The 142,998-nt window shown below is 47.1% G+C and overlaps 4 protein-coding genes and 1 pseudogene across 6 annotated transcripts in view; 2 read left to right on the forward strand and 3 right to left on the reverse strand.

The window, feature by feature from the left end:
* Positions 1 to 453: 453 nt before the first annotated feature.
* RNF157 (ring finger protein 157) lies at positions 454 to 72,541 on the reverse strand. Its single transcript, XM_014789290.2, has 19 exons — positions 72,353 to 72,541; positions 57,420 to 57,538; positions 28,859 to 28,947; positions 22,954 to 23,100; positions 22,486 to 22,603; positions 21,948 to 22,014; positions 21,611 to 21,654; positions 21,163 to 21,210; positions 19,432 to 19,503; positions 18,748 to 18,907; positions 18,483 to 18,595; positions 15,805 to 16,043; positions 14,973 to 15,081; positions 12,993 to 13,104; positions 12,362 to 12,549; positions 12,084 to 12,146; positions 11,167 to 11,215; positions 9,274 to 9,384; positions 454 to 3,690 (listed from the first exon to the last, which is right to left on the reverse strand). The coding sequence occupies exons 1-19, from the start codon at positions 72,438 to 72,440 to the stop codon at positions 3,569 to 3,571; spliced, it is 2,058 nt and encodes a 685-aa protein (XP_014644776.2). The 5' UTR covers positions 72,441 to 72,541; the 3' UTR covers positions 454 to 3,568.
* Positions 72,542 to 88,393: 15,852 nt separating this feature from the next.
* Positions 88,394 to 94,368, forward strand: UBALD2 (UBA like domain containing 2). Of its 2 annotated transcripts, none has more exons than XM_087441653.1 (3): positions 88,394 to 88,692; positions 89,091 to 89,153; positions 93,190 to 94,368. In XM_087441653.1, the coding sequence occupies exons 1-3, from the start codon at positions 88,573 to 88,575 to the stop codon at positions 93,508 to 93,510; spliced, it is 504 nt and encodes a 167-aa protein (XP_087297779.1). In that variant the 5' UTR covers positions 88,394 to 88,572; the 3' UTR covers positions 93,511 to 94,368. The 2 variants fall into 2 exon arrangements, with proteins under 2 accessions (XP_087297779.1, XP_087297780.1); XM_087441654.1 differs by having other exon boundaries at positions 88,398 to 88,692; positions 93,193 to 94,368.
* A 1,839-nt stretch (positions 94,369 to 96,207) lies between these two features.
* Positions 96,208 to 133,873, reverse strand: QRICH2 (glutamine rich 2). The gene is given in 21 exon segments (XM_087441655.1): positions 96,208 to 97,508; positions 99,077 to 99,205; positions 99,922 to 100,009; positions 100,390 to 100,537; positions 100,972 to 101,175; positions 101,965 to 102,066; positions 102,354 to 102,419; positions 103,051 to 103,172; positions 103,293 to 103,457; positions 103,648 to 103,722; positions 103,825 to 103,947; positions 104,765 to 105,019; positions 108,339 to 108,453; positions 108,970 to 109,067; positions 109,614 to 109,699; positions 110,333 to 114,026; positions 127,934 to 128,044; positions 128,455 to 128,514; positions 130,316 to 130,442; positions 130,483 to 130,594; positions 130,597 to 133,873. Coding segments are annotated over 21 exon segments (6,582 nt in total). The 5' UTR covers positions 131,108 to 133,873; the 3' UTR covers positions 96,208 to 97,317.
* LOC101403943 (cytosolic 5'-nucleotidase 3A pseudogene) lies at positions 115,690 to 117,101 on the forward strand (annotated as a pseudogene).
* Positions 133,874 to 134,020: 147 nt separating the features above from the next.
* The window catches only part of PRPSAP1 (phosphoribosyl pyrophosphate synthetase associated protein 1), a 28,145-nt gene continuing 19,167 nt past the window's right edge, over positions 134,021 to 142,998 (reverse strand). For both annotated transcript variants that reach the window (XM_004432797.3, XM_087441652.1), the window contains 3 exons: positions 136,645 to 136,715; positions 135,702 to 135,848; positions 134,021 to 134,786 (listed from right to left, as the gene is read on the reverse strand). In XM_004432797.3, the coding sequence (XP_004432854.1) occupies positions 134,628 to 134,786; positions 135,702 to 135,848; positions 136,645 to 136,715 (377 nt within the window). In that variant the 3' untranslated portion in view covers positions 134,021 to 134,627. The remainder of the gene's footprint in view (positions 134,787 to 135,701; positions 135,849 to 136,644; positions 136,716 to 142,998) is intronic.

Consider the following 142,998-nt stretch of genomic DNA (forward strand, 5'->3'; position numbering starts at 1 on the left):
AGTGCTCTTTCTCCTTTCCAGATAGCTGAGGTAGCAGAGCCCATGGGTAAAACTGACCAAATTCTCCTAGTGGGGCCATTTGCCCCATTAATTTCACCAACTTTTAAGTGACAGGGACTAAGGCTAGAGGGACACGGGGGACTGTGGCCCTTCCTCCTCCCTTCCCCTGGCCTCACTCCTGCCACCAGCTTTCCTGCTCTTCAATTATTGAGGAGCTGCAGTGTTGGAAGTTCTCCGGTTTAAGGGTGAGGGTGGGGGTGAGAGCTCCATACTCAGGCCTCTGCCCAGGAGCAGGGGAGCTGGGGGTGGGAAGCTTGTGCCCAGGGGATGGCACATCAGCTTCTGCCCAGGAGCATGTCTTGCCCTACCCCTTGCCCTCTCCCATTCCTCCACCTCCAGATTCTCCTGAGGAAAAATATTAAAGAATGCCGGAGAAAGTCAGACAGAAACTTTCACAAATAAGCCAACTGTGCAGTTAACAGCTCTCCTTCCTTTGTAAACAGTTTTATTCATTTTTAAGAATCATGCAGCAATCCATAAATATTGCATCCTTGATGTCCCCACTGTAGTGTGCCCATGAGTGTACTCCAGGGAGTCACAGTGGTACACAGAGGGCACAACAGTACACACACACACTTACACACACCAGGTGTGCAGATCCTAAAGCAAAGTGAGCAACCAGCATGCCAAGATCAGGTGGACAGGACACTACCTCTCCCCAGGTTAGACGGCTTAAAGTGTGTGGGTCTGTCCCCAGGAGATTCCCCAAAGTGGGCATGAACTCTGGAGGGATGGAACTGGGTAGGGGAAGGAAAAAAGGCTCTACGAGGTGGCCAGGATCACCACACCACTCGGAGGCCATGGGAGAGCTCAGACCTGAGTATGGCAGGAAGGAGCTACAGGCTTCCAGTTAGTGTGTGCCCTCGTGTGAGAAGGCAGGCCCCATCGCATTCTCTCTGGGTCAACTGCTTACACACAATGACTGTCTCCAGATGATGGGTTCGGGCAGTAGGGTTGGCAGCTGCCCTGTTCCCTGATCAAGCTGACTGAGGACCAGCCCCTTTGGATGGGATGATGGGATGTTTCTGCTTGCCAAAGAGCTAAATGAGTACCAAGAGATGAGAGAGAGAGAGAGAGAGAGAGGGAGGGAGGGAGGGAGGGAGAGAGAGAGAGGGAGAGGGAGAGGGAGAGGGAGGGAGAGGGGGAGAGGGAGAGAGAAAAGGAACTGTCTGAGAAACAAAGAGTGAAGGGCCATTTCTAACCCAGGTATGTCTTGGTTATGGAACCAAGGTCTTGAAGAATCTTTCTGAGCCCCTTCCTGGGAGAGGACACAGACCCTCCAGAAGGGGTGAAGATAATGGCTTCCTCTTAGGGTTCCTGGCCACTGTGGGCTACTGTTTACCTGCATCTCCTTCATCTCAGGTAACACCACACTGTGACTACTACCTGCCAGGAGAGGAGGGGGGTCTGTGTGCCACCACCCCATGCTAAGGGAAGCTCCATCCCCTGGTGCTTCTGAGGCTCAAAATTCAAGGAAATCAGCAAGTGGGGTTATTGCTCAAATATTAAATATGTAAGAATGTGGGGGAAAGACAGGACATTAAGTGGAGCCCAAAACAGCAGAGTCCACTGTAGGATTTCAGAGACAGTGGACATGGAAACTCAAGACAGAAGCTTAAATTCAGGTTTGGCTCATGTCACATCTGTCAGGACAACAGGCCTCCCCCCCCCAACCCCCCAGGGCAGGACGTGAGCCACAACCACTAGTCAGTGTGAGGGTCACCACCTACCTGGCAGTGCAAAGAAGCCACACAGAAGGCGCAAAGGATCCCCTGAGCACTGGACTCTCTTTGAGGCCTTGGAAATGGCCCTGAAAAACTCTTTTAGGATGACAATTCCAAATGCTAAGACTGGCCATCATGATGGGCACAGCCTGCGGCTCTGCCATATCTCAGCCTCACAAATTGTTGTACCTAACTTTGCTTCCCAATCTCATGCTCCACTAAACAACCACCTTTTCCGAAAGTAAGTAGACAAAGCATCTATCCAAGAGCGATGTGGACTCCAACGATAACACTAGTGTTGAAAGAGGAGTAACTCCCAACATCTTACAGTCTAGCATTGCCATTTCAAGCTTTTGTTTATATGCCTCACATTGGACTGAGGTGGGGTGGGGTGGGCATATGATTTGAACAACAGTATCTCTAAATCTTTAATGAGCCTATGGAAGGCAATCCCTCCCCCTCCCCCATCAGGCTCAGCAGATCTGGAAGGCAGTGGAGGAAAACATGGGGTGGGGAGGCTCCCAGACCACTGCTGGCCCCAGCTCAGTGCCCTCCACCACATCCTTGGGGGCTCCTGGGCACCAATTTGAGGATCACTGGTCCCCCCACCTTTCAGCCTATTTCTCCAACTATTAACGAAAAGGGGTGGAGACAGGAACAATAGGGATAAGAATACCACCTGACAGGGCTGTAGGGATGAAATGTGGTAAGATCCCACAGCCCCACCACAGTACCCGGCACATAAAGGTGGTTAAAAAGGTTTTTTTGGAAATGTCACCTTAGGATGCAGTCCCGGGCCTTCATGAATGTGCCTGATCATAAATCACCCTCGTAAGGGCAATCATTTAATAGGGGGTTCTCAGATTCGGGGTCTTCTTCCTGAGCAGACCGACACACGAGGCAGAGGAGACTAGTTCTGCTACCAGAAGCAAGAACAGTTTTTTCAACCAATCTTTTTGTTGCCACTCTTTCTAGTTCTTGCGAAAGGAGCTCCTGATGCTTTTTATGTGTGTGTGCGAGGAAGATCAGCCCTGAGCTAACATTCATGCCGATCCTCCTCTTTTTGCTGAAGAAGACTGGCCCTGGGCTAACATCTGTGCCCATCTTCCTCTACTTTATATGGGACGCCGCCACAGCATGGCCTGACAAATGGTGCCTTGGTGCACACCAGGGATCCGAACCCGGGCCGCCAGCAGCGGAGCACGCACACTTAACCACTACGCCACGGGGCCGGCCCCTCCTGATGCTTTTTGAGGGAAATTCCACTTAGAGTGAAATATGGCTTTCCCTTCTCACAGGAGTCATCCCCCAACCCCACCCCAAGTTGGAGGTTTCAAATCAGTTATGATGTCCCAGAGACCTGAAAATGCCAGATGGGTGTTCGCAATGAAGCCGTGAAAACTCCAAATCATCTTGGTCTACCCACTCAGGAGAAAAAAGATGCACAAGAAACCACCAGCCTGTGGACCTTGGCTCCACCTGAAGACCAACATATGGTGGAAACATTCCAGAGAGTCTTTGCAAAGGGTCTCATGAGCCACAGTTCATTGAGTGGCTTTAGCCCACAAGGAGCAAGGAGGGTTCCAGTTCCTTCTGGGAGGGAAAGGATCAGGGTATAGAAGGAGACAAGGCTGGGAGAAGGAGCAATTGATCTCAAGGTCCAGCTCTCACATAGGTATAAAAAGTCTCCATGTGTCTTGCTGAGGATGCCCACGAGGCCAGCGGTCCAATGAGGCCAGGATGGAATGCGAGGACGGAGAGGAGCCCTGGCACAGGCTGGGCCCTCAAACGGCCAAAGGGCCCCACATACAGGGCCTGCTCTCGGGGTCCTCCAGGCTGCCAGATGATAAGCGCCGGCGCTGTGTGTTCCGACGACTGACAATGTTGTCATCGTCCTGCCAGGAACCTGGAGAAGAGAAAAGGAAGGTTATAGGAGCCAGACCTTTGGCTGGGTCCAGATGGTGATTCCAGCAGGGCAGCCCAGGAGTTCGGCAGAGAAGCCAGCAGGATCCGTGTTACCTGAAACTCCCATGCGTGTGCAAGGCACAGCGTGTGAGAAAGAGACTCAGGGGAAGTGGGTGCCAACAGGTGCAGGGACTGCTTGTGGCCCACTGGACTATGTACAGCCATGGCCACTGTGGCCCACTACCAAGAGAGACCCGCAGGATGCTCCTTGTTTTGTAAACTTACCCTACAATCCACTTTTGTATCTTTATTTGGTTTTGGGGTTTGCCTATATGTTTTGGTGGACAAGGAAAAAGAAATTGGGTCTAGCTGAGATTTTCATCAGGGCAGGAAGAAGTGGAGGGGGGTGAGAAGAGTGAGTCCATTTGGGCCCAGAGTGTTCGAGTTTGCTGTGGGAGCCAGGGTGGGCAGGAGGCGCCAGGGACAGAATGGCATCAGGGGAGGACAGTGTGATGGCTCCAGCACCCCCTCCCCTGCATCTGCTGCTCCTCATCTCTTTCCGCACCCGAGCAGCCTGCTGAGGTTTGCTATCATCTGGTGCCATCAACCCCAGGAGACTCTAGCCTGAGAGGGTTGGGGTCCCACAAATCACCCACTAAACTCATTATCCTTCCCCAAATGTGCCGCCACTCCCACATGAGGAGCACCACCTGCCTGAGCTGGAAACCCACTTTTGGCTCTGCTCTCTCCTTTGGTGCCCTGTGTCCAATCCGTCACCACCTACTGTTTGCTCACTTCCTAGACATGTCTAAATCTGTAGTCAGAAAACCAGGGCTTCACTCCCTCTTTCTAACTTACTGACTATGTGATCCCAGGCCACTTTACTGGGAGCCTGGGTTTTCCCATCCATCAAATGGGAGACGAGCACTTACCTCACAGGATTGCTGTGAGGACTAAACGAGGTAACAAGAGTGCGTGCTGAGCAGGACATCTGATTCGAGAATGTGCTTAACCACCAGCACCCCACCCCAGTCGCCCCCCCCACCCCGGCTTTATTCAGGCCAGCCTCATCTCTCCCCTGGATAGTCCTTCCAGCCCCTAGACTGGCCCCACCCAGTGAGCGAGAAGCTCCTTCTGAGAGGAAAGCAGGGCCTCAGCTGCCAACACGCTCAGGATGAAGCCCTAACTCTCAGGTTGCAGAAGGCCTTCCATCCTCCAACCCCGGGCACATCCTGAGCCACATCTCCCAGCACCCTGCCCTCACAGGCCCCCAGCCTGCTGAGGTCCAGCATGCTCCGAAGTGCTCCCCCAGCAGCCTGTGCTACCACCCCACTTCTCACACTGCTGGAAATTGCTGAATCCTCCCACTCCTCCATTAGACCGTCAGCTCCTCCCAGGCAGAGCGGAGCACGGCACTTGGCTCAATGGTGGACTTGTTCAGTGGACAGGGCCGACCAACTGTGGAGCAGGGCCTGACTCACTGCATTCGTGCTTGAGGGAGGCCACTCACAGATGTCTGGGTCAGCCTCAGGGGAGGCCAGCCCAAGACATGAAACCCTTTAATGGCAGAAACACTAGGATTAAGTGGGTATAAACTGCTTATTTCCCATAAATGTCCTGGTGTAATAATCCATCGTAAGGCTCTAATAACAGTCTGTGGAGGTGGACCCCCAGGGAAGAGAAGTGAGTGGAACAGAAAAGTCTACGGAATGTGGGAATCTATATTCCCCAGAGTACTGGGGTCTGGGACCTGGGTCAACAGTGCCTTTTCCCCTCTAAGGGTGGTACTCTAAGTGTGACAGGATGAATATGAGGCAAGATTGCCTTTTCAGTTAGGAATCCCAAAATAAAACGAATTCTTGGTTCACTCATACAATTTGGTCAATCTCATACCTATTCCTCAATGTTTATGGGGCAGGACTCCGGAACTGCGGCTGTTTGGCAGGAAAGACCAAAAGCAAATAGTAAACAAGAGAGAAGACACACACGCACAAAATAGCAACACTGCACATGCATGCACGAAATAACCGCCGCTGCCGCCAGGAAACACCGGGCCACGTGCCGTCCTGACTGAATTCCCACGAGGCCTTGCTACAAACTCCGCCATTCTAGAATCCCTAGCCAGGGCCCAAAACCGGTTCCTTCTGGACAGACTCAAGCCTCAGATCTGAAGTCTCTGTTTTCCCTGGCTTCTTGATACTCTCTGTGGGGAGGTTTTGCAGTGATTATGAGGTGCTCTTCTCCCTGCAAAGGACCCTGCTGGGCCCTCAGCAAAACCCTGCTGCTGCTCTCTGCTCACCTTGTGCAGAGGGCAGGCCTGGCTGCAGAAAGAAGCCTGGGATGCCAGGAGGGCTTCCTGAGCAAGTGCTACCATTTTCTCGGGCTCTTCAGCTAGAAAATGGAGCTTGGAGATTTAAAATCCTTCTTGGGAAAGAGATAAAGGCGCTTTCCATTCAATCCCCATTTTGGCGAAACGGAAATGGGAGCTTGAAGAGATCCCTAGAGGCAGATTTTGGGAGCACGTTTAGGGAAATTCCACACACCCCTTTCCTGCCTCTACCAAGCCACTAATTAAATTTAAGGGGTATAATAGTTTCAATTGTGGAGAAACTTAATTCGGATTCTTCTTTAGTGTTTGTGAAGCATAAACCTTCCTAGTAGCATCTTAGTCTTTGGTTACGAGGCTTGAAGAGAAAAGTGAATTGAATTTCAGGTCTCCATCAGTATTTTTAGATTTTATTGGATATGCCCACTCCTGCACAATATAGTCATTTAAAAATATATTTGTATTTCTACTAACAAACCCAAATCATCTTTGCTTTCCTCCATCATATACACTACCCAGAGGCTGTTCACAGAATTATCCCTAGACCCCTGACCACTACCCTGCTGCCTGTGTGATATTCCACCAAATTCCTTAGAACCACACCTACTCATGGTCTCACAATTCTAATCTGCTCACCACCTACACCTGTCGACTTAGATTTCCTCCCTTTGAAAACCTTTCAGAACAATCGCAGAACACACCACCCGCCTTGGTCTTGGGGCCCAAGAAGACCCAGGAGCTTCTTAGGGGAAGAGGGACTGGAATGACACAGGTACCCTCTCAGCATCACTCCCACAAGTGTGACGAGACTGGTGAGGATGGGCACCTGCCTGGTGCTTGCCACCAGCTGGGTCTCTAGGCAGAACACGCGTGAGCATGGGGAGGGTGGAGTGCGCACAAGGAGAGCATGGGATGCTCCCCTGGGCTCCGCTTCTCATCAGCCCTCCGAGAAGGGAGTGGCATTCGCTCGGAGAGGGAACCAGACTCAAGCAGAAACCAAGTGCCTGAGAAGCTGACCTGATGGCGCAGGAACATGAGGAGCCAAGCCAGCCCGGAGGGATCTCAGTTGTAGGATGGAAGTTTGAACTTAACAGCTGAGCATGAAGAGGCCTATTTATTCCACAGGACCTACCAAAGTGGACACTCCTGTCATTAACCCAACAGATGCTTCCAGAGAGTTCCCCAGCACTTTACTACCAGTGTGATGCTAACAGCAGAACTAGAGAGACCTTTTACCAAGAGAACAGATGTGCTTTCCCTCTCCCGCAGGAGCCCAAGAGACACAATGGGACACCCAAGCGCCTATACCTGAGTCCCTCTCCTGACAGCCGTCACAGGCATTTGGTTTCATGTCTGGCCTGAACTGTGAACCCAGTTTAATCTCAGAACGGCTGGCTCCTGAGATGACCATAAGGGACCCCAGGGGTTCTTTCTTCCTTCCAGATCTCTCTCCTCTCCCGAAATGCTGTAAGTGGGATAAAAATCAACAAGCAGGTTGGCCAGAGGGAGTTAGGAAGAGGAGGAAGCAGAAGGAATAAGGTCCATTTCTACCAGCACGGTGGACTAGAACAATTCCCAGCAGCTCCCTCTGCCAAAAAATGGAGGTGCGTGAGGGAGGCTGGAACCTAGATTTCCCTCCTGAAGCCCCGTGAGAGGACAGCCAGCATAGCTGCCACAGACCCCAGGTGGAGTGAGGGCAGAGATGTCATCTTCCCTAACTAGTGACCAAGGACACCAGTTCAAAACAAATCCTTCCCATAACGCTTGCTGCAGAAGCATCCACATTTTCGATGGTCTGCGGACCAGGAATTAATATATTCTCACAAATATTTTTTCTCAGAAAATCTTAGGATTTGGAATACAAGCCCTTGCCAATTAGGAATGGAAACCTCAGTGGGAGCCTCTCGGATGTGCGCACGCCCAGCAAGTTTGGTGTCGGGCACAGCATAGCCAGGGAGGACAGTGTTGGCACGGAGTGAACGTGAACTTGCACACCACGTCTAGATAACATAAATGAGTTTCAAAATAAACACACCAGACAGACAGATTTATGTTTGGCAAAAAGACGTGAAAAACAAATGGACAGACAGAAGCAAGGTGAGGAGGAGGAAGGCAGGAAGTGAAGCGTGCCCTGACCCCATAGCTCCGGTCCAGACATGACCCGGTCAACGCCAAACGGAAATGACCGGAGAGCCCTTGGGAAGGCTGGAGGAGCATCTCTCGAGACTTATGGCTTCCCCTGCCACAGCCTGTGCGGGGCCAGGGCGTGAGGACCCGCGTCTCTCACAGGCTGACCGAGAGTGACACCACAGGAGACTGTGTCACTCCAATGCTCTCGCCACTTCGCTGAGCGAGTAAAGCACTGGACCTGTGACGTGATGTGGCTGTTCTGAAGGTGAAATGTGTCTTCATTTCAGGGGAGGTTGAAGAGATTACAAACCACACGATGTGAAGGACTATCTCTGCCGTGAAACCAGGAGGGGCGACTTTGACCTAGTCCACTTGGGTAAGACTTGGCTCGAGAGAAGCGGTTCGTGGAGCCCTTGAATGAGCACTTAGAGTAAAGGAGGTCAGTGCTCAAAAGTGTGATTAACACAGTTCCTTTCTAAGAAGTCATCCCAGATTCAGGTTAGTGTCATGAGAAGGCATAAGGGGCACACTGATAGCCCTGATCAAATTTAAAGTTAGGGTTCCGGGGAGCACAGTCACCCTCAACCCCTGACCTCTCCTTTGGGATCCAAATCTAGTAAGTTAATGCAGCTGGTAACCCAAAGCTCATGGATCCCAGAGCCATTTGCTAGTCTATTCAACATCGGCCTTCAGATTCCTCTCTGATCCTAACTAAGCACATTCCTCTGAGGAGCTATGGATTCCCTTTTCAAGGGCCAGGCTATCATTCCAAGACCTCTGTAGAGAGGTGGTGTCTGCCTCAAACTTCCTGTTGATGAAAACAAGACCAGGCCACCTGCCATGGGATCTGCAAGATCGTGATGGCGGGGGGCTGGGTCAGGCCAAATCAGGAGTGGAATTTTTGCTCCTCTCTTCCTGTCCCAACATTCTCACTCAGGGCAGGGGTTGCTCTTTGCAGAAAGCTCAAGGACTCTCCCAAGGCCGCCTCGCTTCCTCTCAGCAACTGGTTTCCAGCATCTTAGCACAGCCCATGCCTTCTTGCAGGAACTGCAGGGCAGGAGATGGGTGTTCCAGGGTGAGAGCAGGAGTGTCCCCCACCAAGTTCATGTTCAGCAAACTGCCACTCACCAGGTAAGCAGACCTCAGAGCACAGCTTATTGTCCAGTGCTTTCACGCTTGCGATGTCAAAGCCATTGTTATTGTCACACTCCATACCTAGAAATGCGCATGTCCTCTGGCCTGCAACGGAGTTAATGCAGTTAGAGAGGGGCTGGCTTCTCTGCTTTGTTGTCTTTAAAATAAAAATCTTAAGGATGGAGACAAAAAAATAAAATCATATGTAAAAAAAAGACAATAATTAAGTGGGTAAAGAGTGGACAATAAAGGAATCAAATTGCGTGGGCATGTTTGTGTTCTCCTGCTATCCTGCTGGCTCCCTAATTGGCCCCTTTCCAGCCATTGTTCCTTACTAAGGCAGAGCCCTGGGGGGGCTGCGGGTCACAGGCTCCACGGAGAAGCCGACCCAGAGCAGAGCAACGCGAGCCGCAAGGCTGACGGGGAGCGTGGCTGGGAAGAAGCCAGGGAGCCACTGTGAGGTTACCCTGCCCCTGCCTGTGTCTGCCCGTGCGTGTGGGGTACATTTATGACCAGAGGCTCTGCAAAATGAAAAATACATAAGACGACAATTAAAGGTCCTAGCTTCTATCATTGTGCATATCAAATCAAACTCACCACATTCACAAAAGTACGATTTATTTTCTTATGAGACTTAATTTGTTATTTTGAGTACGTTTTAAGAAACTGACCAGAAACCTACAGACATGTAAGAGAGGAAGGAAAGTTTGAGAAGTTATTTTTCCAAGCTCTCCCCTTTTTTCTCTTGATGAAAAGGAGAGAAGAAAACATAAATCCACCACGTGGGCTACGGAGAGTCAGGCGGAAACCACTTGCCGCCCTGCACTTTTCAGAAGCAAATTTTCTGTGGGGGAGCCATCACAAAGGGAAAGTCGGGAGCCTAGAGCACTGAAGATGTCAACTGAGTTGATGAAGCGCCCAGCTCATCTCAGGCTGGCATGCAAGAGTGTGGTGGAGGCACAGCCTTGGTGGCCGTCCCCTCCTTCAGGGCTACTTGGACAGGCGAGAGTGCTCAAGTTGCATGCACACTCCCTGAACCCCCCAAGCAACGGCCAGTCAGTGCTAAAGCAGAAGCAACTAGGATGACATCTGCATCCAGGCGGAGGCCCAAGTCTGCTTTGGAGGTGCCCTTCTGCGGGAGGCACCTCAGAGCAGCAGAGGGAAGACCCTGGTTCCCAGAACACATGGTATTCCATTCCCAGCCGGGGTTTCCCAGCCCCCCTTCTTTCTACTTCCTTGCTCTGCAGATCATCCCTTCTCTTCTAGCTTTACTTGAAACAAAATTCTTCTAACTGAAGATAGAATTGAGGCCTGAATTATGGCAAAGAAAATCATTACAGTGGCCTACAAAGCATCTGTCTATGCTGAGCTGCTAAGGTCTGCTGACCACACCTGCACTGTGCCGCTGGCTCCTCAGATCCCTCTGTTATTGTAACGTCAGCCACTTTCTGCCCTAAAGCAAAACAATACCAACTGCCCAACAGTCCTTTCACCCAACTGGAGGAAACTGTTTTGCTGCTGTTGCTAAACTTCGGGGCTGTTAGTACAGCTCTTTGGGACTCGGCTGAAAAGCTGACGCAGGCAGGAAGGTGAAGGGAGTCGCCCAAGAAGCTTCAGAATCTTTTGAATGTAAATGCAGAACTATACATATCTTCCGCAGCACCCTCATCTTGACATCCTTGGCTCTGAGGCTCACAAAGAGCTGGGAAGGCCACTGTGGTCCTTGGATACCCTGCTTGCTTCGATATTTCGTCAAGAAGACAACCTTTCTCAATAGCCACACAACTGAGTCATGCCACCAAGTCAAACCAGTGCCCTTTTCAGTACCCTTTAAAGACTCCCCGGAAAGAAACAGAGTAAGAGGGAGCAAAAGACCAGGTCTTTTACCATCTTCTTGTGCGGGTGATCCATCCTCTTCCTCTACAACATCATTTCCCTAGGAGAGAAGGAAGGCGCTATGAGTCTAAAAAGTAGTAAAATGAGTGTATCGATCTGCTGAAAGCAGAACTAATCATACTGATGGTATCTAACTCCAGGGCCTATGTCAAGAGCAGACATTTCCCATCCGTGTTTGAGGTGCCAAGGAGGCCGAGCAGAGGCAGATTTCGCTTGGTGGCTGGATCGGCCCATGGAGCCCAGTCTGAGGCATGTTACAGATGTCACTAGAAATGTCAGATTGGCTTTGGTAATAGTCTAGCTCATGCTGTTTCTCAAGGTGGAAATCAAAGTTGTCAAATGAAAGAGCAAACAGTGAGATCAGAAAACTTTCAGAAATCCCTTGGGATCCCAAAACCTATCCAGACACTCCTTTAAGAACATCTGGCTCAAGAAAAATTCTAGAGCCCTCACTGTGAGCTGGGCATTTCACGGACTTCCTGCACACCTCGGTCAGGGCACTTCTCATGCTGAATCGTAATCCTGTCTGCCCCCCTGGAGGGGGTTCTGGATGGGTGCGGTGTGGGGGGGGGAGCAGGCAGAAACAAGGTCACTCAGGTCTTTATGGTCCCCAGCACCAGGAGGCGCCGGTGACACAGTCAACCTGTGTGAATATTCACCTCTAGAACTCACTCACGCCTATTACACTGAGACCAGCACCCTCTGCTCATCAGTCACCCGACCGGAGCGGGCAGCTGCACTTCCCTCGACATCACACCCCACTTCTAACTGATCCAAGCGCACCATCTTGGAAGGCTTCTTCCAGGACAGCCCCCATCGTGTTTGCACCCCCAGCCAGCGCAGAGGAAAGAAATAGAGTAAGAGTCCCTCTGACTGGGATGGAGCACTGCCGTCCATGTCGGTGTTACCTCTGCATCCTGCCCTTCAGCGAGGCTGACAGAGTTGCTGTCTGGGGATGCTGCTGGCATCATCTGCAAAAGAGCAACAAAAATGAAAGTGCAAACACCCCAGTTCCCCCACCAGCTCTCTGGCAGTCCCCAGGACAGAGGTGACGCCCAAGAGTCAGATCTGCAGGAGTCTCTGTTTCAACTACCTGGTACCCTGTTTTCCATGGCGCTCCTTCCGAGCACCTTAGGGACATGTGCAGAGCACAGAGCTGCAAGGAGGGTCCGTGCTCCTCCCTTACCTCTCCTTCCTCTGAGGGGGCCCTGCTGGCGGCCTGGGGGGAAGGGAGAGCCTCGCCCTCCTCTTCGGTGCCCGGGGCGATGTAGGAGCCGGACATGGAGGAGACGGTGTCAGTGCTTATCTGGGAGTGCTGGCTCTGGGAGGACACCATGGACATGACCGACTGGGCCAGACTGCTGCTCGCAGGGTCTGTGGAGACAGGAATGGAAGGAAGGAGATGGGAGGTCAGGCGTGGTTTCTGTGAGCTGAATGAGGAGCAGATCTCCCTCCCTGTCTTGGGCCGTGAGGACTACAGTGCCTTACCTTGCCCCCACCTAAGAAGGGTTCAGATTTAAGGTTTTCCACGGTTCTGCTCCTTTACATTTTAGAGCTCAGAACTCAACTCAGGGACTGGGGATTTGCTTTTCCCTGTCATAATGGTAAAGGAAAACCTTATGAGGGCAGGACTGGCAGTAAGATAACTGATGTTCCCCCATCTCATCGTAGGAGAGCAAGTCCCCCTCCCTCGCCTGTGGGGTCCTCTGTAGTCACGCAGCTCAGGTATTAACTAGCTGCCCCCAAGTCTGTCCGGGAGGAGCTATTAGGAGGCTGAGGGGGAAGAACATGCAGCTACTCCCTGCTCCCTCATGTACCTTCTGGGGAAGAAATTGTGGAAGAGAGAGGCGTCCCTGTGCAAGACGACTGGTCAATAGCTCCTGACGACGACAGGGTAAGATTCTCACTTTCTGGAGTTACACCACATTCCTGGGGGGAAATGGAGTAAGTGCAAGTCAAGCATGCTGGAGGAGGGTGTAGGGGCAGGGAGCTGGGAAAGGAGGAGGATGGGATGCTGGGAGGGACTGAGGTCCTCCACAGTCAGTAAGTAACATGCAGACGCAGGGCTGGTTTCTCTTTTGTCATCGCTTCTCTTCAGCCCTGACCTGGAATGGCTGTCTCCCAGGGGAGGTGCAAACTTCAGTCAGCACATCCTGCCTGAGGCATAGCACCTGCTGGGGCCACACAAAGACTGCAGCTCAGGTGACACAGGTCACCCAGCAGCTGTGACATGGGAACACCCCAGGTTTCCCCAGGATTATAAACAGCTTTCCTTCTAAAGGAAAAGAACACAAAACCAGCAGAGGCCTCACTGCCTGCTGGGCATCTCCACTTGGATGTCGGGTCAGTTCCAGCTCAATGGATCTAACACAAACACCAGCTTTGCCCCCCAACCCACTCCTGACACCCCACCTATCAGTCACCTGGGCACGCAACCTCACCCCATCCCAGGCAGATTCTATCTCCGCCACCCTTCTCTCTTCTCCAGGCGTCCTCGTTTATCTCAGGTCAGGCCCTCCTGCCCGGGCCACTGGAGCAGCTCCTGGCTCAGTCTGTCCCCCGTCTACCAGTCTACACACTGCCGTCAGGGGGCCTCTGGGAAGCAGAGCTCTCCTGCTACCACTGGCCTGCTCAGAGCCCTGACTTCCTGCTCCGTGCCTTTGCACATCCTGTTCCCTCCACCTGGAGCATGTCTCTCGCCTTTCTCTTCATGTCTAACAGATTTCAAGATTCAGCTCAAATGCCACTCCTCCAGCACACTTTCTCTGGTTTCCTCCACTTTCACACCTCTGCCACAGCACTTCATTGTTTGAGGCGCACTTATTCTCTATAGTTACGATTCATTCATTCGTTCAACAAATACTTGCAAAGCAACAGATATGTGCTGTGATTCATGTACATGCCTCGTCCCCACCTAGACCTGATCTCCTAAGGACAGGCAGCACTTTATCATCCTTGTATGCCCCACTGTCCCTAGCTCCTCACCTCACTGAGAGCAGGTGTAATAGCCTCTGTTAAATGAAGTCGGCGAGGGGCACAGGGTAGAAAATCCCATCGTCTCCTACCCCGCCGCCCTGGCCTTCCAGCACGTCCCCGTCAGGGTTTTTCCACCTGCCATTCCCATGCCTACAACCCTCTTTTCTCAGATGTCTGTGGAGCTCGCTCCCTCACCTCCTTCAGTCTCTGTTCATGGACACCTTTTTTTCTTTTTTCTTTTGCTGAGGAAGATTCACCCTGAGCTAACATCTGTGCCAGTCTTCCTCTATTTTGTATGTGGGTTGCCGCCACAGCGTGGCCGCTGCTGAGTGGTGTAGGTCTGTGCCTAGGAACCGAGCCCAGGCCGCCGAAGTGGAGCGCACCCAACTTAACCACTACGCCATGGGGTCGGCCCCCAGTGGACCACTTTTTGAAGATAGCAGCCCCACCTGCAGCCTCACCACTCCCTTCTCCCTCATCTGACATACTGACCCACAGTTCCATCAGACACACGGCTTTCCTACTCATGGTCCTTGGTGTCCACTCCCACCCCAACATCAAGAACATAAGCGCCAGGAGGGCAGGACTTCGGTAGTGTCCTCACTGTTCCTTTCCTCAGCATATGGAATAGTGCCTGGTAAACAGCACAGGCTCAGGACATTGTGGAGAGAATAAACCCAATGACACCTTCGCTGCTATCTCAGAGAGTGTCCAAAGGTGTTTGATGAATGAATGAAGGCAGATGGACGTGAAGAGGCATGGGGATAGGAGGAAAGTATCTGAGGTCCAACATCCAAGAAAGGGAGGAGAATACAAGTTACCTCTCCAAGCTGCTGAGCCGAGGGCCTCTGAGAGAGCTGTGTTTCAGATTCACTGCAAGAACGCTCATCTTCTTCTTCATGCAACACAGAAGAATTTTGGGAAATGGATCTGGAAAAGTCCAGAGGGAAAAGCAGCTGCAGGCCACATCCCTGTAAAGACTGGACCTTGCCTGCCTCTCATTAAGCAGACTTGACAGGGAGAAGAGGACTTGAGGGGAAGGGAAACCCAGAGGGTAAGGATCAGGGAGGTGAGAGAGAGTGCCAGGGAGGGGCTGAGACCTCTTCTAGGCATCAGAAAATCTGAGTTTACCTTTAGCTCCTTCAATAACTTGTGTTTGAACTTGGGAAAAACCACTGACACCTTTAGGGTTTCAATATTTTCATCTATAAAATACCCTCCTTTACTCTGCCACAGAAAGCTTATCATGACTCGTGCCTTGTTGGATTTAAATGTGTAAGAGATACAGATCACAAGGATCCTTCAGTCTTCAGACTAAGCAACGCTCCCCAGGGGCCTGAATGACCCTAATGATGTCATCTTCCCTGTACCCCATCCCCTCCCCCCAGAAACAGAACACATAAGAGATCTGTCTGTCTGGATCCTCCTAAGTACCCATATGCCATCTTGTCATCATCTCCTAAAGAAAGGGATAACCTTTCCCCCAACTGTTAGCCCCAGGTCGTCAGTGAAAGGACAAGCTCTGGGAACAGCCCAGAGGGCGACACTGCCCTGGGGATGCAAGACAAGGGCCAGCACTGAGGAAGTAAAACATGGATGAGAGCATCTCATCAAGGACCCCACGGGCAACATTGTTGAGAGCCAGCTACTCACTTGGAGAGACTCTTTTTGAGTTTGAGTCCTTGGCTGCTGCAGTCAGACAGGCGGTCGAGAGGGGAGAGGGTCCTGACAGGGGGCAGGTGGCCATCGCTGCCATAGGAGGGCAGCATTCCTGAGAGGTGGCCGTCTCCAAGCACGTGGAGTGGAGGGACCACGGGGGACGGGGTGAGGGGCCCGTTGAGGGCCTCCAGAAGAGATACCACTTCATAGCCCGGTGGAATGTTCTCTGAGGACTAGGGGAATCAGATACAGGTTGGAAAATTAATTAAATGTTCTTCGTTTTATGGTATGATTGTGTTTCCTACTCTATATGGGAAAAACGTTTTCTTTTACATCCAGTCTGGGGGTCTGGCAAGAAAAGCTTCTGTACTAGAGGCAGGAGAAAGATAAAATGTCAAAGAGCCACACATTCCTAGATTCTGTTTATAGATGAACTTCTTCTTAATAATGTTAATTTTTTTCTGATAATAATAGAAATATATGTTCATTATAGGAAATTTGGAAAATACATAAAAGTAGAAAGAAGGGAAAAAATTCATCAATAATCAAATCATCCAAAGTAATAACTTTTGTTGGCATTCTGGTATATTTTTTCCAATTTTTTCCCCTTGTACTATTTACACAGTTATGATCAATCTGTAAATAACAATTTTATATCCTGTTTATTTCACCAAACACAAATATTTTCCTTCATCTGCGTCCCCTTTTCAGAGATCCTATAAGTGTACTAACTGTTCTACTGGTTCTGGGTACTTGGTGGTGTCCAACGTTTTCTACTGTAAACAACACTTCAATGAACATCCTTGTGCATAAATCTCTTTTGTTCTTGGCATTAAATTCTAAGACCTTAGATTACCAGGTGTAAATGCTTTTAAGGCTCTTGATATATACAGCCATTGTTTTTTCAATGATCTTTCAATGGTCTTACTCCTATAAGCAGTAGAGAATACCTATTTGAATTGCTTCTCTGCCAGCACAGAGTATCTTTAAAAAAGAAAGTTTTTAAATTTGCAAGGTGAAAAATGGTATCTCATTTTAATTTGCATAGTGTTTATTTTTAACATGGCTGACTTTATATTTTATTTTACTTTTTGACAAAGATTGGCCCTGAGCTAATGTCTGTTGCCAATCTTCCTCTTTTTCTTTTTTTTCTCCCCAAAGCCCCAGTACATCGTTGTATATCCTCGTTGTAGGTCCTCCTAGTTCTTCTACGTGGGATGCCGCCTCAGCGTGTCTTGATGAGCTGTGAGTAGGTCCGCGATCGGCAACCCCTGGGCCACCGAAGCAGGATGTGAGAACTTAACCACTGCACCACTGGGCCAGCCCCGGTTGACGTTTTAAAAAATGATTGTTGGGCCGGCCCCATGGCTTAGCGGTTAAGTGTGCGCGCTTCGCTACTGGCGGCCCGGGTTTGGATCCCGGGCGCGCACCAATGCACCGCTTCTCCGGCCATGCTGAGGCCGCGTCCCACATACAGCAACTAGAAGGATCTGCAACTATGACATACAACTCTCTACTGGGGCTTTGGGGGGAAAAAAAAAAAGGAGGAGGATTGGCAATAGATGTTAGCTCAGAGCCGGTCTTCCTCAGCGAAAAGAGGAGGATTAGCACAGATGTTAGCTCAGGGCTGATCTTTCTCACACACACACAAAAAAAATGATTGTTAACCAGCTATGTTTCCTCTTCTTAGAATTTTTTTTTATATCCTTTGCCCATTTATCTACTGTTTTATTCATATGAGCTATGGCAAAAATATTAGCCTTTCCTCTGATATAAATGTTGCGAATACACCTTTTTTCTTTAAAGGATTTGTTGTTTGCCTTTTAATTGTGGTCATCTTTTACACATCTGAAGTTTTAAGTTTTTTATGTGGTAAAATCTACACATTCTTTTTTTTTGTAGTGTTCCATTGCTTTTAAGCTTAGAGAGTCCTCTCTCATCCAAAGTCAGCTACAGAATTATCTATAATTAATTCTAGGTTTTTAATGTTTGGTTTGCTTGGTTTTTAACATAGTTAACTAGTTACTCCATCTGTAATTCATTTGTTATCTGGTAAGGAGTAAAGTGCTGAACTGATTTTTCCTCCCTAAATAGCTAACTAATTATCCCAATACCATTTACTGAGGAATAAATCTCTCCCACTCAACTGTTAGTGTACAGAAAGTCAATATCTGCTTGTCTATAACTACAAAGCTTCAAGGCTTGACATTCACACTATGAACAACCCAGGTGAATTATTTCATCCTAGTCACTGAAGCCATGAAATGGGATAAAGAAAAACAGTTACCTTCTTCAGGGATTCAGATAAAGATAGTAAATTGTACTCAAATCCAAAACAATCATCCCCTTGTTTCTGCTTGAGGGAGTTCCAGAGTGGACTCCCTGGAGTGACACTGCAAGCAGACAGCTCTAGGAATGGTAACTGTTAACTGGACACCAAGTTCTCAAGGCAGAAGAGGGAGGTTTTAAGGATCTGCTTCCAATTTTCCGTTGCAATATTGGCTAGTTTTAAAACAAACATAATCTCGGGCAGCCTACTAAATACTTCAGTGCGCCAAGGTCTAATAACTTGCTGCAAAGTCATGTAAAGAAGGACAAAAGGTGAAAAAAGCCAGCAAGGAGACTCTAGAGCATTTGCTTCACGGGCGGCCGTGGTTCCGAGCCCAACTTACTGAATGCTCTTCCGAGTCAGACGTCTGGGAGGAGATGATGGGGTTAAAGCTGGCTGGGGACAGTGGGCCCAATTTTTTCCTCATGGCTCGGATCTGAAGCAGTGCCCGGAAGGCTGTGAAGAAGAAAAGACACAATCAGGACATCCTGACGCAGGAGTCAGGATGAACAAGAGCCCAGAGGGAAACCACGATCCCTCCTCCCAGCATTCATCAGTTTGCAGCCCCAGCAGGGTCCACCCACCACTCGCCCGGCTCTGGGGCTTACGCAGTCGGCAGATGGGGCAGTTGTTGGCCTGGTAGCGCAGAGTGTCCGCACAGGTGTTACACAGGCAGAGGTGGCGACAGGGCAGGATCAAGGTGTCCCGGACATCTGAGAGACACACCACACACTCGGCACTGTTATCGCTCACTTCATCCTCAGTCACCTGGCCGGGGAGACAGAAATTTAGCCAATGACACAAAGATCTTCATGTCCCCTACTTTCTTTACAAGGCAGCTTGCCTGAAGGGCTGAGACAAGTCATAAGAACAAATCTGACATTTTCACTGGACTTTACAGTTTACCTGGTGCATTCACACACTCAGTTTCACCTGTACTGGGAGTTGTTTATCTCCAGCTCATCCTATGAGCTCAGCCCTGGTCCTCTGGGACAGTCTGAGCTGAAGCGGCCCAGGAGACCATGCAGGGAAGGGAGAGGGCAATGCAAGCACCCTGCCAGGAAACTGAGTGAACAGGGCTCTGCAGAAGAATGAATCTAAACCCACCAATTTTTTTCATTTCCAAAGTGATATAAATATAATCATCTGAATTGAGGAACCAGAAAATACCCTTCTAGGACCAAACTGATTCCAGAGTTTGGCACGCTAAATTCCTACATCCTGGCTTTATCAGAGAATTCCTCACTCTGCCTTGTGGGAAGACTACATTCAGATCTTTGGGTAGAACTTGCCTTCGAATCTTGGGTGTTGTACTTGTTTTCAATTCCGTAGATCTCCTGAAGGAGGTAGCTGACCCCATCTACCTGAAGAGCAAATACACAAGTTCAAGGGCAGGATGACTCTGCTGAGAGATAAGAGTGGGAACTCACCCCCCACCCTCTTCGGTAACCAAGGACAACCGATGCACAATGAAAAAAAGCAAAAGCCGAAACGAGTAAAGGATGCTTTTATTTACTTCTGTTTTCTCTTTGAGAGGGGAAAGAAAATCAAACGTTTAATTCACCCACCATTATTCACATTATTCACCCACCCAGCAGGGAACATAAAAGCCCACAAATACAACAATAATCCTTGTACTGCAGCTTACTCTTATGGACAGCTGAGAAACGCACAGGCTAGAAAAAGGACGGAAGAACATGCATCAAAATAGAAGCATTAGCTGTGTAATGAAAGTTAAGTTTAGACATTATAAACATAAGGACTGGGAAAGAGAAAGAAAGAGAGAGGAGAAGAAATGGGCAAGGAGAAGAGAGGAAGGGAAAAATGTAGAAGCGAATTGCTAGCAAGGCCTTGAAGGAGGGGCCAACTGGGCCCCTCCCCTGCCTCCAGCACGCAGTAGAATTACCCTCTTGGTCCCGTTTCTTAAAACCCCAACTTCAATGCCCAGTTTCCACTAGCCTGGGTTGGGTCAGTGCCAAAGCTGGCTACCCCTGTGTCTTTCCTCCAGCCCACTTCTCTCCTCTGCCTCGCCTCTGTCCCAGTGATCCCCTCCCCTAAGACCTAGCCTGTCACTGATTTCATCTGTCACTGATTTCATATTTCACTTTCAAGTTTGACAAAGTCTGTTGCTAATGCCAATCTAGTAACAGGAAAATAGAGAACCCATTTCTCAAATAGAGGCAACTCACTGAGCCCTGGCCTTTCCAGGCAGTACCCAGGGCTCAGGATCTTTTTCCTCCTCTGCCTCTCTTAAAACTTGTTTTAACCTAGTGATTATATTGGAAAGGACATTATCGACAAATTTATGCTAAGATATTATTGACTACAATTGACCTCATTAATGGGGAGAGCACTTAACCCAAAAGAACGAATAATGTAGAATTTCAGGTATCTATCACCCACCGGTAGCGGGGCCTGCCAATGCCACTGGCACCACTCTCCCCTGCTCACCCTCCACGACTCTCCTCCTACCTCTGCAAGAGTGCAAAGAAAGCGCTGGCACACAGCGGGGGTTAGGAATTCTAACAGACATATGCATACCTTGCTGATCACTCTGGAAGGGGGCAGATGGCCAGCAAACTGAATTTTAGGAAAGCAACGGTGGGATAAATTCAGCAAAGGCTCTAGCTGGCCCTGAATTGGACCCCAATACTTTATCCTTTAGCTTGAAATGTTTCTCACCCTGGCATTTTAAAGAAAAAGAGTTCTCCCTAAACCTAATGTCAGAAGACAAATCTTGTCCTTTCATTTCTTAAGTCCTTTGCTCAGATAATGGCTGCCTCAACACCAACAATTCTGGAACAATAAAGACACCAAAAATCAGTATTTCTTTCAGGCCACCCAAGCAGTTTCTAACACATAAAAGCACTCCTTTTTTTTTCTTTTCTTCTTTGATTAAAAAAGGGGGTGGGAGGGAAAGAAGAGTGCTTAGCAAAAGAGTAAAAAAACCACCACAACAACAAAAAGAGCGAAAGTAAGAAAGAAGGGGCCACACCAAGAGTCCCTGGCCCTCAAATACTTACGACTTGTTTCTGTTTGAGGGGCTTGACACAGAAGGTTCCATCTGTGTGCTGCAATGAAAATATGACAGTTATGACAAGGCAGTAGGGCAATAAAACACCAGATGTTCTTTTGTTACTTCTCTCAATTATGCGTGTTCTTGGACACCAGAGTGGACTTACAGACTCCCAACACGGGAGGGGCCTTCCAAGCACCTGGTCCACCCCTTCCATTTTAAGAAGAGGAAACGAGGACTAAGGGTTGAAGGTCATGCAGCAAGGTGGTGGCAGAGCTGGAACTAGAGCCCAGTGTAGCCCCCGGGGGTGCTCCTTCAACTCCCCCACAGCCTCCTAAGCCAGACCCATTCTGCTGAGCTCAGGCAGCCAGCAGACAAGGAGGACACGTGTCCTTGCAGGAACGAAAGAGTTAGACATAATGATAAAGTGAGGCCCTATTAGGTTACTCACTTACCTTTTCAAAAGTGCCCAGCAGTACATGGCAATGGCCAAAATACTCTGAAAGAAATGAAGGCACATGGATGAAGAAGAAGAAAGCCAAACAGTACACTTCGATGCCTATGGACCTTCCCAGAGTCTCTGCAATCTGGCAAACCAAACGTTCTGGGCTGTCACGGGAAGGGCCCATTATAGAACCCAAGGAGCTTGGGGACACCAGTGTGGGGGATGTAGAAACTGCCTGCCTGATACCCACAGAAAGGGCGTGTTGTTCCCAGGCCACAGCTGCTGCCAGGCCCGTGTGCCTCAAAAGGGCAGTGTGTGCAGCAAGAGAAGATGAAAAGCACCCATACCGTCTCCTTCATCGACCACAGCATGGACCACTAACGGATAAACTTCTCTGTCCAGGTCAAAGCCAAGCTGAAGGGAAAGAAAAGAGAAGGAAAAAAAAGAGGACTCAACACGTGTAAAGGGCACAGTCATCCATCAGAAAAGGATATGTCAGGAGGGATTAACCCCTTCACTGCTCCTCCTTCATCAACCTCGTAACTACCTAAGTTCGTTTGATTGAAGACTACCAGCTACTTTTGAAAAATCTCCTAGATGTAAAGTCCTCTAACCTGCAGGTTCTTTTCTCTGAACATAACTTTCTCAAAATATCCTAGGCTAATGGGCTACTTTGGGATAGAAAAATTAACGAGGTTAGGTGTATCCTTTTAAGGGCATGAAGAAGTTACAAAACTGGAGGTGAGCGTGACCTTTGAGCACCTGGGCAGTCCCTTTGCTGCTGGCTAGGGTCCTAAGCAGCTCTCAGGACCTTCTGGGTCCACGTGAGGAAGCTGCCCCGCACTTTCTCCCAGCAACCTGTCACCTCCACCAGACGCAGCTCACCTCCTCCTCAGCCCACTCTGAGGGGTCCACAGTGTGCGAGGGCAGGCAGAACTGCTGGCACACGCCTCGCTTGTAGTGCACCGTCTCCGACTGTAGGCTGTTGTCTTTGGGGACGTAGCTATGGATCACAGTGGGGAGCAAAGCAAAAGTTAGTATCTAGCCCAGATGAGGTTGGGAATACTATTAAATTTATCTATTCAACACACACATCCACAGAAAGGTAGCTTAATGGATTTTTAACAGCATACTGATGACCTGAAGGGCTATGCTACCACCTGCCACTGTACGAAGACGGCACAATTTGAAGGGAAAAGGTGAAAAAGTCGGGCTCTGCAGAAGAAAACCCAAATTCAGGAACCAGATCTCACCGGGTTGTAGAAAAAGAATGTTTTCCTCCACAGGTGAGCACATCAGGCAAACCCTAACCTGTCTGGGAAGGAAGTGGCTCACCTGGTCTCTTGTTCTTACCTGGCAATACCATTCTGGAACTCTTCAGTGGCCTGATAATAGATGGTGATGGCCACACGAGCGTCCGTGTCAAAGGTGAACTCTACGTTGTAGTGGACTCTAGCTTTGCTGGCCTCTTCTCCAGGGGTCTTCACTTCCTCAGCACATCTAGAAAACCACAAACACTCAGCATTTTGGGAGTAGCAAATCAATATTTTGAAATTTATCTTTTATCTTTTTTTTACTTAATATATTGCAGGCTTCTCTCCATGATATGAACTTAGGCCACATCTTCATTCCGAATGATGGCAGAGAACTGCATTACCACCACTGTTGGCCATTTACGTTATTTCTGATACTTCAGTGTGCTACACTTAACATCCTTATGCGTTTGCCAGACTTTTGTTTTTGTTTTCAGTTTTATTTCAATCAAAGTTACTAACCACGTAGTTTAAATAGTTTCCACAAGGCTTGTCACAAAAATCAGCAGGCCACACTCCTTCCCTTTCCTCCTCTTCAGAGGAAACTGCCTTTACCTCTTTAGCTGAGCATTTTGGCATTTACCTGCATGTTTCTTTCTTTTTCTTTGTGAGGAAGATCAGCCCTGAGCTAACATCTGTTGCCAATCCTCCTCTTCTTGCTGAGGAAGACTGGCCCTGGGCTAACATCCATGCCCATCTTCCTCTACTTTATATGGGACACCGCCACAGCATGGCCTGACAAGCAGTGCATAGGTCCAGGCCCGGGATCTGAACATGCGAACCGAAGCAGAGCGCGCCAACGTAATCGCTACCCCACCGGGCCGGCCCCTGCCTTCATGTTTCTAAATAACATGCTCCGGTTACTACTTCCTGATTTTCAGTTTTAGGCATTATCTATTGATTTCCCACTTTGGAAATACGGATTCCTTTCTCTTTCCTCATGCTGCCCCATACAGGTACTCCCCCATCCCCCTAGTCTGTTGTAATATGGTTTTGTTAGTTTGGTCCATTAAGTGTCTATATTACTGTGATTATATCAACATTATTCACAGCTTAATCACACAGTAATCTATGATTATTTTTCTTTTCCTGCATAAGTTTTTCTTAGAGTTCGTGCTCACTTTGTTTATTTCAGTTACTTAGTTTTCTGTGTACTAGTCACGAATTCAAACCCAAGCCCTCTGCTGGCTGTCCCTAAATCCCTAGACGTTCAGATGCACCAGGTGTTCTATTTATTTCATCTTCTTGAGGAGGTCTCTTCTGGAGCCTCTGACCTGCTCCACCTGGACCCTGGACCCTCTGTATCTGCACACTGCCGCCATCTCGGCACCTCCCTCCCCATCACCCTGGTGAGTCTCTTTGGGCTCTCTTCTGGAGAATCGCATGTTTCCTGCATTTCCTGGCTTCCTCTTTCTCAGGTTACACTTTCATTTTAGTGGAACACAACTTCCCTAGCTTCCTGAAAAAGGGTGTGTTGGAGGGATAAAGTTCTCCAGAGATACTATTCTACACTCACACTTCATTGAAAGTCTGGCTGAGTAAAGAATTCTAGGTTATAAATACTTTTAAAAAGCCATTCCAGGGGCCTGGCGCAAGTGGTTAAGTGCGCCTGTTCCGCTGCGGTGGCCCTGGGTTCGCCGGTTAGGATCCCGGGCGCGCACCGACACACCGCTTGTCAAGCCATGCTGTGGCGGCATCCCATAGAAAGTAGAGGAAGATGGGCATGGATATTAGCCCAGGGCCAGTCTTCCTCAGCAAAAAAAGAGGAGGATTGGCAGATGTTAGCTCAGGGCCGATCTTCCTCACAAAAAACAAATGAAAAAGAGCCATGTCAGGGGCCTGCCCGGTGGCGTAGTGGTTAAGTGCGTGCACTCTGCTGCTGGCGGCCCGGGTTCGGATCCCGGGCGCGCAATGATGCTCTGCTTGTCAGGCCATGCTGTGGTGGTATCCCATATAAAGCGGAGGAAGACAGGCACAGATGTTAGCCCAGGGCCAGTCTTCCTCAGAAAAAGAAGAGGATTGGCATGGATGTTAGCTCAGGGCTGATCTTCCTCACAAAATAAATAAATAAATAAACTAATTATTAAAAAAAAAAAAAAAGCCATTCCAAAGCATTGCTGCATTATCTTTTAGCTTCCAGGGTCGCTCTCAAGAAGTAAGAAGCCATTCCAATTGCCGATCCTTTTTTCCTTTGATACAGAAGCTCCTCTTTATCATCCATTGTGCTGGGCACTCGGTGGTCCTTTCAATTTAGAAACTTTACATTATGTATGTCATTGATGATTTCCTTCCTTCTATATTCTCTGTTCTCTCTTTCTAAAACTTTTTTTTTTTTTGTAAGGGAGATCAGCCCTGAGCTAACATCCGTGCTAATCCTCCTCTTTTTGCTAAGGAAGACCGGCTCTGAGCTAACATCTACGGCCAATCCTCCTCCTTTTTTTTTTTTTCTTCCCCAAAGCCCCAGTAGGTAGTTGTATGTCATAGCTGCACATCCTTCTAGTTGCTGTATGTGGGACCCGGCCTCAGCATGGCCGGAGAAGCGGTGCGTCAGTGCGTGCCCAGGATCCGAACCCGGGCCGCCAGTAGCGGCGCGCGCACTTAATGGCTAAGCCACCGGGCCGGCCCTGTTCTCTCTTTCTAGAACCATTAGTTGGATGTTGGACCTTCTAAACTGGTGGTCTCTTCTTCGCATCTTTCCTCTTCTATTTTCCATCTCTCTGCCTTTTTGATCCACTTTCTACAATATTTCAACTTTTCTTCCTACATTCTATTGATTTTTTCATTTCTGCTACCATGTTTTAACTTCTAACAGCCTTTTTCTTCCCTGGATGCTCTGTGTCATTGCGTCCATGAAATAAGACAATATCTCCTCTGTGTCTCTGAGGCTGTAAATCAAGTTTTCCTCTTCCTGCATAGTTTTTATTTCCACTTATTTTTTTCCTGTTGTTTGTTTTGCCACGGTCTTTCATACTATAGGCGTTCCTTATACATCTAAGAATCTTTGGTTGTCTGTTCATATTTAAGAATTTTACAATCCCTGATGGAACTCTGAGTGCATAGTGGGGCTTGGGGATACCGGGCTTCCCTGGGGCTCATCTGGGTCTGCTGAGGAAGCTCCAATGCCAGTCTCTTTTTGTCTTTCCATCTGGACAGGTCTGATTCCCCAGAGAACAGTTTTCCTCTCTTCTGACAAAGGCCTGGCTGCCAGCATTCTGGGAGGTAGCATGGGGGGCCGGCTGGAGGAGGACTCAGCATCCCACACACCTAAATTCACTGAACCCCCTGGTTTTAGTACTGAGTCTAGCCCTTAGCTGTGCCTGGATCCCTCAAGTCCAGAGAGTCTCTGTTTGAACTTTTCCAGGGAGAATCACCTGCCAGCCTTTTGTCAGGTGTGGGGAGGCAGTTCTGGCTGTGTAGTATAAGGGAGGAGATCTGACTTCCTCGTAAGCAGACTTGCCACCAATCCTCCTCAGGTAAGCCTTCCACCCTGATGTCCAGAGGTACCTGGTACTGCCAGTGCCTGAGCCCTTTGTGGATATCACAGCACAAACAGGGTGATGCTCAGTCTTTCCTTCTGCTTGCTCAGGATTCTGATCTCTTGGGTCTACTTAGTTATTTAACATTCACCATCTGTTTCCAGCCTCTAAAATTTTGTTGCTGTTGCTCCTTTCCCATTCTCCCAATTCTTGTGGATTTATGCTTTCTAAAAATACTCTTGGGGCCGGCCCCATGGCTTAGCGGTTAAGTGCGTGCGCTCCACTACTGGCGGCCCGGGTTCGGATCCCGGGCGCGCACCGACACACTGCTTCTCCGGCCATGCTGAGGCCGCGTCCCACATGCAGCGGCTGGAGGGATGTGCAACTGTGACATACAACTGTCTACTGGGGCTTTGGGGAAAAAAAAAGGAGGAGGATTGGCAATAGATGTTAGCTCAGAGCTGGTCTTCCTCAGCAAAAAGAGGAGGATTAGCATGGATGTTAGCTCAGGGCTGATCTTCCTCACACACAAAAAATAATAATAAAATAAAATAAAAAATAAATTTAAAAAAACTTTAAAAATACTCTTATTATTACTTAGTGGGGTTTTGAGAGGAAGCAAAAGTAGATGTTCAATCTCCGTCTTTACCTGGAAATCTGAGAATCAAAATTGATTCCCATAATCTCAGAAAAACAAAACAAAAACACCCTTCACCTTAACATTTATTGAACACCAGCTGTTTTCCCTTCCATTATCTCATTTAATTTTGACAACAGCCGAGAAAGGTAAGGTTTATTATCACCATTTTACAGATGAGAAACTTGAAGCTCAGAGAGGTATTCAAGTAAGCATCCATGGAGCTGGGAAGCAAACTGGTCTTCTGCTTCCAAGCCAGATTCTCTTGGCACGTCACAGCTGCTTCATTCTATTTTAGAGCTGCAGCCAGGCTGCCACGTCAGAGGCTAGGACCTCACAATGGCTCAGGACCTTGACCCTGTCTCCATCAAACACGTGAGCAGGCCTCACTATGTGATGAGAGAAACAAGTGGACAGAGTAGCTGAGAGCTGGCAGGCTCCCGAGGCTTCATTAGCCTCAATCTATTCTGCTGCTGTAGGAATCCTCTGCAGAGGGTGAACACCCAGCTGCAGACTGTTCTGCAGCAAAAGAGTGCCCTTCTTGGCTCCCTCATCCCCAGAGTTGACCCAAGGGGTGGGGAGTAGTTGGGGAGCCAGTTGAAAACTTCAGGGACAAATGAAATATAAAAAATTGAGAGAGAGAGAGAGAGAGAGAGAAAATAGACCAGTGGCTGCTTAGGCCAGGAAGATGGGTTTTAGGGGAAATGGGGAGTGACCTCTAATGAGTATGGGGTTTCTTTTTGGGGTGATGAAAATGTCCTAAAATTAGGTAGTAGTGATGATTGAACAACTCTGAATAACTAAAAACCACCGATTTGTACACTTTAGATGAATGAATTGTAATTATATCTCAATAAAGGAGTTGTATTAAAAAAATGATCAGAGAGAAATAAACTTCCTAATGTTAGTAAGGCTGATCTATACAAGCATAAAACGGTCTCTGAGTCATCTAGCTTGTCCATCCAGAAAAATTAGGGACCTCTGATTTACCCTGACCAAATCTGTCTCCCCAGGGCACCAGTGAGCCTTAGCAGACGGACATGCTCTCTGGAGGGCAGCATCAGTTTAAAAAGTACGCTATCTCAGGGACAACACAAAGAAGGCAAATGTCGGTGATAATTTATATTGATGATGATGAAACAAACCCAGGGCACTCTGAGTTCCTCAGAGGAAGGGCATATGAAATTAAGAATAAATTAAAGACATAAATATAAGTAATAAAATAAGGATTTCATATCCCAAGTTTAGATATTCCATTTTTACATAGGCTTGTTGAGGTACCTGCAAAATTCACTTTTTCCCTCAATAATTCTTCTTTTTTAAAAAAATTCATAAAATAGGGATAATAATTTGGCTTCCCGGAGAGTCAGAGTTCTTCACAAACACAGACTATCCACATAAAGTTCTTTTTTTTTTTTTAAAGATTTTATTTATTTTATTTTTTCCCCCCAAAGCCCCAGTGGATAGTTGTATGTCGTAGCTGCACATCCTTCTAGTTGCTGCATGTGGGACTCGGCCCCAGGATGAACGGAGAAGCGGCGCCTCGATGCGCACCCGGGATCCGAACCCGGGCCACCAGCATCGCAGCGCGCGCACTTAACCACCAAGCCACAGGGCTGGCCCCACATAAAGTTCTGAACAATCTAGATGGGGGGAGACCTAATCTACGTAGACGAGGTGCTGCCGTCAGCACCAGAGCAGCTCCTGTCCTGGAGGCCTGGAGACTCGGGCTCGGGGTCTGGCAGAAACTGCTCTGTGAGTCTCTCTGGGAAGTTGACTGCCCCTGCAGTAGGAGGGCATCTGGCACTGGCCCAGCCCAGCCAGGGACTTACTTGACGAGTCTCAGCGTGTCCTTTCGGATGTTGATCAGGCTTCTCAGAGTCTTCACTGGTTCTTGGGGAGGTGGGGCAGCATAAGGAAACTGTGTCAAAAACAAAGCGGGAGAAGACAATGTGTTTATAAAGACCCACGACTGTCCCTCACTGGTCACAGCCTTTCCAGGTGAGGTGGGAAGGCGCCACTCTCCTAAGTGAGGACTCGGAGACCCAACACACTAAGTGAACTTGCTCAAGGTCGCAGCTAGTGGTAGAACTGGGATTCGATTTGGCGTCAAAAGAGCTAGATTTATCTGCTTTTTCCATTCTATGAAGCTTATTTGAGTCAGCATTCAAAATAGGGAGAACTAATAAAAACTCCTACTGAAGTTCCAAATACCAAAGGACACACTGCCGCCGAGTTAATCACAAAAGGCTTTTCCATCTGACCTCAGACAACAGGGAGCCAGACCTGCCAGGTTTTTCCTTTAGTGAAGCCACATGGTGTCTTAGGAATTCAGGAACTGCAAATAAAACAGAACCCCATCATGTGTACAGAGCTGGGCTGCAAACAGTGAAGAACAAACGTTCCTTGCAGCTGATCATATAAAGCTGAGTTTTTAAAAATGTGAGCCAAGGGCTCTTTTGGGGTTATCAAAAATTTGTGGTTGTCTGTCATTTACCTGACATTTCCATGCTCTTTCCCATTGAGACCTCTGATTTGGAGTTCTGAGTTGATGATAATGAGGAGATAAGAAGGGGAAACAGTAAAAAATTTAATTGGGAATTGCTTTCAGAAGAGTAAGAATGATTTAAAGTGTTCCCAGTATTGTTCTAATGTTATTTGGGGAATAAACATTTTTTACATATAATCCACAGAAAACCTACTAGTCTTTGTAGCTTTGCCAAACTGTGGTACTCCGAGCTCTAGAAGAGTCCACCTCTTGGTGCTGGGATCAGGAAACAGGACACCACGTTATACTCTACCTATGCCTTCACAGATTTTTGCTGAATGTGGTTCTTTTACTTGGGAAACATAATTTAACCCAGAGTACATCTGCTTTTATGTATTCAGTGTGATTGCTGATAATTCACGTGTATGGATGTGATACCTAAGAAAATACATTCAACCTAAATTATGTGCATTCAGATTACCCACTTTGTGGGTATTATATAGCAACATTTTACTTTTTCATTGATACCTTAAACATATATCCTTTTAAAATATATGATAGTTGGTTTTTCTAATTGCAAAGCAATACATGTTCAAGCAGAAAACTTGAAAAACACAAAAAAATACTAAATCAGCCATAATCTCACCACTCAGTGATATCAAAGTTAACACTGCAGAATGTGTCTTTCCAGATAGGCACCCATCCATCCATCCATCCATCTACCTACCTCCCTCTATATCTGTACAAACCGTCCATACTGTTTTATAGTCTCCTTTTCACATAGAAGGACGTGATAACATTTTTAAAGTCTATAATTTGACAACATGACTACACACGTTAGAAATAGCATAATTTATTTAACCAATTCCATATTACTCAATGTTTTATGTTGGTTTTACTTTTGTGTGTGTGTGTGTGATATAAATGTTGTAGTGAATGCCCTATCCCTCATTTCTGCATGCTTTTTTGATTATTTCCTTAGGACAAATTCCTAGAAGTGGAATTACTAGATCAAAGAGTAAGCATATTTTTAAGACTTTTAAAAATATTTTGCCAAATTGTCCTCCAGAAAGCTGACTCCAATTTTGCTCTCCTACTAGCAGCGTATCAGGGGGCTTTTATATAGGAAAGCTGGAATTCTAGTTCAGACCCCATCTGTGGCCCATTCTCCACCCCCACTTTTCTAGGCTGTCACACTAAAGGAATTTAAAACAATTTTAAAATAAGCTTAAGCAAAAAGTAATTAGGCAGGAAAATCCGACACAAATGCTAGTCTATTCTAAAGCCAAAATAAATGACTTTGGGATTAAAATTTTTTTCTGGAGTAGCAAAGTTAATCATATTCATTTGCACAGGTACTTGGGAATTATCCATAACTCCTACCTGAGTTAAAAAAAGATGGGTTCTTCCTTTACTTTTTGCCCTTTCTCCTCCATACTCGCCAGAAAAGAAAAACAAAAGGAAAGGAAAAAAAAAAAAAAACCCTAGTGTTCCTCATCTTCCATTTTGAATATTATATTCGACAATAACTGACACTGAAGCACAACTTATTCAGCTCTCAAGGAAAAGTATCAGTGGAATCAATTGTTTTTTGTAGGAACTGTATAGTATAACAAATCCACTCCTATATTTTTGGCTCTCTCCCTCCTCTCTAAGAAAAGAAAAGAAAACAATTTAAAATCTGTTTAGGAGAACCTAATCCTTTCTGGGCTCCTACCTACCAAAGCTTCCGTCTTGGTGGCCTTTCATTCATCCAATCAGAGTAGGCAACACTCAGTGGGGGTCGTAAGGAGAGACTTCAAGTGGAAAGAAGGTCCTGCTCTTTCAGGAAGCAGCCTTATAAGGCAGATGACATAGTTACACAAATAACACAAAGAGAAATGCCACAAAAAGGGCAAATATAAAGGACATGATCACTTCTGGCTGAGGTAATCTGGAAGGCTTCATGGAGGAGGTGTATTTGATCTGGGATCTTGAAGGATAGATGTAACTTGTAAATTCAGAGATGAGAGGAAGACAGAGGGAACAGCAGAAACAGAAGCAAATTGAAGAAAATATTGCTCTGCTCCTAGAGTCATCTCCCCTTCCTCTCTAAACCAGTTTAGCCCATCATGACTCAAAGCTTCTTTGTTGGGGCCGGCCCGGTGGCGCAAGCGGTTAAGTGTGCGCGCTCCACTGCTGGCGGCCTGGGGTTCGCTGGTTCGGATCCCGGGTGCGCACCGACGCACTGCTTGGCAAGCCATGCTGTGGCGGCGTCCCATATAGAGTGGAGGAAGATGGGCACAGATGTTAGCCCAGGGCCGTCTTCCTCAGCAAAAAAAGAGGAGGATTGGCAGATGTTAGCACAGGGCTGATCTCCTCACAAAAAAAAAAAAAAAAAAAGCTTCTTTGTGATCTTCACTTTTAAAATATCATTTACTGAGTGCTTACTATGTGCCAGGCACTGTGCTAAGGGTAAGCTCTTTACATACATCACCTTAGTTATCCTTGGAACAATCCTGTGAGACAGAGATGGCTGTTCCTTTTTGTAGATAAGGAAGTTGAGGTATTAAGAGGTTCAATAACTTCCTCACAGTCCCATAAGTTTTAGGGAGCAGAGTTGAGGTTTGAACATAGTCTACCTCCATCTTTCCCTAAGATGCTCCTGGATATAGCTCCTTAATCTAGAGATGATTAAAGCATTAAAATACTAGTTATTAAAACGTCTGAAAACACAACCCTACGTCTTTGCTCATTCTTTTTTCTTATCAAGACACTGATGAATTTTTTTGCTTGGCTACAGTATCTCCTTAATACATGAACCATTACTGAGTTATACTTAAAGCAAAAAAAGTATCTTATTTCAACTCAAAACCAGAGATTTCATTGATATGCCAACAGGTAAGTGTGACACGAAAGCAAAGGAACGTCTTCTTAGGACTGAGGGAAACGAAGCTCAGGACAGACTCAGGTTCAAGCACTTCCCTGAAGTAGCCACTGCCCCAGTCCACAGTGCTCAGAACAACATCAACAACTGTTTTCTCTGGGCCGGCCCCCGTGGCTTAGCGGTTAAGTGCGCGCGCTCCGCTACTGGTGACCCGGGTTTGGATCCCGGGCGCACACCGATGCACCGCTTCTCCTGCTATGCTGAGGCCGCGTCCCACATACAGAAACTAGAAGGATGTGCAACTATGACATACAACCATCTACTGGGCCTTTGGGGAAAAAAAAAGGAGGATTGGCAATAGATGTTAGCTCAGGGCCGGTCTTCCTCAGCAAAAAGAGGAGGATTAGCATGGATGTTAGCTCAGGGCTGACCTTCCTGACAAAAAAAAAAAAAACAAAACTTTTCTCAGTTCACATCCACAGAGTTTCTACTTGCTTTCCTGGAACCGTAATTTTCTCAGCCCTCTGCCTACTGAGTTAGGGAATGAGTGGTGACAGGGAAGACCAGAGTCTTTTCTCTTGGATGCAAGCACCCTGCCACAACTAGGCCAGTAAAAGGGAAGAAGTGGCTTTTCTATCCTGTATACAACATGCCACCAGGCCCACAGATGGAGGAAGACGGCCAAGCCTTCTGCAAGGCATATCCTGACTTCTTGCCTCAAGCTCAATATGGCTCGTGGAATGCCTTCCCAGCCCCCAGATATCATTCTGGAGTAAATAAACTCTTAACAGCCTTATGAGGGATACCTAAATGCAGCTTCTAGAATTCTATTTCACTTTTCATAATGAAGAGAGGCTTTAGGTAAAGACTAGTGGACAAAGAATGAAATTTGGTCTGCTCACATACTTAGGGACCAAACCTTACAGGTCAGTACCTTTATGACAGAGAACTAAGGCTCAGGTTCCTCCAATCTATTCATCTAACCAGAAAACGCTGCCAAAAGAAAGCCCTCTCAATGGGGTAGAATTTGGGTAACTGTTGCAATTACAGCCTGGCCAATGCCCATTCATGGAAAAAGAAAACTAAGGGAAACGTTTACTGAGTACACACTGTGTGCCAGGCATCATGCTGGGTTCTTTAGATATGTATTTTTTCATTTTACTTTATTTAATTATGGTAAAATACACATAACACAAAATTCATCACCTTAACCATTTTTAAACACACACAGTTGGGTGGCATTAAGTACATTCATTCACATGTCGAGCGCCCATCACCACCATCTAGCTCCAGTTTAGATACATTCTTATTTAATATTCTCATCAATAACAGATGTCTCTGCCACGCCCATCAGATCGTAAGCTCCTGGAGGACAGTCTGACACCCAGGGGGAACTCAAAATATGTAGGTTAACTGAATAAAAGAAGAATGTCAGTATTAACATGCCCATTTTCCAGATGAAGGAACTGAGACTCAAAAGGTTCATGTAATTATTGAAGGTCCCAGGGCTAATGAGTAGCAGAACCAGCATCTGAACTCAGAACCAGGATTTGAATCCAAAACCCACGCTCTTTCTATTGCAGCTGCCCCGGCTACTGCAGAAATCTACAGGTTGTTCTGATCCCAGGAGTGTTCCAGGAACCTGAGCAGAGTGTAGCCAGTCCGACAGTAAAACAATTACTGCGAAAGGTACTGAGTCCTGTTCAGGTTCTGGAAGCTAGTCTAAACTCTCTGGATTACACGCTTATGCTTAGGCAGCAGTACATACAAAACCAGACCTAACGCTACACTCCTTTTAAGTGCTAACAGGAGAATCTAAGGTCTTCTCAGAGAAAAGCTTTGTTGGACCACAGCATGACAAAACCCTTTTGTCTGTAAGATCTAATAGCACCTGCAGAAGACACAAGTGCACATTCAGGGTGTGACGTGTCTGAGAACACTGCCAGCAGCTGCAGCAGAAGCAGTGGGTGTGTTAATCACCGCCCACCTTGTGCCCAAGATGCTCAAATGTGTGTTACTCATAGCTATTTCTAAAGCACAGTGGTTCCCCTCTAAATTATTTTCAAAGAACAAAGACATTTACCCATTCATTCAACACTCTCACCACACCCTGAGTACTGTGCTAGGCCTGGGTTCAGTGATGGACCAGCATACTTCTCTTAGTTCTGTCTGTAAGGGGCCCAGAAAAATGACGGGGCTCGCATCTGGTGCACTGCACTCCAGCATGCACCCTCCCAGAACTGGCCCGCTTGTATCTATACTGAAACAAGCCCATACCTCAGAATAATTTAAATCCCAAACACCTTAAGCCCAGGTTGGGAGTATAGTACCAGCTCAGGCAGATGAACTCCTTCAATGGGCCCCAGGGGGCTGCCAATCAAGGCCCTGTGTGAATACTGAGCAAGTCCCTCTTCTGCCTTTTATCCTGTAGTTCATCTGTTTCCTTTGCAAAGTGCCACCTGGTGACTAAATGTGGAACTGCCAGTTTAAACAGAACGGAAGCGCCCACTGCATATCTGCGTGTGTGTCTACATGTATATATAGATACATATATGCCTGCATATATATACGTGTATAGATATATATATTCCTCCATGACTGCACTCACATTTTTGTTGTAGAAAATATGGTCACAGTGCATACGAGATAATAGGATATCTTACTTCAGTTGTAAATTACTGGGCAATTTTCAGTAGTCTATATAAAGCGGATTATAATCCATTTATAAAAATAGACTAACTTCAATAAAAAGTTTTTTAAAAAGTACATAATTTGCTAACATTTGCTGTTAGATTCGGGCTTGATCGTACGTATACGGCATCCCAGATTTGGCCACTAGGAACTCCTTCAGGTTGGCTCCTGTGGCCTTTTGACATGCACCCGTCATTTTTCGGCACTTTCTGGCACCACAGGATATCCCAGGTTCATCTTGTGTTTTTCCAGGCGTATCCATGGAATCGATCACGTCTCCAAGGAGCCCTGGTTCCTTTTTAGAGAAGTCTACCTTATATCATCATTTATTCACTAAGCTTTTACTGATGAACACTTGGTCTGTTTCCAGTTTTCATTATGACAAACAAGGATGCAATGAACATTCCCTGAAAGGACTCTTAAGAGGAAAAAAAAGGGAGGTAAAAGGAAAACAAATTAATATGCACAAATGCAGTTTTTACTTAGGAAAAAAATAGCTCCAAATGCCAAAAATCTGCTTCCAAAGAAGAAGGAAATTATTTTAGACAATTTATAATTAAAATAGAAATTTTATACATTAGCAGATATAATATTCACGCCAAAGAATCAAATCATAGTTACTATGGAAACCAACATCTGGGGTCATATGAATAACTCATTTACAGCACAACATAAACCCTTTCTTTTATAGATTTTAGGGCTTTTATATTTAAATTTCAGTTCCTTTTTATTTGATGTCTCATTATTTTCTCAGCTTTCTCTACTTCCTCTCTTCTCAGATATATAGTGTGTCCAAAACTCACCAGTGGATATTTTTAGACTGGTGATGCTTTAGAACATGTTCTTAGATCAGTGTCAGGGGAGAGCAGTTTAGTCTCTGTTTGAATGCTGCCAAATGAATACAAATTTGCCTATTTAACCAGCTGCAGCCCTGAGACAGACTGTATCGTGCCTGCTGTAGACCAGAACGTCAATGAGCTATATTTACAGCGGTAAAACCCCTTTTCGCTAATTTTCCATCCAATCCTCGTGGGGAGTCAATCACCAGTGTAGAAAGACTGGTGATCACAAAGCTGACAAGATGTGAAAAGACATTCTTTTCACTCAAATCAAAGATGTGAGGGAGACCCCAAGAGGGTGTCACAAGATGACCTTTAACACAAAGATGCTCTGTGTTCAAGTTTGGTTACCAAACCAAAGGCAGTCTATTTATAGACTGTTAACTGCTCTGCTAGGTCCCCTGGCAGAGAGCACACGGGACCAATGTCATGGCTATGTGACATCATGTCTAATGTTGACCTTTTCCAAAATATTTAAACGCTAGTTTAATACGCCCAATTAACCATGTTTTTCTGTTCATCCTAAGAGGAGATAAGAAGAGCATGAAAAATCCACTCCATTGTAAAATCACACAGACCTCAGTTAATGACCATCACAGACCCATCATCTCCCTCTTCTTATGGTTTATGTCTTGACTCATATTGTTTGGGAGTACTGAGACCAGGTAACATGTTCAATACCGCTCTGACATCAAATGCACCTGCAGGGCGATGTGTACTGCTTTGATGATAAATGAAACCTGCTCTACTTCCGGTTCCCCACTGACAGAGAGCCCTCGCCAAGACACAGGCCCCTCCCAGCAGGATAAAACACTACCCTGTGCTTCTAAAATACAAGTACCTTCCTGAAGATGAGCTGTTTTTAGATACAAAGGATTTTGCCTAACACCAGCTAATTTTAAGGAGAGTTAAAAGGAAAAAAGAAGTGCTTTTAGTAAAGCAAACACAGTCATCTTTTCCCTCCAGCAAGTTGGTAAATAATGACTAATCGTCAGAGAAACTGCTGCTTTCAGACAAGTACCCCATTCTAGATGCCTGACTTCCGGATTTCATCTGGTCAGGAGACTCATAACCCAGCTCACAAATAAGAATCCACTTTTAAACATCAGATTTTGAGATGCTTGATACTGTAGGTAAAGAATATGCCCAGAGAGGCAAGCACCAGTATCAGTTGAAATAGGTATTTTAAAATATACAACATATTTTTTTTTCCAAAGAAGCATATGAATGTTCTAATGCCACTAAGTGTTAGTTTTCTAGTCATTTTTAAACAGAGGCATTTTCAGCAGGCCGACTCCTAAGAAGGGCAAGTGGACCAAATTTCCCCATTCCATATTTCAGAAAAAAAACTATAAGCTGGTCTTCAAGTTGAAAACTCCAAGCTGTCCTGCACCCCCACTGAAATACGTTGACTCTAAAACTGTCTATGTAAGATCCAAGATCAATGAAAAGAGTTGTCAAACCTCCATCTCTCATATTCCTGGAAGGAAAATATGCTCTGAAGTCTACTACGCTAGAAATCTCAGCTTTGGCTTGAGAAAACAATAATGTTATGAAATACAGATACAGTTACTTTTATAAGCCAATCAAATACAAAATCCTAAGCCCGGATAAGGCCTGTTACTTTGGCTAGGCTACGTATTTGCAGATAACAGCCCTAGGAAGAAAGCTACTACTGAATCAGCAACCCTAATGAGATTTTATTTTCTTTAGCTAACCATTAGATAGAGAAACCCCATACAAATAGAACAAAATAGCATAAAATAAAAACCTATAGCATATGTCTGACAGTTTTAATTTCTAAGTTAATATTAAGATCTGTATTCTGCAGCTAATTTAACATGGCGACATTTGCTCCATTTTGCCCTACTAAGCTTCCAAAAGTTTTGAGAGCTCTGATTATTCTTGAGTCACCCTTGAAGCCAAGGTTATATAAACCAATTGAACTACTTTCTTTGGCTTATATGAAAGTCTAAGCTCATTTAAATACTGTATGTAATGAAATCTAGAGCGAGAGCTATAACTACTATGTTCTAGATGGTGAATCTCCGAGATAAAATACAAATATCCACAATCCATCATGTTTAGAGTCCAACTCCAAGGTTAACTTATGTCACTGGCTGCTCTCTCACCCTGTGTTCCATCCCCATCCCTCCCTTGGCCTCCTACCTTAGATCTCTGCATCTCTGCACGTCTGTCACCTATCACCTCTCAGTCCATTCTTGTAAATCTCCACTCCTGAAGCCACATCCTTCAACACCACTGATTTTCCTATTCTCAGCAACCGCTTCTCTATGGCTTTTTCTCTTTTTACTTATTTCCTGCATGCTGTAAGACCCTGGGCTTCTGATCATCTTTCAGGGCTTGTCAGAGGTGATTCCAGTTCATCAAGAATAAATAGGTGTCCTAGCATTAACCATAAGCTTTCTGAGACTAAAAATAGCCAAGTTCCAAGTTTAAACATGGTGCAAAGCAAAGATGGTGCAACAGATCATAATTCCCCAAGAAGCAATACATGCTCGTATCTCCTAGTAGCATTAGTCTGGCTCCTAGGTTTATAATTCTCAGCCTGGCCATGAATACAAGATTCTTTAGGCACTTGTTCACAATCTGTCGAGAAAGCACAGCCCCATCATTAAGCAGGAAGTCAAAAGTTCAGCAAGAGGATTTAGTGACTGGCTTCTAACATAAATTATGGAAAAGGAAAGATTTACAGCGGATAAACCTGACAGACATGACCTTGACCAAGTGATCAAGGTCACCATCACCACTAATGAGTCATGAGCTATTATGGACCTCTGATACAGTGCAATGAGAAGGGCACTTACCTCTGTACTATTCTTCCCCCAAATCCATAACCCTGGTCTAATCACAAGAAAATAGCAGAAAACCCAAATTAAGGGAAGTTCTACAACATACCTATCCAGTACATCTCATTATCATGTCAAGGTCACGAAAAAGAAGGAAAAACCAAGAAATTGTCACAGATTGGAGGAGATGAAGGAGACAGGACAATCAAAGGTAATGTGGTATCCTGGGTTAGATCCTGGAACTAAAAAAGGACATTAATGGAAAAACAAGTGTAGTCCTAATAAAGTCTTAGTTTTTAAAAATAGTAATGTACCTTTGCTAATTTTTAGTTTGGATAAATGTACCATGGTTATGTAAGATGTTAAACATTATGGGAAGCTGGGTGAAGGGTATATAGGAATTCTCTACTATCTTTGCACATCTTCTGTAAGTATAAAAAAAATTATTAAAAAAAATAAGTTCAGCAAGAGAATGTGGAGATGAAAAGGAAAGCAGAGGATCTCAAAGTGGAAGGTGTTAGGTCTTGGCTCTTGTACTACCAGCTGTGTGATTTTAGACAAATTGCCATATCCCACCAAGTCTCTACTTCCTTACCAGGAAATATGCTTGATAATAGCTACCTCATAATTTGTGAGATTAAAGGCTGTCTTAATCAAGGTCCAGTCAGGAAAACAGAAACCACACCAGTTATTTTAATAGAGAGAATTTAATATAAGGAACTGGTTAAACAGGTATTGGAGAACTAAAACACGAAAAGCGGACACAGCTGACCCAGAGAGAGGAACTGCAGGAAGCAGCTACCACCCCTAGAGCTGAGGGAGCAAACAGGAGAGGCCAGGGTTACCAGATCCTGGAGCCCGGGTGAAGCTGGGACTCCGACTCCCACTGCCCCTTCTCCTCCAGCCCTGCAGGCCCTCTAGCGGCCCCTGTTGGCAGAGCCTCCCAGGGAGCAGCAGGCAGTGGAGAAATTCGGCTGCCAGTCCCAGCCCCAGCGTCATGGAGCTGAGTTTAGAGGGTGGTTTGGGGCTGGGAGACAACAGCTTAGCTGTTAACTGTGAAATAACTTCATAGACTGGAAATGTTACTCACTGGTACTTATTATCACTTCTTCTATTAAGTGCCTAGGCTAACTGCATGCTCTCTCTTTTTTAAAAAAATATTTTACTGTATGAATTAGCAGAGGATATACACCTTTGGTGTTATCAGCATTTAAAATTTTAATGAATGGAAAATATAGCTAGGGACTACATTCTATTCTATAATTATAGCAACCTTTACTGCAAAGCTCGTTTATCAGTGCTGCCTTCTAAAGATAACGCGTACGTCTGATTAATTTCTGTAATAATCAGGGCTACTATGTTAGTTGATAGGCCTGGCGAGACCATTTTAGAGAATGAAATAAGTGTGCTGCTTAGGGACGCTATTTACATGTAACCAATTGTCAAGCTATTTGACCCAGAAGTCTTTTGACTTTTATAGACTTTTGTAGAACAGTTTCGTTACAATTTAAGGCCACTAGGTATCTCTTTAAAAGCTGAAAAAGTTAACCAAATTTTTCTTTGAAATGCAACAGCAGTAAGTAGAGTTTCCCGTAAGATGGGGCGTACAATGACAACAGGAAACAGAGGTGAGAGTGCACACTTAGTTTCAGTATGTTTCAAAGAAATTTCGAGGAAATTCCTACAACACAGATGCTTTAGCTTCCCTGCTCAATACCATAGCAGTCCTCTGTGCTCTGGTTTGTTAAGAAACAGCATTAAACAACAATCTCAGCGTTCTAGCATTTAGTGGCACTTTCCAAGTCAGCAAAGCTCATGTCATAAAGTTCCTTTCTCAGAGCTTCTGGAAGACTATGCCTACACTTCATTCATCATTTCCCCCATGTGTGTATGTGTACATGTGTCTGACCTTCCTCTGAGATTACAAACTCGAGGGCAAAATCCATGTTAGATTCGTCTTGGTGGCCCCCAGAGTGATGAGACCAGCACACACAGAAGACAGAAATGGTTATTTGTAGGATGATATCCGAAGAAGATCTTCAGAGGAGGACAGCACGTGCCCACAGTGACTCTCCAGATCTTGAATATTTGCCCTTCAGACTAAATGGAGGCTGGCACGATTGATGCTCACAAATACCTGAAAGACACAGACTGCCATGTGTTTTTTAATAAAGGGTTTGTGGAGCAATATTTATTAAGTTTAACTAGGAGCTAAGACCCTCTGGTCCTGCCAGTGAGCTGTGTGCAAGACTGGAGAATGAAAATGAAATGATATATATAATCATTCAATATACTGAGGACGACACCAGGAGCTGAAAGACCCAGGTTCTCGCACTTATTGATTCGCAGACCTCGAGTGAGTAATTTAACGCCTCTGGGCATCAGTTTCCTCATCTGTAACATGGGATTTATAGCCTTTGTCTATCCCATAGGGTGATTAAGATTGAATGAAAAATGTTTTAAAAATCAGAGTGTGGGGCTGGCCCCATGGCTTAGCGGTTAAGTGCGTGCGCTCCACTGCTGGCAGCCCGGGTTCGGATCCCAGGTTCGCACCAACGCACCGCTTCTCCAGCCATGCTGAGACCGCATCCCACATACAGCAACTAGAAGAATGTGCAACTATGACATACAACTATCTACTGGGGCTTTGGGGGAAAAAAATAAATAAATAAAAAATTATAAAAAAAAATAAATAAATAAAAATCAGAGTGCTATGAAAACATAGGTTATCATTAGTAATCATTAGTGATTATCATTAGTGATAATATTATCTTCTTTAAAGAATTCTACCTGTAATGCAATTTTGAATACTTGGAAAAAAGGATGTACAAATTAAATATCCTCAATTAGATAAGTATCTTTTATCTATGAGTCCCAAAGCACTTAGAGTAAATACAATTAGGATATATCTCACTTTGTGTGACCAGGAGAATTATTGTCAATCTGCCCCATACTCTATTGGAATTTAACCTCTTATGAACAGCAAACTCCCCTGGAGACATATAAACTCTTAGCATAGTGACTGGAAGGATCTTTGAGAGTCTCAGTTTATGATTAGAAGGAAATGGAAGACACTCTCTAAAGTAAAATGAGGGTTTAGCAAGCTCGTCTCCTGTCTGTTGTGACGCTGGTGGTCCAGCATACATGACCTCTGCAGCATGGTCCAAACAATCAGGAGCTGATGGAGAAGAGAAAGCCCCCATCTGAAGTGGACGGCCTCTGTCCTGAAGTGAGACCTGCGCATCCGCTGCTGGGGAGCTGGGATTGACGACTCTGGCTGAGAGCTGCCGACACAGAAGCAACGCTGACCTGCCACCCCACCCACTGCCACATGCACACACACTGTCTGTACCTCTGGGTGGTCCACGTCCACAAACAGTGGCTGCTGGGCTACGTGGAGACCAAGCCTCAGAGAAGCACCGGCACATCTACGAACTACTCCTTTCCAAGACATATTCTTTTTTTTTAAAGTCAGGTTTATCGAGATACCATTTACATCCTGTGAAACTCACCCTTTTTAGTAGTGTACAGTTCTATGAATTTTGACAAACACACATAGCTATGTAACCACCATCACAATCAAGATACAGAACATTTCCATCGCTCCCAAAGCGTTCCTCCGTGTCCTTTTGTAGTCAACTCCTCCCTCCACCCCCAGTCTCTGGCGATCATTGACCTGTTTCCTATCCCTATAGTTTTGCCCTTTCCAGAATGATAAAACACATTCTTTACAACACTTAAATAAAATAGACAAAGGCCTCATTCAACTCGCACAGATCCCTTTGCGTTCAGCTGCCATACCAGCCTCCTGTGTGTATTAGGAGGCGAGAGCCAGGATCTGATGGGTGGGAAAGGCAGCAAAACTGACCACAGCGTGAGATGCTTCTGCAGGCTCTACTGAAGGCAGCATGTGTTTTAGTGAGAAGAGCAGCACCTCTTTTAAATCCAAAGACAAAGTCCTCTTACTTTAAATTGTCTTTCTATAAATACCCTGTTCCCTCTTCCACGACTGTATAGTATTAGACACACTAGATTTCCTTCCAGTTTAGATGAACTTCTGGTATTAAAGGCAAACATAAATTACTGTAACTGAAACAATATAGATCAATAGGAAGATTCTGTTAAGCTTAAAAGCTTGAATTTCAAGAGAATGTTCCTCTTCCATCCTGTCAGATTAGGCTTGACCTCACACTGAGTTATTCTGTGTCTAGCAAAATACTGAGGTTTTATTGAATTCTACAAGAATCACTCAAGAGCTTCCTGTACAACTTCAGCCTAACATAAAGGAAAGTGCGAAGAATGTATGAATGCAAAAAAGGGACAATTAAGAGCCCCATGGCAAACCCAGAGTGAGGGAAATTGCAAATTACTTTCTAGCCCAACACAATCACATTATTTTGAACATATTTTTAAATTTTTACAGAAGGGAAATCCTTGTCCTGTAATTTCAAAGCCTAAATTATACTGCTTATTCATTCCCTTTCTACTCTATATAATAAATTATATATTATATTTTATATTATATATATGTATATAAGGGATTAGTTATCAAATTTTGAGATGCAGTTGGGAGAAATGTAGAAAATTTAAAGTCAAACAGTGCTTCCCAGCTCCCATCTGCCCATATTTGAAAATGTGAGGAAACGAATGCAAAGACCTATGGTAGGCCTCCCAGTCAACCTGATAGAATAAACAAACGTCTTCACCTCTGCTCCCTTCTGAATTCCCACTGAAACAATGGTAAAAGGATTAAAAAGAAGAAGAAAAGTGTAAAACCACAAGAACAGAGAATGGGAGAGGAAATGGTAATAAAAAGTTGGAAGCTGAAACACACACAGATAGGAGAATAGAGAAGGCTGAAGTCTCAAATGGCAGAAGCATTCATGCCCAGAACCCCAGAAAGGCTTAGGCAGGGGAGGCAGCAGGTCCTCCTAAAAGTGGGGTGTAGTGAGCCTGGAAAGAGGAGACTGGGAAAGTCTGAATGAAAAGCATTTAGACTCCGAGATCTTTTCCCAGACACCATGTGGCCAGAAGACCACCTCTCCCCTCTCTAACAGAAGACTAGAGTTTTACCAGAAAGTAAGTCAGAGGACTGTCCCAGGGACATCGGGCACAGCCAAGGGGGAGGGAGCTCTTCTGAAAACAGGGCTAAGTCAAGGTCTCCAGACAGAGGCTTGGTGAGACCTTCTCAGCCCCTTCCCCGCTCACCTCCCAGGACACTGGCAGTCAGACTTACTACCCACTCCCCTTGGCCCCAACCCCAGGCTGGACATGAGTGGAGTCCTCACTAGAGAAACTAGATACAGTCTCCTGATTTATGACAAAAATGATGCTCAGTGCAGCGGGGAAAAGATGGATGGTCTCTTCAATAGTCAGTGCTGGGTCAATTTAAAAAAAAGAAAGAAAAAAAAGAACCTTGGCCCCTACTTCACACCATACCCCCAAATCAATTCCAGATGGATGACAATCCTAAATATGAAAGGTAAAACAATGCTATTAGAGGAAAACCAGAGCATCTTCACGATTTGGTATTGGAAAGATTTCTTAAATAGGATATAAAAAGTGCTACCATATAAGAACAAAATGGATAAATTGGACTATATTAGTATTTAGAACTTCAACTAAAGATACCATTAAGAGAGTGAAAAGGCAAGCAGACACTGGGAGAAGATATCTGCTATACATTTATCTGAGAAAGAACTCATATTTCCTTACTAAGAAAGAAAAAGCAGATAAGCTAATAGAAAAACTAGATAAGCTGATAGAAAAGATTTGAACTGACACCTCACAAAGGAGGAATCCAAATGGCCAATAAATGTATGTAAAGAGGCTCAACCTCATGAGTCATCAGGAAAATGGAAACTAATTCTACACCCCCACCAGAATGGCTAAAATGAAAAAGTTGGAAAGTACTAGGTGCTGGAGGCTCTACACCCTGCTAGTGGGAGTAAAATGGGTATAATTGCTTTGAAAACCGCTTAGCAATATCTGCTACAGCATACTCTGTGCCCCAGCAATGCTACTCCTAGGTACACTCCTAACATGCATATCTATACTCATGTGCAGGCATATAAATACTATAAGAGAACGTTCACAGCAGCACTATTCATGATAGCTAGAATGCCAAATGCCCATAAACAACTGGGTGGATAAACTGTGGTATATTCACACCTGGAATACTAGACCACAATGAGAATGAACAATCACGATGTGCAATGAGATAAGTTTGACAAACATTCTGAGTGAAAGGAACAAGACAGAAATGGACACATGTTGCATGGTTCCACTTACATAAACCAAACCAGGAGAGAAGTCAGGATAGCAGCTACCTGGGGGCAGAGGTAGAGATCGGAAGGGGGTACAAGGGGAGCTTTGGGGGCTGGCGTGTGCTATTTCTTGATCTGGATGCTGGTCACAGAGGTGTGTTCACTTTGTGAAAATCAACTATACATGAATGATTTGTCACCTTTCAATATATCTGTTATACTTCAATAACTTTCATTTTTAAAAAGGACAAGCCAGCCCTATGTAAATGGATCTAGAATGATCTCCAAGATACACTATTCAATTAAAAAGCAAGGGCAGAAGAGTGTACAGGATGTGTAGCAATGTGCTGGCGCCCCACCTCCGCCCCCTCAAAGGTCTGTGTTCCCATCCCCCAGCTGCTGAGAATCTTGGTGACAAACAGCCCAAGGCTGCTCCTTCGCCAGGAATTGGGAACTGGAGCCACCTAGTCCCAGAAAGCCCTCCTGATTCCTCCTTCACCATACCTCCCAGGGCAGCCAACAGCCAGTGACTCACTGACAGAGGGGTACAAAAGGCCAGCCCCCTTACCTCTAGATGGGGCCACTCTGTGGTACAAGTTGTACTCCAAAGCTTTCCCGAGGGACCAGGCTGAAGCAAGTCTCTGCCAAGACCACATCGTTGCTTAGTGTTGCTTCCCTGCCCCATCTGGCTTCTGTTATCCCGCTTCTCCAGACAGCATTCCTTCAAAAAATAGCTTTCACAAAGATCTCCATCTCAGGTTTCCTTCCAGAGAGGCTGACCTAAACCAGCTGGTCCCAGAAGTTGCCTAAGGAAGTGGACTCTGCAGGAGGAATTTTGGGGGTGGGTCACCCACCAGCCAGTTGACAATGAGGACCCATCCCTGGGGTGATGGTCCCTGGCATGCTGCGGTAGTGCGACACATGACAGGGGATGCGCTGGCTGGTTTACTGTCTCTGGTACAGGAGGTACAGGAGAAATGGCTACAATAAGGACTGTGGAATTGGGCAGCTGTTATTTAAAAGCCATCCATTCAGTCTCAAATACAGCAATCAACAATTTAAAGCCAAGTATGACAGTCAGCCAGCCTCCTTTGGCAACACTTAAAGACACTCATCTCCTGCAGGCACAGGACCTAATTGTAAGGAATGGCAGAACTAAAAAGAAGGCTGAACTCTCAGCCTGGCAAGTCTACTAAGCCAAAGTCAGGGCCTGATGGGGGAAGGAGTGAACTCTAAGGCTTGAGATGGGGATGTCTGTGTTTATTTACCTGAGAACCATGAACCTCAGATTCCCTGGGACTGCAAAGTGGCCGACCCCCTCTCCCTGGAAGATAGAGGAATCCTCCTTGCTCGAAGGCTACACAGCGGTCTCAAACAAGACAAGTACCTTCCAAGACGATGCTTACCTTACAAAGGACCTGCCCCCATCTTCCCTCCTGGCCACCAGATCAAAATTGGGGGAAAATCTCAGTATCATCAACTGGGGCCTGCTAAGAGATGAGGGGGTTATTCTGCCAAAGATGCTATGAGGCCATGCACTGGCAGGAACTGGAAGTATATGTGGGGGCGGATCCTGAGGGTACTGGATCAAGGGGTGTGGACTATAAAGCTGGGTGAGGGAGAGCCTGTTAATATGAGGACATCCTCTCATGACACAGAATTAGCACCTTGGCAAGGGCCTGGGGCTAATATGTACTGGTGAGGAGGGGCTCTTGGGAGCTTGGAAAAGCAATGGACCGCAATAAATGATTCCAGAGTTGGCAAAGCAGTCTTTAGATAAAAGATCAAAAGGCGTAGAGGTGTAGGCATGCTAGAAGGGGCCTGCCACATAAAACTGGAAAACCCATTAGCTTCCACGTCCTTTGGGAGGGCCCGGAAGACACTGTGATTACCAAAGCCTGGATTCTGCCTCTTGTATCAGGGCCCTCCTCTTCATTCCTACTGCTACCTGAGACTGCCTTCCATCAAATCTCATGTGGACAACTGGTTCCCCTTTACATTCTCACAGCCCAACAATCCACCTTCTACATGGTCGTCTGAGTGATCTTTCAAAATGTGTACTATAGGACTCAGTTTCAAACCCATTAGTGGTTCCCATGCCGACAGGATAGAAGTCCAAAGCTGGCAGGAAGACACCATGGCCCCGTGGTCTAGGCCTGGCTCCACAGGCTTATCTCTTGCTGCGTCTTCCCCGCCCTCTGGACCCTACACTTCAGCTGCACTGAACCATTGGTGACACACAGACCTCACCTTGGTTAGACGCCTCTGTGCCTTTGCTCATCAGCCCCTCCTCCAACATGTTCATGGTTTCTGGCTACAGGATAAGTTCCTGCAGGCAAGGACTGCAGTTTATCTGTCTTTGTATCTCTAGTGTTTAACATGAGCCCGGAGTATCTTAGGTATTCAATAACATGTTAAATGAAGGAGTGATCGAATGAGTCCATCAGTCAGTGATTTATGTAATAGGGAGAGGGTTAAAGATCAACAGTGGGCATGGCCTAAAGATTATTAAAGAAAACTATGTTCTCAAGTAGTACGGAAACCAAATTAAGAACAGAGAAGAAGAAGCTATTTCCTCCTCCTCCTTCTCTACTTTCTTCTCCCAGTACTTAGTTTTATAATCTAAATTGATTTTGAAATTCTTTTTTTTTTTATAATTTTATTTATTTTTATTTTTTTCCCCCAAAGCCCCAGTAGATAGTTGTATGTCACAGCTGCACATCCTTCTAGTTGCTGCATGTGGGATGCGGCCTCAGCAGGGCCGGAGAAGCGGTGCATCGGTGTGCGCCCGGGATCCGAACCCAGGCCGCCAGCATTGGAGTGCGTGCATCCAACCGCTAAGCCACGGGGCCGGCCCCTGATTTTGAAATTCTTATATAGAGAAGGTAACCTGCTAGGTCAACAGCTACTAAAATCTGTTCCTGTTCCTCATTCATTTCCAGCAAAGTTTCTTCTCCAGAGAACTTTTTTCTGTTCTCTCATAATTTCAGGTTACAACGCAACCCCTTTTTGTAGCTTTAATCCATAAAACTATACTGAAATCTACACACCAGACAGATAAAACCACGATCCCCATGTTACATCTCAAAGCAATGCAGTAGATCTAATACACAGCGTCCTATGTCACTAACCTCAGCCAACGTAGCATCTTTAGCTAAATAAAGGAGCCAACTTCGTTGATGCTTTTTGCATTTAAAAAAAAAAAAAAATCTAGGCAGTAGTTTTAAACTATCTTCCCTAAGATACTTATTAGCTACAAAGGGAAAGATGGTAACTCTACCACGGAGAAACCCATGGGGAATGATATCTTGATAAAGCTGTCATTTAACAAAGTGATACAGATGTGATCAGGGCTGGCACAGGGAGGAGGTCTTGGGTGCTGGCAGGTTTCCATTTCTTGATCTGGGTGGTAGTTACAAGGCTGTTTGTTTACAGTTTCTTTAAACTGCAGATATATGGTTTATACACTAATATATAAATACTTCACAATTCACAATAAAAAAGTGAAAAGAAAAAACAATAGAAAGTAAATTAAAAGCAGTTCTTTCTTGTTTTGAAAAAAGGAAGGTAAAAAACAATGGTGGCAGGAACAGCCATATCAACTGATCTGACCTCTGGAGCACCCCTTCTCGCCACGGGGCCCTGAGTGTGAGGCAGAGCTGCGTTGGGTGATGCCGCTCACTGGCCTCCGTCCCACTGCCGCCTGCTCACACCAGTGGGACCCCTGTCCATCTGATGATCCATCTACTACAGAAACCCAACTCCATAAAACAGAGGTCTCAAGGCAGAAAACTTCTGGAACAGAAGCCACATGAAAATCCCCTTGATGGGGCCAAGTAGTAAATGCTTGGACACAACTAGCTTTCAAAGTTGTCTTTTTTATGCTATAACTTACTTTCTAAAGGTGTAGTTAACTTTACACATACTGTTAAGTCTTATATTTTATGCTCTTATCTACCTAAAAAAAAATCTGTCCTACTCTCCATATAAAAGTGATCAGCTTTTTTATGTTATCTCTGGAATCAAGAGACAGTTAAAACTAACTCTTGAATAAAATCTACAATCTGATTGTATTCTCTCAGTATTTGGAAATATGACTATGATGTTATCTGCACACTGTAAAATAGTCTTTGTTTACATAATCCGTATCTATTCACTAAGTGGCAGGAAGCAAATTTCCCTAGACAAAAAAGGCATTTGAAATAATTTCTTCATCTTTATTAAGGTTAAAAAGTAACATAAATGGAATAAGTTTTTTTGGTAAGAACATAAAAACAAGTTAAATTTCAAAATTGAAGACCTATAATAATTTCATTTACATAATTTTCTAAAATTGAATAATCATTTCTTCCCTAGCCCAATACTGGTGTGCTTGTATGCCTTAGAAACTGAATGTAATACTCATGTTCATAGCAGCATTATTCACAACAGCCAAGAGGTGGAGGCAACTAAAGTGTCCATCAATGGATGAGTGGATAAACAAAATGTGGTCTAGCCACACAATGGGATATTATTCAGCCTTAAAAAGGAAGGAAATTCTGACACATGCTACAATATGGATGAACCTTGAAGACATTATGCTAAATGAAATAAGCCAGTCACAAAAGGACACATACTGTAAGATTCCACTTATGTGAGGTCCCTAGAGTAGTCAAATTCATACAGACAGAAAATAAAAGGGTGGTTGCCAGGGGCTCGGGGAGGGTGTTGGGGAGTGAGTGTTCAATGGGGACAGAGTCTCAGTTTTATAAGATGAAAAGTGTTCTGGAGATTGGGGGTAAAAGAACGTGAATGTACTTAACACTACTGAACTGTACACTTAAAATGGTTGAGATGTACATTTTATGTTATGTATATTTTGTCACAATTTTTTAAAAAACTGAAGGTAAAAGAAAAGGTTGAGAAGATCTCTTATTGAATTGAGCAGGTGGTCCATCTGGGCAGAGCCTAGAAGCAGGGAGGCATGGGTTAGAAGAATGCTATTTTAAAAATTAAGTAAAACTGTCTGCAAAGCCCTAAACCATTTAAAAAGTATGACTATTCATTCCCTAGTTTAGCTCTTTTATAGCCTGGGTTCCTTTAATCCCAGGTTGTCACAAAGCAGGCCACATCCACACTGAATCTACTGTCTCTAAAGGTGGATCATTGCACAGTGACACGGAGAGGCTGAAGCTCCCCGGCTCCATTTCTTACCATGCTTATTCTGACTTTTTTGTTATTCTCCACAAGCCCCCAAACTCTTCTTAGTACATATCCCAACCCCACCCAGCAGACCACACCCTTCCTGTAGTTCACTAAAAAAAATTAAAGCCATTATTTTACGAACTTCCTTTATTTTCCTACTTCTATATATTCTCCTAGACCTATTTCTTCCTCTACTCAGCAGCAGTCCCTTCTCTAGTTTTAAAGAAAATTAAAATGCTTTTAATTTAAAAATGGAAACATGTTCAGTGGGGAAAATTTAAATAACACAGAAGACAATGAAGTAAGTAAGCACCTCCCCTTACTGATGTACCCCAAGAGTTACCATGGTGACAGGTTAAAGTGCATTGTTCTCTTATCTACTTTTATGCACCTATCAATACAAATACATAAATGTACACATACACATATAGTTATACACTGTTATTTTTATCAGAAATGAAATCAGTCTCTACATTTTATACAGCAACTTGCTTTTTTCAGTAAAGGATGTGGTCATGGACATATTTTCATCTTAGTGGATACAGATCTACTTTATTTTTGGCTGAATACCAGTTTGTAGTATAGACACACTGTAATTTATTTCACAATTCTTGCCTGATGTGTGGAAAACCCACACATCTGCTGTCCAAAGTGAATGAGTGTTGGCGTAGAAGACTGAGAGCGGAGGAGACACACAGAAGTATGTTCTTCCTTTACATAGAGATTTGGAGAAGTAAAATAGCTGGGCCAAAACTAAAAATTTTAAAAATTGCCAAACTGAAAGCCAAAAACAGTTGTAGCATAATTATAATGGAAGAAGGAAAGAAGATAGCATGCAAAAGGCAAAAAACCCAATCTAACACACACACACACACACGGAAAAGAGGCCCTTTTCCACCATGGACTTTAGGACTATGCTATGGACTCAATCGTGTCTCCTCCCAAATTAATATGTTGAAGCCCTAACCCCCCGCGTGACTATATTTGGAGAGGTTATTAGGGTTAGATGGCTTATAAGGGTGGGCCCCTCAGGACGGGATTAGTGGCTTTATAAGAAGAAGAAGAGAGAGAGATTTCATTCTCTTTCTGCCACATGAGGACACAGCAAGAAGGCAGTCGTCTGCAAGCCAGGAAGAGCGCCTTCACCAGGAACTGAATCTGCCAGCACCTTGATCTTGGACTTCCCAGCCTCCAGAACTGTGAGAAATGAGTATCTGTTGTTTAAGTCCCCCAGTCTATGGCATTTTGTTATAGCAGGCTGGGCAGCCGAAAACAGGCTCTGAGGCAATAGATGCCAGGGTACTTGTATTGTGACCAACCTGTTGGATGACACCGGGGCCAGAGCACAAACAAATCTGCAGACAGAACACATGCAGAGCACCCAGTTTAAGTGAAGCTGTCCCACAGAGGCTGCTCCTCAGGGTCCTCTGCCTTACCCTCTCTCTTTCCCTCAACTCGTCCTGCCCACCATTCTTGAATCTGCACCATCTTTATGTTTTAATGCCACTATCCTATTTTAGGCACTTTGTATCTTCTTTCTTAACTAAAATAAACTACTACCTAACTGGTTTCCTTATCTCCTGTCTTTCTGATTCACTCTCTATGCTGTGAGATGATTTAAAGAGTTACCTTTCTAAAAGGCAAAACAAATCACAATAGTTGTCATTTTTTGAATTCTTAAAATATTCTTGCAAGATAGCTATTTTTATAGATGGGGAAACTGAGGGTCAGTGATGGCCAACACCTTAACCAATACTACAAAGCTAGTCAGTGGCAGAGCAAAAGCGACAAAAGGTCATGACTATGACCTTTTCTTTTCTTTTTTTTTTTGTGAGGAAGATCGGCCCTGAGCTAACATCTACCAATCCTCCTCTTTTTTTTTTGCTGAGGAAGACTGGCCGTGGGCCAACACCCATGCCCATCTTCCTCCACTTTATATGGGACGCCGCCACAGCATGGCTTGCCACGTGGTGCGTCAGTGCGCACCCGGGGATCTGAACCGGTGAACCCCAGGCCGCCGCAGCAGAGCGCGCGCACTTAACCACTTGCACCACCGGGCTGGCCCCCTATGACCTTTTCTATTGCCATGGAAAGACAAGTATAAACTTCTCGGTACAATATTCACAGCCCTTCAGACATGAGCCCATTTGTCTTTCCAACCGCATCTCCCACCAACATCCCTATGATCCAGTCCTTACAGTCTACTCACCATTCTGGAAACTCAACACACATTTTTTCATCTTTGTGCTTCCTTGAATTGCTTGTTAATTCTGCCTTAATGACCTTCCTGATCTCCACCTGGGAAATCCTCCTCATCCCTCCAGGTTCAAGGAGTCATCTCCCAGAGCCAGTGCCCCAGAGAGGGCATCCCCATTCCTCTGCACATTCAGAGCACTTGGCCCTGTCTGTCTCGTAGAGCTCACCACAGTTCATCACGGTCAGGGGCAATCTGCCTACCCCACTAGGCTGCAAGCTCCTCGGGGCAGGTGCCAAGCCTTTTTCATCTCTGCATTCCCAGGTGCTAGCACAGTGTATGACTCATAAATATTTCTTGAATAAATGAATGGCACCGCGACTGACACAAAGCTCTACAGGTGCAAACTTCTACTTCACAAATGGATATGCTGTCAAGTTCCTTTAAATAACATGCTCTTCCTGCACACGCTGTGAGTAAAAGGTTCAATTTACAGAAACTGGATTTAAGTACCACTTTTGGGTATCTCTCCATTAGAGGAAGAAGAAAAGCCCACCTCTGTGCACCCTGGTTCTTAGGGCCAGCTGTGCAGCCCTGGCTGCAGGGAACATGAGGAGGAAGAAGCCATGTCAATGAGGCCCAGCAATAGGACACACAAGATGCTGTGGAGTATCAGGGGCTCGACTAAAACTCAACTACTTGCCTCTAAGATGAGAGGAGAGATCTGAACTCAGGTAGAATCAAGATATCACGTGATACTCTGACCATCCTAAGTTCACTAACCTTCTAAATAACTTAGAGTTTCAGCAGTAACTTACCTCAACAAAACAAGATCTAACTCAATAAAAGAGCAAAAAATCAGCACCAGCTGTTCCACCACCTAAGAAGGGGAGGAATGGTCTTTATTTAACATTTTATAGCTGTGATGTACAAACACACGATCTTAGCTCCTCTATACAGGGACCAGAGCAGAGAGACCTTCAGAAGCCCTGTTCAGTACTTAAGACAGTTCCTTAAAAACCAGTGAATACTGGTCAGTGCCGTGGCATAGTGGTTGGGTTCGGTGTGCTCCCCTTTAGTGGCCTGGGTTTGTGGATTTGGATCCAGTCACAGACCTACACCACTCGTCAGCCATGCTGTGGCAGCGACCCACATACAAAGTGGAAGAAGATTGGCAACAGATGTTAGCTCAGGGCGAATCTTCCTCAGCAAGAAAAAAAAAAACAAATAAAACCCCAGTGAATATTCTCTCCACCCAGAACTATTGGTAGCTGCAGAAATAACCAACCTGAAAGGTTAGCAAGTATAGCCAACATTGCTCCGCTCTGTGCTTCTTTTCATCCAGCAATTCCAAGGCATTTTTCAAGCATTACATTCGTGTAAAGTCAGAACCTTCCCCACTTTACAAATGGGTAATTTGAGAGCCTGAGTTGATAGACTTGCCAAGGTTGCCAAGAGTCTAATGGTAAGATATAAATAAAACTTGAACTCTTGATTCCAACCTCTCTTCAACCATCTTTCTATATATATACACACTCTAGTTCTTTAAATCTGACCCTTAAGACTTGATAATAAATCTGACTTTGCCAGATTATCCTAAGTGGTAGACCAGCAGTGCTCCAGTAAAAACTACAGGCTGCATGATAGCTCCGTGGAATGCTACTCTTTTTAGTCTGATCATTCAGAAATGACAGCCGATACCACAAGTTTCAGAAGCCAAGAAGTCTATGCCATATTTTAATCTAACAATTTATTTCAACATATTTCATCCCCATCTTCATTCTCTCTGGAAACAGGAGCTGTTCTCGCCTCGAGCTGCCGGATGGCTTTAAAAGGCTGCTCTCTTTCCTTCGCAACCTGACACTCACTTACTGACACCAGAGATGTGTTACTAGAGAGAAGAAGTCAGTTCTTCAGAACTAAAGCTACAAGTCAGTCTTCAATCGCTGGGCCTTCCCTCAACAAGCGTGATGTGCAGTAATGGCAAAACCCAGAGGTCAGCTCAGCAGATGGAATTACACGCCAAATACGAACTCTCTCCAGAGATACTCCAAGAAAACATGTCACTGCCACTCAGTCTACTTTCAGATCTCTCTCCATATCTCACAAGCAGCACTCAAGCAGACTACAGACAGGATGTGGGCCGAGTTCAGAGCACACCTGACCTGACTGGCAGAAATGGCAGAGGGCTTCAGGCTCTGGTGCTGGACTGCTGGGTTCAAATCCTGATTCAGTCACTTACAGGCTTTGTAATCTTTGTTTAAATTCTTTGTGCCTCCTGTTCATCTATCAAATCAGGACCTTCCTCTTTAGGACAAAATGAGATAACACATATGAAGAGCTTAGAACAACAAGGCCTGGCAAACAGTAAATGCTCAATAAATGTTAGCTATTATTATTATTAAAAATATGTGGGAAAAGAAAAGGGAAATGTGCTAGATTTATTCTGTAGGTATACAGGAAACATAGTACTATACATGACCCACAATTGGTTGAATCCGTGGATGCGGAACCCGCGGATATGCAGGGCCGACTAAGGGATTCAAGCATCCGTGGATTTTGGTATTGGCGGGGGGTGGGGGGGTGAGGGGATGGTCCTAGAGACAATCCCTGGCAGATACCGAGGGATGACTGTATTATATTTCCATCTACCTATCTGAAGTTACCATGATTTGCTTTCTTAAGATGAAATTATGATGTCTTTTGAAAACATTTGCTCTGTACAACATTAAGCATATTAATGATCACTACATAAAAACAACAAAAGGCCAATGTTGATGCTCCTTTGGGAAAAAGCCTCAAACTTAAGGTCAAGGCTGCTCTCCAGTGTTTCAGGAAGAGCTCAGTCATTCACAGGCTCACAGAGAAGTGTAAACAAGTCAAGTAAACTTTGGGAAAGTTTGTCAGCCAGCATAAACTTCAAAATGAACATCAAGAAGCATTTACTTGTTTTAAAATCATCTTTGCGGCCTGAAAAGGTCAAAATTTTAAAAATATATGTATAAACTATTCTGACTCCAGAAGAAAGAAAAAAGAAAGAAAGATACCGACCCAAACAGCAAGTCCAGGGCCTTAGTGGTTAAGTGTGCGCGCTCTGCTACTGGTGGCCCGGGTTCGGTTCCCGGGTGCGCGCCGCTTGTCCGGCCATGCTGAGGCCGCGTCCCACATACAGCAACTAGAGGGATGTGCAACTATGACACACAACTATCTACTGGGGCTTTGGGGAGAAAAAGGGCAAAAACAAAACAAAACAAAACAAACAAAAAAACCAGCAAGTCAATGTGAGAAGCAAGGGCCATTTTCCAAGCACACGCTGACTCCCAGTGAGTAAGGAGGAATTCTTATCTAGTTCTATCACAAAAAAAAGATTTTTCTACTCTAATTGCTAGGTAGTAGAAGCAAAATCAAAGAGTAGACATTTGATAAGCATTAGTTGGAGTAACGGAATTTGAAGCAGAAAGGACTTAGTATTTGAAAAGCACTTCAGGACTAAGAACTGGAAGAGGGGTCACTCCAGAGAGAAAGCATGAAAACCACCACCAACAAAAAATGTTTTTTAATTAAAGCTCAAGATGGAAGACCATTACAGATCGATCTTCCTTAAAAAACCACAACAATTTCTCCAGGGCACTTGTCTGTCTAAAATCTTTGATATTCCCCATAGCCTACAGGAGAAAGTTAAAAACCTCTCCAGGTAACAGAGCCCCACCTACCTTTTCAATTGCTTTACCATCAGGAAACATCCACTCCCACCAGCCTGGCTTCCCTATTTGCTCCAGGGGGGAACAAACCATGCTCATGTCAGCTCTGTAACCGCAGCGCCTACCACAGTCCCTGGCACATAGTGGTGGCTCATTAAATGTCCGCTGACTCAACAACAATGTGAATGCTTGAGGCCTGCTCTCTGTGCCTCACTCCGGGAAAGCCCCTTTCCCACCTGGCCAGGGAAAACGCAGCCATTCTCCAAAGCCTTGGTCAATTCCCTCCACCTCTTCTCAACACCAGCAGGAAGCAATCTGCCCTTGCCATTCTCCTCTCCCACTCTCAACTCCTACAGAATCCAATCACTTCAGACCTTTATTGCTATTTAAACATTTCCTGTTCATATGTTTTGTCTGCCCCACTAAACTGGGAGTTTCTAGAGGAAGGTGGGATATTGTGAAGCAATGAGAAGCAGTGGGAAGGTTGTTGATCTGTGGCCAGGCAGACCTAGTTATGTGACTTTGGGAAAACTTTACATAAAACACTTAGAACAGTGCCTGGAACACAGTATACACTTCCTAAATGCTAGCCATTATCATTATTCATCTCTCAGAACCTCAGCTCTCTTGCTTATAAAATGGGATGAACAATAAAGCCTCTGTAGGAATAATGAAGATTAGGAATAATGTCTGAAAAGTCTCTAGGACCTTCCTTCGCACACAGTAGCCGCTCAATAGCCATATGGTAGCTATTATTACAAAGCCTCATGCTGGGTGCAGAGAAAATGCTCCATAAAAGTTTATGAAACGAGTTGAATGAACTAAGAGCGACATAATCTAATATCAACTCAGATATCAAGGGAAACTTCTTCAGTCATTCATTCAACAAATCTTTATTAAGGGCTTATCATTACATACCAGGCTTTGTTCTGGGTTAAAATAGTCCTTGGCTTATGAAATTGACATTCTAAAGGGGAAGGCAGATAATAAACAGGGCCAGACAGAGAAATAAAACCTTGTATGATATTAAGTGCTATGAAGAAGGACAAAAAGCAAAGCCATCAAGGTTGGGAAAGGCCTGTCTGTAGCAGTGGTATTTAGGCAGATCTGAATCCTTAGGAGAGCTGGATTTTGTGAGCCGTCCTCACCCCCAGGCAGACTCTGTAGCCTTTCAGCAGGTCAGCCTCTAGTGCCAAGAGACCCAGCTCCCCCAGAGAGGCTGTGATCTGGCTCCCAGAGCCCTCTTAACTCAGACCACACTACAAACACTGCTGAACTAGCGGCTACAAACTTATTTTTATAAGTCTGACTTGGCGACTTAGCCCACGTGGAAGTAAACGGATGACAACCATACCGCCACTGGTCTGTTCCCCAGGAAGTTCAGATCGCTGTTCTCTCCGAACAAGTAACCTTCGGGGTGAGTGGAGTCAAACTTCTCTCCTCCCATGATGAAGTGGCTGGCAAAATAGCTTCCTAGAGAGGGAGAGACAGAGAAAACAAACAGAAACCAGTCAAACTAAACCAAGTCAAAAAGCCAATTTGAAAAAATGTTAACCCTTCAAACAATAATTAGAGCAATTTCAAACCCCAGGAAAGCTTTCTTCTCTTGATTTGGGACAATGACACAAAATAAGCAAAATTATAGCAGTGAGAACTGAAGACACCAAACATAAAATAGATCATTGTTTTCCTTTTAACATTCTTTTTTTTGTGTGTGTGAGGAAGATCAGCTCTGAGCTAACATCCATGCCAATCCTCCTCTTTTTGCTGAGGAAGACTGGCCCTGGGCTAACATCCGTGCCCATCTTCCTCTACTTTCTATGGGATGCCGCCACAGCATGCGTTGGTACGCACCCAGGATCCGAACCTGGGCTGCCAGCAGCGGAGCTCGAGCACTTAACCGCTATGCCACAGGGCCGGCCCTCCTTTTAACATTCTTAATTGAATTCTTATCATGATCTGTCTATAATACCATCAGCCAAAAGACCAGAAGGCCCCACAATGCACATTAGTGAACATATATATGTATTTTGTCCTGATTTTCTTCCTTAAACTTGAAGTGGTTATTCTCTGTCCTCCATGTATTCAGGAATCTTAACCACAGGTATCAGCATGTATACATACACATACATTTCTTTGCCTAGATGTTCATAAGCCAGCTCATACCTATACACAGAAGTCTCAGTACCCACCCACCACCACGTGCATACCTCCATAACCCTCTACAATCAAGGCTCTTCATCTTTCATATTTGCTTCAAAATGATTGTTTAGTAGGAAAATACCAATTTAAATAATACAGCTGTCCCTGACTTTACCTACCAATTACCACACAGATTATGGAGTTTAATTGGACAACAGTTTAGTGCTAGGAAAGAAAGACATGCCAGAACACGCACGCGCACACATACACACACACACCCTCAGTCTCAAATTCATTAACGGTGCTAATGGCCAACGTTGTGGAGACATCCGTCATGCAGGCCCTCTTTGCCCACCCTTGACCAGCCAGGAGGCAGGGATATTTTCAACACCACAATAACTAGATGCAATCAGCAGTCAGGGGTCAGAATCCCCATCTGCTTCATCTAGACAGACCGGGAACTGTGCCAGGATGTGATGGCACTAGGTCACCAGGGGAGGCTTAGGTAACACTGCAGATTCCATCTGGGAATACTTCCCAACTTTGACGATTAAATGAATGCCTCTTAACCCAAATTTCTATAATCTAATTCTCCCATGAAGGCAAGCTGTCCAAAGTGAGGGGCTCATACCAGAACATATCTTATCAATGCTCTCATATACCACAATTCTTGGATTAATACAAAGAACTTATGAAACAGCAAAGGCTTCTTTATGTGTTATACAGCTGGGATATAGATATAAACTCCCTAAGTCAGTTTCAATTTTTGTTGAGGGTTTACAGCAAACTGAAAAAATGAGATTCAGCACTTTCAGCCTATGAGGAAGCCATAGGAGGGAATACAGAGAAGAAAATTCTAACAGAAAAACTGAACCCAACATTCATTTTTGGAGTTTCTACACATGGCACTTTAGTCTAGAAACACTTATTAAACAAAACAATGTGGATAAAATCACTCCCCACAAGGTGAGGCAATTCTTTAAATAAACAAGAAGGCAAACATTATTGGATAGAGTAACAGCCACCAAAATCAAAGCAATCACTGAGGAGCTCTCGCAAGTTCCCCATCAAAACTTAAAAACGCAAAGAGCAGCCGCCTGCAGTGATACAACAGTGCAATTCATCACTTAGGAAGGCTTAATTATTAATTATTTATGTCTAGTACTTGCTAGCCCTATTTTCCAAGTGCATAATTTATAGAGAGGGGAGGTGTCTGGTTGCCTTAAGGAGAAGTAGCCTCGCAAATGATTTAAGTCATTTACTGTTGAACTTTAATAAAATATATTTTCTATACATTAGAAATTATATATTTATTATACCTTAGATGAAACTAGAAAAGGTAAAGATTTTACATGGATGGATGGCTTGTCCAAATTATGAATAAAGAATGCAGAGGGGCCAGCCCCGTGGCGTAGCGGTTAAGAGCGCACACTCCGCTGCTGGAGGCCCGGGGTTCAGATCCCGGGCGCGCACTGAGGCACTGCTTGTCAGGCCATGCTGTGGCGGCGTCCCATATAAAGTGGAGGAAGATGGGCACAGATGTTAACCCAGGGCCAGTCTTCCTCAGCAAAAAGAGGAGGATTGGCATGGATGTTAGCTCAGGGCTGATCTTCCTCACAAAAAAAAGAATGGAGAGAAGCAGGTTTGGTGTCTGGAGTTGTACAGGGTGAGTTCAGCGTGAAACACACTGAGTTTCCTGGACTTGTGAACAGTCAGGTAGGGATGTGGGGACAATGGAATCCCCAGATAATCACCTTACAGGTGGTAGTGATTGATCTCGGCAAGAAGAGAGCACCACCGACTTGGGCGCCAAAGGGTTAAAGGTGACAGGGTTCTATTGGAAATGACTTTTTATTGCCATAATATTAAAAGAAAAGAAATTATCAAGAAAGTAGTGTAGAGCTAACTGTAGTTTTGCTTTGCATTAAAAATCAAGAGCGCAAATATACCTCTTCCTTCCTTCTTTCTCTCTCTCTCTCTCTTCCTCATAGAATCAAAGCAAAGGCTTTGACTTAAGACAGTGCTGGATTTGATCTTGCCACTGCCTTCCACCAGCTGTGTGATCTAGGACGAATTATTTAATTTTTTCGAGCTTTGGTTTCTTTACTTGTAAAATGGAGACAATAATACCTCTTTCAAGGGATTGTTGTTGGGATCAAATAAGGTAACATGTATGCAGCTGGCTAGGCCCAGCGGGCAATTAATACATGTTAGCTTTTCTTTTCCAGAACTTGACTCCCAAATCTCTGTCACTGATGTTTCTTTGGAGTTTCAGTCCAAATCTTTAACCACCTGCTATATTTTTTCATCTGGATATCTCATCTTTGCCTCAAACTTAATGAATAGCCTTTTCTTCTGGAAGAAGAGCATTTTCTCTTAACAGCTGGCACCAGAACTCTTAGCAAAGGCATGATCTTTTTTTGGAATATACCCTAATGAGCTCCTTAGAAGGCAGAGCCACACACCAAGGGTATGGGTACTTTTGTTGCCTGTTGATGGCACTCAAACTGCTTTGTAATTTGTTTTTCTCCTGAGGAAAGAGGTAAGAGAAGAGTCAAAAAAGGAGAGGAAAGAGACATTAGGACAGAAAGGCTGCGCTGAGTGAGCTCAAGAGCCAGTAAAGCTCCTGAGCTGAAGTTCCGTTTAGGGTAATGATGCTTATTATTCCTTTGTTTGTTTTTCTGCAGTGTAAACTCAACTTCATCGCCCTCCACAAAATCTGTAGTAGAGTCTACACTTTGGATATTTTATGTGAATGCAATTTTTTGGAGAAATTGAAGAATGGACTGATGGCACATTTGTTGTGGGGCAAAGACAGCAAGCTGGAGCTCCAGAGCCACAACATCAGTCACTTGGGAATTCACAGAAATCCCACAGTGGGCATTAGAAGTCTACAGTCTATGATTTGGGGGAATAGGTGGGTTTCTGTCTAATTTGCCAAGATCTTGAGGAGCAGTGAAGCCCAGGCTGACATTTGGGACTCACGTTAAAAGCAGTGTCCACTCCAGATTCCCAATTTCTGTCAATGGTGCTTCACTTCTCTGGTCATCCAGGCTAAAAATGTCATAGTAATCAAAGCCACAAAAATGCTGGACATGTGTTTTGTGCAAAGCATCCTTGTCAAGACCTCAGCCCTTTCCAAGTTCAATTATGGGGGGTTATCAGGTAATAGTTCTTGAGAAAATCTCTATGCTTCCAGTCTTTTCTCTCTATAACCTATACCTCTAAGAGAGAAATCTTAGAATACCATTTGCTTCCTCTCAATTTGGCTCCTACCCACCTCCCAAATTTTATTTCTCACTCCCTTTCTAAGAGAACTCTACCTCAACTAATTAATCTATTCATTATTCTCTGAATCCATCAAGAACACTGGCGACCTTCAGGCCATTTCCAATACTATTCTCCATTCTGGACCATTTGAGAGTTCTACTCTGTCTTCACCAAAGTTTACCTTCAAAATCATTTGTCCCCAAGAACCTCACCCTTAATGATCAAGCTCTTCTCTTTATTTTATTCAATTGGCATAAACCCCTCTATACTGTTACTTTTTAAAACAGCTTTATTGAGGTATAATACACAGCATAAAATTCATCCATTGTACAATTTGATGATTTTGGCAACTATCACCACAATCCCGTTGAAAACATGTCCACGACCCCAGAATGTTCCCTTGTGTCCATTTACAGCTAATTCCCACTCCCATCCTCCAGCCTTAGGCAAACACTGTTCTACTTTCTATCTCTATAAATTTGTCTTTTCTAGCCATTTCATACAAATGGACTCATACAATATATAGTATTGCATCTGGCTTCTTTCACTTTGCACAATGTTTTTGAGGTTAATCCATGTTGTGAAGCATGTATCAGTAGTTCATGCCTTTAAATCACTGAATAGTATTTCACTGTATGAATATACCTCATTTTGTTAATCCATTCACCAGTTGGTGGGCATTTGGATTATTTCCAGTTTTTTGGATTATGAACAATGCTGCTATGAACATTTGCATACATGTCTTTTTGTGTATGTATGTCTTTATTTCTTTTAGAATTCATAGGAGTGGAATTGCTAGATCATAAGGTAAATTTACGTTTAACTTTTTAAGACACTCCCAAACTCTTTTCCAAAGTCGCTGTCACCATTTCACATTCCCAATAGCAACGCATAAGGATTCCGATTTCTCTGCATTCTCACCAACACTTGATATTGTGTGTCTTTTTTATCATAGCTATCCTAGTGGTTTTAAAGTGCTATCTCGTTGTGGTTTTATTGTATTTTCCAAATAACTACTGATGTTGAACATCTTTCCAAGTGTTTATTAGCCATTCCTGTATCTTCTTTGGTGATATGTCTATTCAACTCTTTTGTCCATTTTTAAATTGGGTTATCATCTTCTTAATATTGAATTGTAAAAGTTATTCATATATTCTGGATGCAAATCCTTTATCTATGTGATTTGCAGATATTTTCTTTCAGAAGGTGGCTTGTCGGGGCCCCCCACACCGTGGCGTAGAGGTTAAGTGTGTGCACTCTGCTGCTGGCAGCCCGGGTTTGGACCCAGGGCGTGCACTGATGCACCACTTGTCAGGCCATGCTGTGGCGGTGTCCCATATAAAGTAGAGGAAGATGGGCACAGATGTTAGCCCAGGGCCAGTCGTCCTCAGCAAAAAAGAGGAGGATTGGCATGGATGTTAGCTCAGAGCTGATCTTCCTCACACACACACAAAAAGAAACATTCTTAATTTTGAAGTAATCCAATTTATCAGTTTTTTCTTTTATGGATTGTGCTTTTGGTATTGTATCAAAGAACTCTTTGCCTAATCCAAATCAAATAAATATATTCTCGTATACCTTCTTTTTTTTGTGTGTGTGATGAAGATCAGCCCTGAGCTAACATCCGATGCCAATCCTCCTCTTTTTTGCTGAGGAAGACCAGCCCTGGGCTAACATCTGTGCCCATCTTCCTCTACTTTATATGGGACGCCGCCACATTATGGCTTGACAAGCGGTGCATCGGCTCGTGCCCGGGATCCCACCCTGCGAACTCTGGCCTGCCGAAGTGGAGCATGCACACTTAACTGCTGCGCCACCGGGCGGCCCCTTGTATATCTTCTTTTAAGGGGTTTTTATAGTTTTAGCTCTTGCATTTAGGTCTATGATCCATTTTGTAAGTAGCTTTATAGAGATATAATTCATATACCATACAATTCACCTATTTAAAGTGTACAATCCACTGGTTTTTTAGTATATTCACAGTTATGCAATTATTCACCACTATCTAATTTTAGAACATTTTCATTAATCCAAAAAGAAACTCCTTAGCAATCACTCCTCATTTTCCCCTCCCCCAGCCACTGGCAGTCACTAATCTACTTTCTGTCTCTATGGATTTGCCTCTTCTGGACATTTCATATAAATGGGATTATACAATATACGGCCTTTTGCCTCTGACTTCTTTCACTTAGCATAATGTTTTCGAGGTTCATCTGTATTGTAGCGGATGTCAATAGTACTTCATTCCCTTTTATTGCTAAATAACATTCCATTGTATGGGTTTAGTACATTTTATTTATCAGTTGTTCCTTTCATCAGTTGATGAATATCTGGGTTATTTCCACCTTTTAGCTATTATGAATAATGCTGCTATGAACACTCATGTACACGTTTTGGTGCGAATTTTTTTTTTTCATTCTCCTTGGGCTCAGTTCTCAGGAGTGGAGCTGCTGAGTCATATCATAATTAACCATTTGAGGAACTGTCAAACTGTTGCTCCAAAGCAACTGCATCATTTTATATTCCCATCAGCAGGGTACCAGGATTTCAATTTCTCCACACCCTCACCAAAACTCGTCATTTATTTATTTTTTATTATAGCCATCCTAGTGGTTGTGAAGTGCTATTTAATTGTAGTTTTGATTTGCATTTCCCTAATGGCTAATAGGATTGAACATCTTTTCATGTGCTTATTGTCCATTGTATATCTTTTTTGGAGAAATGTCTATTCAAGACATTTGCTTTTTTAATTGGGTTGTCTTTTTGTGTGTGTGTGTGAGGAAGATCAGCCCTGAGCTAACATCTGCCAATCCTCCTCTTTTTGCTGAGGAAGACTGGCCCTGAGCTAACATCCGTGCCCATCTTCCTCCACTTTATATGGGACACCGCCACAGCATGGCTCGACAAGCGGTGCGTCAGTGTGCGCCTAGGATCCGAACCCTGGGCTGCCACAGCGGAGCGCGCGCACTTTACCGCTACACCACCTGGCCGGCCCAACTGGGTTGTCTTTTTGTTATTGAACTGTTTAAGTTCTTTATATATTCTAGATACAAATTCTTTATCATATATGTGATTTGCAAATATTTTCTCCCATTCTGTGGGTTGTATTTTCATTCTATGATCCATTTTGAGTTAATTTCTGGAGATGTGAAGAAAAGGTCTAAGTTCATTGTTTTGCTTGTTAATATCCAATTGTCCCAGCACCATTCCTTGAAAAAACTATCCTTTCTCTATTGAATTGTCTTGGCACTTCTGTCAAAATCAACTGACCATAAATGTAAGGACTTATTTCTGGCTTAATTCTGTTCCATTGATCTATATCCACTTCATTGTGCCAATACCACACTGTCTTGATTACTGTGGCTTCAGTAATTTTTGAAATTAGGTACTGAAAGTCCTCCAACTTTGTTTTTCCTTTTCAAAATTGTTTTGGATATTCTAGGTCCTTTGCATGTCCATATAAATTTTAGGATTGGCTGGTCAATTGACTCAAGAAAATCTGCTGGGATTTTGACAGGAAATGTACTCAATTTATAGATCAATTTGGAGAACACTAGCATCTCGACTATACTGAGTCTTCCAATCCATGAACATGAAATGTCTATTTATTTAGATCTTTTAAAACTTCTTTAGTTGAAGCATCAATCTCAGCAACATTTTAGAATTTTCGATGTACAAGTCTTACACTTCTTATGTTAAATTTATTCCTAACAATTTTATTCTTTTTGATGCTATCAGGAATGGAATTGTTTTCTTAATTTCATTTTCAGAGTATTGCTGTATGTAAAAATACAATTGATTTTTTTGTGTGTGTGAGGAAGATCAGCCCTGTGCTAACATCTGCCAATCCTCCTCTTTTTTTTTTTTTTGCTGAGGAAGACCAGCCCTGGGCTAACATCCATGCTCATCTTCCTCCCCCTTATATGGGACGCCGCCACAGCATGGCTTGCCAAGCAGTGTGTCGGTGTGTGCCCGGGATCCGAACCGGCGAACCCTGGGCCGCTGCAGCAGAGCTCGCGCACTTAACTGCTTGCGCCACCGGGCCGGCCCCTATAATTGATTTTTTTTTTTTTAAGATTTTATTTATTTATTTTTTCCCCCCAAAGCCCCAGCAGATAGTTGTATGTCATAGCTGCACAACCTTCTAGTTGCTGTATGTGGGACGCGGCCTCAGCATGGCCGGAGAAGCGGTGCATCGGTGCACGCCCGGGATCCGAACCCGGGCCGCCAGCAGCGGAGCGCGCGCACTCAACCACTAAGCCACGGGGCCGGCCCCCCCTATAATTGATTTTTGTAAGTTGATCTTGTATCTGCAAACTTCCTAACTCATTTATTAGTTATAGTAGTTTTTTGTGGAATACTTGGTATTTTCTATATATAAGATCATGTCATCTGTGAATAAAGACAGTTTTACTTCTTCCTTTACAATCTGGATGACTTAAAATTTCTTTAAAAATGTATTTGTTTGTTTTGCTTTATTGTACTAGTTAGAATCTTCAGTCAGTACTGAATGGCAAAAGCAGGCATCCTGGGCTGGCCCCGTGGCTTAGTGGTTAAGTGCACGCACTCCGCTACTGGCAGCCCGGGTTCGGATCCCGGGCACGCACCGACGCACTGCTTCTCCAGCCATGCTGAGGCCGCATCCCACGTACAGCAACTAGAAGGATGTGCCACTATGACATACAACTATCTACTGGGGCTTTGGGGGGGAAAAGGAGGAGGATTGGCAATAGATGTTAGCGCAGAGCCAGTCTTCCTCAGCAAAAAAAGAGGAGGATTAGCATGGATGTTAGCTCAGGGCTGATCTTCCACACACACACACACACACACACACACACACACACACACACACAAAAGCAGACATCCTTGCCTTGCTCTTGATCTTAGGAGGAAAGCATTATGTATTTCACTGTTAAGAGTGATGCTAGCTGTGGGCTTTTCATAGATGCCCTTTATCAGGTTGATAGAGTTCTTTTCTATTCCTAGTTTGGTGAGAGTCATCACTGATGAGTGTTGGGTTTTGTCTGCATCTTGAGATGATCATATGGTTTTTGTTCTTTATTCTACTAATATGGTATATTGACATTGATTGATTTTTTAGATATTAAGCCAACCTTGCATTCCTTGGATCTATCCCACTTGGTCATGGTATATTCTGTATCTTATTTATCTCTGTATGCATGCATTCTACCTCTGACATTAGATGAGAAGCACTGAAATTTTGTAAGGAGCATAATTTTTAAATAATTATTTTTAAAGACTGCAATTTTTAGATTTTTTAAAATATGTTTTCACAGTACAAGCACTCTTTCGGCAACTAAAAATGAGCTTAGCACCTACTTAGCAAGAATAATTAGTTAAAATAGGAAGCCACTATGATTGTTAAATTTTCTGTGTCAACTTAGCTAGGCTAGCATGCCCAGTTGTTTGTCCAAACACTAGTCTAGATGTTGCTGGGAGGGTATTTTGTAGACATAACTAACATTTATAATTAGTTGACTTCAAATAAAAGAGATTACCCTTGATAATGGGTGGGCTTCATCCAATCAGTTGACTGCCTTGAGAGCAAACACTGAGGTTTCCCGAAGAAGAAGGAATTCTACCTCAAGACTCCTTGAGTAAATAGAAATCCTACCTGAGTTTCCAGTCTGCCGGCCTGACCTACATCATTGAGACAGTTCCTTAAAATAAATTATATACATATATACACACACATGTATATATATACACAGATGGTCTCTGACTTACAATCGTTCAACTTATGATTTTTTTACTTTATGATGGTGTGAAAGTGATACACATTCAGTAGAAACCATACTTCAAATTTTGAATTTTGATCTTTTCCCAGACTAGTGATATGCAGTATGATCCTCTCTTGTGATGTTAGGCAGCGGCAGCCAGCCTCAGCTCTCAGTCAGCCCTGTGATCACGAAGGTAAACAACCAATATACTTACAACCATTCTGTACCCATACAACCACTCTGTTTCTCACTTTCAGTATAGTATTCAATAAATTACATGAGATATTCAACACTTTATTATAAAATATGCTTTGTCTTAGATGCTTTTGCCCAACTGTGGGCTAATGTAAGTGTTCTGAGCACAATTACGGTAGGCTAGGGTAAGTTAATGATGTTCCATAGGTTAGGTGTACTAAATGCATTTTCAACTTACACTATTTTCAACTTATGATGGGTTTGTTGGGATGTAACCCCATTGTAAGTCGAGGAAGATTGTGTATATATGTCTATCTACATTTATCTCCTATTGGTTCTGTTTCTCTGGAGAACCGACTGATACAGCCACCAAATAGCTTGTGTTGTTAATACTGTCTTCTGTGACCCACATCTTGAATTGCAAAGCTGACATGAAGGCTTCTATCCTGCTGCTTGCCAGAGGCATCAAAATCACCGTGAACAAGGATCAGAATCTATATACACAGCACAATGCATACTACATAGCAGGTGCTCAATAATGTTCATTAATGGTAACAGAAAGAGAAAGAGACGCTGGAGAACAAAAGAACACAAACTACCATCATATAAGGGAATCAAAGGCCCTAAATCTTAAGACAAAATCAAGAAGTGAAACGAATCAGTCTGCTCTCAATGAAGTAAAGTACAAATAAAGCAAAAATATTGGAGGTTTCGAAAGTAGGAGAATTACTACATCTTAAGTGTTTAAAAAAAAACCCTAGCATTTGAACTCTTGTTCTTGATGTCTTCATCATTAAATGGAGTAACATTTAGTTTTCTTATGATAGTAAATGTATTTAGGGGCCGGTCCTGTGGTGCAGCAGCTAAGTGCCCGTGCTCCGCTGCTGGCAGCCCGGGGTTCGGATCACCGGCGCGCAAGGACACACCGCTTGTCAGGCCACGCTGTGGCGGCGTCCCACATAAAGTGGAGGAAGATGGGCACAGATGTTAGCCCAGGGCCAGTCTTCCTCAGCAAAAAGAGGAGGATTGGCGACAGACGTTAGCTCAGTGCTGATCTTCCTCACACACACAAAATAAATAAAAGACGTTTAAAAAAAAAAAAAAAGTAGGGCCAGTCCCCTGGCTTAGCCGTTAAGTGCGTGCGCTCCGCTACTGGCAGCCCGGGTTTGGATCCCGGGTGCGCACCTACACACTGCTTCTTCGGTCATGCTGAGGCGGAGTCCCACATACAGCAACTAGAAGGATATGCAGCTATGACATACAACTATCTACTGGGGCTTTGGGGGTGGGGGGAAAAGGAGGAGGATTGGCAATAGATGTTAGCTCAGAGCCGGTCTTCCTCAGCAAAAAGAGGAGGATTAGCACAGATATTAGCTCAGGGTTGATCTTCCTCACCAAAAAAAAAAAAAAAAAAAGTAAATGTATTTACTATGACTTTCAGGAAACTACTTAACTTTAAAGTATCAATCAAACTGTGCCAGAACTAAATAATTCTTTACTCTGTAGTAAGTTTCATACTTTTAAGTCCCTGGTTTCAAAACTAATATTAAATTGATCCTCCTAAAAGCTAAGAGAAACTTTTATAATTATTTGACAGGGAAAGATTTATTACCCACACTTTAAACTGCTCTTGCGATACAGGACAGACCAATGACAAGCATGTGTGTACTCCAATATAACAGAAATTTAGAGAATGACGATGTTAGCTGCTCAGGACTCGGATTACCATTCTGAATTTTTATAATAGGTTTACCTCTTAACACTTGAGCAAAATGAATTACTCCTGTTTTCCAGTTTGCTCAAATATGTAGAGGGAAATGAACAAGTTTATCAGGTACTGAATTAAAATGAATTAAACTGTCTTTATAGAACGCATTTTTCTTCCTGAATAGAGAAAACAGGCCTAATGACTTTTATCAATGTGGATACCCCTTTCAAAAGATGGGCATGCATGTATGCATAAAACAACCACCTGAGCAAAGCCATACCTTTGCTAAACAAATGATCATGGGCTTTTAAAGAACAGAAGATCTTGGAGAAACATTTAAAAGTATGCATGGCTTCTAATGCTGAGGCCGCATCCCAGATACAGCAACTGGAAGGATGTGCAACTATGACGTACAACTATCTACCGGGGCTTTGGGGAAAAAATAAAAAAATAAAAAATAAAAAAAAAGTCATGCATGATCCCCAGACTTAGTTAAAAAAAAAAAAAAAGTATGCATGGCTTCTAACTCAAAAATTACAAAGGCACAACCAAATGCAGAATAGTGCTAAAAATAGCTTTCTATGCTAATGTAGAAATACTATACAGAAACAAACTCCCACCATACCTTCTGTTACTTAAATGATTAATATTCATGTATTTATTAACAAAGCTAAAAATCACCAAAGAACATACATAACATTAATCATTGCTGCATTGTTTGCAACAGTAAAAGATTGAAAAAAAAACTTCCAAATGTTCATCAGTAGGAGACTATGTTAAAAAATGATGGCATGTACACACAAAGGAATATTTAGAGTTGTTAAAAAAAAAGAACAGGACCACCCTGTGGCCGAGTGGTTAAAGTTCTGTGCGCTCCACTTCGGCAGCCCGGGTTTGCCGGTTTGGATCCTGGGCATGGACCTACTCCACTCATCAGCCATGCTGTGGAGGCATCCCACATACAAAATAGAGGAAGACTGGGACAGATGTTAGCTCAGGGCTAATCTTCCTCAAGCAAAAAAAAAAAAAAAAAGAGGAAGATTGGCAATAGAGGTTAGCTCGAGGCGAATCTTCCTCACCAAAAAACAAAACAAAACAAAAAACAAAAAAACCTCTCCAATTTCTCAAAAAATTAAAAATAGAAATACCATACAATCCAGCTATCCCACTACTGGGTATTTATCCAAAGAACTTGAAATCAACAATACAAAGCAATTTATGCACCCCTATGTTCACTGCAGCATTATTCACAATAGCCAAGATGAGAAGCAACCCAAGTGCCCATCAACTGATGAATGGATAAAGAAGATGTGGTATATACATACAGTGGAATACTACTCAGTCATAAAAAAAGACAAAATCATCCCATTTGCAACATGGATGGAACTTGAGGGTATAACGTTAAGCGAAATAAGCCCGAAAAAGAAAGACAAATATTGTATGATTTCACTCCTGTGTGGAAGATAAACAGTCACACATACAAGGAGAACAGATTAGCAGTTACCAGAGGGGAAGGAGGTGGGGGGGAGGATGAAAGGGGTAAAGGAGCACATATGTATGGTGAGGGATAAAAACTAGACTATTGAGGATGAGCAAGATGCATTCTATATGGAAACTGATAAATAATAATGTACACCTGAAATTACACAATGTTATAAACCAATATGACCCCAATAAAATAATTGAAAAAAAAAGTTTTAGTTGTGTTCATTATCCTTTTATTATCATCATCCAAGATTCACTCTTGTATTAATATTGCTTGGGGAACAGCCTTCCAGAGGTTGACCTGTGCTAATTCCCATATGTGAAGGAGCTGTGAATACTCTTCTGAGGGAGCAAACTCTACAGAAAACTCCAAGCTCAGCAAAACATACTCCATATTCTGATCAATAAAAGCTAAGTGATTTCAGGAAAAAAAAATCCACAAACACTTGTGCATATTTTTGTCTATTAAAAAGCGAAATGCATGCTTCCTTTAGCACTGGTGTCATATAGTCAGAATTAGCTAGAGCTTTATTAAAACACTAATGATCCACGGCTTTATTTTACACTGTTCTAAAACAGCTCTTAAGCATATTCATCTCTGCAAAGATTCATTCTTTGGCACAAAAAGAGTGAGAAACACAGCTCTGGCAGACACTCTGCAGGGGGGCAGGTTCACTGTCTGGTCCCTCCTTTCACCTGGCACCAACCGGACACACTGCTGAGAAAGCAGCTCATCTCATTAGCATGTCTTTATTCTACCGCTTCAATTCTGACACCTGTCCAAGATCACCCAAATCCTCCCCAGGTCCTAAGTCAAAGAGAAGACGGTAGTCACCAGTCCCCAGAAGTCTTGAGAAAAGCAATAAAAATAAAGAGCAGAGCATTAGGTCAGGCATCAGCAGTTCAGAATTGGCTGATGCTCAATCCACTTGTGATCCTCTCTCCTTTGCTGTCAAAATCCTCCTCCACCTCCAGTGCTTATGCCACAACCCAGAGGCTGAGACACTTATCTTTTTAATGATTCTGAAAACAAACATAATACTTCCATACATTTTAAATACCCGTGCCCTGTCCCAGAGCTATCCGAATTCCAAGAACCAGGCTTGCCGCTACTCTGGAAAAGGGACAACCGGGTGACTCTGAGACTTAGATTCCCAAACATTTCTGTTAAACATTTATTTCTTCTGACAGCCTCTTGAAAAGCACCAGCATTGCAAACGCATTTTCGACCTCCACCCTCCAGCGGGCAATGGAAGGTTTCCCCTGAGAAACCTAATTCCAACCTGTGCCTGTCCCTCCCTCTCCAGAGGTCTGGATGCACCCATCAGGGCCAGCGCCCAGGACAGGTGCCTGTTTCGGATGCCTAACCCGCCTCACCTAGCCCTCAGCTCCCGAGAGAAGAGCGGGCCCCGGGCGGGAAGGAGGGGACACGGCGCTGCGGGAGGCCAGAAGCCCCCTGCGCAGTGGGCACCCCGCCCCTCAGGAGCCGCAGTCCCCCGAGCACACGTCTCTGTCACAGGACAGGCTGCGTGCAGGCCGCTCACGTCCTCCAACGGACGGCTGGCCACCGCGGCGACCCCGCCAAGGCCCCTAAAGCACCCCTCCACGCTTCCTCGAGGACCTCCCACCCTCCAAGATCGCTGTGCAGCGACGTCGCCCGTTTGGTCCCCAGGACCCCCAGAGTCCCCGCCCAGGAGCATCGCGACCTCCTCCCCAGCCCGGGGGGCGCGCCCGCCCGGTCCTCACCGGACTTGGGCGGGTAGCGGTACACGGAATTGGACGGGATGTCCACCTCCTCCACGCCCGCGTGCTGCCGGCTCGTCAGGGCCCCCATGGCCGCTGCGCCCCTGCCGCCCTCGGCGCCTCACCGCGGCCGCTCGCCCCGCGCCCGGTGCGGGGGTCGGCTGCCCGCCGCGGCCGACCTCGCCTCGGCGCTGCGGCTCTGGCGGCGGGGAGCCCCCGGCGCGCCGCGCACCATCCTCCGCCGGGCCCGCGGCGGCGCCTCTGGAGGGCTGCGGGCTGGGCCGGGGTCGCCGCCGCCGCCGCTCAGGCCGCGTGATGTCAGCGGCGGCTCGCGCGCGGGGACCGCGGCGGCCACGGCCAATGGCGGGGCGGGGCGGGAGCGAGCGCGCCGCGCCAGCCAATGGGCGGCGGGATGCGGCGGGAGCGGCGGCCGGGCCTCGCGCGGGGGACCCGGCGGGGGCGGAGCGGGAGGGGACGCGGTCGCGCCGCCGGCCGGGCCGCTCGTCCTGGCTCAGATTACCGCGCGGGAGCCGCCTCCTGCGCGGCCCGCGAGGCCCGGGCCGGGAGTTCGCTCACCGTTGTCCCCAACATTGAGCGGCACCAAGTTCCCCGCGGGAGGAAGCCTTCTCCAGCCCCACCTCTCAACATCTGCAAAAGCCAATGGCCAGAAAGCCCGCAGAGGGGCGCCGCAAAGCCCCTCAGCCGCAGCCTTTCCGCTGGGTTTCGGAGCAGAGAACTAGGCGGCGTGAACATCTTGCACGCCCCCAGCGCCTCAACCCCAAGTGCTCTGCCCATCCCGTCTCCCAGGAGTCAGGTAGATTAGTCAATGCTGTTGACCCGCTGGGAAGATGTCGCCATCCCTCTCACGTAGCTCATTTCAAAGCGCTATCTACATGCTATCTCATATCTTGGACAGCTCATGTAACCCTGAAGTTCGGAGCCCGTCAACCCAAGATAAAATCAACACATTCAACCTCTGATTGCACCTTTTGGAAACTTTGGAAAGGAAGTCAACGCCAATGGGGCCAGGCAGAACGAGGGGCTCCTCTTGATGAAAACACACACCAAACAGTGGGAAGCTTGGACAGGCAGAAGACGTCATTCCAAAATTTAATTACAGACATTTATGTTTTAAACCTTTTATTTTATTTGTGGGTCTGGTGTTTTTTTCTGAGAAGGTGGACTGATCAGCAAAAATTTCAACTGCTACAACATGACTTCAACAATTTTTCAGCAAGGTTCAAAGTACAGTTTGGGGTGTCTAGTTCCCTTGATTAGGTTTGTAAAGCCATTTTATAGAGTCCAACTCTTTCCTGATTATATTTTGCTTTTTTTATTGCGCTCTTTTCAGCAATAGCCAACAGACCTGGTGCTAAAGGAACCTACGCCCAACTGCTTTGGTTTTCTCCAAGGTCCCCAGAATGGCAGGAACACATCTCTGTCCTTTATATTGACTGCTGCTGAGGAGGGCTTGAGCTGCGGGGCAAGTCATGGGCAGCCTCTCCCAAGCGCCAGGGCCCCCTGGCAGAGTTCAGAGCCCTCCCTCCAGCCCCTGGCCCTAACCACTAGAAGGCTTTTGGACATACCTTTGGAAGGGAACTGGTGACCTCCTTGATAGTCCTTTCACCACACACGAGTCCTACCTTGTAATTACTGGGTAAAGGTAAAATACAAGTCATGAAGAATCTAGAACTGCCTCAAAATAGAAGGCCTTCAGAACATCACAGAGTAAAATGTTGCCTCATAATCTTGGGCTCTGTTCAGGAGCCTTTGTTCTTCCTGCCCTTGGCATTTTGTTAAGGGGGCACCAACTCCTTTATGGATTTATCAATGTCTGAGGGTTTCTTCTTCCCAGCCAGAGCTAGGCAGGGACATGCCTCAGTTGGGCAGCTCAGGCCTGTTGCTTGAAAGGATCTGTTCTGGTCCTACCTCAGCCTACTCTAAGCCTGGGAAACGGGTTCATTCTCCATCTTAGATAACACTCCCCAAGCCTATAACTTGGTTCCTCCTCCCACAAATGAGTCATGCTTCCCATACTTGGAATAATAAAGAAAAGCAAGGCACAGCACAATAACATGAGCGACATTATTGAACACTGTCTATGTGCCAAGCCCTATTTTAAACACTTTTACACATATTAACACATTCATCCCTTACAGCAACCCTGTGATATATGTGCTATTTATACCCCCATTTTACAGTTGAAGAAACTGAGGCAGAGGAAAAGCACTGGACTTTGAATTGGACAAATCAAGACCTTAACCAGGGATCGGCCCCATGGCCTAGTGGTTAAGCTTGGCATGCTCCATTCTGGCGGCCCGGGTCCGGTTCCCGGGTGCAGACCTACACTACTTGCTGGCAGCCATGCTGTGGTGGCAACCTGCTTGTAAAATAGAGGAAGATTGGCATAGATGTTAGCTCAGGGCAAATCTTCCTCAGCAAAAAAAAAAATAGATCTTAACCAGTCGTGTAACTTTGGACTAAGCCCTTAGTATCAAGTCTCAGTTTCCTGTCCATAACATAGCCCTGCCTTCACTGGCTATTGTGAAGATGCAATAAGTGAATGAAGGCTCAATTTAAAAAGAAGCAGTAACCAGCCTCCTAGTGGCATGAGGCAGACGAGAAAGGGAAAGAGAGTAGTTCAGAGAAAATTCTAGATCAAAGAGACTTTCTGTGAATTAAGTGAGTTGGTCTACAATGTAATCACATAGTGTTACAGTTTTGGAAAAGATAACCTCAGACAGTGCCCAGAGAAAAAGTGAAATAGGCAGCCGAGCCCTTGGAGTGGTCATCTCTGGAGAGGCCAGTCCTGCATTCCTCTCTGGTCCTTCCTTGGCACCATTTGGCTCCCCTGCCAGAGATCTGGGCCAGGGAGAGGGCTTGAGGGAGAAGACGGCACAGACAGGAAAAATCCAGAAGTGATTGCCATCAAGAGAGCCATAAAAATGCTTTCAACTTGAAAAAATGGTCTGGGGAGGAGTGGCACAGTGTACACAGGGAAATTATGTGCAAATACCATGCATCCTTTATGTAAATAGCCTCAGGGCATCCTCTCCATTTCCCAGCTGTGGATGCAGCCCTTGGGAGGATCCCAGCAGAGAACCCAGCATGTAAGGGTCTCAGGGTTTTCCTCTAAGTATCCGCAGAAGGCAGGGAGGTAAAAGCAAAGTATTTTATCAGGCCCAAGCCCTTCTTCTTGGCCTTGGGTCTAAGGGAGAAAGGAGAAGGGTGTGGGGGAAGCACAGGGAGGAGTAATTTCTAGGTCAGCTAGTCCCTTTGAGCTTTTAATTTTGTTCATTTTGGTTGTCCTGGTTTCAGCTCAGATGTGCATTTTCCACCTTTGTAACACATTCACTCATTGCGACGATTTCGCTGATTCCTATAACAGGAAGGAGAGGGAACCTGTGGGTGAAAAACTGACAGTGTTCCCAAGGCAGCAGGGCAAGGGATGCCTCGGGGACTTGAAGGAGGTAAGGCAGACCCCTTCTTGGCTGGTTGGCCGTTCTGCCCAGACTAGGGGGCTAGAAAGATTAGAGCCCGGGCTGTTCTGAGTAAGCACAGGGTCTCTCCAAAAGATAGGGCCCAATCAGCAACACATGGCCCTTGATCCCTCTCTCAGTCCTTGGATCGTGGCTTCAGTGGATTGAAGCTAAAACCACCAGCAGAGAATTTCACATCCTGCTACAGATCGGTGGGCTAGGCTGACGGTGACAGAGGATTCTGATCCTAAATGCTTTGGGATCCTGCAAACGGTTCCTCTGGCAACCTAAGGATCTCTGTTTAGGAAAATAACCTTGTCCATTAGGAAATCAGCAAGTGGGCTTTCATATTTTGCTTCTCACCAAATGTGAATTCCTCATTGTTAGTTTCCTGCTCAGCTGCGTGCTGCTAACAAAGGAGAACAGTTCAAATGGCTGCAAACTTCAGCTGGGTTTGTAGCTTCTTAATCTACTTTTCAAGTTAAGACCGATATGAAAGACAATGTTTACACTGCCCAGCGCAGCCAGGCCTGGGGTGAGGACAGTGAGGTGCTCAGGGTGTAACCTTCCAGTTGGCGCTCACTCTCAGTGTCATGTAGGTGCCTCACCTGCCTCACCCTAGTTCCAGCCCCGCTGCCCAGGCGTCTAGAATTTGGAGAAATGAGGGACCTGGGACATTAATCTTATTCAAGGACTAAGGAAATTAGGAGAGTCCATTCCATCTTGCTTTACTTTAGTTTAGTCCCCGATCATTTCTATCAAATACCAGACCCTGTAAGCTCGTTTCTGTCCATTCACTTCTGCCTTCATCTGCCCTGCTCTTCATTTGGTTTTGAGCTCAACCCCACCTGGGGCTTCACATTCTACACGATAAAGTTAATGTGAAAAGAACGTGCCACTAACATTTCAGCCCAGTATGGATCAGCTGCCCCCTCTGCCCTTCTTGGGTAAACACACCAGGCAGGCAAAAAGCCCAGCATCTGTCTCCTGCTACCCAGAGAAACCAGAATGTAGAAGAGGCAGTGTGGTGATAGCCCCCACACCTCTTTTAACAAAGTTCAACTGAGGTTACTTCAAAAATCAAAGGGAGAAAACGAGAGCAAATTCCCTTCTTTCTCCCAGGGTTTCTTGGCAACGCATGCCCTGGCTGGAGCATCAGATCTAGAAGAAGCCTAAAGGTTATCTAGTTCAGCCCCCTTCACCTGACAGATGAGGCAGCTGCAGCCTGGAGAGGGGAAGGGACTTGGCCAAGGCCAAGTGGCAGCATGGATCAGAACCCCAGGATCCCAGGCTCTATGCAGTGGGCCTCCTGGCTAAGGGAGACTCGTGCTGCTGGTTTGGTTTCTTTTTTTGCAGGGTAAGCTGTCTTCTAGAGCTGGTGTAAGAAGACGCGTCAACTTAAGGCAAAAGCTCAGAAACCCAACACAAACACACGTGCGTGTTCAGCTGTTGTGACAACAGTACCAACAGGCAGTCAACCGCCCTCTCACGGAAGTTATCCATAACTGCACTCAAATTGGAATAAGAAGACCATGGAGCTTCTCTCAGCCAGAGTCTCCCTACACCTCCCTTTACTCCTCTGAAACTGGAGCAGAGGTCGGATCGTCCACCTGACTCCTCCCAGGCAGGGGAACCAAAGGCAGAAGAGAAAAAAGGAGTGAGAGCAGCCACCAGAGTTAGATCAGATTCTTAGCAAGTGGGTTAAAAGTGTCATATACAGGGCCGGCCTGGTGGCACAAGCAGTTAAGTGTGTGCGCTCTGCTGCGGCGGCCCAGGGTTCGCTGGTTCAGATCCCGGACGCGCACTGATGCACCGACGCACAGCTTGGCAAGCCATGCTGTGGCAGCATCCCATATAAAGTGGAAGAAGATGGGCATGGGTGTTAGCCCAGGACCAGTCTTCCTCAGCAAAAAAAAAAAGAGGATTGGCAGATGTTAGCTGAGGGCCGCTTTCCTTAAAAAAAAAAAAATGTCATATACACATTAATAGTGTGTCCCTGCTAAAGTCTGAGTACAGGCTAAAGTCCACCACAGGCCAGCAATTCAATGACTTCGTTTACAATGACACATTTATTCTTGAGCTAATTGCCTGTTTATTTAAGTGATAACTACTATCCTCATTAGGGCACTTCAAAGACTGCGTGCTGAGCCTGACAGTACCAAACAGAGATCCTACTTACTGCTGGGGATTTCACAGTCAACTGTGGGAAGCCTTAGATCTTTTTTATGCACCATGAGGTGTATATTTATTATATTGCTTAGCTGTATACTGTTATCCTTTATATTCCAAGATGAAATCTGTGTACGAAAAGAGGTCTGGCAATTCCAGTAACTTCCTCCCTGGTTTTCCTGCCTCTTGGTCCTCTCTCCTCTCGTCCATTCTGAACCCCATTCTCAGGGTAACCTCACTGAAATGCAGCTGTCATCATGTTACTCCCTGGCCATATACCTTCAGTGGCTCCGTTACCTTACACAAGACAGATCTTTTAGCCCTGAGCCCTCTCCTCCCTCTGCTTCTCAATAAACTCCCTCTTGTACCCCGAAAGTAGCTATCATTCCTGCTCATAAAAAACCCTTCCACATGTGCAACCCCTGTGTGCCAAGGTGCACCCCACTCAGCTGAAATCTGACCTTTTCCGTGAAGCCGCCAATTGTGGCCCACAATTGGCTCTTCTTCCTCAGAAGTCCTACTGCAGGAATAATTTTCTGTATAACTCATTCGATACTTATATGTAGGATGTCCTCAGCCTCCAAGGGTAAAAGGCGTATAAGGCTCTGGAGCCAAAGAGTACAAGGTTCAAAGCTCAGGTCTTCCATTACTGTCTGCATGTCTTGGGAAAGTGCCTCAGTCTGTCTGAGCCTTGGTTTCCTCGTCTATAAATGAACATGAGCAGTTTGAACATTCAAATAGATAAGGCATAAAAAGCCCTAGCACAGTTCCTGGCACACAGCAGGTGCTCAAGAAATGCTAACTTTTTTAAATTAAAAAACATTTTTGGAGCCGGCCTGGTGGTGTAATGGTTAAGTGCACCCGCTCTGCTTTGGTGGCCCGGGGTTCACAGGTTCGGATCCTGGGCACGCACTGACACACTGTTTGTCAAGCCGTGCTGTGGCGGCGTCCCATATAAAGTAGAGGAAGATGGGCATGGATGTTAGCCCAGGGCCAATCTTCCTCAGCAAAAAGAGGAGGATTGGCAGTAGACGTTAGCTCAGGGCTAATCTTCCTCACACACACACAAAAAATTTTGTTATGAACTGGTTGAATTCCAAAAGATAGATAGATAGATAGATAGATAGATAGATAGATAGATAGATAGATAGATAGATTTTTTTTTTTTTGGTGAGGAAGATTAGCCCTGAGCTAACATCTGTTGCCAATCCTCCTCTTTTTGCTGAGGAAGATTGGCCCTGGGCTAACATCCGTGCCCATCTTCCTCTACTTTATATGTGGGATGCTTGCCACAGCATGGCTTGACAAGCGGTGCATAGGTCCACGCCCGGGATCTGAACCTGCGAACCCCAGGCTGCCGAAGCAGAGCGTACAAACTTAACCACTACGCCACCAGGCCAGCCCCTCAAAAGATAATTTTTTTTTTTATTGTGGTAACATTGGTTTATAACATTGTATAAATTCAGGTGTACGGCATTATACTTCTATTTCTGCATAGATTACATCATATTCACCACCCAAATACTAATTACAATCCATCACCACACACGTGTGCCTAGTCATCCCTTTCGCCCTCCTCCCTCCTCTCTTCCCCTCTGGTAACCAGCAATCCAATCTCTGTCTCGATGTGTTTGTTTGTTGTTGTTTTTATCTTCTACTTATGAATGTAAAAGATAATTTTTTTAAGTCAGAGTTCCAGGATTTCAGAGCTGAGATGTGCATTCGAGACCCTGCCTTCACCGTGCAGATGATGAAATTGAGGTTTATGCCCCTCTGGCCGGCTGGAGACAGAGCCCAGAGTTTTGGATCTCCTGAGACATCATCTTTCCATGCCTCTTGGAACTCAGAATGCTAGGAACACGTCTCCCCCATCACACTTGTGGTGGCTGCTGAATGGCCAGAGAAAAAGCCAGCCTGCACCCCTTTCTTCTCCGCAAAGTGCAGCAGCCCAAGTCACTGTGGACTAGGGGGTGGGGGACACGGGAGGGTGGTATTTGTGAGTCGCCATTGTTAACTTTTCACTTATGTGTCATTTGCTAATTAGAGAGAAAGTTCATTGGGTTGGGGCCTGCTCTCCAGAGCTGATTGTTCAGGAATTTTGCCAGCCAGTTGTTAAACCCTCGGTAGCTTGAAATTGGTTATAGTTGGACTATTTAAACCACACAAGGGCGGGCCCCGTGGCATAGTGGTTAAGTGCGTGCGCTCAGCTGCTGGCGGCTGGGGTTTGGATCCCGGGCGCACACCAACACACCGCTTGTCAAGCCATGCTGTGGCGGCATCACATATAAAGTGGAGGAAGATGGGCACGGATGTTAGCCCAGGGCCAGTCTTGCTCAGCAAAAAGAGGAGGATTGGCTTGGATGTTAGCTCAGGGCTGATCTTCCTCAAAAAAATAAAAAATAAAAAAACCACAGAAACCATCAAATGTTGCAAATCAGGGCTTCCCCCACTCCCCAGAGCCCATTTGCCAGCACATCCTTAGTCTTCGGTTTCTTTGAATCCCCCAGAAGGACTGGGCACATTGTTTCTCATGTGTAAGTGCTCATTAAATAAATGACTATTAAATACATATGAAGAATCACCCTTTTTGAGCAATGACTCCATCCAAGCACTTTTGAATGTATTATCTCATTTAATCTTCCAAACTCCCTAAGAGATAAGGACTATTATGGTTCCCATTTCCCAGATGAGGAAACTGAAGCTCCCTCAACTAGGTGCAGGGAGCAGGAACCTGCCTGAGGTTCATCTGAGTTCAAAGCCACAGGTCTTACCCACAGATTGCCTGTCCTACCAGCCTCCCCGGGGGAAATCTGTCCCGGTGCCTGGCCTGCTGGTCACCAAGCCAGCAGAGTGGTTCCCCCTGCAGTGGCACCAGTGATAAAGGGCAATGCATGGGGACTTCTCTCCACCCGACCTTCACCTCGCTTCTCTCAGGTTTAATCTGCCTTCCTTATCCTACCCTCTTCCTTCTACATCATCTCCTTATCTGAATTAGGACCCTCTTTCAACAAACTCTTTGACCTTCCATCTCTTCTTGTCTATGGAAGTCTTCTTTGGCCTTAAACTTCTGTTCGAGAGCTCTGGCAGATGAGTAACCTGCCCTCCCATGAGCACCTCAGTGAACACTGTGCTTTGTAACTGTCTCAGCCCTGGACAGACACCCCGTCTCCTTGTGCCATCCCCTCTCATGACTGGGCTCCACACACCATCTGGTCGGGGGTGCAGCTCGGGTCTGGCAGCTCCCCAGGATCAGGACACGGGATTTTCTCTGCCTGCTCCCAGAACCAGGGCATGTTGGGCAAGGATGTTCGCTGGTGATGGGGCACATTCTGGTGGTTTCCCAATTCTGTTGTGTACAACCCAGTGCTCTCTTTCTCAGTAAATACTTCCTTCCTCTTTATGTGGAACACTGCCCTGTGTTTATTAACAGCACCCTGTGCTTGGTCCAAAGAATGACCCATGTGGCTTGGGCTCTTGGGTCAGGAAATGGCACACGTCCATCCTTCTCCCCGAGGTGCCCTGTGTTCCTGAAGGAGGGCACCTATCGCCGCCAAACTGGCAAAAATGATTAGGGGCTTTATTTTAAACAAACGCTTCTCTTCCAGGACTTGCTTTCCTTTTTTTTTTCTTTTTCAGCATACCTTGGCTTCTTGTGTTCCTGAAAATTTCTGAAACTTCAAGCAGTGGCTCGTCAGAAACTCCAGACCTCTTCAACATTTCTCTCCATTCTGCTGGGTCCTAGTCAATTAAATTCCCCCTGTGACTCTGAGATTTAGAGCTAAGCAAGTACAATAGGTTCATCCTCCCTCCCCAACAGCCTGGTGCTTGTGGGAGAGCCGCAGGGCAGTCGTTTGGATGGCACTCATGTTCATCACTACCCTGTTCTCTGCTGCTGGGTGTGTGGAAGGTCAGCCTTGCTGCCCTCTGGAAGTTAGGAGAGGCCACGTGATTCTTCTGGACAATGAACCGTGAGCAGAGGTGTATAACTTCCAGGATAAAGCATTTAATTGTTGATGCTCAACTCTCCAGCCCTCTTATTGCCTGCTGGCCTGTTCCAGATTGTGCAGAGGAAGAGATAGGAAAGCTTTAGGCTTTGTGGTCCATCTGGCGACCCCTGTACTCAGCTCTGCTGTAGGCTGAAAGCAGTCATAGAGGATATGTAAACAAATAAGCACAGCTGTGTTCCAATAAAACTTGATTTGCAAAGACAGGCAGCAGCCCGAGGGCTGGAGTCTGCCATCTCGGAGCTACAAGACCATGGAAGCTCCCACAGTCTGAATCATTACGTCACTGCCCAGAGGGCCGTTTTTCTTGAGAGTCACCAAACAGCAGCGAACTTCGTATGGGTGAGAAGTAAGACTTGAGCATCGCAGTTACCTCGACACAGCTCCGCCTAACCCAATTGATTTGAGGAGTCTCTGCACCAACTTGAGAAAGCATGTGCCATTTTTCGTGGGTGAAGGCAATGATACTAACCACCGTCCTAGCCCCCTGCCCAGAGCAGGTCCACTCAACCCCTGCCTAGCCAATCTTATTGTCTCTCCCACCCCACTGCCTCCCAACAGAGGCCCTGACTGGCCTTCTATGAACTAGCTTTCAGTGTAACTCTGTGCTTTGGTTTGCACTGTTCCCTCTCCCCAAAATTTCCTTCTTTCTCCTTTCCATCTACCCAAATCCTTCCCAGCTTCAGTTCTCCCTCCTCCAGGGAGCCTTCCCGGACTATCTCCTTATGACCTATGATTGCTAGTTTGGATCTGAGTTGCTGTCTAAGGTCATGGAATAGAGAAAAAGAGAGCCAGCCCTTGCTGTGAGTGATCCATATTGATAAGGGGGCTCCAAAGAGCTCACCCAGCAGAGTGGCAAAGAGGACTGAGCCCGGCAGAAAAGTGAGTCATTTATGCAATGGAATCAATCTCTCACACCCATGTGTGTTGTTTGAAGATATGTACATATAGGATTAAATGACAAAGAAAAGCAAGGGAATGATTAATGTAAATTTGAGGATTATGAGTCTCTCTAGGGAGGAAAGGAAGGTATGCATTTGGGGAGGGACATGCGAGGGCTTCAAAGGTGCTAGTCTTGGACTTCTTAAGTTCTATATTGGGTACGTCGGTGATTGTTGATTATTCTTCAAACTGCCCATAGATTATACACAAACTCTTGGTGTATAATATCCACCCCCCCCCAAAAAAAAAAAAAAAGGTGAGTCAGATAGGAAGGCTGCCTCAAACCTTGAAGTCAGGAGCTGCCACAGCAACGGGCCTCCTGTGTTTTGAACACAAAGGTGGGGCTGGAGAGGCCCAGCTCCAAGTCAATCAATTCCTGTTCCACGGAGAGAAAGTGGCTGGGAGCCTGAGTTCAAGCAGACAATCAAGGACCCCTGAGGAAGATGACCCTCCTTAGAAAACTGTCTCTCTGCCCTGCCTTTCTCAGCAAAGAACCAACCTCCGATGTCCCTTCGAAAGGATTGCCAGAGACTCACCTACGAGAAAACACACCTAGCAACCCGAGGTGGGCCAGCTTATCACTGGGCTGTCAGGAACAGGACAGAGAGTACAGGCCACCAGTGCTGCTTTTGGGAAATGCCATTAACTATGCTGGGAGTGGTATGGCCTTTGTCCCTTGCGGGACATGTGACATTTGGCGAAAATGTAGTCTGGTATAAACCAGCATGAACTCATCACCGGGGGACTGGCTTTGACCTTCCTGCTACTTCCAACAACACAGACAAGCTTTTATATCTTTTCAGTACACTGAGGGGGAAGATAAAGTGGATACCAGAGGGTAGGCAGGGCTAGAAGGTAGAATGTGATATTTAAAAGCACCACCTCTGGGAGCAAACACACGTACCTAGGTTCAGATCTCAACTCCACCCTGAGCTAGCTGAGTGACCTGGGGCAAGTCACTTAACCTCTCTGACCCCGCTTTTCTCATTTGTTAATTGGGGATATGCACAGTCCCCACCTCCCTGGGTTGTTGTATTATATAAGGTAATCCAAATAAAGAATTTAGCACAGAGCTGGGTTCACAGTATGTTCTCAATAGACATAAATCTCCCTGATCACAGAGGAGGACTGGGACTTGCCTGGAGTAGAAGTAGTACTCCTGCATGAAGCCCCCACCCTCTTTTTTTTTTTTATGAGGAAGATCAGCCCTGAGCTAACATCCATGCTAATCCTCCTCTTTTTGCTGAGGAAGACCGGCTCTGAGCTAACATCTATTGACAATCCTCCTCCTTTTTTTCCCCAAAGCCCCAGTAGATAGTTGTATGTCATAGTTGCACAGCCTTCTAGTTGCTGTATGTGGGACGCGACCTCAGCACGGCCAGAGAAGCAGTGCGTCGGTGCGCGCCCGGGATCCGAACCCGGGCCACCAGTAGCGGAGGGCGCGCACTTAACCACTAAGCCACGGGGCCGGCCCAGCTCCCACCCTCTTTAAGGAAAAAGATGAGAAAAAAATTAATGCCTTAAAAGTGGCAAGGTCTAGGGGCTGGCCCCAGGGTGTAGTGGGTAAGTGCACGCGCTCCCCTGCTGGCGGCCCGGGTTCCCTGGGTGTGCACCGATGCACCGCTTGTCAGGCCATGCTGTGGTGGCGTCCCATATAAAGTAGAGGAGGATGGGCACAGATGTTAGCCCAGGGCTGGTCTTCCGCAGCAAAAAGAGGAGGATTGGCATGGATGTTAGCTCAGGGCTGATCTTCCTCACCAAATAAATAAATAAATAAATAAATAAAGTGGCAAGGTCTACCTAACCCACTATATAATAGAAAAAAAGTAGTAACAAAAAATAAGTTTCATTAAACAAACAAACAAAAGCTAGCAATAGCATTAGAAATCCATGAAAGGAGATGGGAGCCATCCCACCTATCGGGACCCTAGCCCCCAGCTCCTGGCCTGACCTTCAGGGAGGGTGCAGACCCAGCCTACCTCAGCTGCCAGTGGCCTCGGTACTGCTTGTCTCCGTTTTGTGTTCTCATCTTGCATTGCATCCTTTCCCAGTCTCCCTCTCCTCCTCGCCACATCTTTCTTCTTCTCCTGGCCACCTTGTCCCTTTGTCTTGGCATCTTGAAGCGACAGGAGGGAAACAAATAAGAATTCAAGGAAGAAGAAAAGGAGGAAGAGAGGGAGGGGAGGAAGGAAAGGGAGAGAAAGAAGATAGGAAAGAAAGGAGAGGGGGAGGGAGGACAGAGATGAGAGGAGAGGGAGGAGGGAGGGAGGGAGAGAAGGAAAGGAGAGAGGGGGAAAGGAAATGGGCTTTTGCATCAACCAAATCTGGATCTAATTCCAGTGCTTCCATAAATCAGAGGCTGTGTGACCCTGAGTAGATTCCTTGCCCTCTCTGAGCCTCAGGTCTGTTGGGAGTTCCCAGTCAGGGAAGATGTGCAGAGGTGTACAAAGTTTCACAGGGAGCCTGCACATGGTGGGCCTTTAAGAGCAGAGAGACTTCAAGTTCCCCCTGTCAGCTTTGGTGGATCTATTTGGGTTAGGAGAGTAAGCAGTGGAAAGGAGGAAACAAGAAATAGGAATTAAATGCACTACAGAGATGGAGGTTGGGAATGTCAATTCTTCACCCCTTCCCCATGATTGCCCAAGACAGCTGGTGCCCCCTTTTCGCCATCTGGGGCTCATTCATTTTCAAGCATCTCTGGAGGAAATCCCAGTGCCCTCGATAGCTCTTGTTTGAAAAGGGCCCCCTTGTGAGCCCCACGGAGGCGACAACTACAGCATTAAGGAAGGCAGTATGGTATAATGGTTAACCACAAGGTTCTGGAACTAAACTAGACCAAGGCCTCACTCCACCACTTATTACTGTGACCTTGGGTAAGCTCCTCCCCTCCTCTGTACCTTCACTGTCTCGCTTGTGAAGCAGGATTCTGGATTGTTGTGAGGACTAAAATGAGTTAATGGACAGTAAACTCTTAGGAAGGTGCGTGGCTCACAGGAATTGCTTGGTAAATGACAGCTGTTTGTTATGGTCCTGCTCTTGTTACCTGTCTCAGCACCAGCTCAATGACTTGCATTCACAACATCCTTGTTATCTGACCCGAGGAAATACTGGCTAAGATTGTTTCTCTTCTCAGTTGCTACATCACAACTCGGCTGGATCTGTAGCCTAGACCATTGGTGTAATGAGGATTTTGTTCCTTCTGAGGCTACCACTGTGTTTTATTTGTTATTAATGGACATATTTTTATTGCTCTGTTTTACCTACCGCACATTGTCCTCTCAGATTAAAATAATAATGCCTTCAGTTAACAATACCTTGCACTTGGGGAGTTGGTTTCATCCCAACAGCTCAAAGCCCTCTACAAACATGACTTCATTCATACTCCCTGCGCTCCCAGGAGAGGGGGGCACTCCTACTCTTCTCAGCCTGAGAAGGGGAAGCCCTACCCCCATTCATCTTCAACCACATTCTCAGAAGCCAAAGCATTGATGAAGCATTTCCACCTCTCGCGACCACAAATCACAGAAGTGGAACTCTGTTGCTCTCCCTCTCTCTGCCCAGCGTGACCTTATGCCCAAAGAAGATAACCAGAACCTGAGTCCCTCTGGCTTGGGGCGTCTTGACCTCCATGGTTCTCCTAGGTGCCCACAGCTGTGCCCTGCAAATGGTAAACATTAAAGAAACCTTAGGAATAAACTGCCTTGATATCCAGGAAAAAATGTCTGGCAATTTTGGTGTTTTGTGGACCCTCGTCTTCTTGAGAACTTCTTAATTAAGACCTAAGGGTTCCTGCAGCCTGACATGCCTCTGCCCAGGTAGATCTTACCACTCATAGCCCCGGCATGTTTGACACCTGCATGTACTTGTGAAAACTGGAGCCCCACAATGACAGTACTTCCTTGTTCTGCGGCTGCTTGTGGTCCGAGCTCCCTGGCAGTGTAAGCTGCTGGCTGCTCACTTTTGTTTTCAGCTTGCAATTACTGGAAGGGAAGGGCTGCAAGCTGTACTTGACTCTCCAGCCACACTCCAGGTCTCAACCCATGCACACTTTGAGGCAGCCAAGTGCAATCACGGCAAGAGAAACAGGTCTCTGACAGGCAAAAAGCTGACTCCTTACCCCTTCAAAATAAACAAACAAACACAAAGACTAACTAAATGGGGATAAACTCATTATAGTGCCCGAGGCTGTTTTTCATCAGCACATAAACATTGGGTGTAAGTTTTTCCCTATTTATATTCTATTTTTTACATGGTCAAGTTTTCTTAGATGATGAGTTAAATCCATTTTAGGCAAAGTCAAAATAGAACCATGGCTTGCTTTCTTTTAGCCCCCTGTTCTGCAGACCCTTAACTAATTAAAATATACTCTGGGATTGATATTTCAAATCCGAAATTTACTAAATTTTTCAGAAACAGAAATTCTACCAGTGAATCTCTAGCAATATTTACCTTCCTAACCTCTCTGCCCCTTCCTCAATCTGCTTAAACTCTATTTCTCTCCCCACCTCCACAATTCCCAAACACAAGCTCTGAAGGTCAATCCTAATCCAGAAGGCTCAGCACATATAAACAAATTGTGTTTCTAAATGGCTAGGATTGAGGGCCAGTACCTGCAGTGAAGCACTCCGTTTAAAAAAGATGGTAGAAATTAAAGCTTCAGGTAGGTCAATTAATTTAAGAAAAAAAAATTCTCCGCTTGGGATATTAGTGACTGAGAAAGTCTCATTTTTTTCCTTTGCAATTATACTTATTGTACATTAACGTTGGTTTACATCTTCAGAGAGCAAAAGTTTTGGTCTAAAAACGTAGGACCAGACTGCTTGGCCCTTGGGGTGGACAGTGACTGGAAGGAGGCATGAAGGGGATATGTTACATTTCAATAAAAGGCTAAAAAAGGTAAACTGCTTGAAAGTTTAAAAAAAATAAACAATTTTGAGACTTGAGCAGCTGCAAAGGCTCTGTCTGTTTTCTATTTTGATCATTCTGTTTCTCGAGATGACCACATCTTTCAGAGGAAATGAGTCAAAGCCACTCTGTCTTGCTTTTCCAGCTGAGCATGTTCAGTTCAATGAAGTAATGAATGAACTTGGCCGCACCACCCCCAAACCTACAACAGCAAACAGACGGGCCTCGGCCAATCAGCAGGCACTCAAGGTTTTCAAGTTGAGTTCAAACAGGCCCACGGGGGGCCAATCAGCGCCCACGGCTCCGCCCCAAACGCCCGGCCGTGGCCAACCACGAGCCCGGATGAGCCAAAACACAGCGGCCGGCCAATGCCGGGGAGCCCCACGGCGCCGACGTCCGCCAATGGGCGCGGCCGGGCAAAAAGGGAAACAGTGCGGCCAGAAGGCCGCAGGATTCGAATCGAACCTCGGCACGGGAGCCGGGAGCTGGCCGAGCGGCGCGGGCCAATCAGCGGCGGCGGCTCGCGGCCCCCGAACGTTGGGACACCGGCCCCGCCCCGCGCTGTTGTTTGTGGTGTCGGCCGGCCGCGGGAGCCCGACCACAACAGTCGCCGGCGGGCGGCGGGGTGGGCACGGTCCGGAGGCCGCGGGCGGCGGCGAGCGCGAGCCGAGGGCGGGCGGCCTCCCGCGGCCCCCGAGCCCGGGATCGCGCGCCGGCCGGAGCCATGTCGGTGAACATGGATGAGCTGCGGCACCAGGTCATGATCAACCAGTTCGTGCTGGCCGCGGGCTGCGCGGCCGACCAGGCGAAGCAGCTGCTGCAGGCGGCCCACTGGCAGTTCGAGGTGCGTGCGGGCGGAGCGAGCGCGCCGGGCCGGCCCCGGGTCCCGGCGCTGGGGCGAGGGCGCGGGCCGGACGCCCAGCCGCGCGCGGCCAAGAAGGGAGGGGGGGGCTCTATTTATATCGCCCCGTCAGGCGATCGCGGCCCCGAGGTCTCGCGTGGGGCGCGGGGTCCGGGGCCCAGGGGCTGGGGGCGCGCAGGGGGCCCTGCTTCCCGCACCCCCGCGCGCGGCCCGGGGACGCCCCCTCGAGCGGCGCGGCCCGCCAGCCGAGGGGTCAGGTCCGGCGGCCGGAGCGCGGCGCCGCGGACACGCGGAGGAGCCGGCTTGTGGGGTCGGGCCGGCCGGTGGGCTTCCTGCTCTGGCCCCGTTAACCGCCGCCCTGCCGCTGTGTTTGTCCGCAGACCGCCCTGAGCACGTTTTTCCAAGAAACCAACATTCCCAACAGCCACCACCACCACCAGATGGTAAGTGTGGCCGGCACCCGCGGGAGGGCGGGCAGCGGGAGGGGGCCTTGCCCCGGCCCTCAGCCCACCGGGCGCCGAGGGCGCGGGCCGGGGGCCGCTGTCAGCCACCGGCGGTGACAGCCATGTTGCCGGGGAGCGCGGCGCCGCGATGTAAACAAAGAGCCAAAATGTCTTCCAGGAAAGAGCGGCTCCCAGGGCCGGCTGGCTCGCCCAACTTTGTGGTCCGGCCTCCCGGGCTGCTGTATCTCGACCTAAGGCTCAGTTTCCGGCGCTCTCCCGCGGGCGAGGGGATAGGAGGGAGGGCAGGATGGCCAGAAGAGTAGCCGGCTGGCAGGCAATGGGGAGGGGGCTTCGATGATAACTAGACGTCTGGGGGAACCGGGAGCCCGCGTGAAGGGCCCTGCGGGGGCTGGGAGCTGGGTTGCCTGTTTATGGGGAGCCCCCTCTTGCTATTGGAGTGGCAGCCCCCCATCCAAACAACCCAGCCCTATAGGGAACAGGAAAGGGATGAATCCACCCTGGCTCAGGGAGTTGGGCTCTACCCAGAGAGGTACGTTCACTCTTTCCTGTTGGTGGAAAAAGGACATGCTCTGAGCATGGAGGACATAGAGATTTTGACAAGATAAGGCCTAATCTCAGTATGTGAAGATACATAAAGCACAGGAAGCAGAAGTGGTTCAGGTCTGGACTGGCTTTCTTCTCATTGCCAAGCTGGCCCCCAGGCCTGAGCCTTTGCCCTCCTGGCCATGGGGTATCCTGCTTTCCCCAGGCACAGGACATCCCTTTCACTTTAGAGGCTTGAAGGCCTTCTCCACTCCACCTCCTCCTAGTTACCTATTAGCCCTGCTGGGGGAGGGAGGGAGGGACTGGGCTCCGAGATAGGGATTGTAAAACATTATTCCCCAGGAGAGCTGTTGTGGTTTCTGGAGTGCACGTTTGGCATTTTTAACACTTGGTGTCCTTGTCGATGGCTCCCTTCTCAGAGCTGCCGCCGTGGTCAGAGGAGCTGCAAATGCTTCCTCTGCTGTGCCTTGTCCTTGGTGCCCTGTTTTCATCTAGCTGTAAAGGACAAGTAGCGAGGGGTCTATCTTGACCTTTGTAACCAGCGTTTCTCTGGGAATGGCTCGTGCTGTATATAAATCAAAAAACAAAAGGGTGTTGGAAAATGATGGGAGAATTGTGCTGGCTGAAGGGCTGTGGCATTTGAGGCTGGGATCTTCATAAACCCAAGTGGGGTTGTCTCCAGGAAGCCCTCCCTGCACCTGACTGCGGGAAAGCGCTGACTCCCACCTTGCACATGAGCCTGGGAGTGAGCGCCCTGCCTCCATCTCCTCTCAAAAGGGCCTTAAGCTTTGCTACACCAACTGTGGCCATTCCAAAAGGCCCAGGGCTTCCAGCACAGCCATTCTGTGGTGTCACGAACAGGGAGGCTTGCCAGGGAGAGCTGGAGTTGGGGTCCCCTCAGGTCCTGTTGCGCCTTCTTTGCAAATCCCAAGGGATTGTAATGCTTTTGAAGCTTCCCTGAAGGCAGGTGGCAGGTTTTGTAACAGATATTATAATCAGTGTATCTGTCAGTGTATCAAGTATTGAGTACTTAATCAGCACAGTGCAGAGTACCATCCCTGCCCTCAAGGAGAAGGTAATTTTTAGAGACAATAAATCAAAGGAAAAAGTTAAATAAAAACACCAGAGACCAGTAATGGCATAATAGCAATACCAGAAGTGACCCAGGGCACGAGTAAATGATAAATGGTTGTCCTGTAGATTACTGTGCATTCACGCAGTTGGAAGCATCTTCCCAGATAAGGGGGATTCCTGGGTTGGATTGGGAGGGGCCAACAAGAGGAGAAAGGCGCTATAGACTGGAAGCAGTGGGACACTGGAAGCAGTGGGACATTAGCAGGGTGCAGAGAGTACGCTTGGGAGCTGGAAAGCTCCATCTATAGTTGTTAGAAGCCCAGAGCTGGAGAGGCCTTTACATCATCTGGTCCAAACCCCTGGTTTTAGAGAAGTAGAGAGAAGGTCCAGAGAAGCTAAAGAACTTGCTGGAGCTCACACAGGCATAGGCCTGTTCCTCATCCAAGCCGTTCTCTGGAGTAGGGTGGCTGTTTCAGGAGACAGGCTGCTGGCTGGTTGAACTGGGGAAGTCAGTCACGATGCTATGATGCAATTGGCCTCTACCCCCCCATTCATTGTTTCCTGCTGCCGAGAAGTCAGCCCTGGGGTAGGTGGGGGGCGGGGGATAGTGGAGGGAGGAGGGAAATGGTCTGGGTGGGGCCAGGCCTGCACTGAGTCCTGTGGCCTCCCCTGAGGAGGACAATGGCCAGAGCTCCTAGCTGCTGATATGGGGCCGACCTAGTTAACAGGGTGAGATATTGCCCCCTTCCCATGGCCTTACCCCATGTCTAGCTGGGGTTTCACTTCAGAGCTGTGAAAGTTTCCTCTCTGCAAGGTGAAGAGCCCTAGAATCTTGCTCCCCCACCCTTGTGCCTGGGGGAGGGGCTGGTGTTGCTAAAATTAGGAGAAATTCAAAGAAGGACTGCTGTGGCTCCCTGGAGAAGAGAGAAGCTGCTGTGAGGTCAGAACGGGCTCTGTGTAGGCCTTATTCTCTGCTGCCTCTTGCCCACGGCCCTGTGAGCTACTCTTGGATGTCACCCCTGTCCCCCCATGCCGCAGGGTTGGGGGGCCTGCAGTCTCTGGTGTTCACAGGTAGAGGGCGAGTTCCAGCATCCCACCCTGCTCTGTCCTTCCTGGCTGGGGTCCCTGCTCAGAAAGGGCAGGGGATAGTGAGGAGTTTGGGGGGCTCCCCTGCCAGGGTAGTGGCAGAAGACAGCAGAAGTTGGGATGTTTGTAACTACCCCCAGGAAGAGGGCCGAGTGGGGCTGAACAGACACTTTGCCAGCCTCTGGCCAAGGGCAGCATGGGGAGACATGCAAGGGACACAGGAAACTGAAGTTGCACTTGACTCTAAGTGCAGACGGGGGTGGGGGGGGCGGCGCTGGGTAGAGCTTAAGAGCTTAGGCCTTCCGACCTGGGAGCCTGGGAATTCTAACTTCTCAACCTAGAGCTGTGTGTGAGCTCTAGGCCTCAGTTTCCTCATCTGTCACATAAAGAATAATTGAAATGACCTAGCATCGTCGTGAGAACTGAGACATGGAGGCAAAGACTCTGAGGCCTGCTGGCTGGTCCTGTTAAAATGGAATGCACCCAAACACGGAGCGAATGTAGCTTTTCTCAGGTTGGCATAGGAGGGAGATCCTGGATCTGGCCGCTTTCCCTTGACCAGCAACCTCAGAACATCTGAGGGCGGATTATTGAGGGAGCCAGCTGGGTTCTTCCCCAGAGTGAGGTGCTAAGCAGTGGTGTCCTGGGCTGCTCCCTTTCTTCTCTTTAATCTGACACCCTAGCTTCTGGTCGGAATTAACCATTTACTGCTGATACTCCTCAGTGTCATTCCCAAGCATCATGAAATACTCTTTGGTTTTGATAAAATTGTCGGATTTTGTCCTTTTTTTTTTTCCATTTTTTAAAAATTTTTTTGTGAGGGAGATCAGCCCTGAGCTAACATCCGTGCCAACCCTCTTTTTGCTGAGGAAGACTGGCCCTGAGCTAACATCTATTGCCAATCCTCCTCCTTTTTTTTTCCCTTTTTCTCCTCAAAGCCCCAGTAGATGGTTGTATGCCATAGCTGCACATCCTTCTAGTTGCTGTATGTGGGATGCGGCCTCAGTGTGGCCGGAGAAGCGGTGCATTGGTGCGCGCCTGGGATCCGAACCCGGGCTGCCAGTAGTGGAGCGCGTGCACTTAACTGCTACGCCATGGTGCCAGCCCCTGTCCTTATTTTTGTTTCTATTGGCTCAGAGAGAGAAGGGGAGGGGTGCTTTTGTCCTGTTGTAGCAGCTTATGGACTGAAAAATAGGAGTAAAGGAGGGGCTGGCCTGGGTGAGCCCCACCAAAGCCTCCATGGGACCATGGAGTGTGGCTTGGAATGGGGGCCCATGTGGGCAGCCCTCCCGACACGTGTGTTCTCTCCCAGCAGATGTGCACCCCCAGCAACACACCTGCCACACCACCCAACTTCCCCGACGCACTGGCCATGTTCTCCAAGCTTCGCGCCTCTGAGGGCCTGCAGAACAGCAACAGCCCCATGACGGCGGTGGCCTGCTCACCCCCTGCAAACTTCAGCCCCTTCTGGGCCTCGTCCCCGCCCAGCCACCAGGCCGCCTGGATCCCACCCTCCTCCCCCACGGCCCACAGCTTCCACCACCTCCACCACCCACAGCCCACGTGGCCCCCCGGAGCACAGCAGGGGGGCACCCAGCAGAAAGCCATGGCTGCCGTGGATGGCCAGAGATGAGACTGGATGCCGCCGGGCACTGGGCTGGAGCTGGGGGCAGTCCAGGGTCATGGGGACACAGGAGGGCTGGGGTGGGGGGAGCTGGGGTAGGTGGGGGTTTCCTGAAGATCGCACTGGAAGATTTTATAAAAGAATTTTTGTGGGTTGGGGGGACAGTAAACTTCCTGAGCCACTTGGGTCCTTCAGGAGTTACTCTTCAGGCAAGTTTTTTTTCTCTTTTTAATATATAACTATAATATATATGAATATATAAATATAACTAATGTATGTGAGAATGGGGCTGGCTGACCAGGGTGTTGGGGTCAGTGGGGAAGAGGCAGAGAATCTTCCCCTGGGGCCGGCACGCCTTCCTCCGCCTAGTCCCAGGGCAGATGCCTGGAAGCCAGGTGTGTGATCCTGCAGTCATGAGGTGTCTGCTGGCTGCCTCCTTTCAAAGGTCACACCTCTGGAATCGGGAGAAGACCACTACTGATCCACTCCAAGTAGTGGCTGTGGGAGGGGCTCCCAGAGCCCCTGGTGGCTGAAGGTGTGGGGGGCCTCTTTGCCATCATGAGGGTCTCCCCCTCATGTTAGTGGCTGGCTCCTCAGTGACTCTGCAGCTCTTGTCGCCTCTCCTTGTGTCACCTGTCTCCAGCTGGCTGTGCAGGGCTTGTGTGGAACTAAAGAGCTGGCTTGGGTCAAAGGCCCAGGCTCTGCCTGCCCGCGGGCTGGACTCTCCACAGCCACCCTGCCTCCTGCTGTGTCCGCCCCGAGTGGATGACAGAGTGGGGAGCTTGCCTTTGGGTTTAGTTCCCAAATCAATCATCTCACCAGGGTGAAATTTTAATTTAAAAATTTAAAAGAGACTTTTCTAACTTCCCTGGTTTGCAGTGCCTTTATTTACCTTGGGAGGAAAAGCACTCTCCTTGGGAAGAAGGGTGGTGGGCTCTGGGCTTGCTGCAGTTGGGGGACAGGTTCCATTGCCATGTGGCTGGTCTGGATGTTATGACAAAGGTGTCCAGACCAGGGGGTTGGTAGGACAGGCTGGATCCAGTTGGGTGTGGGGAGGGAGAGGAAGGACCGGTCCTAACTTGGTTACTGTGACCCTCTCCCCTTACTGGCCCTCGCCGTGTAGCCCCCCACACGCCAGCCCTCAGCACTCAGCCCTGGTGCCTTGTCTTCATCCGCAGTGCCCTCTCCACCTGGTGGCCTGATGGCAACCCCACCCTTCTGCCTGGCCCCCTAAGCATCTTCCAGCTGGGCTCATCTCCATTCCTGCTCTCAGCCTCATTTGGGGTAGCGTGTCCCCATGTGCATGTTGTGGGGCCGTGCCCCAAAGGTCAGCCAAGGCTGTTGGAGCCACAGAGATAGGGTGGGTCCCCAAAGGGACTGGCTTCCTTTCCCTTCCCACTTTCCCCACAGCCTCCAAGCATTAGAACACAGGCAGCGTTGGCAATTCCTGGCCCAGTGGCCCTTTCTCAGATTTTTCTCCAGTGCAGGTGGGCAGGTGGGTGAGGAGGAGCCTGTTTGCCCAGCTGTAGGAGTGGGTGGCTGGCCCCAGGGTTGGGATTCCTCGATGAGCCCCATGCTGGGGAGGAGGGATGCAGTCTTGAGCCCCGGGCCCCCAATATCCCTTCAACACGTGTGTGTGGGCTTGTTCTATCCCTCTCCCTCTGTCCTCTCTCAGCGGCCGAGCACTGCAGAGGACACTGCTGTCAGTCTGGCTGGAGAGTGGAGGTTCAGGCCCAAAGTGAAATGACATTTGAGAAAGGCCCTGCCTAGTGAGCCACCCCACCCTGCTCCTGGGCCTTCTCATGTCTTCTTAAGCGTGCCTGTGGGGCAGCCCCTGCGGGAGTGGAGCAGAACGGTGGCGCAGCTGCCGTCAGTCCCTCTCCATGTGATGGTGTACTTTGAGGATGGGTTTGTCCTTTCAGTTTTGTTTCCCGATTGGAAACCCCTGAGGCTCCTCCCACCCTACCCCTTACCCTGCCCACGTGTGCTTTCCCAGGCTGGAAGGGGAAGCCCCTTGCAGGCACGTGGGCGGTCAATTCTGGGCCTTGAGCGGGGTCCACCCCAGTGCTGGGCGCAGCCTGGTGAGGCAGGCAGCCGGGCCGAGGTGTAGGGGTGGGGGATTGGCCTGGGCTGCTTGGGGAATGTTGCTCCCTGTCCTTTGGTGGGTGTGGGGGAGGCCTGGGTGTGGAGGGCTGGTCTGTCCCTGCTGCCACTCCTCCCTGCCAAGCTGGTGAGTTTGGGTTCTAGGCCAAGGACACTGAGCCAGCCACCTTCTGACATTTCTCGGCAAGAGAAGGCAAGCGAAACGGGAGCCTGAGCAGGAGAGGAGGAGGAGCTGGCCCCGGCTCTGCCTCCTGCTTGCAGGGGAAAAGGGCACTCGGTGTGAGGGGTGCCCACCAGGACCCCAGGGTTCCAGCTGCTCCCCTCTCTCTAGCCAGTGCATTACGTCATTACAGAGATGAACGGGATCTCAGCAGGTGGGGAAAGAAGGGGGAAGCCCCCTCCTGCAGGGAGCACCTTCCCCACCCCATGACACCTCCAGCCAACCCCCACCCTCCTTTGCCCACATGGGGTGGGACAGGGGAGAAACCCTTTTCTGGACTGTTTCCTGCCACACTTTCCCTTCCTGTGTGATTCTGTCACCCCCTCCCCTCACACCCTAAAGCGGGCCTCTTGCCCCAGACATCCCTTTCCCATGTCAGAGGGGGAGATGGGGCCTGGAGGTGTGGGGAGGCCCACCTTTGAGGAGGGAGCCGATGTGAGACCTGAAGGCAGAAAACTGCTTGGATGACTTTGGAGGGCTCAGAGTTGGGGGCAGCTCTCCCTTGTCCCTGAGGCTTCAAGTGGGGCTGGGGGCTCATCCCTTACAGTTGTGCTGGACTGAGCTCAGCCCCACCCATGCTCCTCTGTCCCCTCCTGCCTGCCAAGACTTTCAGCACAAAGGACTTGGGGGACAACAGTGAGCCCTCTTGCCTGTTTGGGCCTAGCAAAGATAAGCAAATGGAGCTGAGTGGGCTGAGCTAGGCCACAGGCCACCGGGCAAATGCCAGTCACCTCGAAAACCCTCTTCCAACACACAACACCCTTCTGCTCTGTTTTCCTGGGGAGGGGAGAGAAACAGGGAAACTGGCAGCCCCTATGTCTGAGCCCCTCCTGCCTCTGCAGCAGCCACTCCAGGGTAAGCCACAGGAGATGGCAAACAGGAACCTTCCCAGGTGGCTAGTGGCACTGCTCTCCTAGGACGCCGTGCCAGGAGCCGGGCACTACCCTGAGCCAGCAGCGGGAGAGCAGCCGGCAGCTGCCACCCTCACCTTCGCTCCAAGGTACGGCTCGTGCACGGACACCATGTGTCCCAAACCTCTCCACAGCGCCCCAGTCAGCGAGGCCACCCTTTAGGCCAGCCTCCCCAGCCGAGAAGGCAGAGCTGGAGCCAAGGCAGGCAGCAGCAGCCAGGTCTAGCTGAGGTCAGGGCAGAGCTGGTGGGGGTGTGACAGCAGGCCCCACCCAGGCCCACCAGTCCCCAGAGCCTGGGGTCTGACCTGTGTTGCCCCCTCCCCACCCTGGGTGCAATGTTCTGCTCTCCCGAAGCCCCAGTACCCTTGGAGAACAGCTTAATCTGTTTGGGGGCCTCTGGTCTAATTCTCGGGCTACAAGCCAGACCCACTCTCCAAGAGAAGGTCTGCCACCTGGATCTGGGGGCGTCTGGAGGTCCCTGGCCTGCAGCAGGCCCCTCCCTCTCACTCCATCTTCCTGAGCCAGCACCAGAGAAGCCTCACCGCCCCAAGCTTCTTCCCAAATATTTATTTATATCTCTGCTCAGTGAGCAGAGGTGGACCGCGGCCCCCGGGTGGGCTCCTCGAGCCCCTCTCCAGGAGACACGTCCATGTGCATCTCCAGCCCTGCCGGTAGGTTTGCCATCTCGCTGGGGCTGGACGGGTGGGCCAGATTCGGCTGGGAGAGGCGCCCCTCGGAGGAGACGGGTCTGTCTTTCCATTGATGAGAAGGAGCTGCAAGACAGGAGGGGCTGCAATCCCTGTCTCACTCCCCACGTCCACCAGCAGCTCACCCCAGCTTGCCCAAAGTCTAGGGAAGTGGGGAGCAGCCGCACTAGCCAGGCTGAACCTAGACCTGATGCTGGAGAGGGACTGGCATCACAGGGGGCTGTGCAGGGCAAGCCCTCACACATGCTCCTAAGCAAAGCTCCTTCATAATCTCTGTGAGTTAAAAATAAACAAGCCCTCCATCAGGGGCCAAGAGCCTGCCTCTTTGGTAATGTTTCCTCTATTAATACAGGGACTATTTGAGCAATATTCACACAAATAAGTGCAGGAATTTTTCCTAAGATCTCCCCTGACCTAATTGTTCCTCCCTCTCTCTCCTGCTCCCGTAACATTTTAAGTGCCCTTGGAGTAGACAGTGATGCACCAGGGAGAAGGAAGCTAAGTACCCCCAAGAAAATAGTTCTGGGAGCCAGGGCCACAGACTGGCTCTGGGGCCAGACAACTTGGGTTTGGAGTCCAGCTTTGATGCTTCCTAGCTGTGTGACCTTGGACAAGCACCTTAACCTCTCTGTGCCTCGGTTTTCTCAGCTATGAGTGAGGCCAACAATGGGTCCTACCATTAATCTTGGTGTGAGGATTAAAACTGGTCCATATGTGTAAAGGTCCTCAACAGGGCCTGGCTGGTGAGGAACCCTCAATAAAGGCGAGGTGCCATGACCACCACTATCCCTTACTCTGTTTCCACTTCCTCCAGGCACTCACTGAACGCTGGAACTGGAAGGGATGGTAAAGAGCATCTAGGGCTGGGGCGCTTAACCTGGGTTGTGGGGTCCTTGAACCTCCTGCAAGCGCCAGAAGTGTTGTGGGTACATAACTTTTTATAGGAAGAAGGTCAGCACCTTTCATTAGATTCTCATGGGGACCCTAACTCTAGCAGTGCTAATCCAGCACCCCTGTACTGACAGAGGAGGAAAGCGCTCTGGAGAGGGGGAGACTTGCTCAGTCACTTGAAAGTGATCCGGCCTTCTGGCTCCAGGCCAGTGTCCCTCTCTGGCCCCCATGTGTGGCCAAGCCCTGAGGGGCTCTTAGCCCCCTGGCTTTGAGGCAGGATTTAACCCCTCAGAGGAGAGCAGAGACTCTAGAGACCCTCCAGGCCTGGGGGCAAGGAGACAGGGTCAGACAGGGGTTCTCAGAGGTCATGTCACGGTCCTGTGCCCAGCAGCTGCCGTGAGAGGCTGTGCGCACCAGCTCCAGGAGGGTCAGGCCTGTGAGCTGGGAAGGCCTGGGGCTGGAGCCAGAGCCTCTGGCTCTGGGAAATAGGGGCGGCCACCCTACCCCTATTTCCTCTTCTGAGAGATGGGGACAGTCCTAGTACCTACCCCACAGACCTGGCACATATCAAGAACTCAGTAGGGCGAGTTTTCTCTCTCTTCCCTCCCGTCCCATCCCTCAGCCCCTAGGCCCTTACTCTCTCCAGGGAAATAAAGGCGTATACCAGCCATGGGCAGGAAAGCGGCTGGGGCAGGCAGAAGAGGCCCGGGGCAGTGCTGAGGCTTCAACCAGAGGGACACTACCTGAGTTGTTGCCCGCCGGCATCTGAGCGCTCTGAGGCCGTGAGGGCAGCTGGCTGTTGTCGCCAAGGGACAGTTGCCGGTGCACGTGGGGCCGGGACTGCTTGGCCTTGTGCTTTGTAACCCCTGAGGCTGATGGGGGACAGTGGAGGGAAGGGTCAGTTGTGAGACACTGAGTGAGAGCCCCATGGGGACCCATGGGGATGGGGAGAGGGCTGCAGGGCTGCTGGTCACAGCCAGCCTCAGCTGGGGTCCTTCTCAGGCTGAATTCATGGATATGCCCCTTATAAGCACTTCATTCATTCATACGTCTGTCTGTCCAACAACCCACCCACCCACTCAGATTCCTCTGAGGACCTACACACATCAGCCATGTGCCAGGGGCTGGGTGAGTTCTGACCCGGGTTTACAGTCCAGGAGGGGAGGCAGCTAGAGAGGTGCGTACATGGTGGTGAGACCTGGCACACTTCAGGAACGGCCAACTGACAGGGGGCATCCCAGGGAACGAGAGATTCACTGAGTGATGGGGGCTCAGAAGAGGGCATTTTGAGTTTTGAAAAAGTGTAAGACTTGGCTGCGGTGATGCTAGGAGCAGAGGCTGAGGCAAGAAAGCTGGTGGTGGCAGCATGAGGGGGAAAGTTGGCAAGAGATGGGGTCACAACATCCCGGCTAAGCAAACATTGACCTGGGGCTTTTGGAGACCTGAATATTTGGAGTCAGGGAGGTAGAGGGGGAAGGCAGTCAGGGTCTGGTGGCCCCAAGAAGTGCCTGGCCTTGTGGGAGCTGGATGGACTCTGTGGGACCCAAGCAAGGAGCCTGGGGGGCCTCTGGGCCACCTGGACACTCACTGTCTTTGTTCAGGATGCCCGGTAGCCTGGTATCCATCCGTCCCTTGTAAATATGTCCATCCAGGCCCAAGATATCCACCTCGTCATGCTGTGAAGGTGGGCCAGTATCCATTACCATGCGGCACCCAGAGCTCACCCTCCGGTCCTGCCTCCACGAGGGCCTGGGGCACAGAGTGCTGTTCTCTCCTGACTCCCAATACCAAATGATGCTTAAAACCCTGTCAGGAGCGGCAGGTGAAGGGAGGGCCCGCAGTGGAGGTGGTAGTGCCAGGTGGGCAGGTGGCCAGGATGGCCTTCTTTTTCCCAGCAAAGGATAAGAACCTGAGACTTTAACTGGGTCTGATTAAGAACCTCCCGCAAGGCAGACGGCCAGATGAGGTGACTTCTGGTGTTCTTTCCAGAATGCCTTGAGAATCTGGGGTCATGTAGGGCCCTCCAACCTTGTCCTCCCAGGCAGCGCCCCCCAACCTTCATGGCAACCTGGATCTCCTCGGTGGGGTACAGGCCCTGTGGCAGATGCTGCAGGCGGTTGCGGCGGTAGGGGTAGGTGAGGGTGTGGCTGCCCCCGCAACGCCGAGGCACGGTCGAGTAGGTGTAATCGGCCACATCGGGCACCCTGTGATGAAGACAGTGGAGTTGCTGGGAGCAGGTGTGACCTGGCACACACCTATGGTGGGGGCTGGCCAGAGGCATCTCTTTTCAGGGGTCTTTGGGAGCCAGGGGGCAAAGGGGGCCTAGGAATAGGCAGGTGAGAGGACAGAGCAGCCTCATGGCCAGGCCATCCTAAAGACCATATACTCTCTCTCTCTCACACACACACACACACATACTCATACTCACACACATATACATTCACAGTCTCACACATATGCATTCATACGCATTCACACACTCGCACACATTTACACACCCATACACATACACATTCACACACACACATACACTCCCTCTCTGTCAGGGCTTTCCCCAGCAGTAGGGTGAGGCCTTCACACGGCTGTGGGTGGGTAGAGCTGAGCCCCATGGCCAGAGGCCCAGTCTGTGCTGTCCTACCGTTTGTAGCAGGGGGAGCTGAGGCACTGGGCCTGCAGCAGCTCACGGATCATCTGGCTGCTGGCCTTGACCGAGCCTCCAAAGTGGATCTGCACCTTCTCGATGTCCATCAGCATCTTGGAGTGCATGGTACGCAGGCGCCCCACGCTCCGCTCCATCTGTGCCAGGTTGCCCCGAGGGAAGGAGGCGCTGCCTAGCTTCAGGCTGCGGGGCATGGGCAGAACAGAGGGGTGAGGCAGCCGCACCGCCCAAGCCCACACTCAGACAGAACCCCGGCCCACTCCACCCCTTTACCTGCTCCTGTATAAGCAGGACACTGTGTGGGCAGGAGCCCTTTCCACAGTACCTGAGGGCCCATGGCCAGACATGCCTGGGAAGGCTTCCTGAGATGGGAAAGTGCAGGAGAGCCAGATGGAGATACGCCTAGCTCCTCTGGCTATTGCTGGGGGTGGGAGAGCTGAAGTGGCCTAGCCGCTCCCTGTCCCTGCACACCTGGCCTCGCCTACCTGGAACCTCTAGGGCTCCAGAATGCAGTTTGAAAACCATCCTTACCGCTGAACCCCCATCCTTAGGAGGTGGAAATGCTGCAGGAGCCCAAGGGAGTGTGAAACGTGCCCCCCCCATCTTATCCCCCCATGTTCACTGAGCCGACCCTCTCACTGAGTGATGCCGGACCCCTCCCTTCCTCCCATGCCGGGGGTTCCTGAGACAGTGGAAGCATCTGGGGGGTGTGAGGAGGTTAAGAAGAGCTCTCAGAGGCAGCCAGCACCCTTGGCGACATCCCACCAGGACTCCCAGCAGGGACCCAAAGGCAACTGATTACGGGGCTTCACTCTTCCTCGACGCTCACGCCCTAGGCAGGGCTGGGGGCTAGCTGAGAAGTCGCCCTAGGGGCCCCCGAGGTTCCAGCCAGGAGGAGGAGCCCTCCACATGCCCTCCAGTCTCTGCCCCTGCCTCCCCTGCAAAGCCCGTGCGGGACCCCGCTGTCCGTACTTGCGGCTCTGCTGCCGGACCTGCTCCAGTTCAAAGATGGTGTAGGGGCGGAGGGAACGGTGCCTGGGCAGGCCTGGGCCCACCGGAGTCACAGGGATGATTCTGGGCAGGGGCAGAGAGAAGGGGAGGGTCGGAGTGTGAGAAATCCCATGGTCCAAACCTACTCCCCACTCCGCACATTCCACCTGCCTGAGGAGCCTTCCCGCCCAGGGCTGGGGTGAAGGACCGAGGGGTAGGAAGCAGTCCAGGCATCCAGGAATGGACCCACAAGAGAGGAGAGAAGGAAAGGACAAAACTTGGAGGCAGGTAGGGAATGGAGGAGATACAGCCCTGCTGTGCCCATCCCCATTACGGCCACCAGCTGGGGTCGGCCAGGTATGGGCACTCACTGTCCAGTCACAGGTGTCTCCAAGGGACGGTCACATGAGAGGCAGTGGAAATGTGCCAAGAGTTGCCTGTGAAGAATGGATACACACAGAGGGTGAGTGCCCTGCCCAGAGGGTCCAGAATGCGAGAGATGGAGAACCCAGAAGGGCATGGCCCTCCGCAGGCCAGGCAGGCTGGAAGCTCAGCTCACCAGGGTGGCAGGCTCCAGGCCCCCAGAGACAGATCTGGGCCCTGCTCCCCAGGAACATACCAGCTCCTAGACATGCCTGCTCCCGGGGACACGTCCAGCACCCACCTATCCTAACCCAAAGCCAGCAGGGTTCCAAAGGGCCCCTGAGGGGTGCCCTGTGTAAACCTCGGGGGCCCTCTGGCGGCCAATAATGGAAATCCTGGGATTCATGCCTGCCATGGGCCAGGTTCCCATGTGGTCCCCCTCCCTGTGCCAACCCATGCCCGGAGAGCCTTAGCCTTCCTCTCCTCCCTTTCCCTGCTGTAACATGAACTGGCCTGAGCTAGAAGAGCTTTTCAAGCTCAAAAATCCTGTCACTCCAACTGTGGGATGGTCCTGGGCAGGATCAGCCATTGCCCCGGAGCACAATGTGTGCTGGCAGGAGCTGCTCATCTGGGAACTCCCCAGCTCCCCACCTGCCCTCCCCCTGCAGTGTGTGCCAACCTCCCCTGCTGTCTTCTGGGCCTCACCTCCGCATGGCGGCTGCCTCATCCACCTGATAGAGTGGGGAACGCTCTTTCAGCTGCTGTCGCAAGGATTTCCACCTATCCTCCAGTAACTCCTTCACAGGGTCCAGCTCCAGGCGGTCCAGCTGCGGGTGAGGACGGGGGAAACCAGCTGAGCTCTGAGAAAGCAGGTGAGGGGTCTGCAGCACCCTGGGAAGGTGGCATTGACCCAATCCAGGGGGCCTGGAGCTCCTTCTGCCCCTCACCTTGCTGTCCATCTCTACCAGGAGCTTGTCCAGCATCTTCTGCCAGTCCTGCTCCTGCCCGCTCATCTTGGCCACCAGCTCCTGCATCATGTGGTTCAGCTGCTCTGTGGTGGCGTCAAACTGGACACGGCTCACTTTGGCCGCCAGGGCACTCTTGTCAGCCTTCTGCCCAGAGAGAGAGGAGGGGGCCCTTCAGATGGGAGAAGGACACAGGGGGACCTCACTCCCCTGAGGTGTCAACCCCTGACACTGAGCCCACATTCCCCCCATGGGCTCCCCTCCACTCCTGGCCTTTCGAAGAATGACCAGTGAGACCTCCCTGGACATGGGTGGCTCCCCTGGGCCCGGCCCTTACTGTGTCAATCTCCATCTCCAGGTGTTCCCTGTTAGCCTTTTCCTTCTTGAGTTTCTCTAGACCCTGGTACAACACCTGGGAGCAAGGGGAGCAGAGAATAAGGAGCAGGGAACTGAAAGGCTGGGGTGGGCGGGGTGGGGCCTCGCCTTCGCCCCCATCACCCTGCCGGCCGCTCACATCGATGTCCTTCTGCTTCTGCCGATGGTCCTCGATGAGGTTGCTGGTGGTGATATTGAGCTTCTCGCAGTCGCCCTGCACCTGCAGGATGGCACGCTGGACATGGCCCAGCAGCTCTTCATCCTGCAACAGGAGAGACAAAGGCAGGCTCCCTGAGGCTGCTGGGGTACCCCCAGGGGGATTGCTGCCCCTGAGAAGTTGGCTTTTAAAACATCACCCAGCAGACAGGCCAACTTCAGACCCCATTCTCGCTCTCCTCAGTTGGCTCCACAATTTCCCACCAACAGTAGGGAGGCTCACTACCCTTTCCACCTGCCCACCCAATGGAACACAAGCCTCAGTCCCCGACCTCTCCATGGGCTAGCCTTGAAGGACCAGGGGCGGCCAGTGGGGGTGATCAGTAGAGGTGATGGAGGTTCAGGAGTGGTGAGCTGCCCTGTGGCCCCTGAGAGTTGGGGTGTGGGCTACAGTCTCCCCACCTGCCCTGGGCTGAATCTGAATTCCAGAGTCCAAGAGGCAGGACTCAGGGACTTGTGTTGTGGCTCTCCCTACCCCCACCAGCAAGCCTGCTCTTTGCGGGGGAATCGGGAAGGGGTATCTGGAAAACTGGAGTGGGGGGAGTCAATGAACACTAAAGCTACACCAGTGTCCTCGAGCCAGGTGAATGGCACTGCTCCACCCCTCAGTCAGCTGTGCGGTCCCACTCAGTGGAGCCAGCTCTTCTCCATGGTCCCCTGTCCCCAGAGCTAGTTCTGTTGCTGCCCTTGCTGTGACCCCATGGAAGGACCAGGGACTCCACCATGGAAAACTGGCCCTTGGGCCCAAGTACCCCTTCCTTAGGGAACTCTATCAGCCACTCCCCACTCTGTGGGTCTCCGGGCTGTGGCTCCCCCTGTGGGGCACGTGCAGCCGCACCAGGAGGGAGGCCAGCCAGAGTCACCTGGCTCTGGAGCTTGGCTTTCTTGGAGGGCCGGGAGGCAGCCAGGTTGTTGACCATGTCCTGGAGCTGCTCGTAGCGCCGCACTAGCGTGCTGACCTGATGGCTCAGGTCCAGGCTGCAGGCTGGGCAGGTGGCCTCTGGGTCAATCTGGCCAGGTGCCAAGGTTGTCGGGGCCTTGTGAGGGGCCATGCTCATGGACAGCAGCGTGGAAGATGAGGTCAGCATGCTCTCGATGATTATCCTGAGCTTGTCTAACTGGGTGCGGGCGAGAAGGCAGGTGCAGGGCAGTGAGCAAGGCACGGCCACGTTCCGTCCACGCTGTCACTACTAGCGGGTGCTTCCTGCCCCTTGCCTGCTGTGACCCGAGCAGTCGTCACACCCTCAGTGCCTCGCAGAGTGTGTGGCACGTAGGAGGTGCTCGATGTCTGTCCATTAAATAGCGAACAGAGTTCTCAGGGAGTGTAGCACTAATGCTGAAGGAAGCCCTTGCAGGAGGGAGGTTTCTGGACCTTTCTCCAGCCGGCCCATTGGTGCACTGTGAGAACATATCCCCTCTAGAGTCCTAGAGTGGTGATGTCTGTTAGTCAGTCCCCAGACACTGCTCCAGGCCCTGGGGATGTGACGGGTGGGCTCCCCCGTGCTCTGTCCCCATCTAGCATGTGAGTAACAATAAAAAAAGTATTAAGAGCTACTACCACTACAGGGGCCTCTCGCACTGGGCGGGAACCAACTCCTCCCACCGGCCTTCCTGCTCTTTTCTGTACCCCATGGTCCCAGTTTTTCACCACAAATGATTGGTCCTGGATAGGCACCCGATTCAAGGGCAACCAGTCCCTGGACTGGCTGAAGCCCTGTGACGTGTCGCCTGGCTCAGAGGGGCCGGGCCAGGAAGTGGGTGACATTGCAGGGCCTGGGCAGCCATGTGGACCATGTGTGAGGGGTGAGAAAGCTGTTTGAGAGTAGGATGGAAGAGAGATGTGGGGGGTATTTGAGAGAGATGGATAAGGAAAGGGACACAGAGGCACAGATACACAGACACAAAAAGACAGGGAGGTAGAGGGACTGGACCAGATTGCCCACTCAGCCTGGAAGTTCCACTTTTTGCAGGCTCTTGTACATGTACGTACTCTTATCCCAGCTCCCTTTTGCCTGCGCTCAGTGAGACTCGGCTGCTTGTAACCAGGAGAGCCCTCACTCTTCTGAAGCGTCCACAAGAGCATGTCCAGGGGCACCTGAGATAAAGGGGACAGACTGACCCTCTCCACCAGAGAGGGAGGCACCTCCCCAAATATGGGCATTTCACTGAAGTCGTGAAGAGTGGGTTGCAGCCCTCTGGGTAAATGAGGCTGAGAAGGACATTCCAGGAAGAGGAGCCGCATGAGAAGGCGGCAGTGTGTGAAGAGAAAGGCAGGAAGCTAAGGTGGTGGGAGAGTCGGGAGTCTGGAAGGTGGTGCCTTGAAGAGGCTGCAACAGGAGGCCAGCCCTGCCCAGCTGGGAGTGGATTCTCTCTGAAACATGGCCCTGGGGGAGCCCTGGAGGTCGCTAAGCTCAGATGAGAGCTTTGGAATGACAGGTGACTCTCATATACTATCTGCGGCTCCTTGTACCCCACACAGGACAGTCAGCTCTGGGGGCACGAAATGGTACACACCACTGTTCCAGCAAACTCGAGAGTGGGCCCAGAATGGGGTCTCTAGCACAGAGGGGCTCCTGACATGAGCCCCCTGGGCCCAGTGGCTTTCCTATCTGATCCTCTGTGAGCACTCAGGGGGCCGTTCCTGGTCCAGACACTCCTTACTGAGAACACTCTGGGGTGACCAAGGATAGTATCATTCAAGATTTAAAGGCAGACACTTCTACTCACAAGAGAGTGAAAAGACAACCCATAGAATGGGAGAGAATATTTGCAAATCATACATCAGCTAACAGTCTAGTATCCAGAATATTAAGGAACTCCTACAACTCAACAATAAAAATACAAATAACCCAATTTTAAAATGGGCAAAGGATTTGAAAAGACATCAAATACCAAAGAAGATATACAAATGGCCAACAATCATTAGTCATTAGGGAATGCAAACCAAAACCATAATGAGATGCTACTTCACACCCATTACGATGGCTATAATTAAAAAAAAAAAAAAAAAAAGGAAAATAAGTGTTGGTGAGGATGTGGAGAAATTGAAACCCTCATACATTACTGGTGGGAACGTAAAAGGGTGCAGGCACTTTGGAAAACAGTTTGACAGTTCCTCAAATGGTTAAACAGAATTACCATATGACACAGCAATTCCACTCATAGGCATATAACCAAGAGAAATGAAAACATAATGTCCACACAAAAACTAATACATGAATGTGCCTACCAGCATTATTCATAATATCCAAAAGGTAGAAACAACCCAAATGTCCTTCAGCTGATGAACGGATAAATAAATTGTTGTATAGCTGTAAAATGGAACATTATTCAGCCATAACAAGGAATGAAGTACATGCTACAATATGAAGGAACCTTGAAAACACGCTAAAGTGAAAGAAGCCAGATATGAAAGGCCACATATTATGTGATTCCACATATATAAAATGTCCGGAATAGGTGAATCCATAGAGACAGAAGGTAGATTAGTTCCTGCCAGAGGCTGGGGGTGGGAAGGATGGGGAGTGACTGCCAATAGGTACAGGGTTTCTTTTTTTTTGCTTTTGTTTTTGTGAGGAAGATCAGCCCTGAGCTAACATCTGTGCCAATACCTCCTCTTTTTTCTTTTTTTTTTTTTCCGCTGAGGAAGACTGGCCCTTGAGCTAACATCCGTGCCCATCTTCCTCCACTTTATACGGGATGCCGCCACAGCATGGCCTGACACGCGGTGCCTCAGTGCGTGCCGGGGATCCAAACCCAGGCTGCCAGCAACAGAGCGCACACGCTTAACTGCTACACCACGGGGCCTGCCCCGGTACAGGGTTTCATTCCAGGGTGATCGTGGTGGTGGCTGCACAACTTTGTAAATGTACTAAGAACTACCCTGTTCACTTTAAAAGGATGAGTTTTATGATATGTGAGTTATATAATTTAAAAAGATAGGGGGCCGGCCCCGTGGCTTAGCGGTTAAGTGTGCGCACTCCGCTGCTGGTGGCCCAGGTTCGGATCCCGGGCGTGCACCGACGCACCGCTTCTCCGGCCATGCTGAGGCCGCGTCCCACATACAGCAACTAGAAGGATGTGCAGCTATGACGTACAACTATCTACTGGGGCTTTGAGGGGAAAATAAATAAATTAATTTAAAAAAATAAATAAATAAAAAGATAGGAAAAAAAAAGATTTAATGGCATCTAGACAGGCCTTGAAGAGGTGACTTTCCGTTGCCAGAGGGGATATACCTGCCCGTGTACCTGCAGCCTCAGAGCTGGTTTTGGATCAGGAGGGGCTGAACCCCTGATACAGTCACACCACACACACACACACACACACACACACACACACACTGATGAGTGGTGGGAGAGTAGGGCTGCCCCCACTGTCCACAGCCAACTCTGAGAAGGGGCTGGTCCCTGCGGCTGAAGAGTGTGGAATCCTCACCTGATCCTGAAGGTAAAGGGAGGCTTCAGAGACTGAATGTTCCATGCTGACCTTGCCCCGCTCTTGGCTCTCCCTCAGCTCGGCCAGCTCCTTCTCAATGTCAGCCACAGTGACTCTGCGTGCACAAGAGACGGCCTGGCCCCACCGCCAGCCCAGGGCCCCAGGCCCACTAGTGTTGAGCTCCAGCCATCAAGGATGAGGAGGACGCAGACCAGGCTCTTTCCCCACCTCTTGCAGGCTCTGTCTGGAGAGTCCAAGGCTCTGCCTGTCCTGGAGGCAGGTCCCCAGTGTCCTGGCCAGAGAGGCCTCTACTGGGTGAAACCTAACACTGCAAAGAGAGCTCTGAGGGGCCCTAGCGAGCGCTCTCTCCTCCAGCCTCCAGCCGAGGACAGAGACTAAGGAGGTTTTTTTTGGCTCTTCCAAGCCCTGGTGCTGGTGCTGAGCTGTTTTAAGAACCTGGGAAACTTCTACCAGCAACTTGAGCTAGATATGGGCAACCTGAAGAGCAGATATGATCCAGGTCAAAGATAGTAGTCAGTTCAGGGTATGAGTGAACCAAGGCTGCCATCACCTCCTTGGCTGAGAATAAGTGACACCAGGACACAATCTCCACATGGCAGGGGCATTTTACCTGAGGATACCCAGCTGCAAGCTCAGCTGGCTAGTTTTCATCTCCTTTCCTATTTCTTGCTCCCCGTCGCCCTCCAGGACCTTTTGCATCCTCTCCAGCTACAAACCCAATGGAAGAGGAGGGTCAGGCAGTCCTGAGCTCTCTGTTTTCTGGACGTGCCTCTGCAGCCCAAGCAAGCCCTTTCCCCATTCCCGAATCCTAATCCAACCCTCTGACAAAAACCAAGGTCTCTTCCTGACATCCATCTGTCTATCCATCCATCCCATGGTGTAGACAGGTGGCATTAAGAGAAGGACTGAAGACCTAGTAGCCTCCTGCCATGACTGCTGGCCCCAGACAGTCCCATGAACTTGGCTCCAAGGCTGTTCCGGTGACAGTGGGTTTTATTGGAAATGGCCACAGACCATAAAGGAGCACAGGCCTCCTTGTTGGCCAAATTGAATCTTAACAGCTTTGAGAGTCAGGTTTTAGACCCAGGAAATGAACGTGATGATACCTGAGGTGCATTTCCTATCTGACGGGATTGTAAAGATCCAGTGAGAGAATAATGTAAGTAGATAGGACTGTGGAACCCACGACAACACCAATGGAAGGTGGGGGTTACTGGCTCTCCAAGGCAACGGAGGGGGGCCTCTTTCACTTACCTTCGCTTTTTCCTGCCGAACTTCTTTGGTCAAGGTCTTCAAAGTCTTCAGCTGTTCTTGCAGGTCAGGGGGTATGGTCTTTTTGACTATGGAAAGTGGAGGCCTTATAGTCAGAAGGGTTAGATTCCCAGGGGGCTCCCAATCCCCATTTCTAGCCCCCACAATGAAGCCACCCCACAGAACAACAGGACATAGCACTAATCACGCTTTTCCTGGTGACTAGGGGAGGGGATGGGAAGAAAGGAGACAGCAATGTCCTGAGCCCGTGAAAAAGCCACCTATCGTTTAATATCCTAAAGGGCTTTGGGGCCACTGACCCACAATTTCTACCCAACTCTAAAATTGTAACTGTTCTCTGGGCCTAGAGCTGTGAATGGGCAAAGGTTAAGTTTAATTCTTCAACATTCTCTCTCTCCGCACACCCCCCAACTCTGTTGTTTTCCTTGCCCCAACATTTTTCCCAGCTGCATCCAGAGAGTCTGACAAAGGCATAAGGACCTGCCTCATTCCTTTCCTGAGGCTCCTTCGTCCCTCCTGGTTTAATTCTATCTTTTGGACCCTGAAGGCTAAAGGAGAACCCAGAATTCCTAAGAATGGGCCTGCTATTTTCAGGGATCAGGAAGAGGCCCAGCTGCCAGGAGTTGAGGCCAGGGGGAGAAAAGGGTGAAATCAACTTAGAACGAAGACGGCAGTCTCTCCTCTGCGCAAGCAGTACCCACCCATCAGTGCAAGCAGATACTGGATCTTCTCTAAGTCAGTTTGGCCAGCTTCCTCCTCATCCAGATCCTTCATGTTCTCCTTTAGCTCTACGTAGAGGCCGACGAGCTCTCCCATCAGACGAAATGTTTCCACTGCCATAGGGAAGCTAGGAGCCAATTTATCCAGTGAATCATGTCTCTCACTCTGGACATCACTCTTTTCTGATGAGACTCGGTCGAGATAGTTAAGGGAGTTTGTACTCCTGACAAAGGTGGCATCTTGGCTTGGGGTAGCCTGGATAGAGACTCCTGGTTGGTCTGAGGCATATGTTCGATTTGGATCCACATCTACCTGGACATACTGATCTACACCCTGGTACCCTGGGCCATGAGGGCCAGGATACATTAGGTCATAGGAGTCTGGGATAGAGTATACATGGTCACGCTGATCTGAATCTGGGCCAGGAGATACCAAATGCTGTTGATCTGGGTGTGCAGATCCCACACCTGTGCTTAATGGTGTTGGACTAGGCTGGTCTGCGCCAGGATGCATCACACCTTGCTGATAAGTTTCTGGTGGTACCAAACCCTTTTGGTCTATACCTGGCAATGCCAAATCTTGATTGGCCAGGAGTTGTGACACCTGGCCATGTTGATCTCTGCCAGGAGGTACCACACCATGCTGATATGGGCGTGGTGATATAAAACTTCGAGAATCTGCATGGAATGTTGGAAAGCCACGAAACTCTGTGCCTGGTGGTATCAAGCCTTGTTGATCTGTACCAGGTTGCCTCAAACCACGCTGATCTATTCCAGGTTGAACCAAACCACGCTGATCAGCACCAGGCTGCACAAAACCACGTGGATACGCACCAGGCTGGACCAAACCACGAGGATAGGCACCAGGTTGGACCAAACCTCGTGGATAGGAACCAGGGTGTACCAAACCAGGTGGATATGCACCAGGTTGTACCAGACCAGGTGGATATATACCAGGTGAAACCAAGCCAGGCATATATATACCAGGCTGAGAAAAGACATGTGGATCTATGCCAGGCTGTACCAAACCACGCTGATCCACTCCAGGTTGCACAAAACCAAGCTGACCTGCACCCTGTTGGACCAAACGAGGCTGACCTGAGCCAGGCTGGACCAAACCAGGCTGACCTGCGCCAGGCTGCACCAAACCAGGCTGACCTGCGCCTGATTGTACCAAACCAGGCTGACCTGCACCAGGCTGACCTGCGCCAGGCTGCACCAAACCAGGCTGACCTGCGCCTGGTTGGACCAAACCAGGCTGACCTGCACCAGGCTGACCTGCGCCAGGCTGCACCAAACCAGGCTGACCTGCGCCAGGCTGCACCAAACCAGGCTGACCTGAGCCAGGCTGCACCAAACCAGGCTGACCTGAGCCAGGCTGCACCAAACCAGGCTGACCTGCGCCAGGCTGCACCAAACCAGGCTGACCTGCACCTGGTTGGACCAAACTACCCTGATCTGCACCAAGCTGGACCAAACCAGGCTGACCTGCACTGGGTTGGACCAAACCATGCTGATCCATTCCAGGCTGGACCAAACCAGGCTGACCTTTGTCAGGATGCACCAAACCATGCTGAACCATTCCAGGTTGTATCAAACCCCGCTGATACATTCCAGGTTGGACCACACCTCGCTGATACATTCCAGGTTGGACTACACTTCGTGGATACATTCCAGGTTGGACTACACCTCGCTGATACATTCCAGGTTGGACCAAACCTTGCTGATACATTCCAGGTTGGACCAAACCACGCTGATCCATTCCAGGCTGCACCAAACTAGGCTGATCTGTGCCAGGTTGGACCAGACCATGCTGATCCATTCCAGGCTGCACCAAACCAGGCTGATCTGTGCCAGGTTGTACCCAACCAGGTGGATAAACACTCTGATCTACAGCAGGCTGGACCAAAGCAGGCTGACCTGCAGCACTCTGATCTACAGGAGGCTGACCTGCACCAGGCTGGACCACAGCAGGCTGACCTGCTCCAGGCTGGACCACAGCAGACTGACCTGCACCAGGCTGGACCACAGCAGGCTGACCTGCTCCAGGCTGGACCACAGCAGGCTGACCTGCACCAGGCTGGACCACAGCAGGCTGACCTGCTCCAGGCTGGACCACAGCAGGCTGACCTGCGCCAGGCTGGACCACAGCAGGCTGACCTGAGCCAGGCTGGACCAAAGCAGGCTGACCTGTGCCAGGCTGGACCAAAGCAGGCTGACCTGCACGAGGCCGGACCAAAGCAGGCTGACCTGAGCCAGGCCGCACCAAACCAGGCTGACCTGCTCCAGGCCCGACCAAACCAGGCTGACCTGCACCAGGCCCGACCAAACCAGGCTGACCTGCACCAGGCCCGACCAAACCAGGCTGACCTGCTCCAGGCCCGACCAAACCAGGCTGACCTGCACCAGGCCCGACCAAACCAGGCTGACCTGCGCCAGGCCCGACTAAACCAGGCTGACCTGCGCCAGGCCGGACCAAACCAGGCTGACCTGCGCCAGGCCGGACCAAACCAGGCTGACCTGCACCAGGCCGGACGAAAGCAGGCTGACCTGCGCCAGGCTGGACCAAAGCAGGCTGACCTGCGCCAGGCTGGACCAAAGCAGGCTGACCTGCGCCAGGCTGGATCACATTATGCTGCTCTGTGCCAGGTTGTATGAAGCCAGATGTTTCCAAACTGGGCTGTACAAAACCTTGCTGATCTGCAGCAACTTGCATCAAACCAGGTGTTAGCAAACCATGCTGATCTGTAAGAGGTGGAACCAATCCATGTTGATCTATGCCAAGAGGTACCAATCCATGCTGATCCATGCCAGGCAGTACCAATCCTTGCTGATCCATGCCAAGAGGTACCAATCCGTGCTGATCCATGCCAAGTGGTCCCATTACACTCTCATCCATGCCAGGCTGTTCCATACCACGTTGGTCTGTGCCAGGAAGTATCACACCATGCTGATATGTGCTGAGTGGAACCATACCAGGCTGATCTATCCTGGGTGGTTCAAACCCTTGCTGATCCATGCCAGGTAGCACCAATTCCTGCTTATCCATTCCAGGTGGCATCACACCAAGCTGACCCATGCTGAGCGGTATTACGCCATGTGGATGATAAGTGCTAGGATGCAGCAATGCAAGCTGATCCATGCCAGGTAGTCCTAATCCATGCTGATCTGGACTTGGATAGACTTGACCCTGGCTAACGTACACTCCCCCATGCTGATCTGGGTACACATGATGATGCCAATCTCTGGCAGAGGTGGCCGAGGGTAAGTCTGGTCGAACTGGGCCAGGGTGTGCATCTTGTTCATCTCTTCTTAGATGTGCTAAGCTCTGCCGCTCTCTAGCCCTATGACGATCTGACTCGACTCTGAATTGGGACACAGAGGGGCGATGGGCTTTTGCCAGGCCGGCTTCATCACGGGCCCTTGGGTGCTGTTCTCTACCAGGAAACCCAGTAGCAGAGGCACCTCTGCTTCGTTCTCTGCTAATCACCCCTTCAGAGGGGTGTCCTGTGCCACTGGTTCCTGATAAAGTCTGCTTTGGGCCCAAACCACTGGCAGATTCCAGAGGCTGGTCAGCACTTGGATGCTTGGTGGAGGCTCCAATTGGAATCATACTGCTCGATGTTAAGGGAGTCTGCCCTTTGCGCTTAGAAAGTCCCGTTACTGACTCTGCACCCTGGTTGAAGAGGAAGAAAGAAATCAGTAACTACAAGTAAGAAATATTCAGTGTAAGACTTGCAGCGCAAGAAATCTGAGATATCTGACTAGGATAATTTAGGGCCTTTGGAGAAAGATAACCTCTAGAACCCAAAAGCTCAACACAAGACAGACTTTGACATTCTTGAAGGCTAGGTCTCCAGATTTTTGAGAATCTGCACATTTTCAAATGATATCATAATATATAATTTCCCTCATAAAAGACAGGGGAACATACAAGTGACCTACTCTAACTCTCGCTGCGTCTACAAAGGACATGAGTATTTATTCAGTTTAAAATCTAAACTCTGCCCCACCATTGGCCCATTGCTGATGATAAAAGTTTACACTGTAGGGCAAGTAAACCACACATTTAAAGTGTAAGTGCACAAAACCTAGACCCAGAAATTCCATAGATAGGAATTTTCTCTATGGACTCTCGCAAAGGATGCCAAGGTATATGTACAAAGACAGAGGCTGCAGCATTGTTTATAAACTAGATTATCAATAGGGGACTCATATATTTGTGGCACACCCAGCCAGTAGAATACTAAGAATCTGTTAAACAAGAACGATGACTACTTCCATTTCCAGCCCAAATGGAGTAACAGAGCCTAGATTTACCCTCCTGTGCATGACAACCAAAAACCAATAGCAACAATAACTATGCAACAGTGGTTTTCTAGACACTGGATATCAGCTAACGAAGGCTAGCAATCCCTGAAAGATGGAGAGGCAAGCCATGGGAGCCCTGCTGGTGCCTCAGCTTACTGCTTCGACAGAGTTTCCAGGCTGCAGTGTGGGGAGGGGGACTGAAGTGGGCCCAGCAGACTCCCTGAGTTGAGAAGACAGAGCTGAGCATTCAGGGAAACTGAGGCAACAAGAGCTCACAGGACAGACTATCAGAAAGAAAGGAGATGCACATAGAGATGACTCAAGATATCTGCAGAGGGTCCCCCTCGGGTCATCAGCACAGCACATACATGTGAAAAAACTACCCAAGGTTGGGAGAAGAACCATCTGAAAGGCTGGAGGGAATAGTACCCAGACTCTCATGGAGTTGGGAACAGTGCCTGTTTCTACCAGCCAGTTTGGGAAAAGAACTCATAATTAAGGGTGCAGAATACTCAGAAAGGTGTTGCCTCAGAAGTGGAGAATAATCAGCTCTACACTGAACACAGCTATGGTCCCACTGAGAAAATAACTCAAAAAAATATACAGTGGAAGAAACAACAAAGGATTTAAAATGGTACCCTAGAATACATTAATTTAATAGGAAAGACAATAATAGAGGAATGGAAGAAGAGAAAAGACATAAGACATATAGAAAACAAATAGCAAAATGGAAGATGTAAACCCTACTTTATCAGTAATTAAACACTTCAATCAGAAGACAGAGATTGGCAGAATTATATAAAAACACAATCCAGGAGGCCCCAGTCGCCGTGAGCAGCCTTTTCTTTTTGGGTCTGGAGGTGCATGAGGCCCCGGCTGGGGACTAGGTGGCCACGGCCAAGGAGGTGCGGTAGCGAGCGCCAGTGTGTGTCCTGGCGGCAGAGGTGGTGCTGGCCCAGTACAGATTCATCTTGAAGAGGAAGATGGGAGAAGATCAAATCATCATCTCTGGATCTTGCTTACCACCTATGCTGTTGTTCTAGGACAAATGCAAGAACAGAAGAACTCAGAGCACCTTAAGAAGACTGGATAACCAAGAAATGACTAATCAAGTGTCTGCTGTACATGTGAAAATGAGGCCAGACTTCTAGAAAAGTTCAGTTCGCATCAAGAACTCTACAAAAGTAGAAGAAATTATCTTTGGTCTTATCAAAGGAGGAGCTGCCACACTTCAGATAATAACAGACTTTGATATGACACTAAGTAGCTTATCCTACAAAGGGAAAAGATGCCCCAAATGCCATATTATTGACAACTGTAAGCTGGTTATAGGTGAATATTGAAAAAAGTTACTGAAACTAAAGGAAAAATAGTTTGCTATTGAAATTGATCCTGTTCTTACCATAGGAGAGAAGTACCCTAATATGGTAGAATCATGTACTAAATCTGTGGCTTGCTTGTTGAACAGGCTAAAGCCTGTTTACCAAGAGCTAAACTTAAAGAAATTGTAGCAGAATCTGATGTTATGCTCAAGGAAGGATATGAGAATGTCTTTGATAAGCTCCAACAACACAGTCTCCTGTGTTCATATTTTCAGTGAGTATCAGTGATATCGTAGAGGGGGTTATCTGTCAAGGTGGTGCTTATCATCCAAATGTCAAAGCAGCGTCCAACTTCATGGATTTTGATGAAAATGGGTTCCTCAAAGGATTTAAAGGAGAACTAATTCATGAATTTAACAAACATGATGGTGCCTTGAAGAACATAGAATATTTCAATCAATGAAAAGACAATAACAACAAAATTCTGCCAGGAGACTCCCAAGACTTAAGAATGGCAGATGCAGTAGCAAATGTTGAACACATTCTAGAAACTGGATATCTAAATGATAGAGTGGATGAGTTTTTAGAAAAGTACATGGGCTCTTATGATATTGTTTCAGTAAAAGATGAATCATTGGAGGCAGCCAACTCTATCTTAGAGAAGATTCTATAAACAAGCATTCTTTGGGGCCAGCCTGGTGGTGCAAGCGGTTAAGTGCACGTGGTCCACTGTGGCAGCCCGCGGTTCGCTGGTTCGGATCCCAGGCACGCACCGACACACTGCTTGTCGAGCCATGCTGTGGCGGCATCCCATATAAAGTGGAGGAAGATGGGCACGATGATGTTAGCTCAGGGCCAGTCTTCCTCAGCAAAAAGAGGAGGATTGGCATCAGACCTTAGCTCAGGGCTGATCTTCCTCACAAAAAAAAAACAAAAACAAACAAGCATTCTTCAAGAAGACCTCTCTCCTGTGGGTGCAATTGGTGCAAGAACTGCTCGTCTGTTCATCTTTCTGAAAGACTTTTACAATGTATTCTAGCTCTTGAAGTTTTTCCTTTCTATTGCTGAAGTATTTTCAGACATGTTGACTCCATCAACTGGAAGCTCCTTTCTCTCCACCTCTCTCAACACACTCCTCACCATATTTTTTAACAGATTAAAAAAAAACTCTGAAAGCCAAAATTTGAATGATACCTCCCTATTTTTTCAAAGTAAATTTTGTAGTTTATGTTATCACAAAGTTTTTGAGGAATCTTTTTATACTGGCAATTTTGTAGACTTTAAAAAGAAGTTTTACGAAAATGATGAAATGATGTGCATGATTTTAAAGCATAGCCCTTTTGTAATTTGGGTGAATTATGCTGATGGTATGACCATCTCCTGAAATTGTGTTACGTGTGGTTATTTTGTTTTGGGAAAATCAATATTTACCAGAAAATATTGGCACTTGGTATTTGAAAAAACTGTTGGTATCCAGATGTCAGTAATCATTGCAAAATATTCTATATTGAAGCACTGATACTAAACATGAAATTAAAAGCCAAAAAAAACCAAAAACAAAACCCAACCAACTCAGAGATGATCTAACTACATGCTGCCTACAAGAGACGTATGTTAGATTCAAAGAAACAAATAGGTAGAGGGCCGGCCCCGTGGCATAGCAGTTAAGTGCGCGTGCCCCACTGCTGGCGGCCTGGGTTCAGATCCCGGGCGCGCACTGACACATCGCTTGTCAGGCCATGCTGTGGCGGTGTCCCATATAAAGTGGAGGATGATGGGCACGGATGTTAGCTCAGGGCCAATCTTCCTGAGCAAAAAGAGGAGGATTGGCAGATGATAGCTCAGGGCTAATTTTCCTCACCAAAAAAAAAAAGAAACAAATAGGTAGAAAGTAAAAGGACAGAAAAAAGTATACCATGCAAACAGTGACCAGAAGAGAGCTGGAGCGGCTATACTAATATCAGACAAAATAGACTTTAAGACAAAATTGTTACTAGAGACAAAGACATTTTATACTGATAAAAGAGTAAATTCATTAGGAAGACATAACAATTTAAAAAATATATATATATGAACCTAGCAACAGAGCCTAACGTTCATGAAGAAAACCTGACAGAATTAATGAGAGAAACAGACAATTCAACAGTTGACTTCAATACCCTACCTTCGATAAGGGACAGAACAAATAGGCAGAAGGTCAACAGGAAATAGAAGACTTGAGCAACACTATAAACCACCCAGACCAGCAGACACCTAAAGAATACTCCACCCAACAACAGCAGAACATACATTCTTCTCATGTGCACATGGAACATTTTCCACAACAGACCCTATGTTTCTAGAAAACAAACAAAAAACAAAAACAGAGGAAAAATAAAGATGTTTTAGACATACAAAAGCTGGAATAATTCATCAACAGCAGACACACACTACAAGAAATGTTAAATGAAATCCTTCAGGCAAGCAGAAAATGATACCAGATGGAAACCTGGATCTACACAAAGGAATAAATTGTAACTACAGGGATGAATATATAAGATGTTTTTCTTATTATTAAAATCTCTATAAAAGATAATTGACTAAACAAAAATAAGAACAATGTATTGTAGGGTTTATAACAAATGTAAAAAAAGTAAAATGCATGACAACAATAGCATAAAGCAGGAGTTGGCAAACTATGGCCCATGAGCCAAATTCAGCCCACCATCTATTTTTTTTTTTTTTTTATAATTTTTTTTTTTTTTTCCCCCAAAGCCCCAGTAGATAGTTGTATGTCATAGCTGCATTTCCTTCTAGTTGCTGTATGTGGGACACAGCCCCAGCATGGCCGGAGAAGCGGTGCGTCGGTGCTCACCCGGGATCCGAACTCGGGCCGCCGGCATCGGAGCGCACGCACTTAACCGCTAAGCCACGGGGCCGGCCCTATTTTTGTACATAAAGTTTTATTGGAACACAGGCATACCCACTCATTCATGTATTGTTTATGGTTGCTTTCACACAATAACAGCAGAGTTGAGTAATTGTGACAAAGACTGTATGACCCACAAAACCTAAAATATTTACCTGACTCCTTCAGAAAAAGTTTGTTGACCCCAGGAATAAAGGTCCTTGGAAATATACTATTGTAAAGTTCTTATACTATTTGTGAAGTGGTATAATTTCACTTGAAGGTAGATTGTGATAAGCTAAAGATGTATAAACCTATAAACCCTAAAACAACCACTAAAATAACAAAGAGTTATAGCTAATAAGCCAACAAAGGAGGTAAAAAAATCAGTCAAGTAATTCAAAAGAGGCAGAAAAAGAGGGAACAGGGAACAAAGAGCAGATGGGACACATAGAGCACTAATAGCAAGATGATAGACTCAACTCTATCAGTAATCACATTAAATGTAAATGATCTAAACAGGCTGATTAAATGGCAGAGATTGTTAGATTGGTTACAAAGGCAAGACCCACCTATATGCTGCTTACAAGAAACTCACTTTATATAGAGAGATACAAATAGGTTAAAACTAAAAAGAATGGGAAAAGATATACCATACTCACCCTTGTAAAAGGGAATAAAAAGCTGAAACTGCTATATTAATATCAAAGTAGATTTCAGAACTAAGAATATTACTAGGGATAAAAAGGTCATTTCTTGTTTTTGTTTTTGTTTGTTTTTGTTTTTTTGTGAGGAGGATCAGCCCTGAGCTAACATTGGATGCCACCCCTCCCCTTTTTTTCTTGAGGAAGATTGGCCCTGGGCTAACATCCATGCCCATCTTCCTCTACTTTATATGGGATGCTGCCACAGCATCGCTTAACAAGCAGTGTGTTGGTGCACACCCGGGATCTGAACCTGCGAACCCCAGGCCACCGCAGCAGAGCGTGTGCACTTAACTGCTGCGCCATTGGGCTGTCCCCAGGTCATTTCTTAATAAAAAGAAATCAATTCATCAAGAGGACATAACAATCCTGAATGTTTATGCACCTAATAACAGAGCTTCAAAATACATGAAGCAAAACCTGATAGAACTGCAAGGAGAAATGGACAAATCCACAATTATAGTCAGACATTTCAATACCCTTCTCTCAATAATTGACATAAGTCTGCAGAAAATCAGCAAGGATGTTGTATTCATTTCCTGGAGCCGCCATAACAAAGTACCACAAACTGGGTGATTTAAACAACAGAAACTTATTGTCTCACAGTTCTGGAGGCTGGAAGTCCAAAATCAAAGTGTTGCCAGGGTTGGTTCCTTCTGAGGCTGTAAGGGAGAATCTGTTCCATGTCTCTGCTAGCTTCCGGTAGCCTCAGGCTTGCTTGACTTGTAGATGCCTTTCTCCCTGTGTCTCCACATCGTTCTCTCTGTATGTGTCTGTCTCTCTGTCCAAATTTCTCTTTCTTATAAGGACACAATCGTTTTGAATTAGGGCTCACTCTAATGACCTCATCTTAACTGGATCATCTGCAAAGACCCTATTTCCAAATAAGGTCACATTCACAGGTACTGGGGATTAGGATCTCAATGTCTTTTGGGTGAGGGGTGGGGAGGGGGACACACAGTTTAATGCTAACAGATATAGTAAACTTGAACAACACTGTCAACCCACTTGACCTGATTGACATTTGTAGAATACTTCACCCAACAACAGTAGAAGACAAATTGTTCTCAAGGGCACAGAAAACATTTACCAAGATAGACCATATTCTGGGCCATAACATAAGCAAATTTAAAAGGATTCAAGTTGTACAGATTATCTTTTCTGACCACAATGGAATTAAGTTAGAAATCAGTGACAGAAAGATCTCTGGAAAATCCCCAAGTATTTAGAAACAAAATAATAGACTTATAAATAAACCATGGATTATAAATTGAAAGGGATATAGAAAGCATTTTGAACTATAAACCAGAATTTGTGGGATGCTGCTAGAGCAATACTCAGAGATGTATTTATAGCACTAGATGCCAATAGTGGAATAGAAGAAAGGTCTCAAATCAATGGCCTCAGCTTGCACCTTAAGAAACTAGCAAAAGAAGAGCAAATTAAACCCAAAGTAAGCAGAAGAAAGGAAATAATAAAGATCAGAGTAGAAAGCAATGGTCAGGGCCGGCCCCGTGGCTTGGCGGTTAAGTGCACGCGCTCCGCTGCTGGCAGCCAGAGTTCGGATCCCGGGCCCGCACCGACGCACCGCTTCTCTGGCCATGCTGAGGCCACGTCCCACATACAGCAACTAGAAGGATGTGCAACTATGACATACAACTATCCACTGGGGCTTTGGGGGAAAAATAAATAAATAAATTAATTAAAAAAAAAAAGAAAGCAATGGTCAGAAAACAGCAGAGAAGGGGCCGGCCAGTGGCGCAAGCTGTTAAGTGCCCAGGCTCCGCTGCGGCAGCCCGGGGTTAACCGGTTTGGATCCTGGGTGCGCACCAATGCACCGCTTGTCAAGCCATGCTGTGGCAGCGTCCCATATAAAGTAGAGGAAGATGGGCACAGATGTTAGCTCAGGGCCAATCTTCCTCAGCAAAAAGAGGAGGATTGGCATCAGATGTTAGCTCAGGGCTGATCCTCCTCACAAAAAAAAAAAAAAAAGAAAAAAGAAAACAGCAGAGAAAATCAATGAAACCAAAAGCCAGTTATCTGAGTAGATCAAGATAATGGGTAAACCTCTAGACAGACCGATCAGGAATACAAGACAAAAGACACAAATTACCAACACCAGGAATGTCACCAGGGAAATGCAAATTGAAACAAGATACCACTACACACCTATTAGAATGGCCAAAATCTAGAACACCAACAACCCCCAATGCTGATGAGGATGTAAAGCAACAGGAACTCTCATTCACTGCCGGTGAGAATGCAAAATGGTAAAGCCACTTTCGAAGACAGTTTGGCAGTTTCTGAGAAAACTAAACTCACTCTTCCCATACGATCCACCAATCACGGTCCTCAGTGTTTACCCAAAGGAGTCGAAAACTTACGTCCACACAAAAACCTGCACACGGATACTTATAGCAGCTTTATTCATAATTGCCCAAACTTGGAAGCAACCGAGATGTCCTTCAGTAGGTAAACGGATAAACAAATTGTGGTCCATCCAGACAAGGAAATATTATTCAGCACTAAAAAGAAATGACATATCAAGCCATGAAAGGACATAGAGGAAACTTCAATGCATATTACTAAGAAGCCAATCTGAAATGACTACATGCTGTATGATTCCAACTATATGACACCCTGGAAAAGGCAAAACTACAGAGACAGTAAAAAGATCAGTGGTGGCCAGAGATTAGGGGGAGGGAGGAATAAATAGACAGAGCACAGAGGATTTTTAGGGCAATGAAACGGCTCTGTATGATAATACAGAGGAGGATCCATGTCATTAGACATTTGTGTAAACCCACAGATTGTACAACATTGGCGTGAACACTAAGATAAACTATGGACTTTGGGTGATAATGATGTGTCCATGTAGGCTCATCAATTGTAACAAAGGTACCGCTCTGGTAGGGGATGTTGATAGTGGGGGCAGAGGAGATATGGGAAATCTCTGTACCTTCCTCTCAATTTTGCTGTGAACCTAAAACTGCTCTTAAAAAAGTCTATTTTAAAAAAATAAAATCAATTTTAAATGTGGGGGGAAAAAAAACCCATGCCTTTCCATAAGCTGGAGCTAGCAGTGGCCCCACTGCCCTCTCTTTTAGGTATATCAAATCCTGACCTGAGGCTGCACTACAATCCTCATCACAATCATCTTTAGTGAGGATCCAAGTTTGGACAATTATAATCTTAAATCTCGCCTGCAACTTGGTCCAAACCTGTTGACTGGCATCAGATAAGCTCAAATGCACCAGCTCTTGCTAGGAGATGGTCTGGCATCCCCCCAGTGGTGGTGGGCTCTCTCCAGATACTGGAAGACCTTAAAATCTTAGCAAAGAAATTCCCTACTATTCACAAAGAACCTACAAAATTCCAAGAAGCATTAGAGATTTACAGCATCTTAGGACCTTACCTGGTCAGAGCTTTTCCGGTTTGGGGGCATGATACTTGCCTCTCAGGTCAGAAGCTGCCTCACTGGAGAGGCTTAATGGCCCCCCCCATAATCCCAGCTCTGGGGCTACTCTCATTGATGCCCCAAATCATTGAACAAGAACACTATTCCTACTGCTGTGTAACAAATTACCACAAACATGGCCACCTAAAACAACACAAGTTTATTACCTCACAGTTTCTGTAGGTCATGAGTCCAGACACTTCTTTGCTGGGTTCTCTATCAGGGCCTCACAGCCAGGAATCCAGGCCAAGCTGCGGCCTCATCTGAGGCTCAGGGCTCTCTTCCAGGCTCATTCAGGTTGTCTCCAGAATTCAGTTCCTCGTGGTGGTAGGACCAAGGCCCCGTTTTCTTGTGGGCTGTCAGCCGAGGGTCACTCCCAGCTCCTAGAGGCCACTGTCAGTCTTGGCTACACGGCCCCCTCCATAGGGGCCACGTAGAGGCCAGTAGGAGAGCATCTCTCAGATACTTCACCTTCTCTAGAAGGGCTTACTTGACTAGGTCAGGGCCACCCAGAATAATCTCCCCTTTAATTAACTCAAAGTCAATTTAATAGCAACCTAATCATGAGAGAGATATCGCATCATCTCCACAGGTCCTGCCCACACCCAGGGGAGGGGATCGTACAGTGTGTCTACACCACGGGCAGGAAGCCTGGCAGCCATCTTAGCTCTGCCTGTCACCTGTGCCCTAGAAAGGCCGATTGGACTTAAAATCGATCACTGCAAACAAAACAGAGGAGAAAAGGAAACTGACGCCGTGGAAGGACTTCAAAAGCGAGTCTTAAAAGACACCCAACGCATTACCAATGTCAGAAAACCACTCCGGAAGCATCTGCCGTGGACTTCATGTCCAGGTTATTGCCGAATGTTCAGAAACAAGAATATCAGAACATGGCAGAAAAAAATTCCTATAAACTGACAAGATTAGCCAATCATTCATGAACCGCCTCGAGAGGAAAAAGCGGCCCTGTTGAGTTTCCTAGCACTGCCATTACAAATGACCACAAACTTCGGGGCTTAAAACAACACAAATTTGTTATCTCTCAGCCCAGATCAGAATTCCAAAGCCCGTTTCACTGGGCTAAAGACAAGGTGATGGCGGGGTTGGCTCCTTCTGGAGGCTTTGAGGGGAGCATCCATGTCTTTGTCTTTCTCAGCTTCTAATAGTTGCGGGCATTCCTTGGCTTGTGGCTGCATCGCTCCCATCTCTGCCTCTGTGCTCACGTCACCTTCTCCTCTTCTGCACTAGAATCTCTTTCTGCCTCCCTCTTATCAGGGCCTTTGTGATTACATCATTGGGCCCACCCAGATAATCCAGAGTAACCACCCATCTCAAGATCCTTAATTTAGTCACGTCTGCAAAGTCCCTTTTACCATATAAATTCACATTCCCAGGTTCTGGTGATTAGGACATGGATATTTTGGGGGCCATTATTTAGCTTACCAAAGTTATGGTTTTACAGAACAAACACTCTGAAATCCTAGAAAAATGGACAGAATAGCTACAAAGGTGAGGGTCTGGGTGGAATGGAGTCTTAGAAAAGTTGATAGTTTTCATTAATGGCATTAGATGAGACCTATGTCGTTTCTGAGGATGATAGGAATTGGAAATAACGCATGCCAATGTTGACCTCCTAACACAAACCATGCTTTAGACTCATCTTCTAGATTTCTAAATAACCAAACTATAACTACACAGCCTCCTTCTTGTTGGGAAAACAAGAAGAGAGGACACCCCTCTGTCCCTTTGTCCCTTATACCTTGCACCCCCAAGCCAAGAATTTTGGAGTCAGAGATGCTAGTTGCTCTATGTTAAGACAACTTCTGAACTCTCTACAATTCCCAAGATCACCACTATTGTAGGAGTTTCTAACCACAATGTGCCTCGTGCCCTCTCTCTCCACATTTAAGTAAGCCCAGGATGGCATCCTTTTAAGATGCACTGTCATTTTATGAACCAGTAGAAAGGGGAAAACGCTGCCATTAATTATAAAATGTCATCAATGCTAAGACGCATTCCGATTTCAGAGATGCTAAAATGTGGGGGGAAATGTGCATCTTTGAATCAATGGGTTAATTTTGAGCCAAAATGCCTTTCTTTTTAGCTCCTCCTTCCCTGCTAACCTGAACAATGAGGCTATGCGATGACTCCCTCTGGAAGGGTGGATCCAGCGCTCCCTCCAGAACAGGGGCTTTCTGTCCTTATTCCCTGAGCTGAGATCCCAACCCACCACCTGCTATTTCTATCACCTCAGGACATCACGAAATTCTTATTTCTGTTTCCCTGGGGACATGCCATGAAGTTAGACTTATTCATTTTGCCCAGTTAGTTGAAATCAGGTTCAATCTTGTGAAGCCCCTTCCTAAACCGCTCCACTATTCTTGGGTCCCGAAGCCGAAGACATCCAAACGGCGACCACAACCTGATGGTCATCGTCTGCCTCTCCTTCGATAGAGGCCTGCAAAGAACAGTTTTAATTTTTGCTTTCTACTTTATTTAGCATGTCAAGCCACAAAGCTTCAAAGGAAACTGTTCTTTACCTCAGACATGCTATTTGTGCAAGGGAACATCTGTTACCAAGGTCCATGGACCTAGTGAAACAATCACTAGAAGGATCTTCCGTTATGAAATGCCTGTCATGATGGACATGGCTGGAAATACAGATTCATTACCTTGCTCACAGGAAAGTGAGGGAGTCTTTCCTCCCTTAAGCAAGTTTTGACTAGATTGCTAGGGTTGAGTCTTCCTGGTTAGGGTAAGCCTTTCATTCTTTCTTACCATTAGAAGAAGTAAGAGGAGGAGGAGAACGGGGGGAGGAGGAAGAGGAAGAAGTATCATCGTCACCATCATCTTTGGGTATATGAACAAACTGTAAAGAGCCGCCCTGTTGCCCATTAGACTACGCCCTTGGAAACAAGTGGTCTGTGTCCTTTGCACACTCAGGCCCTGGAACAGGCATCTTCCACTTTGATTCCAAGCTCCTTGAACTGTAGCTGCTACATGTACAGTTGTAGCTTCTTCCTCAAGATCAAAATATAACTCCTTTCTCACGCCTGGTTCTCTGAATACGGGAGTTAACTCCTCGGTGCTGATCGCATGCCTGGTACTCACTGTCCCACCTTCAGTCCTGGCTCCATGATGCGGGCAGATGGTGCACCTCACAATCGCCGTTGAGGTACCACCTGTCTGCCAAAACCCGTAATTAACCTTAAAAATGCCTAGTTTTTGAATCTTGACGTCATATTTATATTAAAGAGTCCCGCCAACAACGCAAGAAAAATTGCTTTCAAGTGTGTAGTATTTTCTCACCTTGCGACACGGAAACCCTCCGCTGCTTTTATCATGGCTGTGCAGCGGCTGAACTCATCACCACAGCTCATTCTCGTCTCAAAAATCTTCTCATGTTTATATTTACTCTCATTTGCTTCTGGAGTTGTTCATGAGTATGAGCAACTGTCAAACACTGACCCTGTCTCACCTCGGAGAAGTAAAAACGTCTAACGCTGCTTATGTCGATGCTGATTTACAGGTCTTGCAGGTGTCTTCTGCTGGAACCCTGAGAAAACGTGTTGCTTGCTCAAAACATACGATAGTGGTATGTGTAAAAAAGCTTTGGTTTAAAAAAAAAAGCAAAAGCAATGGCCACTTTTTTCTAGGCCACTCTTTTGTTTGTAGGCTCCTCTTCCAATCCTTTCTGATGCTGCTTTTCCTTTGAAGAGGCTGGGAATTCAGAAAGTAGGGTGTCTTTTGTACCCAGATAATATTTGGCCACTTTTGTATTGATACTATTTGTACCTCAGATGGCCACTTGGTGGCGCCAAAGGGTTCACTCTCTTCCCTTGCTTGTGTCTGTACCCAGGTGTGACCCTTTCTGAGCGACCCAGAAGCACAAAGCCAGGGGAAGGGGAATATCAAGTCCAAAAGGGGAGCTGATCCTTGTCCTCGGGGGCCATTTGAAAGTACCCATTTTACTCAGATGAAGAAAGGTTGGGGATTTGAAAATGATTTGGTTATCCTGTGCACTCTCAGGACAGACAGATGTATGTACCCGTGTGTAAAAGTCACCATCAGCAAAGGGCCCCCTGAGGAGGTTTTATTTCCAGTCTTGGTCACTTTTGTCCATTAATAGTGAAGAGACTCGTGCATTTCAGGACAGACTGTAAAGGAACTTTGAAAAGCTGCAAAAGCAAATCAAAACTACACCCAGGTATTGTTTTCCATCCAACCTATTGGCCAAGCTCAAAAAATTGGGTACCAATGGACAATGCTGGTGGGAGTACTGAGAAACAAGTTCTCTCCTATGTTGCTGGTGGGGGTCCAAATTGGAACCACATCCACCAGAGGCAATTTGGCAAAAGCTAGCCAAGTCACAAATGCACATTCCATTTCTAGGAATTGACCCTATGAGTATGTTCACATGTGTGAATGTCACAGTGGAACATGGTTTGTTATAAGATTGGGAAAAGAAAATAATCCATAATAGGAAATATGGATATCAAAAATATCCATAATAGGGGCCGGCCTGGTGACGCAAGCGGTTAAGTGCACATGCTCTGCTGCAGTGGCCTGGGGTTTGCCGGTTCGGATCCCGGGCGTGCACCGACGCACTGCTTGGCAAGCCATGCTGTGGTGGCGTCCCACATAAAGTGGAGGAAGATGGACACGGATGTTAGCCCAGGGCCAGTCTTCCTCAGCAAAAAAAAAAAAAAAAAAAAACAGGAGGATTGGCAGATGTTAGCACAGGGCTGATCTCCTCACACACACAAAAAATTATATCCATGATAGGAAACTTGTGAAATAAATTATGAACAGCCACATAACGGAATACTGTGTAGTAGGAAAAAGGGAGAGGTTTGGGGGAGCCCCACCCAAGAACATTGCCCAGGCCCCCCATTTGTTCACCGCTTGTAAGGCCTTCCAGCCGTCAGTAATCGCTTGCTCCAGCTCCTCCCAGGTGACCATGGTGACTTCTTCTGCAACAGGCATCAAACTCAGCTTCCGGGTCACTAGTTCCTGACAGGAACAGACAACACACACACATGTGCACACACACACAACACACTCACCTAGTTTAATCCCAGGAAGCTTTAGGAACAGAACTGAGCTAACAGGATCCGGTGGGTCCTTCCACAGCCCTAGCCCGAGGAGAAGGCACTGTCCTTCAAGTGGCCAGTGATCCTTGGGCAGCCGGTCTCCTGTCCCATGGGGGCCCCGGATGGAGCACTGGGCAGGAATGGAAAGGATTTCCCCTCAATCCAGGGGCAGTGCCCTGAGAGGCAAAGGGCACGTAGCACCCCAGCCTGGAGGGGTGCAAACATCCTGGTGGGAGTCTGGGTGAGCCCCAAGACAGGCGGCCAGGCTACAGGCAAACATCCTCCCCGCCCCCCTTGAGGGCCCTTTCCCACAGAACTGGCCAATATTACCAGGAATTCTTCCCGGTCTCTGACTAGCTTCTCTAGTTCTTCAATCCGTTGGAAGAGTTTCTGGAAGAAGAGTTCAGAGACGGAAGATCAAAGCAGCCCCACCTGCGGCCCCTACACACAGACACACACACACACACGCACACACACACACACACACGCACACTCAGAGGGGAGTGAAGAGAGGAGGCATGTGGATCCGAGAGGAACAGAGGGCTGAGAGAAGGCCAGTAAGCCAGGCTCCCAGTTCTCTTCCCAACCAGAGGAAGGGAAGTGGGGTGCAGCGGGTTGGTATGGGGGGACAGTGCGCCGAGAGCAGACGCTATCACAGGGATGGGTCCTTTGGTCCTGGCATTCATTTCACACTACCCACTAATGAAACATTCCCGCAACGAGGGATGAGGCTGACCTCGCCTCTCAAAGGCAAAAATTATTGGTTACTTCAAGGGTTTCTGAACATCTGTGCTGTTTAAAGAGAAAAGCACCTCAAAAGAACCAAAGCAAATCGCTAAAACTTAAGTTGCTCCTTATAATTTCTGCAAACCTCCAGAATTTAAGAATCTAAAGGTAAAACAAGCCTTGTCTAAAAACCAAAATAACCTAAAACCAAAAAACACCACACTTTGAAAAGAAAAGCTTCCCAGAGCAAAGAGTCCCACCGGGGTCTCAAGGCCTGGGCTGACGTGGGCAAACGGGGTCAGTGGGTAGAAGGCCCCTGAGGGACTTGCTGCCGCATCTCCACTCCTTTGAGTTTTTGTTTTCCCTCAAGTCGCTCTTCTCAGCCTCTCCCTGAGCCTCGTCCTAATGGCTCGTCCTTCTTCCAGCTCTGCTCCCCTATGTGGGCCTCGGCGGCCTGAAATAGGAACATTGCCCAGGACCTCTTGAACCAACGTGCTTTGGGTCCTGTGGACAGATTTTTGGGACTTCTCTCCCTGGTCTAACAGGCGAATCTAACCAGCAAACTGCAGAGGTTTTAAGTCAGTAGAATAAAATCCACACTGTCCTGTGAAGCCACCGTGCAGGCCATCCTCAGCCTGTGTCAAACGACCTTGCAACCCCTCCTTTCGTGACTGAAGGCGCCAGCTGGAGAACAGGAGGAGATAAAGGGCAGGCCACTCCTACAGCCCCAGCTGCATTTCTTGGAGATTGAGGGAACAAACAAGGACGCTGGTCCTGGCCTCCCTCCACACATAGATAACATCGGCATCTCTGAACTTGTTTCAGGTACAACCAAGGAATTCTTGTCTATGTTACTTTTAATGTATAATTGAGAGAAAAACCAGATGTCCCCTACCCCTTTTTGGACATACATGAAATCTAGTTGTATGCTTTTTTTCCTCTTCCCTGCATGTGCACTGTTTGTGAGAGACAGAAGCTGCACTTAAACCCACACACCTCAGGGCAGTTTCGTCAGAGCGCTCTGCTGAACTGCTTCCTGGGGCCCGAACTCCACATCTTCATTATCAAATAGACTAATTAACCTTTACCCAGGCTCTTTATTTCAGTCAACAGTCCCTGCTGATCATTTGAAAGTGCCGATGCTGAGGATTTGTACTTCTCTCTCCAAGAACAGAGACCCCAGTGGAAGTGTTGCTGCCTGCCGCACTGCGGGGAGAGACCCGGTGACTCTCTCCATCCCAGCCCCACTCCTCTTGGATTGAGCTTTGTCTCAACACCACCACCTTATTTCTTTATTCTTGTTTAAAGAAAATTCACTCAAAGAATATTCTGAGAAGTTGTCCGCTCCACTCTGGGTCATTCAGGATCCTTGGGTGTCTGAACCCCGGTGTAAACAGGGGCGAGGAAAGAGGCTGTGTGGGAAGGGGCGAGTCAGCTCCCCCAGGTGGGGTCCCCACGCCCTCACCTGGGGCTTCATCTCGGGGAGCTCCTGCGCCTTTCGGTGGACTTCTTTCAGGGTTTTCACGTCTTCCATGACATTCTGGAGCAGCTCCATGGCCTGCAAGGTAAGAGCATAGGCCGCGTGTGACCAGGCAGCACGGAGGCCAGGCGCCCCGCCCGCCCCGCTCGGGCCTCCTCCCCGCAGTGGCGGTGGCGCCTTCGGGGCTCAGCTCCAGCCGGGGCTGGAGAGCGGCCCGGAGGGGTGGACGGTCTGCCCTGGCCCCGCGCTCACCCGGGGGACGCTGACGGCGTCGCTGTCCTTCTTGATTTTCATCGACCCCATTTGCGCCTTCTCGGGCATCAGCATGGCCATCTCCTTCTCCTCCAGCCACCTCGGGCTGTCCGCGTCGAGCCCGCCGGCCTGGGCGGTGAGGTGCTGCACGTGGGCCGCGATGCTTTGCACCTGGCTCCCCATGGTCTTGAGCTGCCTGCTGAGGTCCTGGACCTGCACGCCCAGGTCCTTCACTTGGCCCTCCAGCGCCGGCGGCGGCCTGCCCGCGCCGCTCCGCCGCCTTTCTCTGGGCGCAGGCAGCTGCGGGGCGCTGAGCGAGGCCCGGGGGGCCTCGAGGGAGCGGCTCTGCTCGGGCGACGGGGCCTGGAAGTCGATCCGCGTCTCCTGCAGGTTGAGGTACTTGAGCATGGCCACGATGAGCGTGTGCAGGGCCGTGAAGTTGACGGCGCCCACCTCCGGGGTGCCGATGGCGAGGTCGGCCAGCTCCCGGAGGGTGACCCTGGTGGCTGCCGTCGCGGGCAGCATCGTGCGCCCTCTCTGGAGCGGTCCGCGCCCCCCCCTCACTGATCGCCGCGCCTCTGGGGCCTTTCGGGGGCCCCTGCCCCTGGACCCAGACGCGCCGGGCACCAATCACGGTCCGGGGCCTGCCCGGAGGACGGAGAGGAAGCGCCCGGCCACCGCGCTGCCCACTCTTCGCTCCCGGGAACCGGCCCCGCCGCCTGGTTTCCGGCCTCGGTCTCGGAGCTCGAGCCCTGGGCCGCCCTCCCCTCGCGCCGGGTCGCGGCCGGCGGACGTTTGGAACGGGAGAGCGGCCCCGTTCGCTGCTCGGTTGTGGGGGCCCCAACGCGCCCCCAGGATTCCGTGGAAGAACGCGCCCTGCGGAGAGCCGGCCGCGGCGCCGAGGCGGGAAGTCAGCGCCTTTCCGGACCTGCCCGTACGCGAAGCCATCCCCAAACTCACAAACGGAGCCTGTCCTGCCAGGGTGTGGGGAAGCTTGGCCATACTCCAAGGCGCCACTAGATTTTATTCTCAGTAAATGGTCCCAAGGAAAGGCGCTATGGGGCTGTGCCAAGGCCTTTGTCTCAGGGAGCACATCAGTTTGGGGCAGGAAGAGGCCTGCTAAGGTTCACCTCGATTCCAGCCGTCCCTTAACCTAGAAGGGCCCACGATTCACTCACTCTTGGGGGCCACTAAGAATGGAGAGATTTAAGGGGTATCATGGCAACTATGCTTTGTGTGTCCTTAGCTGTGCCATTAGGCAGGGCAGTGTCACATATCTAAGGGATGCAGTCCTGAGACCTTGGCCCCTTGGAGACAGTTCCATATCATTTTGCTCAATCACAAGGAAGGGTAACTTGGAAACCACCACTCACTACTCAGGAGGATCCAATTAGCCACCAGATGACAGACCTTCTCTATGCTACCTCGGCCTAATCTATCTTAAAACAGACCATCTGGCCAAGCGCCAGCATTACAGCTCATTACAAGGCAGGATTAGACAGGACCAGACAAATTTGGTGCTCTCAGCAATGGAGGCCTGACTTCCCCATACCAAGTTCTTCCAGAAAATGTGTAGTTTCAGTGTTTACATTCAGGAAAGCTAATGAAAACCTGTGAATGCATCTGTACTATGTACTCTTATTTTAACTACTTTTCAAATTCAAATTTTTAGTTTAGTCTGAGTTGGTAAAATTGAAACCCTTCATGTCCCCGTTCCCCTTTCCCCCAAAAAAGCAGACTTCCTCAGGAATGGAGTTAAACGTGCATCTGTAACCTCCATGAGGGTAACACCATAGGACTCTTGTTCACCATTATATCCCCAGCGCCTGGCACACAGTAGGCCTTCGGGTAGTTGTTGACATCATCAAAAGAACACATTCTTTGCAGTCTTCTGTGCACTTAAGCTCTTGCCTTACAGAACTTAGGGCCAGATCACAAAGTGAAGGTTAAAGCCTTGGGACGGAGCATCAGCTGTAATGGAGGCTGTGGTGCGTGGGCTTTCTCAACTCTAAGTTCAATGACTTTCCAGAAGAATGTTACTACCACCACTACTACACCAGCTATGGCCAGAACGTCAGCTCCCCAAGGCCACACGTTTTCCTTTTCATATCCTGAGACTTGGTATCATGCCAGGCACATATTAGCACTCACGAAATGCCAACGGAAAGGGCATATTCTAATATATTCTAATCCTAGGAAATATATTCTACTAAATGCTCTTGCTAAATAAGTACACTTAAAAATCTTTACTCTTAAGAGACATAGGAAATAAAACATTAACTGGAGGTAGAAATAGAATTTTGGAGTTGAGGTGGACCACAGCATTCAATTCCAAACCTCCCTTTTTACAACAGATGACAGAGGCCCAAAAAGGACAAGTCATCTGCCTGAGCTTACGGATAAGAACAGGTCTCCTGAGTAACAGTCCCTAGCTCTTCTTCTGCCACCATGCTAATTATTTTATAATTAAGTTCTTTGCTCAAAATTCCCCTACTTGGACTATATAACAGAAGACAACTTATTTGTGTGCTTTAAAAAGCTAATGTGCTCAAAGTCTTGATTGTGGGTTGAGAACTTTTCTAGTCATTAGGAAAGGGATAAAAATGTCAAGAAAACTTCCCTGCAGAGAAATTCAATTGCACAAATAAGCGAGTTGTCCTTTATTCTTTCTCAAGAACTAACAGAACCAATGAGCAGTTCCAAGTTCCAGTTCACTTCCTACCAGACACTCCTCTTTCCCACTCCATTCAGTCCTGACTTGGATCAGACTAAAAGGTATAAAAAGTTCAGCCCATATTTGCAGCAAGGTCTACCTGACAAATGTGGTACAAACTAGAATTGTGATTATGTAATTATAAATGCTGGGTAGAAAGGCCAAGTGCAGTCCTGACTAACGAAATAAACATAAGTGTCACCTATCACACAGGAAAAATACAATTAGTTCTGTTTTTTAAAAATTTAAATTTAAATATATTATTCAACAAGGATTTAACTTCAATGCTTAGGAAGGGGATGGAACCTGCAAAAGAAGACTTATATCTAGGGTTTGTGACCATCCAGGGACCTGGACCACCCTTTATTATTTATTCATTTTTTTGGTGAGGAAGATTAGCCCTGAGCTAACGTCTGTTGCCAATCCTCCTCTTTTTGCTGAGGAAGATTGGACCTGGGCTAACATCCATGCCCATCTTCCTCTACTTTATATGTGGGAGCCTGCCACAGCATGGCTTGATAAGCAGTGCGTAGCTCCACACCTGGGATCCAAACCTGCGAACCCTGGGCCGCTGAAGCGGAGTGCGTGAACTTAACCACTACACCAGGGGGCCGGCCCCTGGACCACCCTTTATTTTATACCCATTGTCTTCCATAGTCTGGGCAGAAGTCAGTCACCGTGAAGGAGGACTGGGCGGCTCTGCAATGTAATGAAGAGACCAGCAAGACAACAAATTCTTTTATTTGCAATTTAAGAGCAACGCAGATATCCAGAGATAGGATGCTATTCTCTAATCTGACATCCTCGCCAGGAGTAACACCACAAATGCTTCATTGTTCAATGGCTGTAGGCACAGCAGTTTCTCAAAGAAAATATGATTCTCTACAAAAGATTTACATGAAGTTGACTGGGAGAGGATAATCGGAATAGAACAGTACCTGGGCACGCAGCTTCCCTAACCATGTTCAACATTAACACATACATTTCCCTGCGGCTGAAACAACTGAATGAACATTACAGAGTTAAGACTTTATCTGCCTTTAACTCCTCTTCAATATCAATAAGATTTTCAGATTCTTTTCAGGAAAGTGTCTGTAACTTTTGTTTAAGGGACACGGTGACAACGGCAGACATTTAAGGCCATTTATCCATTAGCTCTGTCTTCCTTTTGACTATCTTAATGTAATGCGTCCTATCTACCAAACTTGGCAAGAGATACTGACTCCAGACATTTCCAGTGCTCCCTTGAAAGGAAATACTGTGTACATAATTGATGGCACTGCTTTCCGTGTGTTTTCCTTAAGAGTTCCAGGGTCAAGGCAACCATGAAAGCTAGTCATCCACGGTGATGTTTCGGAAAAGGTACGCCATGGACTCCCCATTGTGGATTCTCCGAATTGCTTCAGAAAGAATCAGACTGATGTCCACAGTCTTTATCTTGGGACACTGCAGCTTCTGCACCTCATGAGGGACAGTATTCGTCACTACCACCTAGTCATTGCAGCAATGGAAAATAAACACTGTTACTGATGTGTGACCCAGCGGTCACTCAGAAAAGTTTATCTAACATTTAGTACCCAAAGCCCAAGTTCCAAACTACAAAACCTTATTCCACTGAGTATAGTTTTTACATACCAAACTTAACCAACTTTACACAAGGGAAAGGTTACATGGTTCAAAACCTAAGATTGGGGCCGGCCCCGTGGCTTAGTGGTTAAGTGCTTGCGCTCCACTGCTGGCGGCCCGGGTTCGGATCCCGGGTGTGCACCGACGCACCACTTCTCCAGCCATGCTGAGGCCACGTCCCACATACAGCAACTAGAAGGACGGGCAGGGCCGGCCCCGTGGCTTGGCGGTTAAGTGCGTGCGCTCCGATGCTGGCAGCCCGGGTTCGGATCCCGGGCGCGCACCAACGCACCGCTTCTCCGGCCATGCTGAGGCCGCATCCCACATACAGCAGCTAGAAGGATGTGCAGCTATGACATACAACTATCTACTGGGGCTTTGGGGGAAAAAAATAAACAAAATTATTAAAAAAAAAAAACCTAAGATTATCACTGTCATGGTCTGCGTATGCAGAAATGATAGGGTGAGCCCCAGCACTGCACAAAACTTTCATATTAGTAGGGAAGAATTCCAGTCTTGAGAAAATGTTACTATTGTATCAAATTACATTGAAATACAAATTATAATGAAGTACATAAAGCAAATCTTCATGAAAACAGACATATATTCCTAAATTTACATCTGCCCCAACAAACTGCTAGCCACCAAAAAGCACTATTGCATAGGTCCTCTAGAGAGGGATTAAGCAACACTGACTGAGTCATTTTACTATTCACAGAAAAGAGACCAGCAAATCTTGACTCAAGCTAAGTGTTCCAAGCCCTTTGTGAGCAGACAGACCTCATCAATGGTGGACTCCTCAATCAGGCGGGGGGCCTCTGCAGACAGGATCCCGTGAGTGGCCATGACATAGATCTTGTAAGCTCCTCTCTCTTTTAGGATCTCTGCAGCAGCAACAAAACTTTCCACATCATCAATAATGTCGTCCTGAGAAAAGACCAGAGTTAGTATTAAGGACCTACCTTCATCTCCATCTGTAAACACACTTCTCTGTACTTTATTTCAGAGGATGTCCAACAGAAAAATCAAAGCTCTCTGCCTGGGTTAAAGACTGAACATCCAGAAATGGCAACAGAAACTGTGTGGCCTCTACTTTGCATGGCTCTCAGTACAAAGAGCAGCAAAGCCTTACAGTCATACATGACATTCATAGACTTTAGGACTATCAAACTCATTTCTCTTTTTAAAATTTCTGATTAATCCTACATAGCCAGTGCCCCATTTACTTTTTTCCAAGAGAAGGTTAAACGAAGGGAACATAGGAATAAAGTGAGCCATTGCAAGGACTGGTCCTCTGGCCCAGCAAAGGCATTTAGAGCTGGCAACAAATATATCAAGATCAAGTATGAAGAACAAGACACTTGTTCTCATTAGTAAAGATTGAACAGCTCATAAGTAGTTCACCTCATGGCCCCAAAGCCTATGGTTGAGTAGGTCAGCTGTTTTAATGGAACCTAGACCCCTTCTGAGAAAGGTTATTTATGGGGTTGAATTTTCTTACGGGAGTTAACTTAACGTGTTCTTTTTTACATCTGTAGGTTATAATAATCCCTGTTTGTCTATATAAAAATCTCTGCCACTTGTCCTAAGGGAGTTTGGGTGAGAAAGGATAGATGGATCCATTTAAACCTATCATTGTTACTGGAAACACAATCCAAAAGTAGACAATCTACTAAGAGCTAGTAGTGTCGTCTTGTACACGAAGGATGACACGTGACCATACCACTATGATGGCGATGCGCCCTCCAACATCTCCAACTACCGTTATTGGTGGCTTCTCTTTGGCCATCATCACTAGCAAAGCAAACAAATCACAAGACCCTAGTTAGTCACATATCACCAGTAAATGTAATCACAATGTTATTCCCTGGAAGTGGTGGCAAAACCATGGCAGACAATACAAAAAATGCAGACTGCCCCTCAAGGAACCTGGAGTCTCTCAGAAACAGACTGTCCAGAGCAGTGCTGTCCAGCTGAAACAGAAGGTGAGCCATATGTGAAAGTTTACATTTTCTAGTAGCTACACTAAAAAGTAAAAAGAAATAGGTGAAACTAATCGATTTTATTTTACCCAATATACCCAAAATATTATCATTTCAATATGTAATCAATATATAAATTTATTTAGAGATGCTTTATATATGTCTTTCATACTAAGTCTTTGGTTTGTGGTGTGCATCTTATACACACAGCACTTCTCAGTTGAGAGCAGCCACATTTCAAGGGCTCAGCAGCCACAGGGGACTCACAGCCCCCATCCCCGGCAGTGCAGCTCTAAAGATGAGGAGCAGAGCGAGGAAGGTCTCACTGACACAAAACAGAGATATCCCACTCTCTGAGCTTTCACTCTGCTCCTACTTTCTCAGCTTTCTGAGCTGAGACTGATAAAGACATGTAAAATAAATGCCAGTCTGTAGAAAATGAACACAGAAAGGCTGCCAGATAAAGAGCTGGCTTTACTTCATTTTCTTCCCAAGTGACCTTATTTGGACAATGTAACCTTATTATAACTACACCATTGACATAATCAGTTTCCTGAAAATTAGGAACTTGAAGACAATAACTATGAGTCCATCACTTTTTCCTGATTTAATTGGTCCTTAAAGTAGAGGCTTCTTATCTCACTACAAAATTTATATCTGGAAAAGGCCCATCAGTGTACAAACCAAACTACGGGATAGAGAAGGGAAACAAGAATTCACCCTCAAAAGGAGGATAGTAAACTGAGAAGAAAAAAAGAATACTCCAGAAGAACAGGCTGAGTATTCTACTTTTTTTGGAAAGCTTTTTATTATTCCAAAATATTTATTAAACTAGTAGTGCGCGAGGGGGAAGAGAATAAAATCCAGGGTAACTATATAGTTTAGTAATTATCAGCAAACAATCCATTTTAGCAGACTCCGATCTATAGGCACTGTAAATCTTGAAGAACAGGCATTCTTTTCCATATACTAGCAAATTAGCCAAGGTGAAATTCTGCACAATTTTACTGGCAAATTTCAATAGACATTTCCTGATTTCCCATCCCAGAAACAAGGGCAATTTCTTGACTTCTGGTAGTCAAAAAGGCTCTGCATATAAATATCACCTGAAAGGGGGAGAAAATAAACCACCAATACTCGGAAAGCTTTCCTCAAATTCTGTCTTTAAATTAAACTGTGTGGGTAGGCCGTTATGTTGACCTACCCACTTCTTAAAGAGACGTGATCCCTTTTCTTGACCATTTTTCTCTGTAAAAAAAGAAAAAGACTGCAAGCCAGTAACCCCCATCAAAGATTAATAGAAATTCAGCTCCAGCTGATGCAGAAAATATGTCACAGTGATCTTGTTTACTTTTCTATAACCCTACCTCTCCCCTAAAATTGTCAGCTTGAAATAAAAAATACAGGCATGGTGAGGATCAAGGCTTAAAAAGGCTAAAAAGCAAGACTTTCCCCCAGTCTGCCCATTCCCTGCTCCTAATTGGCTTTAGGATCTGGCTAAAACTGAACAGTAATTGGTGGCTACTAAAAAACCAAGACAGACTTTATTACAGGGTCAAAAGAAATGGATAGGGCCTCACAAGCTAAAAACACGCCCCATATTTTCTAATAGCTTGCCAGAACATAAAACACTAAAAATTCAAAATTTTCAGTGAAGTAATGTATGTACTAAAGGTCAAGGATTAAGGGTGCTAAAAGCACCCTATGTCTAAGATTCTGCTCTTTCTCCATTTTGTCAAACAAAATCCAGTCTAAGAATTAATTAATTAATTAATTGTGCACCATTACTTGTGGCCAGAAATCACTGTTAAAAACTATATCAGGGGCCAGCCCGGTGGCGTAGCGGTTAAGTGCTCATGCTCTGCTTCGGTGGCCCAGGGTTTGCAGGTTTGGATCCCAGGCGCGCACCGACACACTGTGGCTTGTCAGGCCATGCTGTGGTGGCGTCCCATATAAGGTGGAGGAAGATGGGCACTGATGTTAGCCCAGGGCCAGTCTTCCTCAGCAAAAAGAGAAAGATTGGCAACAGATGTTAGCTCAGGGCTAATCTTCCTCACCAAAAAAAAAAAAAAAAAAATCAAAAAACTATATCAACTTACTGTGGTAAAAATGTCAGTTTATCAAATCATTTCCAATGTTCTTATGAAGAAAGTAGGAAACTGTCTTTTGCTTTTAAAATTAGCATTTTCCAAGTAAAATAATGCTACATTTACAACCATCCTTAGATACACACACACATACTCTTTTACTCTTTCCCTAGAGTCAATTAATCAAACCTTCTTCTAAAATAAAGAGCAAAAAAGAACTAAGGGAAATTATTCATTCCTTATCCATCTTGATCTTGGTCTATTTATAGTTCAACGGAATGTCAAATTTTACCAATAAACTGATATTAAAAAGAGATATAGGAAATAAAATAAGGTCTCTGGTAGAACTAGAACTGAAATTATTTTCAAGCTCATAACCCTATCTACGTGCAAACAAGTCAGAACCTACATTTCACAGATGCTCAAGAGGAGCTAACGTCTGTTTTCACTTTAGTGGAGAAAACCACAACCTCACTTGTAAAATTAACAAGCCAGGAAAATCAAACCAGAAAAGGTGACTTCCTCTCACTTTTGCAATCCAAACTCTTAATGTTCACCACTGTGGCAAACACAGAGCAGTGTTTAGTAGAACCACTGACATACAATCCTTTCAAGTTCACAGTTGCCCTTGCCATCAGGGAGGTATCAATTCTACCTTATAAAACAGAAACATTTATACAACTTCACTTTTAATAAATTACTCTAAAAAAGGGTTTCTCAGCCCTGGCACTATTGACATTTTGGACTGGATAATTGTTTGTTACATTGTAAGGATGTTCAGCAGCATCTCTGTCCTCTATTCACTAGGTGCCAGCGGCACCCTACCTCCCTGCTGGTTGAGACACCAGAAATGTCTCCAGACATTGCCAAATATCCTTCCTCTGGAGGGCAAAATCGCCCTTGGTGAAGAACTATTGCTCCAAAAGAATGGGTTCCAGAAATAAAAAATAGTTCATCTTTCTAAAAAATGCAAAGACTCCGAGTGTGAATATTTGCTTTCTTTTGGCCTGTCCTACTATTCTAATAACTTCATCTTCATTACTATTAAATATACTATTGAAATATACTAGAAGCATAACTGAAATATAAATATAAAGCATATTTAATTTGGAAGGTACTATTACTCATACAAGAAATAACATTTTTTTCAGAATTCTCTTGGCTAAATCTATTTAAAAGAGACATAGAAAATGATCGTATAGCAACCGTAAAAGTTGCAATGTAAACACACCAACATGTCTATGAGGGAAGGCGTTGCTTTACATTTCCATGATACACAAGACTACTGCATGGGGAAAACACAGTTATAATCATAAGTAACAAAGCAACAGCCTCAGAACAGAGAATCTCATCACATAAAATATTGTGATAATTTGGCAATATCTATCAAAATAACCTCTGATCTAATAATTTTATTTCTTGTTCTTTATCCTGTAAATACATTCAGTCACCTATGAGAGAACATAAGTCAAGGTTAGTCACAGGTAGTAATGAGTGGTGATTGAAAATGTACACTCTGAAACCCAAATCTTGGTTTCTAAATGCCACTTTCCACTAAAGGAATTGGAGAAATGGCTGTTTCCAGGGCCAAGAAAGTACAAGATGAACATGGAACATCTAGTTGTACCAGAAAGGGCCTGCCCCGTGGTTTAGCGGTTAGGTGCACGCGCTCCGCTGCTGGTGGCCCTGGTTCGGATCCCGGGCGCGTACCGACGCACCGCTTCTCTGGCCATGCTGAGGCCGCGTCCCACATACAGCAACTAGAAGGATGTGCAGCTATGACATACAACTATCTACCGGGGCTTTGGGGGAAAAAAATAAATAAATAAATAAATAAATAAAGTTGTACCAGAAAGCAAAGAGGTATCAAAAAGCAAGAGGGACATGTCAAAAGAACACAGAAGGCAGCTTGAAGCATTTCTCTTTGGCCAACTCTGAGACAATTTGAGCATTAAAATAAATAGTAGTGATGGATAAAATAAGATTCTACAAATCCATACTGATATAAAAGAATGAATGAATAGAGAAGAAGGGGAACTAGAAAAATCACCGTTTGACAACAATCGTAATAATTGATTCAACCTAACATGAGGAAACAAACAAGCCTCAATTAAAGAATATTCTACAAAATAACTGGCCTATACTCTTTAAAAGTAACAAGGTCATAAGAGACAAAGAATAGAGGAGCCATTCCAGATTAAATGAGACTAAAGAGAAATGACAACTAAGTGCAACGTGTGGTCCTGGGCCAGAAAAAAACTTTTTTCCTCTAAAGGTCATTGGTGGGAAAACTGGTAAAACTTGAATAAGGTCTGCAAATTAGATAATAGCATCGTAACAATGTTAGTTTCCTGAGTCTGATAATTATACTGTGGTTATAGAAAAGAGTCTCAGTTTTTTTGGTGTGTGTGTGTGTGAGGAAGATCAGCCCTGAGCTAATCCATGCCAATCCTCCTCTTTTTGCTGAGGAAGACTGGCCCTGGGCTAACATCTGTGCCCATCTTCCTCCACTTTATATGGGAGGCCGCCACAACATGGCCTGACAAGCGGTGCATTGGTGCGCACCCGGGATTCCGAACCTGGGCTGCCAGCTGCGGAGCGCGCGCACACTTAACCACTACGCCACAGTGCCGGCCCAAGGGTCTCTGTTTTTAAGAAGTGTATACTGAAGTATCTAGGAATAAAGGGGCATTATGTCTGCAACTCACTCTCAAATGGTTCAGAGAAAAATAATATATATATAAATGTTAAATTTGGGGACTCTGAGTGAAGAGTAGAAAGGAATTCTGTATTATTCTTTCAGCTTTTCTCTAAGTCTGCAGTTAGTTCAAAATCAAAAGCTAAAAAAACAAGAAGTGTGGCTTCTGGAGTCAGCTGCTTCCTTCTAAATCCCAGTCCACCAGCTCCTGGCTGTGTGTCTCAGTTTCCTCACTGGCAGGACGAAGGATAACAAAAGTACCTACATGTGGGGCTGTGTGAGCACCAACCTCTAGTAGATTCAAGATCTACTGAGGGCTTAGAACAGCACATACTAAGGGCTTGACCAGTGCTCATTATGACTGGGGCTTTGTTTTTCACAGCCAAGGACTGGAAAAAATTCATATGTTCATCAACGGGGGACTGATTAAATAAATGATGGTATATCCATAAAACAGAATACTATGAAACTGTAAAAGACTGAGAAATCTGTTTGGACTGATAGGGAAGGGAGCTATTGAATGAAAAAAGCAAGGGGAAGACAACGTGTATAATACACTACCATTTGTGTAAAAATGAGAGAAAAAGAAATACATATTTGCTTGTATAGGTCTAAAGCTTATAAATGGATATCAAGGAAACCAACCACATTGAAGATCAGAGCAACAGGGGGAAGAGAAGAGTGTGGGGGCAGAGGGGGAGGTGAGTGGATGGAAAAGTTTTTCACTGGAAAGGATTTTATACGTTTTGAATTTTGAAATATGTGAATGTATGCTTTTTCAAGAACTTTAATTATGAAAATCTCAAAAAAATAAAATGATGTGATACCAAAAATTTAAATTAAAAAAGAGTATATTACTTATTTCTCTTATATAAAAATCTCCAACATTGAAAACAATGGAAATTTTACAGAATTGGAAAAAAAAAAAAAAATCAGAATGTTTACACCTTAGGAGCCTATCTCAAATAACCTGTCTGAGGTGTAACCATTCTAATATTTTTCTACCCTATTAATCTGTCTGTTTCTGAGGCATGGAAAACAGATACAGAAAGAAATCATCCCCTTCCTCTAAAAAGCATAATATAGCCTCCAGTATAGAATGCTGGTTATTGCCACTCAAAAGTCCATGGAAGTAAACAGCCTCCACACCTGTTGGATTAATAACAAGTTAGTCAGGTATCAGGTCAAAGGCTGTATTACTAAAACAAGTGCTAAAAGTTACCCGATCACCAAAGCCTAATATACGATCACCCATCTCACCAAAATATAAAAGCTTAAGATTTCCCACCACTACACATACAACTTTTTTA

This window comes from Ceratotherium simum, chromosome 16, assembly GCF_057802395.1.
Source record: "Ceratotherium simum simum isolate JZ-2026a chromosome 16, ASM5780239v1, whole genome shotgun sequence".
NCBI classification, from domain to species: domain Eukaryota; kingdom Metazoa; phylum Chordata; class Mammalia; order Perissodactyla; family Rhinocerotidae; genus Ceratotherium; species Ceratotherium simum.

What these genes read in the sequence shown, in the direction of transcription:
- RNF157 (XM_014789290.2), bottom strand. Translation starts at nt 72,440, where the DNA reads ATGGGGGCCCTGACGAGCCGGCAGCACGCGGGCGTGGAGGAGGTGGAC. An exon ending in CCGCTACCCGCCCAAGTCCG is followed by an intron (nt 57,539 to 72,352) that starts GTGAGGACCGGG and finishes CTCCCTCTCTAG; the next exon opens with GAAGCTATTTTGCCAGCCAC. An exon ending in CTCAAAAAGAGTCTCTCCAA is followed by an intron (nt 15,082 to 15,804) that starts GTGAGTAGCTGG and finishes GGACTTTTCCAG; the next exon opens with ATCCATTTCCCAAAATTCTT.
- UBALD2 (XM_087441653.1), top strand. Translation starts at nt 88,573, where the DNA reads ATGTCGGTGAACATGGATGAGCTGCGGCACCAGGTCATGATCAACCAG. An exon ending in CGGCCCACTGGCAGTTCGAG is followed by an intron (nt 88,693 to 89,090) that starts GTGCGTGCGGGC and finishes GTTTGTCCGCAG; the next exon opens with ACCGCCCTGAGCACGTTTTT. An exon ending in GCCACCACCACCACCAGATG is followed by an intron (nt 89,154 to 93,189) that starts GTAAGTGTGGCC and finishes GTTCTCTCCCAG; the next exon opens with CAGATGTGCACCCCCAGCAA.